This window comes from Beta vulgaris, chromosome 1, assembly GCF_026745355.1.
Source record: "Beta vulgaris subsp. vulgaris cultivar EL10 chromosome 1, EL10.2, whole genome shotgun sequence".
In the NCBI taxonomy this organism is placed as follows: domain Eukaryota; kingdom Viridiplantae; phylum Streptophyta; class Magnoliopsida; order Caryophyllales; family Amaranthaceae; genus Beta; species Beta vulgaris.
In genome coordinates this window covers 54,321,051-54,465,229 of record NC_079202.1, presented here as the reverse complement: position 1 = coordinate 54,465,229, position 144,179 = coordinate 54,321,051, and the positions used below count along the sequence as shown (strand labels likewise).

Sequence of the window (144,179 nt, the reverse complement as noted above, 5' to 3'; positions counted from 1 at the left end):
GCATAAGGATATTTTCACTCACTTAGGATGGTGATACATCATCATTAACCTCCCTAAGTTAATATAAGAAGATTAACTTCTTTTCAAATGGGAGCTTTTTATTTTCACAAAACAAACTTGTTTCTCTTGAGAGCAAATCTTGTACTATTTCTCTCAAGTGTTTTTCACAAACATCAAACACATAGTTCTTGTGGATTCACATAGAAGATCATCTTGTGATTTGTTCTCTCTATTGTATCTCATTGGTTATTTCGTGCTAACCCATTGATCTTATATGGGCAAAATTAAACTAATAGGAAAGCGTAGTTTCCGCGACTTGGAGTGGTATATCTGGTTTCCTTGTTGATCATACATCTAACAATATATTAGTTTAATTTTCTTCATTTTGGATATGGTTCAATCACTCAAAGACATGACTATATATGTACTTCCAAAAGTTGGACAAGTTCGAAAGGGTGGGTTATCGGAGATGGCAAAAGACAATGCATTTCTTGTGTTACAACTTTGAATGTCGTGTACGTTCTTACAACACCCATGCCACCATTCCCACAAGATAGAGAGGAAGTGACCTTGGAAATTACAAGGAAGAGAACAATGTGGAAGAATGATGACTACATTTGTTGGGGTCACATCCTCAACTCTCTTACCGGCACTTTGTTCGATTTTTACCAAAACGTGGAAAGTGCAAAGAAACTTTGGGATTCTCTTGAGGCCAAGTATACTTTGGAAGATGCTTGAAGGTGAGGGTGAAGGGTGAGGGTGAAGTTGAAAGTGAGGTGAATTGGAAGTGAGAGAGAACCAGTGAGGGTGAGGGTGAAGTGAGAGAGAATCGTGAGAGAGAATCGTGAGAGATATGAGGGAAGTGATGACTCTTATGAGAAAACGGCGCCCTTACTCAAGTATAAAAAAAAACCCCTAATGATCCTATTGTAGTAGTTTCTATTTTAATGTATTGCTGCAATTTTGGGTGGGAACCGCAGCAATAGATCTAGTCAAACCAGTCAACATATTTTGAAAAAAATTCTGTTGACATCTATTGCTGCGGTTTTCACCCAGACAGCAGCAATAGGAGATTTTTTATTTTTCCTTTTCTTTTTACGCGGTTTATTGCTGCATATTGGTTAAACCACGTCAATTCAACTGCCGCAATTAACATTTATTACTAGTGTATGCTTATGTGTATTAGTATCTTCAATGGTTTGTGGTCGTTGTATGATTCAATGCTTTGTCTATCATTATGATCGAAATAATTATTGTAAAGTATACTTTTACTAAATAGAAATTCAATCGTAAGATATTTCCATGATGCATGAGCATGTTTTGTTTATGATTAATATATAGCAAGTTATAAGCTTTTTGACATTTATACTATAAATAGGAGAAAATTGTTGGAACAATTATAATTAAATGGCCTTTAGGTTGTTTGGAATGGTATTCTGGAGGTTGGACAAAATAAAGAAAACACGAGCAAGCAAAAAAGGGCTTGAGAAGCCCAGGTCGTGGGGTGCGACCCTGGTGGTCTTGAGGTGCGATCTTTATCGCGCCTTGCGATTTTCTTATGTCTTTTTCGTTGCGAGTTTTGATTTTGACGGTTTCAATCCGTTGCTTTGTGATGGTTCGTTTTTGTCTGGTTTTAGGTGATTGAATAAGATCTTTTCACTCACTTAGGATGTGACACATCATCCTTAACCTCCCTAAGTTAATTTAAGAAGATTAACTTCTTTCCAAATGAGGTGGATTCAAGAAATCGGTTTTTTATTTTTACAAAACAAACTTGCTTCTCTTGAGAGAAAATTTTGTACTCATCTCTCAAGTGTTCTTCACAAACATCAAACACATAGTTCATCTGGGTGAATAACCCTGTATGAAGGCAACCCAGAGGAAATTCATCTTACCACGGGTTCGTAAAAGGGGGTCCAAAAAAATCTTTGTATGGTATTAGCCTGAATGCAATTTCTCTCTATATTCATTATTATAACTTACTCCCTCGATTTTTTTAATTGCTCCATTGTCGTATGCACAACAATTAAGCAATGTCACTTTCAAGCTCTTTAGAGGGTACTTTTTGACCCTTTCGATGTAAAACAATGGGGAAAAGTGAAAAACTAGTACTTTTTGGTGGAAAAAAGAGAAAAATAAATATAATAGTATTATTTTATAGTGAGCCAAGTACCCAAATAAGGCAAGTTTAAACAATAATGTAGCAATTAAAAAGAAACAACCATTTAAGAAAAATATAGCAATTAAATAAAACGGAGGAAATATTTAAGTGTGTGTTTAACGGAAACTTAACACCGTTAGTCAGTAAGGGTACTTGGTGCATTCTATGCAAATCGCAAGGGCGTCTGATGCACTTATGAAACAACGAGGACACCTGGTGCATTTCGTGAAACTTCAGGGGTACCTGGTGAAAAAACCATTTTTTTTATCACTGGATTTTCACTTGCCTAAACTATTTTGAACTAACCTTTAACTTATTAAGCCCCTAGTCCCTCATCTTATTTAAATTTTGAACTAGTTATTGGCTCTGAATTTAGCTTATTCATTTTTTTAATGAGCTTATACTCTTGTTGGTCTTTTATAGAGTATTAATTATCTATTCTTGGGGCCTCAACCATCAGCTTAAGCTTTTGGTTGAGTTGGTCCTTTGACATGGTATCAAGAGCCAGTGTGACATAAAGGTCACAGGTTCGAATCTCATCACCCCCTCATTGCTAAGTGGAATATTTAGCGCCAGGTATGAGGGAGACCTGTGTTGCATCCACACTTCAAGCCCAAAGGACTCTTGCATGAGGGGGCGTGATAGAGTATAAATCTATTCCTGGGGCCTCAACCATCAGCTTAAGCTTTTGGTTGAGTTGGTCCTGTAAGTTCTATTGACTATCAATCTAAGAATAATAGCAAACAATAATAGAATATCAAATAATAAAGCAGGAAATAACACACCAGAAATTTTACGTGGAAACCCAAGAACCGGGAGAAAAACCACGAATCTGCACTAGGAATCGATGAATGTTTGATAGAGATTACAAAAGCACTCAAGAGCTCTCTCTAAAGCTTTCTCTCTCCCAAACTATGTGTTTAAAGATGAAGAATAATCATAACTAGGGTTTATATTTATACCCACATTAAGTAGTAAAGAAAACCGAGTAAAAACAAAACACACGGTTTTGTCACTCGAAATCCCGCGGCCGCGCTCGACATCCCGCGGGCTGGCAGTACGCTTCGACTATTCAGCAGCTCTCGTCGCTGCGGGCGCGGGGTGGGCGCAGGCCTTCAAGCGCGGGCGAACAGCAGCCTAGCTGCTCATCTCTATCCCGCAAACATGCGGTCGCAGGCCTTGAAGCGCGGGCACCCCTTGACCATCTTCGAGCCATCTTCGAGCCACTTCGAGCCACCCCTCGAGCCACCTACCTTCAACTCCTTCACCGTTTTTTTTCTTCGACGCAACCTTTCTCCACACCCATACACCCCATTGAGCCTCATATACTACCATATACCCAACAGGTCCTTTGACAGTCTTAACTACACTTAACTTATCTAAACTCATACTTCCTAAGTTCCGTCGTATTAGTTGTACTACGAGGAAGAAAATCAAATTTTCCAACAAGTCAAGACCTAAGTATGGTTTGGTCTTGAAGTTCTTATAAATGTCATAATTCAAAAAAAAAAATTATTTCTCTTAATAGAGAAAATCGAATTTTCTGGCAAATGAAGACTATTTTTTGATAAAAACATCGATGTAGATTAGTGCAAAAATTGGATGAAAGAGAAGTAGTAACTTTTGTCTAAGATTGTTTAATTAATATAGAGTTATTGTTAGACAACTTAGCATTTGCTATATAATTGGGTCATTTGTTAAGTTAATAATGTCGCTTCATTAAGTTAAAAAGGTTATTGTTAGAAATGAAGTCACAAAATAAAAGTTTTCTCGATCTTGCGATAATAAAATTGTAAGAAAGTCCTATAAGAATTTGTAACCTGGAGAATTGACTCCATTAAGAGAGTTGATGTTAATATTGACAAAAACGAAAAGGATTTACCAATTGTTTGGTGGGTTGCAACGATGAAATCAAGGTGTTATTTGATTGACATTGTTTAACATAGGAAGGTGGAATTTCTATAAATTGGAATTTTTTGGTGTTGTTTGGTTGACAAATTCATGTGAAGTAGAATTTCCTAAAAAGTTATATTTCCACAAAATGGATGAAATTACTTACCTAGGAGGACCTAGGTAAGTGGAGGATTTCATGAAACTTTCCCTTCCCATGAATCACCAAACAACACTTAGCAATTATTAAAAAATATAATTATATAAAAAAATAAATTTTCAAGAAAATTACACTTCCTGCATTCAACCAAACGAGCACCTAATATATTCGAATAAAAAAATGTATAGTTCGACCTCCAAAAAAATCAAAACGAGTACTTGTTTTTTTTTTTTTTTTTTTGTTTTCGAAATACAAAGATGAATTACCAGTTACAATAAGGAAAAAGTCATGTGCCCGTCAAAAAAAAAAAAGGAAAAAGTCATGTGAAAGGTGGGGTATGACTTATGAGTCATCATGTTTGAGTCAGACTTGGTTTTGACCTACAACAACAAAAAAAAAGGTCCCTGGTTTGATTTTTTGAGAGTTTTTTTTTTCAGAATTATTGTTATTAAATAGCTTTTATATTTATAATAAAAGGAAATGTTATGTATACAATTGTATATTTATATATTATCTAAGATTGTGGATGGATAATCTTCAGGTTAGTTGTTTCGTAATGTTAATGCTTGAAACTTGAAATTAAATTTCGTATAAATCATGTTTATTTTTTCGTAATTCATCTTTAGTCTATTTACAATAAAAAGACAAACATTTTGTTGAAATTCTTTTTATATATTATAGCAACAAACTATAAATTTTGTATTGCATTACCATTTTTTATGATCTCTCCAACCTTAACACACTAAACGCATTATATTTCTTTTGTTGAATTTCTTCCATTATTGTAGCTACGAAAACAAAGGCACTGAAAAAGAGAGTGTAAAATATGAATACTTGTAAAAAATGGATACTTTTCTATATTTGTAAATTAGTAAGGTGATATGGTTATGAAAGGGTATGAAAATGAGGTGACAGCCAGAAAACCAATTGTGTCAATCGTTGAGATATTGAACTGTATAAAATAAAAATATAGGAAGCACTTTATGAAAACAAAATATATATATATGAATAGTTTCAGGGGATGAATGGAGTATATACTTGCTTGGTTTATTGATAATTATAAATTAATTAGTATCTGGAACAATCTTTACACCATCTTGAATAGAAAGACTACTATGTTGACGTGGATAAAACTTTGTGACGTTTTTCAGGATAATAAGAGCACTTAAACATCTCATATTGAACATACATAAATTTGGCTTTACTCAACTAACTCAAGCATCCCCTCAAAAAAAAAAAAAAAACTAACTCAAGCTTTTCTCATCTCTTGCGGTTTATATGTCAATCTCTCAAGGCTATATCTCTGATCAACTTGTAAGTATTGATCATTTGTTCTCCGAAAGAACGCCTTGTAATTTAGCTAGTTGTTGTCCTCACTAAGTGAGGAGTACAATATGAATGCTAATATGTACAACATGAGTATAATATGGACGATAGGTCACAAGTTCGAATCCTCCCTCTCCTTCTTTGTACTGCCTTCGTGGCTCATATGGATAAAAAAAATGTATCTTCATGCCTTCTATACTGTCCAACGATACCCAGTTCATGCCTCTCCACTCTCAAGATCCACAACCAAGCTAGTTCCAAGTTTCGACCACTAAGAGAGAGCGAAACCGAGCGCAACAACAAGGGACTTGGCCAAAACAACGCACGAGGTTCCAAGTATACAGGTGCATCTGGAACGACTTCAACAATTCTAACATTAGAATCATCATTTGGCTCATGATTCAAACCCTGCCACACACTAACATTATCTGGTTTGTGGTTCAACCCTTTGCAACAACATTGGGCTTACTTATCCTGTTTTGTCCTTTGACGAAGGGCATGTTCTCCCCCATCTTATTTTCAGTTCAGTTGTAATTAGTTCAGTTCAGTTTAGCTCAGCTCAGTTCAGTTCAGTTCAGTTCTGTTGGAACCCAAGGGAACACTCAAGAAAGGGGGGTTGAATTGAGTGACGAAATCTAATCGATTTTCGCAAAAATCCTTTCACAGCTCAGTGCCAGGCTCTGAGCTGAACACTCGAAAATTGCTATTTTGTGATTTTGCGAATAATAAACTTAAAAGATATTAGATTTGACACAAGATATAACGTGGTTCAATCTCACCTCTGAGATCTACGTCCACAAGAAACAAAACTCTTTTATTTCTTTGAATCCTATAATATCAAACTCTTGATACAATAAGTTCCCCTCACTACTAACCCTAGTAATGACTCCCCAACACTTAACTCTAAGTGTTGGCACTCTTAATAATGTAAAAGTTACAAGAAAGAACGATCCTCAATAATGTGCTTCTTAGTCAAGCAAATAGAGGACAATTACAATTATGAAATAGTAACTTAAACTTAACAGCTCAGTGCTACGCTCAGTGCCAAGGAAATAGTTTTCAGCTTTTTACTTAGACTCGATTTTGCTCTCTGAAAACTTGAGATCTAAAAGTGAATTATGAATCCCTTTTATAGAGTATGGACTGGACGAATATCCTTCCAAGGATATCTTCCAATTTCCTTAACTCAAGGGATTTAATTCTCTTTTAGAAAATCAATCTTTATCTTTTTCCTCTTTATCTTTATTCTTAAAAGATATGTTTTCCATAACAGATTTTCTATTCAACTCAAAAGATATTTTCCAAAACCAAATCTGATTTTATGAAACTCTTTACAAACACGTTTTGGAAATCTGGTTTTTAAAAAAAATCTTTTTAACACCGTTTTAAGGAAACGTGATTTTTTGTAAAATCTTTTTCCTTAAAACTCGTTTTTATAAAATTCTGTTTTTATAAAAAATCTTTTCTTGAAAACACGTTTTTATAAAAACTGATTTTTATCAAAATCTTTTTCAAAACTTGTTTTATTAAAATCCGTTTTTATCAAAAACTTATTTTTATTAAAATCTTTTTCTTAACTCGGTTTATCAAAAACTTATTTTCCTAATCCCTTTTGATTTCTGATTTAGAAAACTTATTTCCTTTTTATATAGAAATATAATTTTAATATAATTATTTACTTTCTTAACTCAAAGAAGATAATAATTATATTAACTTTATATTTCTATATTGAGCACATTGCATATTACTAAGCATATTACATTTGAATCTAAAATTACTATTCTAAGAAATTATAAACTCGAACTTCATTCTTGATTCTTCTTTTCTTCAAAGTCTTCGTTTATCAATTTCTTTCTTCTTCATGCATCTGTTGTCACTGTTACATACTTTCATGCTATAACATATTATATTAATTTTCATCATCAAAACATAACATGTGCATAAAACATAACATGTACATGCACAACAATTCCCCCTTTTTGATGATGACAAACTATGAATATAATATTGTTGAATAAACATTTGTTCCCCCTTAAAATATGCATATTGACTTTTGTTCCCCCTCAAACAATGCATGGATTATTCACCCTTTATAGAATCTATCCGTACATCAGATTAATAGCATTCAATTATTCACTTTTGTCCCACATGCTCATTTATATTCAATTCACATTAGCTCAACCTAGGATATCATCAAGACACAAAGTCAATATTATATACCTTCTTTTCCCCCTTTTGTCATTCTCAAAAAGTACATAAAGACAAAAAAATCATTCACACAATCAGAAGAGTTTAAAATAATCCAATAGCTCAACTAATTAAGCTAGTGATGCTGGTGCTACAACCAACACCAATTCACAATCTCCAAAATAATCCAAAAGAACATCCAAAAAGCATCAAAACAGTTTAACAAAAACGACATGTTTTTCCAAAAACTACAAGGCATAGACAAAAGTACATAGTAGGACTAGGATAAAAGGAAAAGTGTTTATGGTTTAGACATAGGTTGGCGATGTCGTTGTGCATCTGTTTCTTCATGTCACACACTTCTTCCACCATCTTTAAGCATCCCACATACACCTCCCTTGGCGTGAACCCCAAACAGTCCTTTTTTAGTAACTCATCACCCATAACACATAAATCCATACGACTCAATATATTATCACTCATTACATAATCATTAACAACATGAAATATCTTGGTGAGCCACAGTCCATACAGATAATAAAGAGGGGTGATGGACAAGTTTTTCATATGGTGAAATATAAGATGTGGAAGGCTAATCGGTATCTCGTTAGTTAACAACCATATAAGTACCTGATCCATTATTAGGCACTCTCCTCTATTTTCAATCCTGGGAAGAATAGATTTAGTAATCAAGTTTCGAAGGATTTTGTGTTTGGCTGAGATTCTAAAAGAAACTTCACGACAGAATTACCTAACCACTGTGTGGGAAAGATCCGACCATATAGAACCCTTGGAGAACTTTCATATTCCGAAACGCCTAGTTGTTTAGAGGAGATAAGCTGACCGGAACTCACCCCTTTCCGTTTGCGAGAGTGAGAGGCGTCAGGAGGTGTAGCAGCGGAAGTGGTCGGAGATCGCGTAGGTCGGCAAGGAGAAGTCGCGGACGGTTTTTCTTGAGCCGATCTTGTGCCGGGTTTTGGAACGGGTTTTTTTTTTTTTTTTAATTTCGGGGCCGGATTCTTTTCAGGTGGAGTTTTCTCGGTTTTTTTTCTGGGCCGGATTTTTCTTGACCGGAGGTTTTTGTAGTTCGATAGTTTTCTGAGCCGGAGGTTTATTTTTTTTTTTTTTTGAGAGGTGGGGTTTTGGTCGGTGATTTTGGGAGAGGGCGTGCGGTGATAACGGTGGATTTGGAGAAGAAGTGGCAGCGGCGGTGGGTTTCTTGGGGAACCGCCTGGTAGTCTTCCTTCCCATGGTTAGGGTTTGGAGGTGAGGAAGGAGAGAGAATGTGGAGATTTTTAGGGTTTGATGAGAGGGAGGGGGACCAGTTATTTTGAAATGATGGGAAGGTGTTTTTAGGTTGGAGTCCACTAAGCCCTTCTAGTTCTAATGCCTTGCATAATTTTCGAAAAAAAATTTTGAAAAACAAATTTTGAAAATATTTTAGTTTTATCAAAGCAACATCAATGAATATTTTAGAAAACATGATACTTTTGGAGTTTTTCATAGAATTTTTCTAGAGCAACTTAAGTGTCAGTTATCAGGACAGCATCAATAGCCTTTTCAGGAGTCTTGGATTAAATCAAAAATCTGACTTAGTGTAGATAGAATCTTTCGAACTCTTAAGCATGTAAAGGGGTCAAATAAGCACATAAATCAACTAAGTACCAGAAATCAATCCCAAAGCTAATCTAAGTTTTTCAAATCTTTCACGAGCAAGTGGTTTAGTGAAAATATCAGCTATTTGGTCTTCAGTACAAATAAATTCAAGGGCTTCCTTTTCCTACATGATTACTTGTTTGTTTTAGGAACCCATATTTTCATGAGTCCCTTTTTCTTACGTTGAGCATCTAGTATGTCTTTCCTAACCCATATTTGAGTGACATGTTTAATGTTCTTTGCAATTCGATTTTTCTTTTTGTTACAGTCCTCAATTAGGTGTCCATTATTTCCACAAAAGTTGCAAATAAGATATTCAGGAAGGCCAACATATTTTCTTTTTCGAAAGTCTCTTTCGAAGGGTCTGGCACTGAGCCTGGCACTGAGTCGCTGGTCAGAATATCCTAATCCTGTTTTATTCATGTTGTTTGTGGTGCAAGTTAGGTAATTTAGAGCATTCTTCCCATTGGTCCATTTTTCGTGCATCTTTCGAGCAATAGAAAGTTGTGATTCTAAATATTCAACTGAGTGTTTCAAATCACTACTTCTTTTTCGGGAAATCTCTAAGTCCTTTTTAACCTTGTCCAGTTCTTCTTTATTTTCTCATCACTAGGTAGCGTGAGTGAGGACAATTTCAGATTGTTGTCTTGAATTTTTAAGTTCATTCAACTCGTGATTTAAATTTTCAATTTGTTCCTCAAGACTAGACTTTTCAGCTTGGAACTCAGTGACTGGCACTGAGTTGTTTACGAGATTATCAACTAAGTCTTTTCTTGTTTTAGTGTGTTTATCTCTAAGTCTTTCTCGTCAATCCTTTTTATTAGAGTTTTGTTTTCTTTCAGCAATTCCTTATATTCTGTTTCTAATCCAATTTTTAGCCTGGTCAAATTTTTTATTTCCTTTTTCATGTTATCAAAATTATCATTCATTTTTTGACAATCATCAATTACGTTTTCAAGCAATATGACAAGCTTACTTTTGGAAAGAAGATGAATTGAAGGTTTTAAAGAAGTTAGACTTACCTCACTGTCTTCTTCCTCTTCAAGAGGGTTCGAACTTTTAGCCATCAAGCATAGATGTGAGTCGTCATGGCTCAGTGCCGTCTTCAGAGTGGTCTGTACAGCATTCAGACATAGTTTTGCTTCGTGGCTCTGAGCGTGGCACTGATCTTCGTCAGAATCCGAGTCTCCCCAGACTGCTGCGATCATGGCTTTCTTGTACTCCTTCTTAGACTGCTCTCGTTTTTCTCTAGGCTTTTCTTCATCCCACAGAGGGCATTCTTTAATCCTGTGATCATACTCACCACACTTGAAACAACCAGAGTTAGTAGCACTTTTCTTAGGGTTAGAAGTAGTGCCTTTACCTTTGAAGTTTCCCCTTCTTCTGAAGTTGTTGCTCCTGTTCTCTTTTAAGAAATTTTGAAACTTTCTAGTTAGAGACGCTACTTCTTCATCACTTTCACTATTGTCCGTTTCTACTTCAGTTTTTAAGGCCAACCCTTTATTCTTTGGTTCACTTGATTTAGAGTCTAAAACAAGTTCGTGAGTCATTAAGGAACCAATGAGTTGTTCTAGTGAGAGTTTTGATAAATCCTTAGCCTCTTGAATAGCAGTTATTTTAGGAAGCCATTTATTAGTCAAACTTCTTAACACTTTTCTAACTAAATCTTCAGAAGAATAGATTTTTCCTAAAGATCTTAGTTCATTAGTTATTAGTGTAAATCTGGTAAACATATCTTTAATAGATTCATCCTTAGTCATTGTGAACAGTTCATATTGTTGGACTAGTAAATCTATCCTAGACTGTTTTACCTCGTTTGTACCTTCATGTGCCAATTCCAATGTGTCCCAAATTTCCTTAGCAGTGGTGCACGCAGAGATTCTTGAATATTCATCAGGTCCAATTCCAGATTGGAGAATACTCATAGCTTTGAAATTCTTTTCTGCCTTTCCGTAGTCAACAGAATTGTACTCCTCTTCCTTTTTGTCGAACAGGTTACCTTTATCGTCTTTGTTTTGGATAGGAAGAGGTCCAGTCTTGATGATTCTCCAGCATTGAAAGTCAGAACCTTGAATGTATATCCTCATCCTGGTCTTCCACCATCCATAATCTTTCCCGTTGAAAATTGGACACTTGGAATACTTGTCGCGAAAGTCGTCTTGTGTGTTCATGATTTCTATTCTCTAGATGTGAGTCTTACGAGAATAGCCTGCTCTGATACCACTTGTTGGAACCCAAGGGAACACTCAAGAAAGGGGGGTTGAATTGAGTGACGAAATCTAATCGATTTTCGCAAAAATCCTTTCACAGCTCAGTGCCAGGCTCTGAGCTGAACACTCGAAAATTGCTATTTTGTGATTTTGCGAATAATAAACTTAAAAGATATTAGATTTGACACAAGATATAACGTGGTTCAATCTCACCTCTGAGATCTACGTCCACAAGAAACAAAACTCTTTTATTTCTTTGAATCCTATAATATCAAACTCTTGATACATAAGATTCCCCTCACTACTAACCCTAGTAATGACTCCCCCAACACTTAACTCTAAGTGTTGGCACTCTTAATAATGTAAAAGTTACAAGAAAGAACGATCCTCAATAATGTGCTTCTTAGTCAAGCAAATAGAGGACAATTACAATTATGAAATAGTAACTTAAACTTAACAGCTCAGTGCTACGCTCAGTGCCAAGGAAATAGTTTTCAGCTTTTTACTTAGACTCGATTTTGCTCTCTGAAAACTTGAGATCTAAAAGTGAATTATGAATCCCTTTTATAGAGTATGGACTGGACGAATATCCTTCCAAGGATATCTTCCAATTTCCTTAACTCAAGGGATTTAATTCTCTTTTAGAAAATCAATCTTTATCTTTTTCCTCTTTATCTTTATTCTTAAAAAGATATGTTTTCCATAACAGATTTTCTATTCAACTCAAAAGATATTTTCCAAAACCAAATCTGATTTTATGAAACTCTTTACAAACACGTTTTGGAAAATCTGGTTTTTAAAAAAAATCTTTTTAACACCGTTTTAAGGAAACGTGATTTTTTGTAAAATCTTTTTCCTTAAAACTCGTTTTTATAAAATTCTGTTTTTATAAAAAATCTTTTCTTTGAAAACACGTTTTTATAAAAAACTGATTTTTATCAAAATCTTTTTCAAAAACTTGTTTTATTAAAATCCGGTTTTTATCAAAAACTTATTTTTATTAAAATCTTTTTCTTAACTCGGTTTTATCAAAAACTTATTTTCCTAATCCCTTTTGATTTCTGATTTAGAAAACTTATTTCCTTTTTATATAGAAATATAATTTTAATATAATTATTTACTTTCTTAACTCAAAGAAGATAATAATTATATTAACTTTATATTTCTATATTGAGCACATTGCATATTACTAAGCATATTACATTTGAATCTAAAATTACTATTCTAAGAAATTATAAACTCGAACTTCATTCTTGATTCTTCTTTTCTTCAAAGTCTTCGTTTATCAATTTCTTTCTTCTTCATGCATCTGTTGTCACTGTTACATACTTTCATGCTATAACATATTATATTAATTTTCATCATCAAAACATAACATGTGCATAAAACATAACATGTACATGCACAACAAGTTCAGTTCAGTCATTTAATTCTCTAATAATAAAACCAGCTTGTGTTTCAATGACGGGTAGGGCGGTCAAGCTACCTGCGCCTGTCTGGTCCGATCGTTTAGCGGCTCTTTCTAAGAGACGGGAATGTAAATAGAAAACGTCGCCTGGGAAAGCCTCACGGCCTGGTGGTCGGCGTAACAATAATGACATTTGCTATTACAATTATTATTATGATTATAATAATAATAATTATTATTATTATTATTATTATTACTACTACTATTACTATTATAAATATTAATATCATGATTATAAATTATTATTATATTATTATTATTGTTATTATTACTCCTATTACTATTGCATTTAATAATAATATTATTATTCTAATATTTCTAATTATTATTTTGCTAATACTTTTTTTTCTATGATTCGGCTAATTATATTGAAATGATAATTTGAGCCTAAGAAGTACACATTGCAATAATATTTGTCATTGTTCAAAGTACAAACTTTTTAATAGATGACAACAATAATACTGTTAATAATAACAACAATAATACTTGTCATTGTTGAAATGAAAAAAATACACGTTTTGATAGTTGAATTACTAGGCATAATAATAGTACTATGGAACACTAACTAGTTTTCATAGTCGGTTTATTATTATTTTATTTAATAACTTATTATTAATGATAAATCACTATTATGAATTTATTATTAATTAATTAATATTATATTATATTATTATCACTACTATTAGTTACAATTTAATTCCGTTCAGTTCAGTTCAATTATCAGTTCAGTTCAGATTGAGATTGAGATTTTCAGGCTGGCAAAAGTTGATCCTATTTTATAATCGACATGAACCTAGCCCCAACTCTGTGGGTTTGGAATGAGATTTTCGACCTGAAATTAAAAATGGATCGATCCAACCCAACCGAAATCTTAATGGGTTAGGTTCAGGTTGATTTTTCAAACCCGAAAATAACTCGAACAACCTGATTTAGAATTTGGGTCAATTTCGGGTTGGATCAATCTGAAACTAACCTAACTTTTATAACTTACGTCACCTATTCCTAATTATAAATTTGTATAGGGCCAAGACTTCTAAATTTGAAGCCGGTAACTAATTTATGGCTTTAAAATTTAAATCTTTGATTTAATTGGCATTTGAAATTAGGAGTTGCAATGCTTTATTTTTAAAATGTATACTTATTACAATTATAAAATATAAATCAAGTCATATTGGGTTGGTTTCGGGTCAACAAAAACTTCACATGTCGGATTTAGGTTATGATTTTTACTTGAAATTAAAATCAGGTCTGGTTCGAATTAGTAATAATTGACACGAACTAAAAGTCAGTTCAACTCAATCCAACTCGACCCGATTGCCACCTCTTCTCTCCCAACTCCTAACTACACTTTATTTAGGATTAGAAACCAACAACCATCCATTGCTACTAGGCTCCAATATGCTGAAAATCATGGCATGCTGCAAAATGTCGCAAAAGCATGAACAATTATCTCACTAACAAATCCAATAACAAATAACAATCTGTCAACATACGTTAATTTTACTAAAAACAACTAACTTAGAAAAAAAAACTCTCCTAAAAATAAGATACACCAATCCACTAACATTAAAGCAATGTCAAAGTAATTCTCTTCAAACACGATGCACGTCTTCTCACTGTCAATTTTCATTCATTGATGCACATCTCACCGGCTAATATGTACACTTTCAACTTTGGAGCAATTCTCTCCTATTTGTGACGCACTTCTCGACATCCTGCAATTGTTGATGATGCACATCATAATCAACAACAAATGATTTGATCATTAATTTAGAGCATTTCTAGTGCTGATCATTTTGGCTCAACCCGCCGTCCTAGCCTGTCCCGGCCCGCTTTTGGGTAGGATTTTTTGGCCCGCGATCGGGCCCGGCCTGATCTGAACTTTTTTAAGCTTTGGAAAAGCCAAAAACGACTTTTTAGTCTATTTTTTGGCCTGGTCTGTTTTTGGCCCGCAAATGCCCGCTAATTTAGGCCCGAAATAGCGAGCTTTCGGCACAAAAATTCGTCCCGAATTTAGGTCCGACTCGACCCATGGACAATTTTTTCCCCAGCCCGGCTCGAACCCGACCCATGATCATCTCTAAGCATTTCCTTCTACATTTGGTAGATGTTGTCTTTAAAACTGACCATGTTGACTTACTCCACAACCCTTACTACAACCTCAAAAACTGCTTTAAGCTGACTACAACTTGCACCATTTTTCAAATTGCTAATTATCTTACTTGCCTTGTGAAGATTAGAATGCTCCTTCACCTTAAATGACTTGTATTCCTCTTTTATTAAGATTTAAAAATCCTTTTTTTATTTGCTAAAAGGGAACCCATCCACGAATTTTAAAAAAAAATTATTTGTCATGTTTAAACACAATAACACTGACATTATTTTTATATATTCTCTCCTAATTATTTCTTTTTTAAAAAAGTAATGGGATCTCTCTTTCTCTCCATCTTTTTATTCTTCTTCATTGTTCTACTTTGAAGATCTAACCTGAAACTCTGATACTAATTTGTTGAAAATAAGATATAAAAAACAAGATAAGTATAACAAACAAATCTCACTTCTAATCCATTGAATAACGAACTATTAAAGCAAGCAATGTATAGTAAAAGTTATAAACATATAAGTTAAGAATAAGGAGCATAATTAACCAAAATCTTAGAAAGTGGAATTACACTAACTCCTATTTTGAAGGAGCTAGATTTTCATCTCGTACACTGCTCGAAATATTAGTCATGTGAATAAGTGAGAAAGATATAACATGTGAAAAACAGGCTAATAAACAATCAAAAATATGATAAATGAATTTATCTAGCCACTTTACGAAAATAATACTGGGAAAACATGTAATTTAAAAATAATCATATAGGTGGAGGGTTAGTTATAAGGAAGTCAATGTCAAGATTGTTTATTTAATTTACTCTTCTTTCTCCTATATATTTTGCAGTTGGTCTTGTACGAAATCGCCTACTTTTAGTTTAAAACTAGTTATTAGGCCCGGGCTATGCCCCGGGTAAGAAAAATTTCATTTATTAATATTGTACTTTGATATGATAGCACTAAATATAACTTGGTCCAGTGGTTACAACTTTATTACATGAACTTGAGGTCACGGGATCGAAATCTATACTATGCAATTTCTAATTTTTTTTATTGTACATGGATTACATGAACTAAAACTCACTAGGGAGAGCGCCACGTGGCACTGTTTCTGGTTTACGCACGCCTTTTAATATCTATATATACATATAAAACAAGGTTCAATTGGCTTATGTGTCAAGCTAATGCTCATTTTGCCACATGTCATCACTATAATTATTCTTATTCTTTTAGTGCCACGTGTACAATGGATCAATTACAATCTTATAAATTTGGTAAGTTTAAATCAACAAATGGAATTGCTTTACAATCATATTATTTACGACACAGTTGCTAACTAATAGTAAACAATATAAATATTGATAAAACTTACCATTTTACATTACCATTTGTGTAACTTATCAAAAAAATAAATGTTATTATATAAGATGTTCATGTAATCACACCCTAATATAAACTGATTTTCTTCCACTTCTTTCTTTACACGAATAATAAAAAAAATTCAAATGAATCTCAAATAAAAAAAAATAAAACTACCATGTTAGCACAAAAACAAAATGGCGTTACCGTAAACAAAAACAAAAAAGATGAAGTTTACTACAAAAAATTTAAATTCATAAAACCCTAAATATTTAACAATGGAACAAACTTATATTGTCTATTTATTTTTTACTAACTTTAAAATTATTGTGTCACTCACCGGTAGAAATCATCCTTATCTCAATAATCTTAATTCTAAATTTTTTTATTTGATGGGTAATTTTTAAATTCCTAAAAACCCTAAATATTTAACAATGGAACAAACTTATATTGTCTATTTATTTTTTACTAACTTTAAAATTATTGTGTCACTCACCGGTAGAAATCATCCTTATTTCAATAATCTTAATTCTAAATTTTATTATTTGATGGGTAATTTTTAAATTCCTAATTGACAGTTATACTACGAATATATTGAATTAATTTTCACTAACTGCTAAAACTTAGAATCTTAATTTTTTCAATAAATTTCTCACTCACTAACTGTAATAAATTACAAAATTTTCAATACATTGGCATATTGACTATTTCATTCCAACCTTAGCTTATATTATTGATTTTTCTCACTCACTATTATCAATTTTAAGAATTATATGACTCATTTTAGTATTATAATTATATGATATATATATATATATATATATATATATATATATATATATATATATATATATATATATATGCTAAAAACTACATGGAAACATAAAATCAGTTCAATTTCATCATAATTAGTCAAAATGAATTTTTTTTAAATGAACTTACCAAATAATTTCAACCTATATTGACCCATTTAGAAAATTTCTTCAAACTCCATATCAATCCAACTCCATATATTCCCCTCAAAAAAAAAAAATCCAACTCCATATATTTGCGGTTTTGCATGCGGTCTTTAAATCTTCTTCACTTTGTAGATCGAATGATTCTACACCTTGGTTGTATCAAGGAATTATAGTAACCATGCTTCAAATGCAAAGAACATGGAGATCAAAGGCTTAATTTCTTCATAAAACCCACATGCATGACTTTTATATTTGTTGTTGATGCAAAAATCGATGACTTGGAGTATAATTTTGATGGATAATTTGTAGTTTTAAAGTATAAAAAAATGTAGCTAAGAGAGATTTGCTAAAAAAACGTAGATAAGTTGTATGCAATAATCGGTAATAAGATAGGTTTGGTTGTAATAAGTTTTAGAATCATCTAGGCGTGGGTTGTAATAAGATAGAGATTGTATGTAGAGAGAGATTTAGAATCAATTTATGGAGAAGATGATGTATGTAGTTGTAATAAGAGAGATTGTATGATATTTTTTATTAACTTAGAACACATAGTGGACTTGGAGCATTATTTTATAACCAAGGGCCAAATTGTTTGAAGCATCATTATAGTAAAGTGGTATGCTCATTTATGGAGAATACAAAATTTGAGCCATTTTGATTGTGTCCAAATATAAGAAAATATAACTTTTACAATCAAAGTTAATCTTTAAATAAACACTATTTTACTAGCTTCCATTTCACTCTTTTTCACTAAAGGAAAGAACTTGCCACTTCAGATATTCAAATGTGTAAAAAAATTATATGGACTTGGCCCACACTAAAATCGTATGGATCTATGCTGATACATGTTATTTATTAAAAAAAAGTCATTATATAAAAAAATAGATATAATATCTGAGTAAATATATATTGTAAAGTTTGATGACGTGGAAAAAAAAACTGCAAACTTTGCGCTAGCAGACATTGAAGCTAAGCTACAAAGTAATGGCAGCACATTACGTAAATTCAGCGAAATGCCATATCCTAATGATCTGATCATAGAAGACGGGCAAAACAAAATGATAATGGACGAGCTTTCCTATGACCGAGGGAAGTTAAAAGAGGAGTTCCAGCGACTGTTTCAAGGATTAACAACTGAGCAACGTGGAATTTACAATAAAATTATGTCAGTTGTATCACGAGGAAAAGGAGGGGTGTTCTTTGTATATGGATACAGAGGAACAGGTAAGACGTATCTTTGGAGATTGTTGTGTGCCTCATTAAGGCGTAAAGAGATACCGTTTTGCCAGTCGCATCAAGCGGAATAGCTTCTTTATTGCTTCTGCGCGCGAGGAAGAACTACTCATTCTAGGTTTGGACTCCCGTTAATAAATGTTGCTGAGAACTCAACATGTGTTGGCATTAAGCCAAACTCGGACTTAACCGGACTCCTTATGAAGACAAAGTTAATCATATGGGATGAAGCTCCCATGATGCATAAATACTGCTTTGAAGCTCTAGATAGGAGTTTAAAGAATGTTATGCAGTTTGTGAATCCTGCAAATCTAGATATCACATTTGGTGGCAAGGTTGTAGTTTTTACTGGTGATTTAAGAAAAATATTACCCGTGGTGCCTAAAGGAAGCAGACAAGACATTGTCTTCTCAGCAATAAATAGTTCTTACTTATGGGACTTTTGCCGAGTACTTAGGCTGACAAAGAACATGCGCCTCACAACAGGTTCAAGTAATTAAAATGTTGATGAATTTAAGAATTTTCATAATGGATACTCAATGTTGGAGATGGCTAAGTTGGAGGGCCAAATGATGGTGAGGCCGATATTGAAATACCCCATGAAATGTTGGTAGATGGGGGACATGACCCTATTGCGACAATAGTAGAAAGCACATATCCTGACATAGCGGATCACATTTGGGAACCAAGTTATTTTCAAGAAAGAGCTATTCTTGCTCCAACCAATGAAATTGCTGAGACGGTTAACGATCACGTGTTATCTCAATTGCCAGGTGAAGAAAGAACTTACTTGAGTTCAGATGCAATTTCAGTGGAGGAAGGAAATTTTGGAATTCATGAGATGTATTCAACAGAGTTCCTAAATACAATTAAATGTGGAGGATTACCAAACCATAGTATATGACTGAAGGTTGGAGCACCAGTGATGCTCCTAAGGAATATTGATCAAAGTTCCGGGCTATGTAATGGCACAAGATTGGTCGTTAAGCACTTAGGCGATCGCATTATAGAGGCTATTGTGGTATCTGGTAGTAATTTGGGCAATAACGTCTTCATTCCACGAATGACGCTGACTTCGTCAGACTCAACAAAATTTCCCATCAAGTTCCAACGGAGACAATTCCCTTTGGTTGTGTGCTTAATGACAATCAATAAAAGTCAAGGACAATCACTTTCGCATGTTGGCCTATATCTTCCTCGTCTGTTTTCAGCTACAGACAATTTTATGTGGCCGTATCAAGAGTTACTAGCAAGAAGGGTTTGAAAATTTTAATAGTTGATAAAGAACGTGGAACATCAAATGTTACCACGAACGTAGTGTACAAAGAAGTATTTCAGAATGTTGGTTAAATACTCTTATTATTAATGTTACTCAATAATTAATTTTTATTTTCATCCACTTTGTTGACATGTATTTTTTTTACCTCAGATTTTCATGATTTATATTGCATGGAACTTTAAGTGCTTCAAAATATATTGCAACAATATTTACAGATATTACATTTGATGTACACAATTATCTCAAAAAATAAACTTCCCGTGCATTTTTGCACGGGTTAAAAGCTAGTATTAGTATAGATTAGACAATGGCTCAAGCCTAATATTAATAAGAGAACGGACCACCTTTCTAAATTTAATTAGTTTAATCTATTTAGTGATCAACTTAATTAATCTATTTAGTTACCAGTAATTCATTTAGTTTTCACATTCTTTAATCAATTTAATTACTTGTTTAACCCATTTAACGACTAGTTTAATCCATTCAGTAAGACTATTGTTGGGTTATTTTTAAATTAAAATATGTGTGTTGTAATTCGAGATTTAAAGGGAATCAAAGGAAGGACAGATAACGAACGACTAGGTTGGTGCGAAATATCAAGGAATAATGTTTGGATAGAGTGAGAAAAATATTGGAAGAAAAGTATACTTCAAAGTGAACTTGGGCTTGGTTTTGTCTAATTATATGTTAAAATTAGACCACCTATTATAATAATTTGTGTGTAATTTTCCGTGCACTTATCGCTATCTACATAATATATTATCATTTCAACCAATTGGTTTTGCGGGTAAAAAATATGAAAATGTAGAAGTCTAGAGCTAATGATTTAATTTCTCTATATATTTTCGAGAGACAAAAATTTGTCAATATCATCATAATATGAAGTAATTTTTTTTATCTATATGAGCCACGAAGGCAGTAAAGTATAAAGAAAGGGAGGGAGGATTCCAACCTGTGACCTATCATTCACATCACCTCAATATTAACCACTACACCAAGACATCCTTAGTTATAATATGAAGTAAAATAAGCAATATGTTATTGTCAAGATGGAAAAGATTATGGGAGGATTTTGTATATGGATATAATGGTTTTTATATGTAGATATCATCTAATTTAGTTGGTATAGTTTTGTGGGGGTGGTAGACGAGACATGGGATCAAATTCCATCTACATCACTGTGCTTAGTCACTCATTACACACAAAAAAATGTCTTTTTATATTAGTAGTAGGTTATTTGTTTTTTTATTGGGGCTTTCAGGAAAAAAAAAAGGTTACCATAATGATTTAATGTGAGCTGCATATTACTCCATATCAGTAGTTGTATATATACGTACAATGGATGACATTAAATGTGGTATATTTGTTAATTTTTGTATTTTTATTTTACAGAATTTATCTTATACAAAAAACTTATGAATACCTTCCAAAATTGTATATGTTAAATTAAAATTATTTAATGTATTTGGTATTTACGATTTAAAAACTTTTAAGTACAATACATGATATTATTTGGTGAATTTTAATTTATGTTTCTTGAAATACAGTGAAAAAAAACAAAATCTCATAACAGGGGGGAGGAAGAAGAAGAAGAAGAAGGGTGAGGGGAAAGGAGGGAGGTTGTGCGTCTAGAAGGGAGGGGAAAAGGGGGACTGTGCGACGCGTCGCGAAGGGGGTGAAGGGGGGTATGGGCGTAGTGGCGTGAAGGGAAGGGAGAGGGGAGTTGGAGCGGGAAGGAAGAGGAGAAGGGGGAGGCGCGAGGGATGGGAGGTGGGAGAGGAGAGGGTTGTCGTTGTGAGGAGGAGTGGGGGTGGGTGGGGATTGTCATGGGCCGGGGGTGGGTAGGTTGAAACCAGGGTTTGAGTGTGGGTGGGGGTGGGGGTGGGTGGAGGATGGTAGGGGGTTTGGGGTGGCCGACAGTGTGGCGGTAATATACAAATACAGAAAATAAATTAAGAATTTAATATATATAATTTTGGAAGTTATCCAAAATCGAGTATAAACTGTCAAAAATGCATAATAAAAAAAATGAAGAAGATTTATCCATAAGTATATTGAGATATATAAACCACTGGGATGTGGAGTAATTTGTGGCTGTTATTTAATTCTTACGGTGGTCTTTTTTTTTTTTTTTTTGAAGAAAGCTAGTGTAAAATTTTCAACGATATTAGGGTACGCTTGATTCAACTTATCTTATCTTATCTTATTTGAACTTATCTTGTTTTATCTTATCTTATTTTATCGTATTTTTTCTAAAATAAGTAAATATTAATTGAAAAATTATCTTATTTTATTTTATCTAAATAAATTAAAATAAGTTGAACAAATTATAATCTAAGTCGAATACCATAAAATAAGTATATCCCCACTCAAAACCCGCGGCCTAGAGAGGAGCAATGAAACATGTAAAGGGAAATTTTATTATAACTTGACTTAAATGATACTCCCTCCGTTTCATTTTAATTGTTACACTTTGATATTTTAAGCTATTCACAAATTTCACTTTGACCATCATTTGTGATTTATACGCTAATGAAAATATAGTCATGTGGGATCTTGTTAGATTCATCATAACATGTATTTTACTAATATGTACTTTTTATAATTTTTACAAATACAAAACTAAAGATATATGTCCTTAAAATTCTACATTGACATGTATGTAAAGTGTAAATGTGTAGATTAAAATGAAACGGATTTGAGTAAATAAATTATAATGGAATCAAAACGCGAGGGCTTTTGTTGTAGGTGGGGCCGTTGGGGTACATGCCGCGTTTGAGGAGTAACCACTTCCGTCTTCCACGTTTGGAACTTTTTTTCTTAAATCTTTAAGTTAACGTTAATTTGGTTCTATTGCCACAAATGTTTCAATTTTATTGGTATTATATCTAGGAATGGCAACGGGTCGGACTTGGACCGGATTATGCATAATCCGACTCAGACCCTACAGAAAGTTGGATTTTAAATCTGAGTCCGACTCCGACATCCGACTTTGAAAATCCGAATCCGACCCGACTTAAAATCCGAACATCCGGCGAGATCCGACCCGACTTAAAATCCGGACATCCGACTTAAAATCCGGACATCCGACTTAAAATCCGAACATCCGACTCCGAACCTGATCCGACTTATTTTTCTTCCAATTTTTTTATAATAGAGTAGTCTTCTATAATATAATAAATTAATCATTACAATATATTCTAATCATCATATGGAAATCCTATATAGTACAAATAATCTAATTATTACTATTATTTTAACAATCATTTTTTCTATGGAAAAATCTTATATAATACAATTGGCTGAAAATCGAAGTCAGATTATACATATATAAATAATACATTACATAAATAAATAAGAAAAAAGGATTGATTGACTCAAAGTCGGAGTCGGATTCGGATTATTTTATGAGATCCGACTCCGACCCTCCTCCAACTCGGAGTCGGATTTTTTAAACGGAGTCGGAGTCGGATTACTTTTTTGTCGGAGTCAACTCGGATTTTTTCCTTCGAATCGGAGCGGATTAGGGTCGGATTCGGATTAGATTGCTATCCCTAATTATATCATCTACATTTTTTCATTTATAACACACCCTTATTTTCTCCTTCCATGCATTCCTAGCAAATGATTTAGGAAATTGATCATCTGTTCTTTAGAAAGTTAGCAGAATGCCAATTCCTTTTAATGTTGTAATTTTATTATTATAGTACCTTCTAAAGAATCAAATACTCCCTCCGTCTCATAATAGTGCCTACTTTATTTTTGGTGGGTCAAACTTTAAAATTTTTGACCGAATATTCTCATTTGTATACATAAAAAACATATTTATGTGGGATGTTAGATTCGTCTCAATGTGTAGTTTCGTAATATCAACTTATTATATTTTTTATTAATATGAAATTGAAAATATTAAAGGTTAAAGTTACGTCTTGAAAACGTGTAAAAAAGAATCAACATTATCTCTATTATATAAGCCAAGGGAGGAGGTGTGGTGTCCTCTTTTGAAGTGACTAAAATACCCTTAATGATCTAATTAATGGGATGAAAAAAAATTACAAAAGTAAATCATTTAAAAAATCTCATTCCAACTTGCCATTTAAAACAAGTTTAAAATGGTGTATGCATCAAATACTTCAATCAAAAATTAAATGGACAAAATATTTATACCTTATAAAAAAGATGGCATACATAACGTCCACATGAAAAGTCTGAACATTCACTACCTTTGATATTCTTTAATTCAGTTAAACCAACTCATTATTTTTGTTCTTTCTGTTCAATATTCATTCACAAAAAATTAATGTTAACAATCACTCACAACCTTTTTATTTTTTTACATTAGCGAATTAATATATCTAAATTCATCTAACTGTTGAATTTTTCACATTTAAGTTTAATCATAAATAAAGTACGAATGGAGTATCTAATAGAATAACAAATTTTGAAATTAACGCACGTATCGCGTGCATATGAAGGCTAATATTATAGAATGGGACGGAAGGAGCAGAAGATATGTTATGTTTTCTTTAAAATTATTTTTGTTTCCAATATAAACTCATGCCTCAAATACGTGACATGTGCACTGTGCACAGTGCACGCGTGCGGTCCTGAGTCCTAACTCCTATGCTTTCTTTTGTGAGGGGGACTATTCACATAGCCACATAGGTACTCAATATTTTGTTGAATGATCTAAAATCACACATGCAACCCTACTTTGGATTATATCCCTATTAGTGATCGGATAACAATAAATCCTTTTTAGTCTGAGTTGATCTAGGTAGAGGTGGGCACGGGCCGTGCCGGGACGGCCCACGTGCCAAGCCCCCATATCTCGTGCCACAACGTGTCGTGCCAAAACGGGATAAGAAATGCTCGTGCCGTGCCGGGCTCGTGCCAAGTTGTAAAATCTAAGGTCCATGTACGACTCAGCCCACGTGTCGTGTCAGGCCGGCTCGTGCCGTGCCATCGTGCCTTATACAAATTTTAAACATTATGAAATTTTAACCAAAATAAGCGTGCCAACTTGCGGGTCGCACGTCGTGCTCGTGCCGGGTTCGTGCCAAACTTTTAGAATGTTGTTTATGCGTGGCCCACGGCCCACCACTCCTGCCAGCGTGCCGTGTCGTGCTCATAGCGGGCTCGTGCTAGACCGGGCTCAAATCGTGCCGTGCCGAGCTGGCCCTCGTGCCGGCCCGGCCCATGCCCAGCTCTAGATCTAGGTGTTCGGAATATTTGCTTAATAATGTTTTGATTATTTGCTTATAGATATTGTGTTCATGCGGTGCGTGAAAAAAAATCATATTCTAGAAACATGGGATATAATTATGTCCTAATTTGAATTAACAAATTCATGAATTGATAATATATATATATATATGTCAATGTATATCTTTAACTATTAATATTTTCAATTGCTTGTCATTAAATTTTAAATATATACATTGAGATTACTTTTCAATATTTAAAATTAGTACATTTATCTTTATAATTAATTAGTAAATAAAAATAGTCGAAATTGATATATATCCAGATTGTGTGAAAAGTCAATATGATACACAACAAAGGAAGTATATTGTAACTGTTTTGACCAATAATGGTATATCACATTGGGAGGCATTTGGTTCATATCGTGGTATGAGTAGGGGTGTACCAGACCATACCGGACCGGAGCCGGCTGGACTATTGGACAGAAATCTAGAACCTTTTTGGACCAAGACTATACCAGAATTTTTTGGTTCAGTCCTCTCTGGTTTTGGACCCGTTGAATCGAAATCTGCATTTTTTTTATTTAGATTTATACATATTTATAATTAGATACATTAAAATTTAATAATTATAATAACAATACTCTTAAAGTTAATAAAAAGTAGGTTTTTAGACTTCTAACTTCATAACTTTGAAATTATTTGACCTTTGAACTATTATTTTTTTTACTGAAAATAAAGAAATTTCGGTCCACATGTACGGACCGAATTTTTCTGGGTTTGGATCGGAAACCCGCAATCTTGAATTTCAGTAGACCGGGGACAGGAGTGCAATTTTTAGTTTGGACCGGACCAGAATACAGTCCAAATTCCGGTCCGGTCCGGTCCAACCCTATCCTTTGCACACGCGTAGGTTAGGTATGGGTTTGGAGTTAGGAATCAAACCAAGGTGGTAAAAGTTTGGAACTTGATACTTAGTACTGTGTGTTTGGGTTTATTTGGAAATGATTTTTTTTCTTTTATTTAATACCCAGAGATATTAGTATGAGCCATACCCACCTCCCCCTTGGGTTTATAAAGCCCATACCATATGGGCTTGTGGTACTGATTTTAAATCTATCAAATTATTGAACATATAGTACTAGATATGAGTTTTACTCATTCTAAACTCATAACTCATACCAGAATTATATATATATATATATATATATATATATATATATATATATATATATATATATATATATATATATATATATATATATATATATATATATATATATATATATATATATATATATATATATATATATATATATATATATATATATATTTTAAAGGGAAGAAAAGCTAGGGAGGATCCCAGGATTTGGGCCACCCTAAAGCATCCTTTCGGATGATTACAGTAAAAGGTAAAACAGATACATCAAACCAATAAGTAGTGGAAAGCGTAGTATGACCCCTATGCGCCATCCAGTCTGCAGCCGCATTAGCTTCCCTAAAAACATGATCAATCTGCACTTCCGCAAAGTGACCTAGCTCTTGAATCGTGTCCAAAATAGCAGAATGAATCTTCCAAGGGATCTTCCACACTCTTTTAACAGCATTAATAACAGCCAAATTATCACCAATCAATCAATCAACTTATCAATACCCAGAGACTTAGCCCCTCTAACACCTTCCCGAAGGCCCCTAGCCTCAGCTTCTAAAATGGAAACCGAACTGTCCAAAGACCCAGCCCCACAAATCACAACACCTTCAGCATCACGAATAACAAAACCAAAGGCCGCTTGGCCACTGGCCAACTTAGATACATCAAAATTGACTTTAAAATAATCTACCGGAGGAGGGGACCAAGAAGCATTATTTCGGGCCACCTCCTTGAGGTTTCGAGAAGCAGCAGGAGAAATCACAGAGTCCACACCCTCAATCACCGCCCTCACAACCTTAAGATTACGCACAAAAGTTTTAACCATCGAACTAACCTTACTAGGAGAGCTCGATTCTTGCCTAAAATGACTCCATTGCGCGCAAACCACACAAACCACCATCCTATAACCATACATTTCACCTGAAACCTTGAGAACAAAGAATTAAGATGAAGTAAGAAATTGTTAAAAGAAACACCATCCTCAATTTCAGGCGGGATAGGCCAATTTAAATGTTGATGAAGATCCAAAAAAACATCCTGGATGAAAGGGCACTTAGAAAACAGATGATCTATGTCTTCCGAATGAAAATTACAAAATACACACTCCAGGGGAAGAAAAACATGACTTAACTCTAATCTTTTCTTAGTAGGAATCCCATTATGACAAACTTTCCATAAAAAGAAATTATTTTTGGGGGAATAGACAGCTTCCAAATCCATCCAAAAGGTGAGGGGGCACAAATCTGATGATTAAGCCCTTGGAGAAGCTCCACCCCTGACTTTACTGAATAGATACCGTCAGGAGTAAGCCCCCAAATCCTTTTATCATGACACAAATTACTTGGTAAAAAATAATTCGCTATCAATGTAGCAATTTCAGCCGGGACATACTGCCTAAGTAAATCCACATTCCAATGACCATCCTGATTAATGAAGAAACTAACTTTTAAGGCTTCAGACCCCCTGGGAACTAAGCATTTTTCAGCCAAAGTTGTACTAAAAATCCAATTATCAAACCAAAAGGAAACCTGATCGCCATTACCCACTATCCACCGGAGACCCTTCTTAAACGTACTTCGAAGACTCATTAGTCTTCTCCATTGCCAAGAAACATTAGCCTTGACTTTATAATTAAAAAGATCAACATCCTTAAGATATTTACGAGTAACTAATTGAACCCATAGATTATCCGGAGACTCCAAAATCTTCCATAGCAGCTTAAATTGGAGAGCATTATTATTGGCCTTAGCCTTTCGAAGACCTAGCCCACCAAATTTCTTTGGACTACAAACCTTATCCCATCCAATCAGGTTAGGGGACTTCGCATCACTGGCTTTATTCCAAAAAAAAATCCTGTAGCATTTATCAAGAGAGGAAAGAATAGCTGGAGGAAGAGAGAAGCTTTGCATTTGATAGTTAGCTTTAGTAGCTAGGTTGGACTGAACTAGAATGGTCCTCCCTGCTTGAGATAAAGAATTAGCTTTCCATTTAGTCAATTGGGAGCACACATTCTCTTGAATATCAGCAAAAGTCGCATTTGTCACTTTAGAATCAATAATGGGGCACCCCAAATACTTTCCCAACGAGAAAGTTTCATCCATTTGAAGAATCTCAGCAAAATTAGCAGAAACGTTATCAGACACATTTTGCGTACATTGAAAAGCAGATTTATGAAAATTAATTAATTGTCCTGACATATTACAGTACTTATCAAGAATAGCTCTTATAGTTATACAACTTTCCTCCGAAGCTTTAGCAAAAATCATTGTGTCATCAGCAAAAGTCAGAAAAGGAATTCTAACACCTGAATGTCCTAAAGTGACCCCTAAGGATCTAGATCCCATCAAACTGGCATGTTGCAGCTGCCTAGCTAAAATTTCCGCACATAAAATGAATATATAGGGAGATAACGGATCTCCTTGGCGAATTCCTCTCTGGGGAACAAAAGTTTCACCTGGAATCCCATTGACAAGGATTGAGAAAGAGACTGTAGTAATACACTGACGTAACCAATCTACCTAACGGGCACAGAACCCTAACTTGTCTAAAGTGATAAAAATATATTTCCATTCTAACCTATCATAGGCCTTCTCCATATCCAATTTAATAGCCAACCATCCTGAAGCTCCTTTCTTATTTTTGAAAGAGTGAAAAACTTCGTGAGCTAAAAGGACGTTGTCTTGAATTAGACGTTCAGGGACAAAAGCTCCCTGAAGAGGATGAATAATTTTTCCCAGCACTACTTTTAGTCTATTAGCTAAAATTTTTGCAATAATCTTATAGATGGTCGAACACAAGCTAATAGGTCTAAAGTGGTTAGGATTAGAAGGATTATCAATCTTTGGGATTAGAGTGATAAAAGTATGATTGATTTCTTTTGGGATTTTGCCTGAATGAAAAAAGCCTTTATCGCTCTGAACACTGAATTTCCAACTAGGGACCATATTTTTGAAAAAAAAAGGAGGATACCCATCAGGACCCGGGGCTTTATCAGGGGCTAAATCAAAGGTACCTTCTTTAACTTCCTCATAAGTAACATCTCGACATAAATATGCATTATCATTATCCGAAATAATTTCTGTTAGAAGATCAAAATCTACATTCGCATCAAAACCACAACTTTCGTTAGACGTAAATCGCTGTTTGAAAGCTTCAGTAAAACATTCTTCAATTTTCAATGGGTGGGAAATAGCTACCCCCTGCGGGTCACTGATAGAACTAAGGATATTTCTATTTCTTCTAATAGTAGCACATGAGTGATAATACTTGGTATTCGCATCACTTAATTTAATATGGTTAGATTTAGCAATTACCTTCCAGTGAGTATCTTGAAAGTGAAGTAATTTCGCTTGTTTCATTAAAAACTTATCCTGAAGAGAAATAAGAAGAGGGCAAGATTCATTAAGCAATAAATCCTTCTGGATATTTTGTAATCTAGCTTCTACACTCTTTAGTTGTCGAGAAACGTTACCAAATCTTGTAATAGACCAATTTTTCGCCTTTTCCTTAAGAAGCCGACATTTTTTAGTAAGGCAATACATAAAAGAACCCTGAAAGTGCGTACACCATGTCTTTTTTACAAGACAATCAAAATCCTTTCGAGTAGTCCACAGTTTATTAAACTTAAATGGAGGAGCTTTTCTGCATTTATTAACTTTAAAATTAAGCGAAACTTGACAATGGTCCGAGGAGGAGAAAATATGATTAAAAAGTTTTGCATCAGGAAAAGCAGAGAGCCAATCAAGACTAACTACTCCTTTATCTAATCGCTCCAAAATATTATTAGGACCATTAATCTTTTTCCTCCACGTAAATCTACCACATGCGAAAGGTAACTCAATACATTCTAGGGAATTAACCAGCATATTCATATAAGTTAATCGCGAGAAATGGAATGAAGCTCCCCCTTTTTTATCATTCTGAGAACTTAGTTCATTAAAATCACCCAAAATAACATAAGGGTCAGTTAGAGTCTTAATATATTCAACTAATTCATTCCAAAAGTCTTGTTTAAGCGCATAATTAGGAGGGGCATAAATAAAAATAGCCACAAAGGAACATTCCATGGATAATAGCTTAATATTACAGGCTATAAATCGATCATTTTTAGTAATAATAGCTAGAGTAAATGGATTACTAGCATTATCTTTCCAAAAGAGCCATATACCACCCGCCAAACCCATGGAAGGAATAAAATCGGAGTGTTGAAAACCACATCTTCTAACACACCCCTCCCCCGGGGGAATTTGAACCTTAGTTTCACACAACATCATTACTTGAACTTTATTAGTAAAGCTAAATTCCTTCACCTCTTCCATTGCAAGGTGCCTTCTACACCCCCTTATGTTCCAAAAGCTTATATTCATATATAATTTAATACCCTTCCCAAGACATTGTCTAAATTCACTTTCTGGATACCAAATCTTAGCACTCTACTACTCATCAAAATCTTACTCCGCCAAATGGAAATCAGAATGACGCAAATAAAATACAATTCATTACTACTGCTAAAATATTGCAAAAACGTTAACTTGCTAGTAGAACCCAGAGAATTACTAGAAGAAGAAAAATCACAGGACACTAGCCAATAAGCAGAATCAAAGTGATACATTAAATTCTGATAATTTAAGCACCTAGCAATTACAATAGCAGACTGCATTACATTAGTAAGGTTTAAAACCTTAACAACAACAAAATTCCAAGAGACAAAGTTCATTACACCTACTGAAATCATCAATCTGCACCAACTACTAATCAAAATACATAACATAAACTGGATGTCTTCAAAACAACCAGGATTGGGGAAAGAGATAATATATGAGAAGCTAGACCTCCATCTCCACATAATCTTAAAAAGATTAGGAGAAACAGCTTCCCATAGCATTACAAAAGCAATCATATTTACATTCATCAAAATAAAGAGCAATTCTAATGCCCCCGGATCCAAAGTCTCCCAACTAACATCCCCATGCCTGAAAAAAACCATTTCTGCATAAAGACACCCCAAAAAACAAAGTACCACTATCATCAAACATTCAAGGTTTAGCCCTCTTCAGACCTGAGGAGGCAGAATCATCCACACTGTTACCCTTCCTTCTCTTAGCAGCGCTAGAGAGAGAGGTGGGTTCCATAGGAGGGTCCTGCTCAACACCCAAGGCACTAATGTGTCTAACAATTGAGCTTGCTGAATCAATGGAATGAAATGAAGACTCATGTTGAACAGGGAAAGCTTCACAAAGCTTATCCTCATCATGCAGTATCATAGTGTCATTTTCCACATCAGAATCAAAGACAGAATAGCCACCATATTGTTGCTCAGCCAAATGAATCAAAGGCCCAAATTGGTTACCTTGAAAAAGCTCACCTGGGTAAACCACTTGTAAAGGAATAGGGGAAAGCTCAATGTCAGTGCCATTGGATGGAGCAAAACCACAGCCTACACCCTCACCAGCATCCTTAGAGGAGACATCTAGCAAAGCTTCTTGAAAATCATTAGAAGAGGGCAACATTGGAGGGACAACCACATTGTCAGAATCATCATCAGAGTCATGCTCAATACCATACTGGGGAGCAGAAGCATACACAAGTGCCTTACCTTTACCTTTCCCATGAGCAGCATAACTTACCAGAGGAGCATGCATAGATACAGTTTCTTTAAACACAATTCCAACTTCCTTTTTCTTAACAAACTTATGAGCAGAGGGATTAAAACCACCAGATTTAGGATGAGCAGAAGCTCTAGCATGTCTATACACTGACTTAGGCTTAGCTTGCACCACATTGGCTTCCACAGCCCTGGTAGCAAGATTAACTTGCCTATTAGCCAATGAGAGAACCTCATCCAGAGTCTTTTGTTTAGGACTTTTCAAAGAGACACAGTTATTTCTTTCTTTGGGGCATGTAACAGAGAACAAACATCAATGGAATGATCCTCAAGACCACAAAAAGAGCATCCAGCACTAAAGTCTTCATACCAAATCACATAACCACACTTATGACCACCAGCACGAGTTAACTCGGCAAATTCAAGGAGAGGTTCAGTGATATCAACACGAATACAAGCTCTAGCAAATCTTATCTTATTTCTTAATAACGAATTTGAATCCAACTTAACCAACACACCAACATGATTAGAAGCAAACAGGTTGGCTAATGACTCAAAATTCAACAACTCAGTAGGGAATCTAGGAATACGGACCCACAGATCAACCCATTTAATCTCTTTAAGAAAAGGATCAAAGTTTGGTCTCCAAGCTTGGAGAACAAACAAATCCCCTTGAACATGCCATGGTCTTTCAGACCATACAATAGCCAAATCATTAGGGTTAGCAAATTTTAATAAAATCCAATGATTACCCATTTCTAAAAAATCAATATCACCTTTAACGAACTTCCACTCAGACTTAGTACGTGATATAATAGTACGGACATCTAGGGGCTCACTAAGCATCTTACCAAATAAACAGGACTTAGTGAGTTCCTTAATATCCTCCTGCACTTGAACAAGCTCATCAACGACAACAGCTTCAGGAAAAGCAGCATCATTAGGAGGATCAGGTACATCAGACACATCCAAAGAAGGGTTAGAAGCATCTTGGACAATAGGGAGAACTTCAGGGCCTTTAAAAGACTCCTGAGACTGAGTCTCATTCATCTTGGAGTCCCCTGGTTCTAAAACAGCTGCCTTAAAATTCAAAGTCATATTACAAAACGACACTTGAAGAGAAAATTTTGTGAAGAATCTAGAGATAATTTTAAGCAACCAGAAAGAACTAGATAAACAGGAGAAAGATGTGAGAAAAATACTAACCTTGGTAATGTTTATATAGTATGGAATACTAGAAGTGTCACAAGCAAACAATCTCATAGTAAACTGACTAAGGTTACTTACCATCGCCATAAATGCTAAGTTGCCACCCTGGATAACATTTATGAGAACTTGAAGAACAGCACGCCAAAAATCGGAGGAAATTAAGAGAAATCCAACAAAAGCAATGAATGACAACACCATAAAAGCCACCCTAATTTCACACACCACTTCACTACTCTGCCAATTAATTAATGCACTGAAAGCCCCCACCCAATAGAAAGCCCCAATTCTCAATAGAAACCCTAAATTACTCCAACTCAGACGAGCAAATGAAACGCCAGCCTGGATAACATCATTACAAGCTATAAACCATAGCTTAAACTGGTTTATAACCCTACAACAATAGGGTAGAGATGAATTACTCCACTTAATTACCCTAACTTTAGTAGCCATAAACAACCTCAGAAGGTAAATTACACAGCACGCCTCTCTCTTAGTACAATTGATTCGACAAGAGAAGGATTTACTCTGAAAATTATCTCTCGCAACACTGATAAGTCCAATAAAGGACATACTTTGCAGAGATTTCGGCTGAGAAACTAAGGTTTCTAGGGTTTCTAGAGAACTTCGAAGGGGTTTTCTCTTTTTTCTTCTTTTTCGCTTTCGCTTTCTCTTTCTCCCTCTAACTTTCTCTCTCTTCATCTTTTTCATACCAGAATTATATGATCCATACTTGTTCATATTTTAGAGGGCTGAATTTGATCACAAGTGGGACCAATGGAAGAAAGGAGGTATTGTTAATAGATATATGGATATTTTGTTTAGAGGCATTGAGTGTTGTTGATTGCAAAACTTGCTATTGTGGTTGTTTTACAGAAGTGGCAGTGGTATCTAGTGCTTATAATAAGCTAGGCCTATTTGCAAACAGTTTGGGCTTTACTAGATCCAAACTCGGTTAGAATAGCTCGTGAACAAGCTTGATTATTTATTTTATATAAAAAATATTATATAACTAAAAGCACTTAAAAAAGGATATTATAGGCTACAATTCTTAAGAAAAGGTATTATACGTATCTTTTAATATAATTTTTTACATTGAAAAAATCATGTCCTTTTAGATCTAATTTGTTGATTCTTTATGCATATTTGTAGGTAATTTATTTTGTTAGCATGTAAAAATAAAATATTAAAATATGTTTATTCATGTTACTTTTTGAATTTAGCCTATTATTCTACAAGATCTATCAACAATTTTTAAATGTCGAATATGACTTTTTTCGGTTTAATGTTGTGTTGGTATATTTTTAATTTGCTTAAATCGAGCTCAACCTCGAGTCTTGAGGGAAGCTACGAGCTCTAGTCGAGCTTCACTTATCGAGTTCATCGAGCTCACGAGCCGAGTCCAGTACAGTTCGGGCTCGGCTCGTACGATAAGCATGCTTACTGGTATATGAGATTTATGTTCGAGGATTAGGACGATTAATTGACTCCATTAGAAAAACGTTTAATTGACTCTATTTTTCACAGATCTTTATTAATGACAGTTGGAAAAAAAAAGGAAAAGAAAGGAGCACTACTTCAAAAGAAAGTAATGATGAATTGACTCCATTAGAAAAATATTTAATTGACTCCATTAGAAAAATGTTTAATTGACTCTATTTTTCACAACTCTTTATTAATGGCAATTGGAAAAATAAATAAATAAAGGAGTAACTTTGAATGAGTTTGTTTTCAATTTTTTTTATTCTTTTTGAAAACAAGCATCCTCTCCCTTTTTTATGTTCTTAAGATCAATTGAACTAAGGGACAGTATGGAGTAACTCTCTAAAAATCCAAGAATAAGATTGGTAACAATTTAATTCTAGCCATTGGCATTTTATCCATAATTATCCTCCCCTTTTTTCCGTTCCTCTGCTTCTCTTTTCTACTTCTTATATCTCTATTACTTGCATTTTCTTAACTTCTTTTTTTTCTTAACTTCTTATATAGTTATGCCAGGCAAATTGCGTTCCAAAGTCGTGTGTTACAAATGTGTGGGAACTAATTCTGCACCTGCTTTCAAATTGTTGATTCTTCTTTCAAGGAACATTGTACTCAACTTCTCGTGGAAGAGATTTTATCATTGTCGCCTTGTCACTAACTAACCGTCCAAATTTTTGCTAGTCCAAATCAGTCGCTTAATCCTTTGCAGCCACTTGATGGTCGCAAATAAAAGTTCACTATTACTCCCTCTATTCCAAAAATGTTGCTATATTTGCTTTTTACAGTTTACGAGATGCAACTTCAAACATCAATATCTTGAAGTACATATATGGAAAAAATATTAAATAAGATCCAACATGACCATGTTTTTTCTTATGTACATCAACTAAAAGATAGTCAAAGTTACCAAGTGAATAGTATCAACGATCAAAATGTAGCAATATTTTTGGAACATAGAGTAATATTTATAAACTTTTATTAATTTATATAGCAGAAGTTTATATTATATTTTTTAAATATATGTATATTGAGACAAATTTAAGAAAATTTTACAAAATAACATTTGCCTTTTTAGAAGAATTATTTATCATTATTAGTGTACAAATTCTTAATTGTAATACTCCATTCATTTTTATTATTATAGGCTAGCTATATGGGAGGTAGGGATAATATTAAGGAGAAGGAGGATAAAACGGAAAAGGAGGATCATATAAACTCATGTACTACATACAACTGAAAATAGAGATAAATTGAATTTTTGAAGTACATGATCCCACTAATTTGGTGGAGAAAAATAAATTAAAGGATTTTTTTTAATATATAGGATATATAACAATTAATAAAGAAACGAAAAAATATATAAAAAGGAAATGTGGCAGTAATAAAAAAAGGGAAAAAAAATATCTTCAAATCAAGGCAACTTATATCAATTTTATGCATACATTTTTTATATGTTTAAAAATAGATCTAGTTTTGCTTAAAATTTGAGTATTTTTTTCTCAAATAATTAACATAAACTAGAGTAGTGGTCATTAGAAGGGCCTGACTAGACCCATCCTTGAATCGACCCGCAAGAAGACCGATCTGGACCAGGGCGCTAAATGACCGAGCCTAAACATGCCCGAATTCGGACAATCAAACGTGTTCGTGGGCCAAATTGATGGGTAAGCAAAGCGGACCACCCTAGCCCTAAATCGGACCATGAATCGTACTAACCGATCGTACTCAACCCTGAATCAGCCCATTGAACCAGTCGAGATAATGCATAAAATTTTTTTTAACCTTGACCCAATTATCAGAAACACTAATGTATATAGACAATATAGAATATATATGTATTGTAAATTGTAGTGCATATGTAATTAAAATTACAAATCAAAACGCATTCTCATTTACGAAAAAAAGAAACTAAATCGATGGACCAAATCTAAACTAGCTAGCACAGTCCAAGTCATGAATTAGCCTGAACCAGGACAAAATCGGTTCAGACTTGAGAAAACCCAACCTCAAACCAGGCCGAACCAAACCGATTAGCCAACTAGTCAAATATAGGTTCATGTCGTGGTGAATCGACCCAGCCCGGCCCGTGTCCATATATAGTTATTACCATTCCTTTGTTATCTTTCCTTTACGTACACTTGTGATTTGTCAATTCTTCTGACAGAAAGGGTTAAAAAACACTTTGTTGCAATTCATGCACTCTTCATTATTTTTCATTACTTTATATTTATTGACCTAATAAAGATGTACTAATATGCTGTTTTTGATGTAGCAATGATTTAAAGTTGGCCGCTTGCACAATAGAGTTTGGAACTACCGCGTCGTAGCATATCCGAGGAAGAAAGAAATATGTGCAGGTTTTTACAACTCTGGACATTGTTAGAAGCTTACGATGGCATATGCACATCGACTTTTTTGGATAGGTAACTTGTGATTAAAAAATTAAGTCAAATAAAACGTGTCAAATTTCTTGGGATAATTGTCGTGATTGAGATCATGTATATATATTCGAAAATCATTAGATTCAATGAACCCAAATGGAAGAGAGAAAAAATAAAGTAAAACAAGATTGTTCTTACTCCGCCTCGCACACATCAATCTCTTTTTAGGGATCTTTCGCAAAATTTTGTTGTTTGTTTTTACTTGATTGGTTGGGCCTTTTCTTTTCTTTTTTTCCGATTGCTTATGTTGAGCATTTGGCTATTAATCGTATATGAGTGTATTCTCTGTTTTAAAATGTAAGATATGGAGAACATTTAAAGTCGAATTTTAGCCGTTAATTACTCTCAATTCACATTGATAAAAATAATAAGTTAAGTCGAATGGACATTTTTTCTAATCTAAAATTGTTGAAGTTCTTTTGTAGATGATATTATCTTTTTGAGTTGAAGGTGATCAATTTTTAACTGTTCAATTAATACCATCGCTGAAAATTTTGGTCGAGGATTTAATAGTTTCTATAGTTCTTTAATGATAGTAAATACGAAGTATTATATTGTTAAGATATATCATTAACTTTTTCCTATTCAAGATTCTAATTAATTTGTGTGTCAATCTATCTCGTCAAATCATTAATGTTGTTCGCATATTCCATTTTTTGACTTATTGCATATGGCAAGTTGCATTGATTCAATTTTTTAATTTTTTTTATAAAAAGGAAACATTTGTTTTTAATTATTAAAGGATATTTTGGTCATTTCAAAGGGGAATGTCATAACTCATCCCTTGGCTTATACTCCCTCCGTTTCCTAAAGATCTTTCCTCTTTCCGTTTAAGTGCGTTTCCAAAAGATCTTCCCTCTTTTACTTTATTCTTTATTTGGAATTTTTTCTTCCTCTTTTTACCCTATCATGTCCCTATTATATGGTCCACCATTACATTATTAATTCAATTTTACTCCCTTTCTCTCTCTTACTTTAACCCCTTTATATTTGTTTATTTATCTTAACCCCTTTCTCTCTCCTACTTTACCCACCTCACACACCACACAAATGGATCCTCCTTGGTATCTGTAGGAACATTAACAAGGAAGATCTTTAGGAAACGGAAGGAGTATAATAAAAGAGATTTAAGATTTACTTATTTGCTTCACTAGCTAATAGTATAATCTAATTTTATGTCTATACGTCTGAAGGTTTGGCAATTTAACTAATTAACCAAATAATATGTATCTTTAGTATTATTTTGCATTTTAAAAAAAGTTGTCTTAATTATTCACTTATCCTCATTGTGCCTTGAAATGTCAGTGTTGTGACTCTAAGTCAATGTTATTTTGATGATGATAAACCTTATGCCATAACATGTATGTATGTGACAGTAATCTAAGAAAGCTATTAATAAGATTGGATGGATGTTCATGAAAGCTCAAGAACTTGAAGATATGGAAGCTTAGGTCTAGTTAATTATATTCTTATTAGCCATGTTTATGCAATGTAATTAACTTATTGAAACCTCATGCTAAACTTTGTGCTAAGTTAGAAATGTGAAATTAGGATGGTTATCTATTTTCCTATAGTTAAGAAAATAGGTAAGTATATTAATTTCATTAGAAATGTGAAATTAGGATGGTTATCTATTTTCTTAGAGTTAAGAAAATAGGTAATTATATTAATTTCATGTTACTATATAAAAAGGGAGTTTCTAATTTCGAGAATTAGTTTTGAAAGGAAAATATTATTTTTATAAAGATTTTCGGATAAAGAGTTTTGTAAAAACTGATTTTAAAGAAAATGTTTCTTTAAAAATATTTTCGGAAAAAATAGTTAATCTGATTTTAAGAAAAAAGATTTTGATAAAGATTTTCGAAAAAAGAAAAAGAAGAGTTTTATTAAAAAAAACTAATTTTTAAAGAAAAAGATTTTGATAAAGAATTTTGGATTAAAATTGATTTAAAATTTTATTAATAGTTGGTAAAAGATATGGAGGAATCCTTATCTTATAAGGAAAGAAAAAAAAAATCAGTTTTTATAAAAGTTAAAATTTGATTTTGGAAAGGAAAATTTTTTATCCCTTAATTTTAGGATTAAGAATTATTCAAGAAGATAATCATATCTTGGAAAATAATTTTTATTCAGTTGATAAGCTATATAAGGGATAGAAATAAGAAGAACAACTCATGTTTTCATATTTAGTTTCGTAAAATTTTGAGAGCTGAAAACGGATTCCCATAGCACAATATGCAGCACAGAGTCCTAGTAAGTTAAGGTTTCTAAACATAGATTTTAATGATCCTCTATTTGGTTGAATATTAAGAAGCACGCTTTTCAGGAATCCTTCTTTCTGTAATTTCAATCATTATAGATCGAGTAGCAACACTTAGGGTTAAGTGTTGGGGAGCACTACTAGAGTTAGTAGTGGGGGAATCATATTGTATCAAGAGTTTGATATTATTTTAGGATTCAAATAATAAAAGAAGTTGTTTGTGTGGACGTAGATCTCAGAGGTGAGATTGAAACACGTTAGTTCTCACAAAAACACAAATCGGAGAGTTTTCGAGTGAACAACACAGTGTAAGGCACTGTGCCATAGGAGTATTTTGCGAATATCGATTGGATTTTGTCATTCAATTCAACAAGTCCTTTCTTGAGTGTCACCTTGTACTCCACCACTCAGGTTTTTATTATGTTTGATGCTATTGATTGCTCTTGTTGATGGTAAGTAATTACGGATAGAACACTCATAATTTTATGATATATTTTTTTTGATCCATATGAGCCACGAAGGCAGTACAAAGTACAAAGAAGGGGAGGGGGAATCGAACCTGTGACCTATCGTTCACAGCACCTCAATCTTAACCACGCACTAGGCCAAGACATCATTGGTTATAACTTTATGATATTATGATATAGTAGTATTTTTCATGTGATATTTAAATGTTTCCCGTGACATTTAGTTATTTAAGCATCTTGTTTTATATTTGTATGTTGCTTTAGCTCCTCGAATGCCTTATCCTTTATTATATAAAATTTGCTTGGTATCTAACATTAGCTAGACTACTAGAGTTGGGTGCATGGCGCAATCATTGTCCTAGCTAGCATGCATGGTCACTGACTCACTGCGTGTCGACGATGTTTGCTCGAAATTTTGTTGAATTTGGTCGTGGATTCAGCATATCCTATCGCACGTCTCACTGACTTTTACGGTTTTACCTTATTAGCAAATAGCAATGCCGAGGCAGTAGACACCATAACTCGGTCGTGAACCATCATTCGTTGCCATGGCCAAGCAAGTTGGGGCCTGTATTCGATCAACGCACGAATTTGATGCCATTTAGCTGACTCTCAAGAAGTCATAAGCAGAATTGACTTCTCTATTGCTTGTACATATGCATAGGCTCGCTTAATATAAAATAGGTAAGCTTGCATAGTCGTAGAGAAATCATCAACCTCTTGAAAGAGATTATCGTATTAAAGTATATATTCATCTTATTTTATAATATACAATATGATTCATTTTAGGGAACGAAATTGATATTACATTGATATATACATATTAGTGGGCTTACTACTTAACCTTTTTATTATTGATATCTACTGCATCGACATTCAATAATTTCATTAATTGTATATATTTATCTAATTCCTGTTCATATTTCTCTCATTCTTAAAAACGCGAGTTTTTGCTCTTGTGATGTGTTTAGTTGATGTGAATTAGAAGTACTTATTAGTTTTGGGTAAATACCTTTAACAGGAGTGTTGTGCGTGCCATTGATCAATATTTATAGTACAACCTAATAATAATCCTAATAATACTATAGGAAATCTATCTAGAGTAGTAATCTAATTACAAAATATATCCAAAGACTAATAATATTTCATATTGTATCACACCCCGCAATTATAGCAAGAAGAGGGCAAATTAATGATGAAACTGGACTGAAATTCCAAGAATAACTGTCATAATTAAAGACCTTTTATGAAGTCGTCTGCGAACTGATACATTGTAGGAACATGCAAAACTCTGATGTGACCTAACACAACATTTTCCTCAACAAAATGAATATTAATCTCAACATATTTGGTGCGCTGGTGTTTGTTTTTGATTACGAGATAGGTAAAAAGCACTAACATTATCCAATAAACAATAGTTGTCTGTCGAAAAGGTAATGTAACTCTTAAAGAAGATTAACGATAATCCTAATAATATTAGGAAACTTATATAGAGTAGTTTTCTAATTACAAAATATATCCAGAGAGTATATTCTATCAGTACTTATTTTTGATAGGCTTGGGACATCCTTATCCAATTTTGGCACTAAAACACATGAAAGAGCCCTGGACACTAAAACACATGAAAGAGCCCTGGACGCATGCATGCTTGGAGGTATAAGTAGGCAAAAGACAACCCAAAGGATGAATCAAAGGGGTGCACGGCTGCATACATATGGAGCAATAGGCTGCCAGCACCATGATCTGCATTTTAATTATTTAATGTGTGAATTTTCTATTCCAAGAATAACATCCATAAAGTCCCATAAATATCATGTTCCACAAGTGGCAAGAAACCCATACATATTAAAGGGTGAAAGTGGAAAGACAGTTGCAGATACTAAATGTTGAACACCAACTATGTATAATTTATATTTGTATGATTGTACAACCCAATTTCCACATAACAGAACATTTTTTCTTAAAAGTATAAACAGCACATATCATATCAATATGTTTACCACCATGGGGGTCTTTTATTATCAATCCTATCAATACACTGCCAGCAAAGAGTGTCAGCTAGCTTTACTAATATAACAGATTGCTTCTTTATTATTATCTGTAGAATTGGCTCAAAATTACCCGCAGTATCTGTCAAACGACCAACGCCCCAAGAATAAATTTATACTCTATCAATATCGATTGTGTGGGAAGAATAATATGATTAAGCCTTGAAATAAAATGTAATTTTGGTTTAATTGATCGAAATTTTCATTGTATAATTTTTTTTTTTTACGGCAAGTAAACGTACAAACTAGTACTCTAGTAGTTGGTAATAGGAGTTCTAGTTTTACGATTAAGAATTGTCGAGTCATTAGCTGGCCAGCCAGGGAAACTTCTTGTCTGCTTACCTTAATAACCTGCCAGGTCATTGTATACTCTTGAGCTTGATTAAAATTTGCTATATACTTCCAACTTTTAAAACTGCATGATATACTCTTGAGGTCTCCGAAATATTCACTCGATACACTTTAATGACTTATTAATCATGACAAATTTTGATTAAGTTAGATATTTCCAGAGGCTTGTTTGTTGTATTTCAGCATCCTAATTCCAATCATACGTCTAAGAGCATATTGTCTTTACATAAAATCGGGTTCCTTCTATATGTCATTAAAGATAATTTGTGAACATTTTGACACCTCAAAGCTACATGGTGCATTTCCAAATAATTAGGGGTATATAGTGAATTTTGTAAGACCTTGAGAATATATGGTGAAAATTTTCCTTACTTTATTATTTTAGTTGTGGGGTCAAAATAACTCAATCATTTGAAGTCTCATGAAGAAACTTCGATCTGATAAGTTTTTGCTCTTAAGAGGCGTTTTCTATCCAAATAACTGCTTTTGCCATTTTTCCTTTTATTAGTTCAATACACTATCATCTTCTAAAATTATACGAAATTTGCCAAAAAAAACCTTTTAAAAGTTCAGATTTGCGAAAAAAAATCTTATAAAGCATTATTTGCGAAAACAAACCAAAAAGTAAATTATTTTTGCAAGATGAAACTTAATCTCATTTTTCGATTGACCAATTCTATTTCCCTTCTTCCTCCATAATCACCACCTAGCCACCACTACCAACACCTGCCGCCACCCCCACCCCAGCCCCCACCACCTACAGCCCACCCCCACCAGCTTCCCCAACCCTTCCATCCACCCTCAGGCGGCAGCCCCCAACAACATACCCTCCACCCTGTTTGCTCCTAGCTCCTACCTTCTCTCCTCTCCCTTCTTCCCTCCATCACCCTTCCTCCTTCTCCTTTCCCTTTGTCCATCCCCCCTACCGCTGCGCCACCCAGAACCCCCTTCCGCAACCCCCTCCCCCCGTAGCTCCCTCCTCCCACCCAGCAAAAATTGAAAAATTACAGAGGCAATCGCGTACGGGGGTAGGGGCTACCACCTAAGGGGGTGAAGGGAGGGGTGACGGTTGTTGTGGGGGTGGGGTAGGTTGCAGGTGGTGGGCGTTGGGGTGGGGGTGAAGTGGGGACTGTAGGGGTGGGTGGGGGTTGGCCGCATGTGTTGGTAAACGGTTGCAGGGGTGATTATAGAGGAAGAAAGGAAATAGAAGTGATCGACGCCGGAATGTACATGGTCAACACCGAAAAATGAGATTAGGTTTTATCTTGCAAAAATAGTTTACTTTTTGTTTTTTTCGCAAATAATGCTCTGTAAGGTTTTTTTTTTTTTTTTGCAAAATTGAAATTTTAAAAGGTTTTTTTTTTGGCAAATTTTCCTTGTTTTAAAATTTTAAAATTAGATTTACCTTAAGAAATTATACCAGATTTAATCTACAAAATTCCGTCAAATTTTTCTAATCATTTTATTTTAGTAAAGGAAAATTTTATATATTTACCCTAGGGGTAAGAAAAATTGCACCAAAGATGATAAGTGTATAGATGCTTTTCTAAAACTCAATAAATGACACAACTTGATTTTCACGTTTGCAAACGCACAACTTTGGCTACTCTAATTATGTATGTGTTAAATTTATGTATGTGTTAAATTTATAAAATTTGATATTATAAAAAGAGTTTTTTTTTCCAGAAACAACCTTTTAAAAGTGTCATTTTGTGAGAAACAACCTTATGATTTTTTTTTTGTGACAAACAACCTTTAAATGCGATTTTCTTGTCAGATCAGACCCTTCAACCATTTTTCGGCATTGACTTAATTTTTCCGGCGAAGACTTGATTTTCCGGCGAAACTTTTTTTTTTACCATTTTCCGACATCTCTCTCGCCTTCTCCTTTTCTCTCTCCCCCACCCTTGCTGAACACTGCCACTGAACACGACCACTAAACACCGCCACTGCTGCTCATCCTTTTTCCTTCTCTCCCAAATTTGTCGCCTCTGTTTTTTGTCTCCATTCTTACTATCAATGGCAACAAGCTTGGGGTGGGGGGGGGGAGTTTTCTTAGGTGAACAACATTGGAGGGCCATGGTTTCTTACTAGTTAATGGCAACAAGATGAATTTTTTGTGCAACCATGGTGAGATGAGAGAAAAGAGATAAAATGACAGTTCACATGAGATTCAAATGGAGGCTCACATTTGAAAGAGAGGAGAGAGAAAGAATGGTTTATTTAGGTTTGAAATAGGGGGCTCTACCCTAGGCTTCCGGCCAATGCCGATGTGGTGGCTTCTTGTGCGAAGGAGAAGGAGAGAAGGTGAGGATGGAGGATGGAGGTGAGGCTGGAGGTTGGAGGTGAGGCTGGAGGTTGGAGGTGAGGCTGGAGGTTGGGGTGGGGTTGGGAGGAAGAAATTGGAAGGAAAAAGAGAGGGAAGAGGGTAAAAAAAAGTCTTCGCCGGAAAAATTAAGGCAATGCCGGAAAATTGTCGAAGGGTCTGATCTGACACCAAAATAGCATTTAAAGGTTGTTTGTCACAAAATGACACTTTTAAAAGGTTTTTTCTGACAAAAAATTCTTATAAAAAGATTCATTTAAACAAATCCACCAATATAATTAATTAATTTATATATATACATATATATTGGTTGCTAAAATATAAATAAACTATTATTTTTAATTGTTACAGACTTATATATTACACTTTGACTAATGCACTATTTATCTAATATATGTTAACTTTATGTTTTGTATTAATTCTAATATATGTTAACTTTATGTTTTGTATTAATTGTTTAATGATGAGAAATGCGTTTTAGCAAACCTATAAAGAAGATGAGAATCAGTCCACTTAATTACAAGTCTGAAAAATGCTCCATGCAAATAGTAATCGATAATAATATGTGAAGCTTCTTTAGGTTATAAGGTGGTACCTTCCCAAATTAAGGAAAGAGAAAGTCATTCATTAATTGGACTGCGTTAAACTAAATTGAAATGAACTGAACTGAGACGAACTGAACTGAACATAAAAGAGTAAATGAACTGAACTAAAATGAAATTAAGTCCAAAATAATAAGGTTTTAATTAATATAGTTCCATAATTGCATGGCAGATGGGTCCGCTCATCTGCGACTGACAACCATTGATATTAGACTGGACTTTATTGGTTTCAAATTTGCTTTTTTTTAGATGACCCATTATGAATTTTGACACTTTCACATGTGTAATTTTGATTATTTTTTGTGATTTATACTTAAGAAAAGTATAGTCATGTGGGATCTTGTTAATTTCGTCTTAATGTATATTTTCATAATATTAATTTTTTGTAATTTTGACTAATTGATAATTAGAGATATAAAAGTTTAAAATAGTGTATTGACATGTGTGAGTGTGTGACCAAAGGAAACGACTCAACGAGTCAACTAAAAAACAGAAGTAGTATTGTCAAGAATGGCCGGACAAACTGTACTGAGATATATATTAAATTTAGCAGATTTGCAGGTCTCATAATATATAATCATATCTATATAATTTAGCATGAAAGGGTAAAAAGAGCCGCAAAATGGGTCACCTCAAAAACACTTCTAATATCGGAAGGTGCCAAGGGGCATATATAAGGCCACTTCAAGTATAAAGTCATGCAGAGCTACCATGTGCGAATATGGTTGGTTCAAGTATACTATAGACTCGGTGGCCTTTTAGATCTAGTAACACAAGTGCTTGTACTACTAATACTATTACTGCCTAACTCTTTTTGAAGTTGACACACGATGAGATGACTAAAGTAAGAAAATGAAAGGGATCCGATTTTGCAGGAACTGATTTTGACACTAGCTCACTTTATAGACGCTCCCTTTTTCCTAATATATTAATCTACCAAGTAAATAATTTTCAGCATACAGTACCTAGCTAGTTGTTAGCTAGGCGTATTAGTTAGTAGTAGTTGTTGACTCTCATGCTGCATATGTATATTTCTCGGCGCTTGATGTTATTCTCGCTGATAATTATTGATGTGAAGTAGAGATTTTATATTGATTAGATGGTCTCATATGCTTAGGAACGACAATATATAGTGTAGTGTATCACCCAGGTAGAGTGCATCCGTTTTGTGTAGAACAAAGATGAGAGTCCCATTGTAGTGTAGAAGTTGCTCCTTATGTTTTAGCGGTTTTTTGTTCACGAATTAATCTTAAGTATCAATTTTTTTCTCTCAAAAAAAAGAAGTCACTAATAAGGTTGTCTAAAGTTAGATATTGTATTTTATGTGTATATGCCAATTCTGAATATATTTTTTATTGTATCCATTAAAGTTGATTCACCAGTTTGATATGTATTTGTTAGATTTTGACTTCAATTGAGATATTCCTTCCTCCATTCCATCCACAGAGAAATGTGAGTAAATTTGGCATTTAGATATATCTTGCAAGCTTACAATATCCTGATACGGCGATTTCTCCAACACATCCTAAGATAGGGCAAATAAAATGGGATGGAGGGATTACTTGGTTAGCTCATTACATTACTTCCTTCAATTCCCCCAAATAGAATATTAAGTGGATTTGGCATTTAGATATTTCTCCCAAACTAACAATAATCCTTCTATGGTAATTGCGCTAGGAAGCACTCTCACTTGTGTTATTCATTATTATATTTTTTTTGATCCATATGAGTCACATAGACAATATAAAGTACAAAGAAGGGGATGGGGATTCGATCATGTGACCTATTGTTCACAACACCTCAATCTTAACCACTAGGCCAATACATCTTTGGTTATTATTCCCCTTGTCTACTTGTCCCATTATTTATGGACAAAAGCATGAAACCATCTTTTTCTAAAATGTTATGCAGTTAAGCTTGTATGGTCTCACTCTTAGTGTTTGTGAAGAATCAATTAACGAAACAATAAACAAGAGAAGAATTAATACAGATATTTAACATAGTTCACTAACAAGATGTTAGCTACGTCCACACAGGAGGGAGCACTGATTTACATATTGCAGAATAATAGACGGAGAAATTAATTATACGATTTATATAGTACCCCTTCAAATTAACCTAATTAGAATAGGCCTAAATTGAACCTAAAACAGATTTGATATACTAAACAACATAAACCCTCATGCTTGGTTAATCCTAGCACCAGATAATTTGAGGCATGATAGGTTGTCTTACACCTATCGAAAATAATTACTACAAACCGGCCTTCTAACAATGTAGTATGGTAAGTAGGGTCGAATCTACACAGAGATGGTCGTTTTAAGCTTATAAAGTATAGGAAAACTAAACAGGACCGGAAATATTATAATTAAAGTTCTAAACTATGAAAATCAAACTAAAAGGATCTAGGCCAATGGTTCACCATGTTTATAACTATAATCTATCAAAATATCATCAATAGTTCAATTAATCAGATATTTATTCATGTTTGCTTAAAAACGACATAAGAGTGAAAAATAATGATAGCATTTATCTTCTAAATGATGTCAGTTTGTGTAATTATTATAAGGTATGTACAAAAAATTGAAAAATTAATATGCAATTAGAGAAAAAAAAATAAGTTTGCCAGATTATGACATTAAAGTGATTACTTGATAATTGTGTTTCTTTATCACATTTTGATCCTCTTTATTCCCTCTTTTTTCTCCCATTTTCCCTTCCATCTCATTCACTTGATCATAATCACATTTTACTAGATTTTCGATCACTTTTTACCAAATTTCTAGTACATATACTTTTACTTTGTGTGTGTCGTGTTTTAATTACAGTGGGAACATTTTAAATGGTTGCAACTTGGAAGAAACGACAAAGGATCGGAAGCATGAAAAAAAGACCTTATAGAATTATGGTGCGTCCGCATCATTTACTTACCCCATAAGTGCCAAAAGAGACGAAAAGGATGGCTTGGGAGAACACTTGGTGTGTCTGCACCTACCGAGGTGTGCGCTCACCAACTTAGTACGCTCGCACTAGTCATCAAGGTGCGCCGGCCGCACCTTTCAGTATGCTGCTGCTTACTGAAGTCACAAGACTTGGTGTCGACGCCTGTTTATGGAGTGCGCCCACACATGTCGAGTTTCGAAAAATTTTGTATGCTCTCATGCCAATTAAAACGTTAGATTCTACTTTCAGTTTATGCTTTATTCTAATTTTTAGAGAGTTTAATTAGGGTTCTATCTAGAGAGAAAAATTATTGTTTTGCTTAGATCTTGAGATTATGAATTGAAGATTCTACAACGTCTTTGAGGTATTTTAATTCAATTCATTTTGTTTTCTTGATTTTGTTTATCTTTTTTTTTATTTCTTCTTCTCCCTTTATTCATAGTTGAATTTGATTATAGTTTTATAATAATTATTTTTTACTCCTTTTAATTATTCATTAATCATGTTTAGCCCTAAATTAGTTACGCTAGTAGAATAATCATATATTGATGTGGTTTAATTGCTTCAATTTATTTAGCTATACGAAGCACTATGAGCGTGAGAAAAGAAAAAAAAGTTAAAATAACCTATGGTTGCGGTTTTTAATATATCATATAGATTCTTTTATTTAATCTTTTGTTGCGGTTTTTTGTAGGAATCGCAGCAATAAGTCAAGTATATTAACTACCCTGCTAGGGTTTTTGTTGTTGCAGCAGGTTTTTTTCTCAACTCGCATATTCTCTCTTCCTCCCTCATCCTCTCTTACCCACAAAAATCAGAACCCTATCTGATTCGCTCTGATTTTCTCTGTTCTTCTCCTACCCTCAAAAATCGTCTGAAACCTCTATTATCCATTCACCATTTTCTTCTCATCTTCTGAACTCCATCTCTCCTCGCTTATTTGATCTATTAATCAATTAACTAAATACCATTCAATAAAATATTTAGTTGATTGATTAAGCGATCAATCCTGTGCACCATTCGAAAGAGGACTTGAGTATTTTAGAGGAGCGTTAAACCTTAACTTGCATTGAAATAAGGCAAAATGATATAAGTTTGCTAAAAATGAAATAATAGTGAGAAATATTGATATCGTTTCTCTTCCAAATGACATTTGATTGTGTAATTATGGTAAGGTATATACAGAGTTAACAAATAATAATGAAATAAGATAAAATGATACAAGTTTACTGAATAATGACATAGAAGTGAGCAGTATTAACATAAATTTAAAATAACTTGATATAATCCTAAAATAGGAACATACCAATATTGACATGACAAAGTTTTATAATGACGTAAAAAAAGATTTTAAAATGACATAAAATAGCTCAAAAATGATATGAAACACACCAATAATGGCCTGAAACTGTTTTATATATAACAGTTATATTAGTTCTCACGTATGAGATGTTGTTATACAACAAGTTATTGTTTAACGTGCTACACTCAATACATACTTTTTTTTCTTTTTTGGGTTATTTAATTTGGAAAGAACGAAACTAAGTGATATTATATCATAGTAGCTAATTTGACATTCTAAATGGTATTTCTAGTGCGATTTATCTTTCTAATTAATAAATGACATTCTCGTGTAGCTAGCTTAATGTGACTCTTTTTCTACATTTATTTACATGTTTTTCTAATTATAGACACATAATTTTGTCTCTCTATTTAAGGATCCAATGATGAAACATACCGCAGTATTAGTTAACGCGACCCAACGAAACAACAATCTAAAGAACCACTCCAAAATTGTGTTTTGAATTGATATTTTAAAGCCCAATTGATTGTTCATGATGATTAATTTTATTTTAAGCCCAAAAAATGTTTTAAGTCCATTTAAAAGCCCAATAAAATATTTTAATCCGTAAAGATTAATCTCCGGAATTTTAGGGATTAAAAATGTATCTTCGAAAGACGTGTAGTATCAAAAACGAATATTCCATAATATGCACCAGACGCGAGGGCTGCGCTCAGCGCACCATGTGCGTCCAGCACATTGGCCATATCCCGTCAGGCGTGCCAATGAGCGTCTGACACGTAGATTTGTGACTCATACAGTGTCATGCATCTGACACAATTCCTGTGTGAGACGCAACTTTCCTTTCGATCTTTTCAAAAACGCGTTTACATGTGTGCAATTCTGATTGGGTTGGTTGTGTCAGGCAAACCAATGTGCGCTTAACGCGTGGTAGTGCGCCTGCCACGTAGGATTGTGTCTGGTACAGGGCTTGCGTGAGGCGCACACCTCTCTTCACCTATAAATTCTCCTGATTTCCCAAATCAAACACGACTTTTTATTATTATTTTACAAATACAAAAATACTTACGAATACTTACGTATACACTTCGACTCTCAAAACACTCAGGCACTCAAATACTTTCAATACTTTCAATCAATTCTTAATCACACTTCTTTCCTGGTTCAACGATTGCTCCGCCTAAAGATCGTTGCGCTCTTCAATCTAAACCGCATAGGCATAATCCTGAGGATCCTTGATTTAAATCTCTATTTTTATATTGAAGTTACTAACTGTTTCTTTCATGATCTAGATCTTTAATATAAAATCAACCTACTGTATATTCTAATCCTCCCTTCTTTTTTTTATATTTATATATTATTATATGTCTGTTTGATCATTCTATATATGAATATGATATAATTGTCCTGCATTATTGCTTTATCACTCACGTGATATTTTTGCTAATTAATCAAGACGTAAAGAACTGTTCTAACATTAATCAGATTAATTTGGATAACCTGCTAGGTTCCCTGTAAATTGATTGCATAATAACTTATCACTAAAAATATAGTTTTTTTATGTGTTTCCTGAACCAATCTAGACTAAATTATTTTTAGGGTGTATAAAAATATTATATGATTATTCTTTGGCGTAAAATCTATAATGAATCGATATTTAATTAGTATAGGCCAGCAATGAGCAACATGGTTCCTGACTATGTTGTACCCTCACCCCCAAACTCAATTTTTGGTTCACTTTGACCATCTATGAAGTCTAGACGGAGAAATCTACATTGGATAAGTCCCTATTTTGTCCCTATAGTTTTCCCATGTCCAATTAGGTTTATGATTCTTGCTAAAAAGAATTAATGGAGTCTAGACGGAGAAATCTACATTGGATAAGGCCCTATTTTGTCCCTATAGTTTTCCCATGTCCAATTAGGTTTATGATTCTTGCTAAAAAGAATTAATGGAGTCTAGACGGAGAAATCTACATTGGATAAGGCCCTATTTTGTCCCTATAGTTTTCCCATGTCCAATTAGGTTTATGATTCTTGCTAAAAAGAATTGTTGGCAACTTCTTTCAAAACAATCTTCAATAAAACCTTTACAATAGGGTAGTCAAATATAATACGTGCTCACACCGCGTAAGCCAATGGAGTTCAGAAGATGAGAAGAAGATGGTGAATGGGTGAGGGAGGTTTCAAATCTTTGTGGGTGAGCGAAAAAGAGAGAAAATGAGAGCGAATCAAAGAGGATTATGATTTTTAAGGGTGAAAGAGGATGAGGGAAGAAGAGAGAATATGATAGTTGAGAGAAAAATGGCTAGAACAACAAAAACTATAGCAGGATAGTTAATATACTTGACTTATTGTTGCGGTTCTTACAAGAAACTGCAACCATATATTAAATAAATGAATTTATTTAATCTATAGCTGCGTATAGTTAAAACCGCAACAATTCAACCGCAATAATATATGATTATTCCACAAGTTCATGATGGATGAAGCTTGGCTTTGAGAAATGGCATGCATCTTGCTTTGGGCGAGTGAACTCTCAAGTCTCTCTCAACCCCAACCCTCGCTCCCCTTTATCCATCAAAAGTCATTCTCATAGTTGTCTTAATTAAGTGGATACGTGTGGTGCTATTTCTACCTTACCCTACTCAAGCCACAAGTAATCCATAATTAAGCTTTTTCCTTATTAGAGTGTGTTGGAGATCAAACCGGCCGCATGCATCATACAATTCACACTAGTAGCGGGAAATGACCTTAATTAATTATTGAAACGTCCTCTTTTGTTAATCTCCTAATTGTTACCAAACTCTTCATATATAAGTATAAGCTAAGGAAAATTAACTGCGAAAATGGTGTATTGGAGAATCCAAAGTGGGATAAGCATCATATGTCGAGTAAATAGCATCATATGCATCACATAGCATATTCTCAGTAGGCTCATTATTGCATGCGTATCTTTTTTTTTTTCTCATCAATTGACGCTCTTAAGCAAGCGTTACTCGTCGTTTTGTTGCAACTTTCCTTCGACTCTATCATTCTCTTCTCTTGTCCTTGATTGTTAATGCTCAGTCCACTATAATATTATGCAACCATATGTCTCTACGGTTCCCGATTATGGACCTCAAAAGAATAAAGGTTCTCCAATTATGAAGTGCCTATTTCCCCTTCTTTTTGCAATCATTGGTTGCTTCCACTTTCATAATATCATTATATTTATCTTTTGTTTCAACTATAGGTGACAAATGTACTTTGAAGTAAACTTAAATCAACTTAGACTATGTTTAGTACTTCATTTGAAATTTTCTGATCTGAACTTATTTGATCTGAACTTATATTTTTTGATCTGATCTTATCTGGTTTGATCTAATCTGAACTGATCTGATCTGATCTGATTTACAAGATCTTATCTTTTAGAATTTTCTCAATATATAAGAAAAAATATAGTCATGTGGGGTCTTGTTTGATTCGTCTCAATGAGTACTTTATTAATATTCAATTATTATAATTTTTACTAATATGTAATGAAAGATATTTAATAGTAATAATGATTTTTAAAAATAAGCATAATCTGAACTGATCTGAACTTATTTTTTCTAATCTGATCTGATTTGATTAGATCTGAAATAAGCAAAAATAAGATGAACTGAACATAGCCTTAATTAAGTTTAGTTCCTCTCAAAAAAAAAAAACTAGTTTAGAGATGATCAGTTATGCTAAGATATCGTGTAAGATCAATTTGCATTATATTAGAATTTTGTCAAACTTATGCTATAAAATTAGATAGTTGAGTTATTATGTCATTTATCATTGACAAGTAATTTTTTTACATTGGTATTTTTAGATGACAAGCAATATTACATGGACATCTTTATTGATAAATAATGTGGATTCCAAACAGTTAGGGAATTTAATACTATTTTACTTGATAAGGAAGCTTTACTTTTAGGTACATAAGGTCAAGCTAAAAATATAATTAGGTGACCTATTTCGTATATTCGCTTTTTGGTTACTCGAGATTCATCAAATAGTTTCATTTTAAATGCTTCTATTCAAACGGAGTTGACATGTTTCCTAAATAGATGCCTTAGGATTTTGAGCAAGTTAAATGGCATTTTAATATATTTTATATTTTTCAGCCGATATACTGACTATAATCCCTACTCAAAGACTACATATTTGTTGGTAAAAACAATTCAATTATAAGTTTTGAATCAATTATTATGTGAAAAAAATATTACACGTCTGTTCCAGTATGAAATAAATGGTAGGTAGTGAACTGGTATCCCTTATTGGTGTAAGCCGATTTGGTGTCCTGCAAAATAGATCACGTAAACTAACATTGGGGATTGATCCGAGGAACACCCCTCCGACTAAGTCAATAATGGGTAAACCGAAATCTCTCAAGTATAGTATAATAATAATTGTGAACGTTATGACTCATATCAAGGGGTATGTATAGGAGCCAGCAGTGTCCTAGCTAAGATAGGACTCTGCTCGATCCTATTGGTTGGATACAATTCTATCCTCTTTCAATACTTATCTTCCCATAGCCGCATTAGATAATAATTGGAACAGGCCCAGGCCTATATAAGAATAGCCCAGGTTAGGAGTACCATCAAGGTATCCTGATAAAACCGGTATGACATAGTCAACGGTCCTTTAACAAATACACTGATTATGATGACCCTTATCGATCTATGAGAACCGGTATAGAACTTAGTTAGCCCCCATACAACGCCAATACGTCATAAAAGAAAAATGTTTAACTTGGTCAAAAAACTGTTTTATTACTTAATGTGGAAGTTTGGTTCTATATATAAAGAGTAAATTGAAGCACATAACAAGTCAAAATTGAGGCAGTGTTTTTTTTTTATGCAAAAGAGGCAAATTAAACCACATATTTTGTGAATTATTGTGCTATTCCCCAGCCTTGCATTATTTTTTCCTTATTTCACAAAATGAAGCCGAAAAGACGAAGCCATGTCCACACTCCACCATAATATTGTTGAATGTTGAGCACAAAAGGACACACATATATTTGAATGTGGTCTCTGAAAATGGCGCGGCCCATGCAACGCAAGCATGAAGTATGGAAATCATTTTCAGATGATTCTACGTTCTCCGTATAATTAAGTCAAGTCACAGTCAAGATGCACTCGGTTTATTTTGAACTTTGACGATACCCTACTTCTACAGTTCTACTGTTCTACATTTTCTTTCCATAATTGAATATCACTCTCAACATCTTTAATTTTTCTGATTGCAGAAACCTACTTGATATACCGGCCAGTTATTTTAAGTATTTTATATTAAATACTTATGGAAAAATTCAATGTTCTACTTATGCTGAGTAATGAGTATGCACATTGCACACTAGCGCATGAATTAATCTTTGAATAATTGTAGTCCAATTTCACCCACTTTTACTATTGATATTATGAGTCATGTCATGAGCTCATGACCCAATTGATTGATAAATAAAAATACTCACTCTCATTAGGTATTCTTTTCGTAACTATGACCAAAAACGATAAGGTTAAATTTTAAAACAATTTATCTAATATTTGTTGAAAAACATGTGTTAAGCCAGAATTATTATTTGTTTTCGGCTAAAAAGCCGTCGATTTCAAAAAAAATCCCTATATATACAAAAATGTAAATACATAAGAATGGTAAAACCTTAAGGGAAAAGTTCTAAAATTTGGATACTTTTATTTGTTAGATTTAATGTAACACTTTTTTTAAGGGTTTATGATGGATTTGTTGAGAAGTATAGAAATTCTAAGTTACTTTATGAGGTGCGCCTAGACTTTTAGAGAATGCATAAGCTACCATCGCATTTTGAAGATAGTACAGTATGCTCTTAATGTTTGTAATATATATACACTATCAGATACAAGAAAAATAAGGGAGTCCAACCTAGTTGGTTTGCTTCCCCTAGATAAGGCTTAGGATGTAATGTTTGGTTATGGTGCAATATATCTTAATTACTTAGCAAAAAAAAAATACAAGAAAAATAAGTATTTAACCCCTCAAATGGTTGATTGGAAAACCAAAATCCCTTAATTCCTGATATTTTTTTCACTTTTGGTACTTAGTTACTAAAGGTATATGGTATATTTGTTACAAACCATACTAGAGGTATATGGTATATTTGTTACAAACCATACTAAAGGTATATCCGTATATGGTATATCTGTTACAAACCATATATAGGAGCACATTGCAATTTTCGCAACACAATGGTACTTCCTTCATTCTTTAAAATTAAGGTTGAAGATTCCCAAATTTTATCCTATGGCTTTATTAGCTTACAGTTATTTAAAGTATTACTTCATTCGTTTCGTTTTAAATGCAACAAATGAATATATTATATCTCATAAATAATACCCCTTTGTTGCATTGAAAACGAAATGGAGGGAGTAATTGATTAAACAAGTTGGACTAGTGGTTCAGATTCTCTCAAAAATGACTAGTTGTGAGTTCGAACCTTCACATGACGTCATGGCGAGAGTGCTAATCTTCATAGTTTAGCTACGTGTCACATAACATATTGTCCACGTGCCGTAACATCTTTGGTATATTAGTATGGATATTAATTAAATTCATATAATATTAAGACAAAAGCTAACAAGCGTTCTTAAAGCGTTAGATAAGATTACTAAAAATGAAAGTATTAGTTGAGTACAGATAATGGGATCATTTCATTCCATTTTTTCCAAATTTGGGAATGGTCAGTCTGACCACCCACGTAATCCTTGCAATTGTTGTGTAACTTGTGTTCGTTGCTGTATACTACTATTCAACTTCTGACTTCGTTATAGGGAAGACTTGGATGTACCAGTTTCGTACTTCAAATTCTATCTGATTGTTGAATTTGCAAGTAAAGAAGTTTTGTACTTCAAATTCTGGCTGATTGCTGTAATTTGCATGTTAAGAAACAGATTTCTTGATATTCGCTTCCTAGTGGTGTGGAAAGAGGACGCCGCCTAATTTATGAGGATGATTGTACCCTTCCCAACTTCAATAACTTGCTAGTTGCTAACCCTCCTTCGGACCGTCGCAAAAAGATATTTCTATTTTTGCAATTTTTTTTTTGACGGAAAGAAATATATCATTAATAAATCAAATGGTACATACAATGATAATTAAAAATTAGAAAGATATAGAATTAGCAAATTGCAATAATTTTTACAAAGGACCCAATTAATTTTAAGCATACTCGAGCATAGCTCCAACTCCACCACTTCAAGTTTGACGCGAGCAATGTACTTCGATGACCCTCACATCTTTTTAAGTAGAGACCTTTACAATCTAATTCTGTGATATAATTGTTCTCAGTGACGAATTGCTGAAAACACCTAAACCCTCATGGATCCAGACCATATTCCAAATTATTGACACCATGAAAATAAAAAAACTTATACAAAGATGGGAACTAACCACCAAGAAGAGGAACAAAAACTCTCACGGATTGAGAGAAATGAACAAAAAAAAACAATAAAGAAGATAATAACCTAAAATCTGATAACAATGGTCGAAAATAGTCTAACTTTCCTAAGAAATTAGTATTTCCCGAGGCCAAGAAATTAAAAAACCCAATAAAGAGAATTGGGAAGGAGAGAATAGACGAACTGGCTAGGGGTTTTTTTCTAAATTTACGTAAGTAACACTATATTGTAGTAATCTTGACACTATTCAAAATTTGAGAGGATTTTTTTTAAGTATTTCAACATATAAATAATACATAGTTATATTAGATCTAGTTTTATTCGTCATCAATTAATACATTACGAATATCAGAAGTCTATAATTTTAATTAAGAATATATCATTAAAGATATTAATGATAAAAAAAACATGCATTGGCAAAAGTTGAAAGAAGAAATAGGAACATCTTTTTGGATAAACATGATATATATAAATTACCAAAATAAAAGATTATTCATATATTTTACATTTTCTAATAAAATAGACAAAAATTAAGGGAACATTATTGGCACTTTTTGTTGGGTTATAGTTGCCAAATAAAATAAAAAAGATTACAAGTAAAAAGAGACATTCATTTATAAACAATATATATAGCGGGTAAAAAAAGATTGAGGGAGTATAAGTTGTACGTAACACTAGATGATTTGACGCTCTAAAGGTATCGCTTAGCTAGCCTGGCCAACAATATGCTCTAATACCATATACTTCATATACTATCATTTTTTGCATGCTATGGATGCAAGTCATATTAACATTTTCTTTCTTAGTTAATTATTCATTAGTGATTTAGTGTTACAAAAAGTTTGAGCTGAACATACATTTATAATGGTTTTTAATTTTTTCAATATGTTCTTCTTTTAAATCAATATTTCGTTGATTTTATAGTGAAGTGAGAACTTTTATATGTGCCAATTTTTTGTTAGCAATAAATATTAATTAACTTTTGATATTCTACTAGTGTTTTATAAAATCAAAACAAGACTATTAGATATATTAGTGGTGAAAGTTATGTATAGGCAAATATATAAATCGTAAATTTTTTTGTTAAATTAATTATCATAAGAGATAATTAATAATCATTATTTTTTAAAGGACGAATTATAATAATGATTACTCCATAAAAAATTTTATTAAGGGGTAGTATTTACGTTAGTGGTAATATTTATGCTATTCAGAGTTAATGTTTTTGTCTAATAAGGTCAAATAAGTTTCAATCAGGTCCAATAAGGTCTAATACGTTTCAATCAGGTCCAATGAGGTCTAATAAGTTTCAATCTGGGCCAATAAGGTCTAATAAGTTTCAATAAGGTCAATAAGTTCCAATAAGTTCCAATCAGGTTCAATCAGGTCCAATAAGTTGAATCAGGTCCAATCAGGTTTAATAAGTTCCAATAAGTTCAGTTCAGGTTCAATAAGTTCAGTTCAGATAAGGTCCAATAAGTTCAGGGCCAATAAGTTGAATAGAATGCACCCTTATGAGTGATTGTTATAATTTTATTTCCAGTATTTTTGTTTGAAGTCCCCCTTGGTTTATAAGTGAATTTGTAATTTAGAAAAGAGAGGAGGGTAAAATAGTCTCTTTATTCGGGGACACCATAGCTTTCCCCTTACCTTATATAATAGAGATTATAAGTCAAGGGGTAGCTATGGTGTCTCCTCTTGAAAAGACTTATATAGCCTTAATCTCACAAAAAAATAATAAAGAAAAGATTTTACTTAATTCTTTCCTCATTTACACATATGGATAATAAGAAAAGTTCTACATTACAAAAAAAGACATACATAAAAAAGTATAAAAAGAGGAAATTAAACTCACAGTTGAAAATATGAACTGATGACAATCAAATTTCAAACAATTGTAAAAACAAAGATTTACAGAAATTTTTACTATTTGAACTAATAACAATTTCAAATAACAAATCATAAAAGAATTAAGAAACTTAGAGAATATACATTTTTTCATTTTTTGGAGCTCACAATCAGTTGAGATAATAAATAATTAAAGAGATGAACATATATTATTTGATAATATCGATTTAGAGTTTTTTTTTATTGAAGCACTATTCACCATAGTATGCTTAAAACCTCAATTACCCAATTCAATGAAATTAAATTGAACTAATCATTAAATACGCCTATAAAAAATATGTGTCTTTAAATAAATAAAAAAACATAACTTAGATCATCTTTTAAACGGAGAGTTGTTACCTACCATATACAAGATAGTATAATGCCCGTCTATATAGTTCTATTATATATATAATCGAACTTAGTTCAACCACAAATTTTTATGTACTAAATGTACTTATGCATAACATTTTATTTTTTTCTATACCTTTTTTTCATAAACTAACTTTGAACTATCAAGAGTTCAAATCTTAACAGAAATATTTGAAAGATTATTTGTATTCATCGAGTTCCAAAAGTATATATGATGATTATAGAGTATATAAATAGTACAAAAGTTAAAATATTGTAAATTTTATACAACACATTAGGTATAAAAAGAAATATCTTCGATCACAAATACAATATTCCCCACTCCCATCGAGATTTGTCTATATCTTGTCATAAAGGAGGTAAAGAAGATGAGTAGAAATGAAGAATCTAACAAACGTAAGATAATGCTTTCCCCTAAATACTTTTTATGTTTTCAGATTTCACTACTCGTTAGTTGTTACCCACTTACGGCTTACCCCTTAGTAAAAGTTGTGTATGCCCTCCAACAATTGGCAACAATTGGCAACAACATTAATTTTTCCCTTGAAAAATAAAGCATTGTACTATCATATATCAAAAAAAATCACTCAAGAGAGAAATTGCTTTATGCTCGACAACAAGCATTGCTGGAAATTGTAACATGGCATTGTTAAATTTGTACCATACATTAGCCAAAAAAGTCATAGCCTTCTTTTCTAAGGGGATAGTATTTTGTCCAAAATGGTTGACAAGATTGATATATCTCATTATTGTATCCGTGGTGCACTTATGATTCGCTACATCTCTAAATACTTTTTTTATTTTGCTATTTATTTAAGGTTGAAATTCATTAATTTTTACGGATATATTTTAATATTTTAGGTTTCTCAAAATTAAATGTCCAACATATTAGAATTGGATACCCCAAAACCACCGATATAGGATCATTATATTGTCATACTAGTAGTCTTACCAACTATACAAATTAAGAAAGCTCTAACTGATTTGAAATATAAATATAGCATCCTATTGTACTTTATGACCTTAATAATAAATTGAGAATAACAATGATAAGAATAAAGGAGAAAAGGACATATAGAGGAGGAAGAGAACAATGATGGAAGAATTATTATCATGACTTCCACTATTCCACACACTTACAAGGACTCTAAAAAATATCAGTACTCTCAAAAGATTACTCTTTATACTCATAAACTTAATTATCTCTTAGATCTTATGTGAGATATTCACATTCAACCGATCTACCTTCCAATGAGCCTATACATTTGTATCTAGAGGGTTGCAAACTTTTGGACCCTAGAACAACTACTAGAATTGGAAAGCTGATCAATTTTGCTAGATTATTCCGCAAGAGATACAATCAACTAGTAAGATAGAGTAGATTTAGGGAACATAAGGAAAATTAAAGTAATATCTTCAATATCACTAGCAAACAATCTTGCATATATTTGAATTCGTAAGTTGAAATCACTTTGGATACAAGGACCGACAAGGCGACAAGGGACCCCTTACAGGACAAAATAAACCAACTCGAGATGTACATAATCCTAACACGACTTACTTTTTCGACCATTAATAATTCTAACTAGTATGTATATTTACTCCATTTTTTAATTAATTGCAATATTTTGATTTTTACTTTATTTAAATATTAACCTTGATCAAACCTTAATTTATATAAACTAATTTTAGTATATATTGTGTTGTTGAATTTACGGTTTACCTCAATGTATTTCAAAGTATCAGATTTTTATTATGATTCCTAATTGATAAACAAAATTGTGTGTTAGCGCAAGCGTAAAAGTCAAGCAAGACATTGTAATAGAAAAAAAAAATCATGATGAAGTGTGTGTATGTGAGGAAAAAAGTGAGAAAAAAGTACTTCCACCATTTTTATTTCCATGGCATCATGTAGGTTAGGCATAATTCTTAAGAGAAGTACTAAAAATAATAGTAGGGGAGAAAGAGACTACAACTATTACTTTTTTCTACATGGACTACAATTTACTTATTACAAAAGACAAGATTGAATTTTTTAAAAAATAGTATGTTAACTTTTATAAATAGGTAATTATGCAATAAAAAAACGGAGGAAGTACATAATAAAAAAGTGTAACTTCGCATGGATGCATCATGCATGATTATGTGAAAAATGGCATGATAAAGTTAAGGAGCAAAACTAGCGCATTTGCTTGCAATATAATCAAAGCTTTGTTTATCATTGTGCTATGACACCGGAAATATGAGAGAAAATTATGATTATAATCATTCTTGTGTATTGATGTATTCAGTGCAAAGCTATTTATACCTCCCTAATAAATGCAAGATACAAAGGCTAAGGGCCAACTAACTATGTGATACAAAGGCCCAACATAAGAGCATAAAACATAAAACTATACATAGCCCAACTCCCAACCCCCAACCCCCACCACCACCCCCTCAAGTTGGAGCATGGGGATCACACGTGCCCAACTTGCCACGTAAAACCTAGAATTGTCGAGTTTCGAGAGCCTTTGTAAAAATGTTCGCAAGCTGATTATGAGTGGAGACATGAGTAGTTATAATAAGGCCAGCTTGAATCGTAACTCGAATGTAATGACAATCAACCTCTATATACTTAGTACCCTCATGAAAGACAAAACTTTGAGTAATATACAAAGCATACTTACTATCACAGAAAAAGGGAAATATTAGCACGGGTGGAGGACACCCCAAGGCTATCAAGAAGAGCTTGGAGCCATTTAAGTTCAACAGTGACATTAGCCATCGATCTATACTCAACCTCGGCGTAAGAACGAAAAAACATATGTCCCGTGTAGCACATAAAGTAGGAGTGAATTGGATAGTACATCGATTATCACAAAGCATATGAGAGACGGAAATTCAGTGGCACTGAAAAGCAGGAACAAACAGAACATCACGCAAAACAAGATGAATAGTGAGATAAATATCCCATTGTTGGGTGGCAAAAGCTAAACCTCCATTAGGAAGTCCAACGGGACATTATGCGATGCTGTGAACTTTCACTAAGCAAGATAAAGTGCATGTTATATGGTGGGTTACCCCCGTATGAATAATCCATTCCATATCTGTCATCCGATCACTACTAGTTTGCTTATTATTAATCATATTGAGAAGCACTTGCATTTGCTCCGTAGAGAGACTCGCAAGGGGTGTACCCCAACCTTCGGACGTCCCAAAACACCTGCACCAACAGCATTGGCGCAAGCCCCCCTGCACCGCTTGATGATGTACTTGTCACAACAGGTGTTCCAGTGGCAGCAGTGGTGAGAGAACCATCGCTGTTGTTGACCTTCCCTTAATTCTTCATACTACGCAGGATTCCCATTAACCTGAAAGCAAGTGCTAATGTCATCTCCTCGCTTGGAGCAATGAGAACACACAAGCTAAGTTTACTTTTGTCAACACGATCAAACCGACCTTTGCCTCAATCAGTATGCACAAGGAATGCTTGCACATTATCATGCGGTTTGTTGCGAGAAGTCATACGCGACTGCTTCTCTTGAAGCAAGGTTTGATATGCCCTGTTAAGGTCTCCCAAGGGCTATTGGGAAAGGAGATTTGTGCGCACATCATATACTTGGTATCATCAAGTCCAATGAGGAATTTATAAAAGATTTCTTCATCACGTTCTTTCGAGAGTTTAAGGGCGAGTCCACACTTACACTTCTTGCAGTCGCATGAGAGCAAGGGCTTCAACCGGGATAATTCATCATAGAATCCCATAAGTCTAGAGTAATACTCATCAATCTTCATGCTTTCGGTTTGTTTGCAACCCGAAATCGCTACCTTAAGTTGTTAAACGCGCGACTTGTTTGCCACGCAGAATCGGAGCTCAAGATGTGTCCAAAATTCTTAAGCATTTTCATACAAAGCAATAGTCCCTGCAATCTTAGTATCCATGCTTCATAAGATCCATGATATAATCCTCGAATGAACGGTTTGGCTTGGGAATTTTACCTTCAATGAACCCAAATTTGCGGCGGGCACGAAGGAAAATCGTCATAGCGCGTGCCCTCGCTATATAATTATCACCGGTAAAAGTGATATGAGAGATCATGTTTTTGGTTTAGTCGTCGGATCCAAAGTAAAAAGGGAAGACGAAGTCACTGTCCATGTTTCGTTCCCAGCCACAGCTTCCTTATTCTGTTCGCCCATGTTTTCTAAAATGCTTCGCTACTCACGTGGGTGGTGCCAAGGTTTTTGCACAAGTCGCCGGAAAAGTACACGACGACCAGCAACGGTGGTTCGATATCATGCTATGACACTGGAAATATGAGAGGCAATGATATGATAATCGTTCTTGTGTATTGATATATTCAGTGCAAAGCTATTTATACATCCCTAATAAATACAAGATACAAGGGCTAAAGGTCAGCTAACTATGTGATACAAAGGCCCAATATAAGAGCATACAACATAAACCTATACATAGGGCCTATTCTCCCTAGCTTATTTTCAGTAGAGTTCCGTTCAATTCAGTTCAGTTCAGTTTAGCTCTAGACAATACTTTTACTCTCACATATCACTATTCATTTCAGCTTAATTCAATTGAGTTCAGTTAAATTCAATTCAGTTCAATTTAGTTCAATTCAGTTCAGTTCAATTCAATTCAATTCAGTTGTTTTATGTCGAAGAGAACATGCCTCATAGTCCAACACATTGTGTTCTTGCTTCTCTGTAATTATCGTTGTCATGGGAAAAAAAAACTTACCATTCAAGAAGAGAAATGTGTTTTCCGCTAAAGAAAGAAATTAGAGAATTGTTTTTCTTTTTCGTTTATGTCTTAGAGGGTGTTTGGTATGGAAATTTTTGATGTAGGAAACGGATTCAAATAAGTGTTTCCATTTCTAATTGTTTGGTATGAGTGTTAAGTAACAAGTACCGTTTCCAAGGGGAAACATAATCCCCCCATTTGTTACCCTTATCAAACTAGTAGAAACAAATCACGTTTTCTTCCTCAATCATAATCCTCTCAATTGTTTTCATTCCACTAAGATACCAAACAACAATTAAAGGTAACAGTTATTATTTCCATTTCCCCTCCTTATCCAAATCCTTTCCATTCCGTTTACGTTTTTCATAACAAACACTCTCTTAATTGCATTAACGAGAGATTTATGCGATGTGCCTTAAGAAGATTCAATATCATGGTTGCTAAACGCAGCCTCACTTTACTAACGCAGCCTTAAAAAAACCCCAAAAAACCCTTATTATCATATTCTTTTTAAAAAAACCCTTTCTGTCTCTAAAAATATTCTCTCCTCCTCTCTAACTGTTAGATATAAAAAACTTCATCGAAGATCTGCAAATTTTAATTTGATATTCAATGGACCATAATTTTGACCCAATCGAATTTCAATCTGATGTAAGTTGTGAATTTTTTTTCGTAATTATGATGCAGGTTGTGAATTTTTTTTCACAGATTCAAGTTGTAAATTTTTTTTTCGTAATGTTTGTTTCGTGTAGACTACACGAAACAGATGATTCCGTTTCGTGTAGATTACACGAAACAATTGATTCTATTTCGTGTGGACTACACGAAACAGATGATTCTGTTTCATGCAATCTGCACGAAACAATTGGATCCGTTTCGTGCACCTTGCACGAAATACCAGTATTCCCTTCGAAATTCTGAAATAAAGTTGGACGAAATTCAAAAAACTTATTCGCTTGATATTGAACCCGAAATGTGTATAAGATCTAGTAATTTATCAATTTTCCAACATTTTCGAAAAGATTGAAGAGCTTGGAAACGAATTTGGGGTATAATGGTGGACGAATTTGTGAAATTTCGTGAACCAGAAATCTTCGAAGAGGAAGAGGGTGATGAGAGAGGAGAGGAAGAGGGAGAAATGAGTTGTGAGTGAATAAGGGTAATTTTGGAATTCAGATGGGTTGTACATGGTAAATGAAAGTTGCATTTAGCAACCCCCTTGAATATATATGGAAGTAATTTTTTGGACGGCAACGTGCGCGGACTAAAACCCTGTCATTGGATGTTATGATTGTTATCAAATTTAGTGTGAATCACACTAATACATTCCCATATGTAGCTAAAGCTCTCACTCCAAATTCCAATGATTGGGCAACTTTTTTCAATCTTTCAATGAAGACTTTGGTCTAAATGGAAAGTAATTGAGGCTTTTGCGGTTGGTTGGGCGTGAAGAATTTTAATGACAAATTATTTGGTAAGAGAAAACATTTTCTCAAGAAAATACAAATGTAGATCAGATTTTTTTTATTATTGTTTGCTTCCTTAAAAAAATTAGAGATTAAAGAAAAAATGAGAGAATAATGGATGAGATGAGATGAGATAAATAATGAAAGATGAAGGTACAAGAAAGGGAGATAAATAAGGCATTTCTTTCTTTGAAAAGAAAAATGGTATTCATTCTTAAGAGATACCCCTCGGTTTCCTAAAGATCTTTCCTCTTTCCATTTAAGTGTGTTTCCAAAAGATCTTCACTCTTTTACTTTATTCCTTATTTGGATTTTTTTTTTTTTCCTTTTTACCCTCTCATGTCCCTATCATATGATCCACCATTACATTATTAATTCAATTTTACTTCTTTTCTCTCTCCTACTTTAACCTCTTTTTATTTGTTTATTTATCTTAACCCATTTCTCTCTCCCACTTTACCCACCCCACACCGCCCCCCACACAATTTGATTCTCATTGGTATCTGTATTAACAGTAACAGGGAAGATCTTTAAGAAACGAATATAGTACTTCCTTTGTTTTTTTAAAGATTTCCTCATTTACTATTCAAGTGGTGAGAATTTCAAATTTTGGATTGTATGTGGTAATCAATACTTCCTTGTTTATTAATAGACGTATCATATGACTGGACAAATTTGTCAATGCACATTTTTGACAATCAATATCTTCAACCATACATTATTACAATTATTAAAAAATTATTTTAAATATACATTGAGATTAACATATCAACAAATTGAATTATGGCATTTACATTTATAAATTAGTAATTAAAGATTATCAAAATTGATATCCAAATAGTATAAAACGTTAATATGATGCATTTATCAAGAAAAGCATGAAGTATATATATACATAACATGTATTGTCATGGGAGATTTTGTTGGATTCATGCATGTATACTTTTATAATTTCAAATTTCATAATCTATACTATTATACAATAAAGAATATTAATGGTCAAAATAATGCATGCATTGAAACCGTGTAAAACAAAAGCAGAAAGATCTTTTAAAATATAGGAATTGGTATCTTCCACTATTGGTAAAACGGTTCCTCGCCCTTTATAAACCAGGAAAAAAAAATTTATTTAAAAAAAACACTCTCCTCTTAATGAAACACTTTCTTAGGGAGTTCGATTCAGTTCAACTCAGTTGAAATTAGTTCAGTTCAGCTCTAATTATCATTTCTATTAATTACTCCCTCCGTCCCAAAATATAGTTCCCATTTCCATTTTGAGTGTCCCAAAATATAGTTCCCATTTCCATATTTAGTTCCACATTTTTTCGTAATTTGTCTAGAAAAACCGTGTCCCATCATTTATTTGCTTCTTGAATTTTGTTTTTTCCTTTGTTTATTCAACCAAAATGTTACAATTAATGCCCTTTCACCAATTATTCTCCACTCTCTCTCCTAAAATCATCTTTTCCCATACAATATTTATTTAAACAAACAAAAAATCTTTACTATCTCTCTTATATTCTACTTGCATAAATTACCGTGAGAAAAGGAAAATGGGAACTATATTTTGGGACGGAGGGAGTATAATGTAATTCATTTCAGTTCAGTTACAATGAGTTCAATTCAGTTGCAATCAGTTCAATTCATTTCAATTATTTTATGTTGAAGAGAATAGGACTTGACGTCAATAATTTAGTTTCGTCTTAGCCACAACTCAATTTATTGCTTTTTCATTGCAGACAAGTAGACAACCCCTTTACCAACCTCATAAATAAACCAGTACACTAATTTTCTTTTTTTCATTTATAATTATATTTAGGAAAATGATATTCATAGCCCTTAAAGCTATGTATAAGAAGCTTAAAATAGAAATAAAAATTTGATTCAAGCATTTATTACCTCAAATGATGTGAAATTTTGTCATGAATTCATAAATTTTTTCCATTTAAAGACATGTATTTAATGCTTATATGTAGCCCTTAGGGCTACATATAACATTACCCTTATATTTATATAACTTGGACTTGTAATGCAATGAAGAATAACATTTGGCTTATTTCTCTTCCCATGAGAGTTGAAGTCCATCTTAAATAATTATCTTTTCCTGATTGTTGGACTTTGTGGATAACACCTCTATTCATAAAATGAAATGATCCATAAAAATAAACTAAGTTAGAAAGCAACCAAAATAGAGAAATAACTTAGGAATTTCAATAATCTACACTGACTAATTAGACAAAAGTGCAAAATAGGGGTCTTTAGCAAAAGATTACAGCATTAACTTAGATATCAATAATTAACAAATTCGCAACAATAGTGATAAGGTGTATCCTTTGTCTTGCATTACAGCGCTTTGAACCTTTTGTCGCCTCCCACTCTTGGGTCCAAATTTGAGCCTACATATATATGGTTAAATTTGAATTTAGTTATACAGATATTAGTATATGAGTACATAGTATTATTCACTAAAATATGTCTTCGCTAAAAATATGTCTTACTTGATCGTTTTTGTGTCACTTGAAAAGGAGGATAAGATGGGTGATAAGATGTCATTGGATTTCCATATGCACTTGAGGGGGGTCTAACCTAAAAGGAAGAACATTTGCAATGAAGTCAAATTTTTGCTAAATCTATAAATTTGTATTGACAAATAATCAAGTCAAGTTTAACTTACTGCTGTCACTTGAAATGGATAAGTGTAACCCATATGATGTCCAGGTGAATGATATCCATGAATCTATATAGGATACATTTGAAACCATGTTAAATACTCTTATTTAAGCTAGCTTTACTCAATATGAATATGGTTTACCTGTGCATTAGATGGTCTGACAGAGTAACTTAAAGAAGTTGGATTATGCATTGCCCCTCTTACTTGAATGTGCTCCTGGATAAAAAAAAACAAGAACCATGAAATTCTTTTTTTTTTGTCGCAAATATATTTATATGAAAAATACCAAAAAGAATATTTAAAATGCAATTTAATATTATTACCTGCCCTCGAACATAACTAGTTTCACCTGTCTCATACTGTGGATTATTCTTTCTTGGTTGCTGCTCATATCTGTAACCTTTCCTATGTGTTGGTTCTTTCCCTCTTTGTCTACGGTCTTTTGGGTCTTTCACCTTTTCTTGGTGTAACTCATTGTTATTTGCATCATTTCTTTGAACGTCAGTTTCGGATTGAGGTGGGTGTCTTCCATACACCTTTCCAATCGTGGTAACAGTATTTGGTCCTTCACATTGTTTTGCTGATGCCTTTACTTGTTCTTTTGCAGCTCGTAAACTTTCCAGAAACATTATATACAGCTTATCGTCCATAGTTGCTATAGAAGAAATCTCCTCAAATTCTTTATGCAAATCAAGGTACCTCTTCGCTTTTGGGTTATTGTCTACTGTATAATATGGCACCGTGATTTTGGTGTAGTCCCTAATTATATCCTTCCTCCATCGAGACAAGATGTATTTCTCGGGAACACAAGTAACATCTTCCTCATGATAAACCCTGACCACGTGACTACACATTATGCCTCGGAATTCCATATTTTTACACTCACACTTGACATCATAGGAGTTTCGATCCAAGGCCACTTTATATTGTCGTTGATGCGGCCATTTTGCCCTTTTAGTCACCACATTGTACACTACTAATCTGCCATCATCTTCAATCTTTTTAGCACTAGTATAAGTTACCATTCGCACTTGTTCTTGAAATTCCTCAAACTTCTTTGAAGTATATAGTCTTTGAAATACACTCTCACTCACATACTCAGTGAGGCATAAAGTAGGCTTGTTATTTGACCGAAATGTTTCATTATCATCATCATTTGCTCGTTTACCCAAAGCAAGAGTATATTGTTGGACAAATTCTTTTAAAGTGGTGTTGAGGTGCACAAAAGCTTTAAAAAAATTGTTCATACTCTCACTACGTTGTGTGCTAGACATTCCAGCCCAAAAGTGATCCTTGAAATATATCGGAACCCATCTATTCCTTAAGTTAAACATCTCATTAAACCAATTGTTATCCTTCAACCCGTACTTTTCACCAATGTCTTCCCATTTTCTCTCAAATTCTGCAACGCTTAGTGAATCATGTAGAGCATGTCGCATTTTCTTTCTAATTCTATCACTCTCAGGATTGAAATTTAAGTGCTTCTTCGCATTTTTCATAATATGCCAAATGCACCACCGATGTTTTGTGTCGGGAAAGACCTCCTTGATTGCATTTCCTATATAAAAAAAAAACTCAAATAGACTTATCTTTGCATGGTAATAAACTAAATTCTAAAGATATAAATACTAATCTATATTGCTAGCAGAGAAAAGATAAAACTCACAAAATTTTATAGTTAGCAGCAAGGGATATAATATAATGTGTATAAAGGAGAAGATGTTTTACCTATGGCCATGCATTGATCCGTAAGAATACATTTTGGAGTCTTTCCTAACATACATGCTAGCCACGTCTTGAACAACCACACATAATTACTTGTATCCTCCCCTGAAATTAGAGCACATCCTAGCAAAATTGATTGGCCATGGTGATTCACTCCAATGAAAGGGCAAAAAGGCATTCGATACCTATTTTTCAAGTATGTGGTATCAAATGAAATTACATCCCCAAAATCCCGAAATGCTTCTCTACATCTTCCGTCAGCCCAAAAAACATTTTTAAGTGAACCATCATCACTTGTGTCATACATATAAATGAAGTTTGGGTCTTTTATAGACATCTCCATGAAATGTTTCTCCATAGCTGCAAAATCCCCTTCTTGAAGACACAAACGCCTATGTTTTGTCACTAAATTTCTGCAATCTTTTTCGGAGAATGGAACCTCACCATATCCTCCATATCTTACTGCAAATGTTGCAAAGTTTCGACCAATTGGTATCCCTGCCTTTTCATTATTCATTATCAACTCCTTGTTATGTTCACTAATGAATCTATAATTAGACATGAGTTTTGAACTTGAGGGGTCTAAGGTGTGGTTATGCTCCAAAACCACAGTGGTAAGTTTCCATTCCCCACTTTTCTTGTCAAGTGTGGCAGTTACTTTAGCTTTACATCCAGTGACTTGAGAGCGTGAAGACTTTGTTGGATCCTTACCTTTCGAAACAAACTTTCCTTCTTTAGTACATGCTAGCCTTAGCCTTGTTGCACTGTTATCAACACTTTCTCGACTTCTAATTTTCATTTGAAATCCACTTTGCCGTCCAAAATTATGATAAAAATCAATTACCTCACTATAAGATGTAAATGTCATCCCCATTCTCGGAGAAACAACTGGTTGTGTCATTGGTTGCTGCACATCATCATTTTCTCTTTCAGTTGCATCATTATTGCCTTCTACATTGTTATCAACTTCTTCAATCTGTTGTGTACTAGAATCTGAATCTGAATTGCTATTATTGTTTGTATCCGAACTTCCAGTAATGTCGCCATCAGCATGGTACTCAATATTTAAATCAATCATCGTTTGTTCTGCTTTAGGATTGTGTTAATCCTTTGCTCATTATACCACATCAAATTTTAATAATAGATATTTAGTAGTAAAACTTTCTAGAGATATAAGATATTTGAAATAAGATATTGCTAGTAGTAAAACCATAGATACAGAGCATTATAAATTTATAATATTAGAGGAATACTGCTCAATGTAATAAAATTTAACTTTATCATTATCTTTTTACTTGTAGATGGTAACCTTATAGTGCAATGTCTATATACACTAATATAATAATCATTATGCTTGTTCAAGTGACTAATATGTTGAATGAAAAAAACAAAAGACTAAATACTATATCTGAATTTAGTCATAGGCTGATGTTATAATCAAGCACCTCATAGACTTGAATTTAGTCATACCTTGAATGGAAATAACATGAGACTAATATGTTGTTCAATTGAGTAAAGGATAGAATTTGACTTCTATCACTATTATATATGTGATATAATTTAACTTTAATCATTATTTTATAAAGGATAGAATTTAACTTTTATCATTAACTTTTAGTTGTAGATTATAATCTTATAATGCAATATGAGTATACATTAACATAACAATCGTAAAGCTTGAGAAAATAAACAACAAAGAATTAGAATTCATGTGTTACCTTACTCATGGTGTTGATGATTTTTTACCCACAGGTTGAATTCCAACTCCAACTACAATTTCCTTTTTCTCTGCAATGAATTGATTATATTCCACAAAGAGGAGCAACACGTGCTAAAGAGATTATGAGAAACCGATGCTTTGAGTACAAATGTATTTTCTTGCCTAATTACTTGTGTGTTTAAGTTCTCTTGAAAATATAATGTACAGAAAGTTTTTTTAGCTAAAGTGCAAACTTTCAACTTGAGTTTAGGTTGTACATTGTTACTCCAAAGTAGCAAGCTTAAGGTCAGTGAATGGAAAAAAAATGTCAGTGAATGCAAAGAGTTTCACATAAATAACGTTGTTGTAAATTATATTTTCAATGTTCTTCAATATGCTGTTTTTTTGTCTTTTAAACAGCTATTTTTAAAGCTTCCATGCAACTACATTAAATGCTACACCATTATCATAGATTGGTAGTTACATTACTGATTAATGATTATGCTAATAAATACAAAGTTAATTAAGCCACCTCAGCAGCCATGCAATTGACACCTCCCTTGCCACATCACCTGGGTAAGTGACCCAGTGGGTGGATGTAGCCAAGCCCGTGTTATAGGTTATGGATGTTTTGAAACAATTAATTGTTATAGAAAAACCTTCCTTGTATGAGACATCAGATGGAGAGTCAGGTGAATAAATTCTTTGGATGTCATACTTGGTTACTTTGGAGGGGCTAGAAGGACTAAAAAGTAAAAACTTGGTTTGCATAATAAGTTTTTTCAAAAAGAAGAAAGATAAATTTTATTAATTAAAAGCTACATAGTATCTATAATTAGGGAAAAACTATATGCAACACTAAACACTGTATATAAGAAGCTAAAAATTGAAATAAGTTGCATCTTGATCATTTATTACATCGATTGATGCAAAAAAAATTCATAAATTCACAACTTATTTCCATTTTAAGTAGTGTATTTATGTCTTATATGCAACCTTAAGGGGTGCATATAGCATAACTCCTATAATTAATATTAAATATTTATGAAATAGTACAACCTAACTTTTCAAGGGGAAAGATAAAATTTTCGTTATTTACATAGTAAGTTGATTACAGTTATGTATACAGGTTGCATCGCTTAAGCTCATGAAGTCAAAGCTAAACTGTTTTTCTTTTTGCCAAACAAACTCTGCATTTTTGCGTCAACAACATTTTACACCTCTAGTAGAACAATAAAGTAACATATTACCCCATAACTTATTATATAACAAAACCTCACACGTACATAATGACATAGGCCAACAAAAATGAGATGACTATACAAATAATGAAATGCATCCGATGTTATGTATTCTTTATTTTGTCATCCGAGTTTTTTTTTAACAAAAGAATTGGTGTTTTTTTCTGGTTGTTATATGGTGTAAGTCGTGTAACAGTTATACCAACTTACGAATTTGAAGATCACTGGCTAGTTCTAAACCCTTCAATAGGGCCATAACTTCCACTTTGAAGGAATTACAATGCCCAAAGTTCATAGATAATGCTGAAATTAAACCCCCGCAGTGATCTCGAATAATGGCACCACCTCCAGCGGGCCCAGGAGCTCCCTTCGCTGCCCCATCAGAGTTGAGGACATACCAGTCCATTGGAGGGTGTTTCCAGGTAACACCCACTTCCTCTCTTCCTCGAGACGGTCTAGGCTTCATGCATAGTGATAATTTCCTGTCAATGGCCCGACGAGCTTCATTGTAGTGCACATGTATGAAGCCCCCAATATCTTGTGGCACCTCCTGACTTCGCCCAAAAACAATACTATTTCTCCACTTCCAAATCCACCACACTGCCACACAAAAAAGGGTCACCCATATCATGTAGCCATCATTATCATCGTGCTGGAGATTGGAGGTGATCCATAGTTTTAATGGCTTCTCATAGAACCCAGACGTGCCACACAAACGGATATGATGTTGAGTAACAAAAAGAAACATGTAATGGCAAAGAAGCCCAGTACGTCCTCCTTCAAAGTTACAACAAAATCGAAGATACAGCTTATACTCTCTCTACACCTTCAACCAATTGATTAAACCTTGCTGATATTTTTTTATTAAAGCTCAAACAGAAAACATTTGCACCAGTACTAAAGCTAAAAGTGGCTGCAGAAAATTGTCAAAATCTCTATATATTTCCCTTGAACGCTACGAGCATACATTACCGATTTCTCATTACCATCAAAAGAATGTAACTATATTGGCGAGGGAGTGTATGATAGCGTTCATTTAATGATTTTTAGTGTTTTGACGATCCTAACTTTATAATTACTATAACCTTCTTAGCTACTACTCCGACGTTAGTGTTCATAACCCGATATCCAGGTCTATACTTACGGAACCATATTATTTTTAGGGCGTCAAATCATTCGGAAAAACTACGATAATGATGTGATCTAAGAACTTGTATGATTGGGGAAAGATTCCATAGCTTCAGCCTAGTATACACAAGTACACAAGCATTGCAATAACACCCAAGGGAACCATTCAGATGTTCTGTTGTATAATGCAAAAGCATGTTCATGAACCCTTCATAACAAATCCAATTTATACACAAGTATGATTCCAATACAGTAATCTCTACACTTTGCAAGCTCCATCCGCCTCAGCCCCCACAAAAACTAGAGAAGCTGGAGGGGTGAATAAGTAGCAAGGGGAGCAACAAAGTTTTTTTTTTAAGAAGAAAAAGAATATATAAATGACAAAAGGATATAATTTCGATCCTTGTTTTTTATCGACAAGATTTAACTTTATGCACAGAGGCAAAGTACTATGACATACTACAGCATTTTCCAACCACCATAGGAAAGTGGAGAAAAGGTACCTGAATTCGACCTAAGCCAAGAGTATCTTTATTCCTTGGGACGCGGCTTGGCTTGCACTCTAGAATAATATCTACCATGTTTTCTCATGCCAGAATGTCCGTGCTGCCCAGCACTAGACCTAGTTTGGGGACCACGAGATGCAGGTTCCACCACGACAGTGTGACCTCTTTGATGTTGCCTTCTCCTTCCACGGGTGCGATTTGAAGAGCTACTGGACTCCGGTTCTTCTCTGCCTATATGATTGGTTTGCTGTTGCTCACTAGTTCCATCATTCATTGCATCGGCATCCTCCCTGACCAAGTCTTGGAGAGAAAGGCGCGAAAATAATACATTGCCTTTCGGAGGTTCGATCAAGCCACCATGCTGTTGTTGAAGCTCCAAGATCGCCTCAAACTTCCGTCTTCTACTAGTCTCCAGGTCACATTGGAGGACTTTTTCCACAAGTTCCTTATCATAAACATCCTGATATACACACAAGGACAAAATATTTCAATAAAAAATAGATGATTGTGTATCGATATGCTCAAAGACAAAATCAGAAATGTAGAAGTGCCAGTGTTTAGTACTAGTAGCAGCTTCGATCCAGAGTCGAGCTGTTGGGAGAAGTATTCTCCATTGAACATGTGAGAAAGGACCATTTTGGTAAATGTACTAGGTACACACACACGCGCGCGCACGCACACGCACGCACAGAGACCGATTCCTCCTCTCTGTTCAGTGAAGAACAAGTTCTCCACTTAGCCTATTTCTTTATGTAATGCTTTATTAACTATTAAGTAATAAACTTGTATATCTGGACATGGAGTATTTCCACTTCTGCCACTAGTTTACCAGTCGCATGTCTTTCTAGATAAATGTTTAAATCTTTGGATTTAGCATAGTCACTAACTAGGGCGATAGTGTTTTTCCCCAAAGTTTGCTTATCATGGAAACAAAATCTTGGTAAAAGCAATCTTCAATTACATACCGAATCCGGTTCATGAGAACCAGCCAAGTTGAGCACATGTTCAATGTCTTTGGCCAGAAAGACTTTGCGACAGACAGGACAGTTTCCTGTATTATCTCCCATCATTTGGCGTAAATCTGGTGAACAATACAATTAGTTAGAAGGATAAGTGGACAAAGCCAAAAGCACTGAAGCACCACTGAGAACAATAGAGCAATTAAGACTGTCTACAGGTCAGTTCAGACTTCAGGTGTGGACGTGTGGTTGACTTCCAGGTCAGGTATACTTTTTAGTTGTTTTTACTTTTTAGTTGGTTTACTCAGGTTATAGGTTAAAATCTAGTTTGTTTCTATATAATTTTCAGATGGGTCCAGCTCGAGTTTGAGAAATGAGTCAATTTTAACAAGTGTTACTAAAACGCAGTCACCTCTTATCCAAGTAGAGCTGGAATTCCAGCCTCCATTAGCAAGCCCAAAGATACAACAGTCTAAGGAATTTTCATAATAATCCAGCATAGCTAGCTTCAAACAAGACTAAGAGGGACAATGGCTTTTCCACATCGAATACATTGGCACAAAAGTTCATAAAATCACAAAAGGAATAACTCACTTCTATGTTGATATAGAAGGCATTTTCTCCACCCTTCCAACAGTATCGAACAGATAATGATGCCATCATTAAGTGATGATACAGATGCATGGACTGCCTTGCCTCGAGTGAAAGTAGATTACACTATTACAGGAATCTCCACAACTCAAGTTCTTTGCATCTCGCAGTAAATGATCTTAAAATTAGAGGTCTTCAAACATTTTATGGCCTTTGGTTTATGCTATCTTCTTAGCTTTGCAGCCTTTGCTGGGTGGGGAGAGGGGCTTCAGTAAGATCAAAGCACTGCTGATTTTTCAGTTTGACTTAACATAGTTGTAGCTTAGATGAAACAAGACATATCATCCTCTATATAATGCATATTACACTTTACTCACTCTGAATAAGAGACTCTGTTGGTTTCACAATTAAGCCATTTATCATGGCACATATAGACAAAAAGGGGTTTGCCAACCTAGCATACCTAGTTACATACAACATGCATATGCTTTTCCACAGCTACAAGCAACTGTTAGTCAGAAATTAACCATACTGATAACATATCTTGCCTGAAATTAGTTCCTTTTCTTCATTGATGATAGATGACAGACTACTTGAGATTCTGCAACAGGCTTCATTCTCTTTCAAGATCCATTTCAACCATCTCACAATGCACTCACTACAACAATCAAAGGCAAAATTAAGACAACAATTTGAGAGAAAGATGCAATCTTCATTAACACATATTAGAGGGATAAGGATTCAGACTTTACCAGTGAAAGCAATGAAAACAAGACATCAACTTCATAAATGGCTCGGATTCACTGTGCCTATCTTCTGGTACCAAAGGATACAAACACAGTGGACAATCACCTTCAGGGTGGTTCATGCTAGTAAGTCTTTCCACTGCTTCCTGTTGCAAAAACAGAGGATATAGATATAGATACAGCACAAATTCAACTGCACAGACCAAAGCTTCCATCAAAAAAGTAGTTATCAATAGAAAATCTTGAAGGAAAAAAAAAACACAGTTAAGGTGACAGGTTAAAGAATCTCAATAAAAGCCAAGTGAAAAATAAAAGACTCACATAACATGTATGAATAAAAGGGCACCTAGTAGAGCTACAAATATGGCATATAGGCCACAAGTAAGAGCAAGATAACTAGCTCACAAACATAAAACATTAAGAGAGTATTTGGGTGGGACGAGATCATTTTCCTGGAAAATCGGTTTCCCATTTTCCTTTGCTCATGGAAAATAGTCCTCCTTAGAGTAAAGCACATTTTGCTTTCTCAATAAAGGAATGTCATATTTGCCTCCCTTTTTCTCATCTTCATTTTCTCCTCTCCAATTGATCCTCCCTGCTTTATTTTTCCTTTTCATTTCTCTCTTCTCTTGTAAAAAAACGCAAACAGAGGATAACTAATCTAAAAAAGTGTTTTCCTTGGAATATGTTATTTCAAGAAAAATCAGTTTCCATAGAAAGCATTTCCTAACCAACCAAACCTAGGCTGATACAGCAACACAAACCAATACTCTCTCCAGCTCCTAATAAACTTTCACAATCCCATCAAGGACAAAAAGGCTTCACATTCCTTTGTATATTAGTCATCAAGTACTTAAAGTCAAATTAACCCTCATACTAATTCAGTAATTCTATTTTGAGATTCAAGAAAACAACTCTATTACTGGGATTTCAAAACGCCATGAGAAGTTGTTCCGGTCATTTTAAGAAGGGGGTAAGTTTTAATTTCGTGCAGCACACTTTCCAGTGAAATTTGAAAGAGCTTACCTCACAAAGCGCCACAAGCATCAAACAAGATGCCAGTTCATGAGCCATATCATGTAAACCATTACTCAGATGTTTTAGCCTTTTCTCATCAAGCCCTTTAGAACCTATAATACCAACATAAGGTGGATCACTGGGATACTGCCACAAGTTGAAAGTGAATATTAGAAAAAAGCAAGTAAAATATAAAAGATGTTTTCAAATCTATAGCAGGAACATCTGCATGATTCAGGTCGTAGAACCGGCAACATCATCGAGGTGACATGTCAGATTGTGCCATCAGCTTAACACACCAAAACAAGAGAGGTGACTATTTATACGCAGAGTTAGATAACATTACCTGTGGACCAGCCCGTAACTCAATGGTTGCTTCCACAAACTACAGAAAAGGTGAGAAAACAAAACTTTGTTATATTTGTGCTTCCTTAGTCAAGACAAGCAAAGTTACTGGAAAGGAGCAGCAATGGATATCTTAGGTCACAACTCGATCACTGTAAGAAATTAAGATTATCTAACCTTCTCTTTCTTTTACCCTTGCCACATGAAGTTGCTACAAGGAAAGACAACAAAGACAAAGATCTTGCACTTCAATATGTACATGTATAGAACCACCTATATGAACGTTGTTGTCCACAAAAGGTTGAATAGGTATGGCAGTTTCCATTAGAAAGCACAAATATCTTTCAGGGAAAGGTGAAATCAATACATGGGCTCCACAAAACATCAACATGGATGCGATGATAAACCAGATTGACGTAGGAAGGTTGGCGGTAAGTTTGATAAGGAAGCGCGACAAAAAGCCTGAAATGATTTCCACTAATCGGGCCGACGGAGTCCGATTGCCTATTGTGATACCCTTTCGGAAGCAGAACGGGGCAACGAGTCAAACTCACCGCTACACCGTGACGTATAGGCTTTTAAAGCCATCCGAGTTCGTTTAAGGCCCTAAATCAACCTTTTAATTATTTCTGAATTTTATTATTTCCTTAATTACGTATTAGGGTTTTGTTTTACGTATTTAAACATTATTAGGTCATTGTTTGGAGGCAGTTTTTTACTTTTAATAATATCACAGAGTTCATACTCTTTTCTGGTGGATTCCGGAGTTTTACAGATTTATCGCTTGTAAATCTGTCTGTTCGTGATCGAGATTAGCGTTTGTTTTTCTCCATACTTTCCGACTGCGTCAAGTGGTATCAGAGCAGGCCTTCTCCTGTCTCTTTTCGTAGCTTGAAGACCATGGGAGAACCAGTGACCAGGGCAGAACTTGAAGGGGTTACCGCGGCATTTACCACGGCCCTTACTGCACTGACCGAACAGATGACTGCGTTGACTATGCAGATGACTAACATGCGGAACAATACCAATCGAGGAGGAGACAGGAGGGGAGAACAAAATCGAACTCCACGGGGGAGAGGCAAACGACCTGTCGTGGCAGATAGTTCGAGTTCTGAGGAAGAAGAAGTTTTTGAAGAGGAACGTAGCGAGGAAGGTAACAATTCTTTTAAACATGATTATAGAGTAAAAGCAGATATTCCTATATCGAATGTGTTCAAGGAAAAAGGAGTGTGACAGAATATACGGCGGAGTTCCTGCGCGCAATGATTTAGGGGAATCTGAAAGTCATAAGGTGGCTCGCTATGTTAGTGGGTTAAAGACTTCCCTGCAAGAGAAGATGGGGTTACAAACTGTGTGGACTGTGGCTGAAGCATCTAGTTTGGCGTTAAAGGCGAAGCAAATAGAGAAACCCCTAGAAATTTCTCTTCATTCAAAAGATACTCACCCCAGAGTAACTTTGAATTTAACAGTGAGAGGGAGAAAAGTGCACTAACTAAGGAGTTTGGGTCTGCACCAAAAGTCGGTCCTATTAGTGCAACACAAGGAAGGGCCCCTGTCCAGAAGCAAAATAATATGTATGTGAAACCTAGTAGAGATACTTGCTATCGTTGTAATGGAAAGGGTCATAGGTCCAATGTCTGTCCAACTCAGAGAGTCACTCTGTCTTAGAAGGAGAAGCAGATGGAGGGGAGTTTGAAGGAGAAAATGATGAGTATGCAGATGCGGAGTTTGCTGAGGAGGAGTCTGAGGATCGAGTTAACTTTGTGCTGCAAAGGGTCCTGTTAGCTTATAAAGAGGAGGGTCAGCGCAAGAACCTGTTTAAAACTCATTGTTCTAGAAGAACAAGGTCTATAACTTGATTGTGGATAATGGTAGTACGGAGAATTTGGTGTCCCAGAAGCTAGTGGAGTATTTGAAGCTGCCCACAACACCACATGAGAAACCCTACGCCCTGGGTTGGGTCAGCAAGGGGTCTCAAGTTCAAGTGACGATGACTTGCAGAGTTCCCATCTCCATAGGGAAACACTACAAAGACGAGGTAATGTGTGATGTGCTTGATATGGATGTGTGCCATATTTTACTTGGTAGGCCTTGGCAATTTGATAATGATATTACTTATCGGGGGAGGGATAATATGATGATGTTTACTTGGGAATCCCATAAAATTGCCATGGCCCCTGTTTTGAATTTTGATGATAAGGCAGGGGGAAGAAAACCAGTTTCTTAGTAATGACTTATAATGATAAGGAACTTGATGAGGCTGTGAAAGAGACTGAATAGCAGTTAAAGGGTTGTTAAGTGCTGTAAAAGAAGAGAACCCCATTCTTGCTGAAGTTTTGGAGATCTTAGAGGGTTTTAAGGAGTTGATTGCTGATGAGTTACCGAAAGAACTACCACCCATGCGTGACATACAACATCACATTGATCTAATTCCTGGTTGCAGCCTACCAAACCTTCCCCACTATCGTATGAGTCCCAAGGAAAATGAGATTTTGAGAGAGCAGATTAAGGATTTGTTGCAAAAAGGGTTCATTCGGGAGAGTATGAGTCCATGTGCAGTTCCTGTTTTTTTAATCCCCAAGAAAGGAAATCAGTGGCGGATGTGTATTGACAGCAGGGCCATCAATAAGATCACTATCAAGTATCGCTTCCCTATCCCTCGATTGGAAGATATGCTTGATGAATTGTCAGGATCAAAGGTATTTTCGAAGATAGATCTGCGAAATGGGTATCACCAGATTCGTATTCGACCTGGAGATGAGTGGAAGACAGCTTTCAAGAGCAAGAAGGGGTTGTATGAGTGGCTGGTCATGCCTTTTGGTTTATCGAACGCACCTAGTACTTTCATGCGCTTGATGAACCAAGTTCTTCGTCCTTTTACTGGTTCTTTTGTTGTTGTTTATTTTGATGATATTCTGATTTACAGCGAGGAAAAGAAAGATCACCTGGAGCATGTGGCTTAGGTGCTGCAGGTTTTATAGGAGAATAAGCTGTACGCACGTTTTGTACCAGCAAATTACTTTTCTTAGGTTTTGTTGTTGGTGCCGAGGGGATTCAGGTGGATGAGGAGAAGGTGAGCGCAATCCGGGATTGGCCTACACCTACATCAGTGACTGAAGTTCGTAGCTTTCATGGCCTAGCAACTTTCTATAGGAGATTTATCCGGGATTTCAGTACCATAACCGCACCGATCACAGAATGTTTATAGAAAGGGAAGTTCCAGTGGGGAGATGAGAGGAGTTTTTCCTTGATTAAAGCCAAACTTTGTAGTGCCCCGGTTCTAGCACTCCCTGATTTTGACAAGGTGTTTCAAGTTGAATGTGATGCCAATAGGGTCGGTATTGAAGCAGTTTTGTCTCAAGAGAAGCGACATGTGGCCTATTTCAGTGAAAAATTGAGTGAAGCTAGGCAGAAGTGGAGTACATATGATCAGGAGTTCTATATAGTGTTTAGGGCATTGCGACAGTGGGAGCACTATCTAGTGCAAAGAGAGTTCATTCTATTCACTGATCACCAAGCACTCAGGTAACTATCCACTCAACACAAACCTTGGAAATTATTTATGCTAGCTCATCAACTATCCCCAACATAGAAACATCATGAAGGTCTACCCTGAAAAGTTCCAGTTATCTATATACTCGGACTCTTTATTAAACCTCTAAGTACCTATGTCAGATACTCAAAACTTCGGTGTGGTGTGGACATTTCAACACTTAATTCTGAGCCAAATCCATGGAAAGTGTTCATAAAATTAGCCAAATCAGACACTTGGACACTTACCCGTGTTTGACACAAGTAACTAAGTCCGAGTAACATAGCCAATTCTAGAGAATATGTAAATTCGTAAAATAGAGTTTCACTATCCTTTACCTTATTCAGCTTCAATTTTATTTTTACTCCCTTCACCAATATGTCATATTCGTTTTCATGGATTTGAAAGCAAAAGCTCCAATCAAAGTTTTTTTGTAATGAAAAAAAAAAACACATAATATGTTTATTTTTATACTTTATTAGGAGTAATACTAAACTTTTACTTCTCTAGTCAATGTTCTAATTATTGGACAATCACGATCATAGCAAGCTCACAACTTAAAAGTAGAGTTAAGAAATAATATTTTCAGGAATTAGCAAAAACAATTCGACATTAAAAAAAATTGAATGGAATTATACTAAGAGAAAAGAAGAGAGAGAAAGAGAGGTACCTGTTGAAAATGGACGTCGGCTGTTCGAGGTTTGATGTGGAGATGAAGATGAGGAGGAAATCTGTTGAGGACGATACAATCATCGCCATAAACGGCTTCAACAGCTTCTACTTCCATTCTTACTTCTTCTTCTTCCGCCATTGACGATTCTCAAAGAAACAATGGCGGAAGAAGAAAGCAGGTTTTTTAGGGGCAAAAAAAGGAAGGGTTTTTGAGTTCTGGGTATAAAAGTTAGAATATTTCGAAAGAGCCTTAATGTCCGATTTCCTCTTTTCAATATTTGTGCTACTTAGTTCACCTGAAATTTTCTGATCTGAATTTATCTGATCTGATCTGAACTTATTTTTTCTGATTACAAGATCTTATCTTTTAGATATTTCTCAATGTATAAGAAAAAATATAGTCATGTGGGGTCTTGTTTGATTTGTCTCACTGAGTACTTTATTAATATTCAATTATTATATTTTTACTAATATGTAATAAAAGATATAATGATTTTTAAATATAAGCATAATCTGAACTGATCTGATCTGAACTTATTTTTTCTGATCTGATCTGATCTGATTAAATCTGAAATAAGCAAAAATAAGGTGAACTGAACATAGCCTAAGGCTAGAGCGGGTAAAATATTACTCAATCCACCAACTCAGTCCGAACCTAGCCTATTAATAATGATTGGGTACCAAAGATGTCTTGGCTAGGGGCGAAAGTTATTCGGATAAAATCCGATCCAATCCAATCCGAATTACTAATTCGGATCGGATTCGAGCTGTGTTCGGATTGGATTTGGATTGAGATTTTTTGAAAAATTAGATTTTCGGATCGGATTGGATTGAAGGTAATTGGATCCAAAAATCCAATATAACCAAATAGTATTATGCCTTGTATTATGTATCTGGATTGAGATTAAGTGCTTAGCTGATTTTCTTTATTATAAAAAAACTACTCCATAGCCCAATACACATAGCACTTCAACCCTTCCCCTAAAACACCATCTGCACTTCATCCTTCATTTTCTAATTTTACTAGGTTGTTGTTGTGCTTAATTCATTTCATCGAAAAACTAGAGTTTTAAAAAATCGGATTTTCGGATCGGATCCAATCTAGAGTATGAAAATTTGGATTGGATTGAATCGGATTCAAACCCTAATTGGTTTGGATTCGGATTGAAAAATTGAAATCCAAATTGTATTCAGATCGGATTGGATTCGGCACTAATCCAAACCGCACTAGTCTTGGCCTAGTGGTTAAGATTGAGGTGTTGTGAACGATAGGTCACAGCTTCGAATTCCCCCTCCTCTTCTTTGTATTTTGTACCGCCTTCATGGCTCGTATGGATAAAAAAAAGTTAATAATTGGGTCGAAATTTTCAACCCGTTTAATTAAATGGGTCGAAATTTTCAACCCGTTTAATTAAATGGGTCGAAATTTTCAACGTGTTTAATTAAATGGGTCGATTTAAAACTAAATGGATAAGTCAGGTTGGAAATTTCGACCTACAGCTAAAAAAAATTGGGCTAGTCCATATAAAAAGTTAAAAACTAAAAAATCCTAACTCATTACAGTTAATGTTGAACAATTAATTATGCAGTTGTAATGGTATTGATTCTGAACAATAATTGGATTGGGTTAGTTTTGAACAATATCTAGTTTGTGGTTATATAATGGCTTGATGCTAAGTTGTTGCGTATTGTTGCTTTGTTGTGTTTTTTTTCTGGAAAAAACACCAAAAAAAACATTAAACGGGTCGACCTAAAGGTTAACCCGTTTATCATAAGGTTGGGTTGTAATTTCCATCCCGTTTAAGTTAACAGGTCAGGTTGGGTTAAAGGGTTCTCAACCCGTTAACCCACCAAGGCGCCAACCTAACCTGATCTTGACCCAACCCTAACCAAGGTCCTGTTCTGTTCAACTTATTTTAACTTATTTAAAATCTTATAAGATAAGATAAATAAGATGTTATGTTCAACTTATCTTCACTCATTTCAGAAAAAAAAATAAGATAAGACAAAATAAGTTGAATTAAACAGACCCTAAGTACTACCTCTTTTTTGACCCGATCCAAACTGAAACTATTATAGTGCAAAGCAAGTCCATATATCACATGACTGTGTGACAACGTCAATCCAAAATATTAACTTAGGTAAAAGAGCTTAAATTCTTTTTTTTTTAAAGAAACTGAAACTATTATAGTTACTTGGCTTAATTTATACTGGTTAGTGTTAAAGGTGATCATGGGACATGCCGTGATTTGGCCAAAGAAAGTGGCCCGTTTCAGGCCAAAGTTTCAGGTCGGGCCTGTGCCGAAATTCCCATACCAAAACTCGCTGATTAAGGCCGATCAAGAGGACTTTCATTTGATTTTCGAGCTAGGGAAAATTTCGTCTGTTTTTCCATATTTGCATTTCCCATGGCCAGTTTTTTTTTCTCAAAAATGGAGCTAGGTCGGCCGAAATTTCGAGCCCGAGACTCGCCCATTTTCAGGTCGGCCCATGTTGATCATCTGTAGTTAATATGCGTTTTATTTATTTGCTACGGAAAGAAAACCGACACGTACCCGAGTTCACCCACTCGTTTTAACTTAACCCGTTGTGACTCGAGACACCAAACTCGTACCTGTACGAACCCGAAATTTCATTGGCCAAGACAGACCCAAGCTCAAATTGACCCAAACGTAAAGGTGACCTGAATATGTCTCAATCAGTACCTTACCCGCATGATCCATTTGCCACCTCTATATTTCACCTTTCAAACACAACTTTTTAGGAACTTATAAATTTAGGTAGAGGTCGATTAGTTCAATATAAGTAAAAGTTTGAGTTGTTTATGGACTGGAGTGCTCATTGATAAGGTACATATTTTTCCGGCCTACTAGAAAATTGAGGTTGAATAATATATTTTTAGTGCTATATAAAACAAAAACTACTAAAATTTGGACAATTGGGTAACCTGTCTAGATATATTGATGGGATGGGACGGAACAAGGTGAATGTTCCTTTTTTTTGTGAACAATCAAGATATCCATTGCCGATAGCCGTGACTAATCTCCTTGTCCTGGGTGCTCCACTTAAGAGTAAAGGGTTGGCCACGAATCTCTTTCCATTTTCAAAAGTTGAGGATCAAATCTCCGACCGATTGGTTAAGAGACAAAGTAAGTAACTACTATGCCAAGATGATTTGGTTAGGTGAATGTTCCCCTTTGCATCCCCATCCCAACCTAATACTTTTATCTCCATCATCATCCCCAATTCCCCACTATGTCTGAAGATATTAGTGCTTAGGATCAATAGAATCAATCAGAGAAGATATGAAGGAAGAAGAGGCGCAGCTCTCTTTGATATATTTCTCCTCCCCTCCTTTTTAGGATGGCAACCCTATATATACATCCACTGCTTTGTGGTAATCCCTAGATAACAGAATCCCATAAAAGACAAAACTAACAATAAAGGACTACAGACAAACTGAGCTACAGACTACAGACAATCAGAGGAAAAGAAATGCAGCCACTACTCTTGTACTGTCTAATAGTAATAGTAATTAATAAGGGATAGGGAATATCCTCCTACACTCCCCCTCAAGTGGGGTGTGGGGCTTTAGCATGAACACCCAACTTGTCTAGGAGGTGCTGATGTTGAGTGGCTGAGAGAGGCTTAGTGAAAATGTCTGCTATCTGATGTGCAGTGGGAACATATGAGGGTAGAATGCTGCCTTCTTGTATCTTGTCTCGGATGTAGTGACAATCGACTTCCACATGCTTAGTTCTTTCATGTAGGACAGGGTTAACAGCTATTGAGAGAGCAGCTTTATTGTCACACTTGAGCAAGGCAGGAGTAAGGCCTTTGATGCCCAGTTCCTTTAGCAATTGAGTGAGCCATGTGATCTCACAGGTGGTTAGAGCCATGGCTCTGTACTCTGCTTCTGCTGTAGATCTAGCAACCACTTGTTGCTTCTTAGCCTTCCAGGAGATAGGTGATGACCCAAGTAGAACACAATAGCCAGTTGTGGATTTTCGAGACATTGGGCAACCTGCCCAGTCACTGTCACAGTAAGCTGTAAGGACAGCTGCTGACTGAGAGGCAAACAAGATGCCTTGGGATGGAGAGTTAAGAAGATATCTAACAACTCTCTTGGCAGCTTGGAGGTGAGCTGTTGTAGGCTTTTGAAGAAATTGGCTTAAGATGTGAACAGAATAGGCTATATCAGGTCTAGTTAGGGTGAGATATAGTAATTTGCCAATAAGTCTTTGGTAAATGAGAGGATCAGACAGGGGATCTCCTGTGTCTGGGGTGAGTTTTGTGTGAGGATCAAGAGGTATCTGGAGTTTTCTGGCTTGAGTGAGGCCTTGATCTTGAATGAGATCCAGTGTATATTTGTGTTGAGAGATGAAAATGCCTTGGGATGATCTGGAGACCTCAATGCCTAGGAAATAGTTTAAATCACCCAGGTCTTTCATGTGAAAGGTAGCTGCTAGAAAGGTTTTTACATGGTGTAGTTGAGAGGTTGAATTTGAAGCAAGGATGAGATCATCCACATAGACAAGGATGACGAGTATAGAATTATCTGTTGTTTTGGTGAAAAGAGAATAGTCAGATTTGGATTGGGTGAAGCCATACTTGATGAGAGCACTAGACAACTTGGCAAACCATTGTCTAGGTGCTTGCTTCAATCCATAGAGGGATTTGAGAAGCTTGCACACTTGAGGAGACTTTGTGAGTGTCTTGGCAGCTGGTAGATCATCATGTCCTACCTGAATTCTAGAACCATACCCAGTGTAACCAAGGGGGAATCTCATGTACACATCTTCATTGAGATCTCCATGTAAGAATGCATTTCTTACATCCATTTGACATAGGGACCACCCAGCCATGGCAGCAACTGCCAACAGTGACCTTACAGTGGTTAGTTTTGCCACAGGAGCAAAAGTGTCAGCATAGTCTATGCCATACTTTTGGCTACATCCAAGCACAACTAATCTGGATTTATAGCGTTCAATAGAGCCATCAGGTAACAGTTTGGTTTTATACAACCATTTACAACCTATAGCTTGTTTTCCAGGAGGTAAAGTTGTAATGGTCCAGGTGTTATTGTTCTCTAATGCACTGAGTTCATCATTCATGGATTGAACCCAGGTGTCATGTTTAACAGCATCTTTGAAGTTCACGGGGTCCTTTTGGGTTTGTAGGTTGGTCATGAAGGCATGAAAAGAGGGACTGATTGCAGTTGTGGCTAGGTTGGCTGCAGTAGCAGGTTCATTTGGAGTGTCATTGTGCTGGACTTGATGAACATAGTCACTTAGCCAGCTTGGTGGTTTAGTAAGTCTAGTGGTTCTTCTGATGCCCTGAGGTTCAATGAGAGTGGGCTCAGGTATTGGTAAAGGTGAGTCAGGGATATCAGGTTCATTTGTGGTGATAGGTTCTGGTGGTCCAGTAGGTTCAGTGTTTGTAATGAGAGAATCATCAACTGCAACATCATCATCATCAGTGTGGGTGTTAAGAACAGGTAGAGTGACAGGTTGTGGTTGAAAGAAGGATTGAGTTGTGGCATGGCTGTTGCTAGGGAAGATGTTTTCATGGAATTTAACATCTCTGGACACAAACACTTGTTGTGTGAGAAGATTCAGGAGCTTGTAGCCTTTCTGACTACTTGGGTATCCTAGGAACAGGCATGGAACTCCCCTGGCACTGAACTTGTCTGTGTTTGTAGTTGGGTTGTATGCTAATGCAAGGCATCCAAATGCTCTAAGGTGAGAGTAGTCAGGTTTTTTGTTGAATAAGGCTTCATAGGGAGTTTTATTTTGTAGTGTAGGTGTTGGTAGTCTGTTGATAAGATGGGTAGCTGTTAGAACACAATCACCCCAGTAGCTAGGTGGAAGGCCAGCTTGAAATCTAAGAGCCCTTGCCATTTCAAGGATGTTTCTATGTTTTCTTTCCACCCTGCCATTTTGTTGTGGTCTGTTAGTGCAAGAGGTTTGATGAGACACACCCAGATTTGCAAAAAACTCCCTGCACTTGCCATCATCAAATTCCATGGCATTATCAGACCTAATGTGTTTCACTTTCTTCTCAAATTGAGTAGCAACCATATTTACAAACATGTGAATGATTGAGAAGGATTCTGATTTGCACTTCATGAGATATACCCATGTTGCTCTAGAGTGGTCATCCACAATAGTCATGAAGTACCTGTGATTATGTCTTGTGCTCACTCTGTAAGGTCCCCACACATCAAGGTGTATCAATTCAAACAAAGAAGTAGCATGAGAATCACTAACAGTAAAAGGCAACTTGCAAAATTTAGCCATAGGACATGTTAAACACACTCCTGCATCATTCACAGGTCCAGTTATACAACCAATTTGTTTAAGTTTTTCTAAAGGTGCATGCCCTAGCCTATTGTGCCATTTAACAACATCATCTGGTTTGCTAGCATTCAAACTCATATGATTAGATTGTGTAATGTCACTTGCACACTTCTTATTGGTTGCATCTTCTACTTTACTCCTAGTGCTGTTCTTCCAATTCTCCAAACTCTTGTTCTCCAGGTAGTACAGACCATGTCTTGCTCTCCCAACAGCTCTAGTTCTTTGGGTAGCACAATCCTGTATAATGCAATATTCAGGATAAAAAATCACATTGCATTTAGCATCTTGAGATAATCTGTTTACTGACAGCAGATTGTGTTTGAAGTCTGGTACACAAAGAACATTTTTAAGCTGAATATTGTTGTGCAACTTCACATTTCCTGTGTGGGTAATGTTCACAGTTTTCCCATTTGGAAGGTTTATTTTAGGGTTTCCATGAGTCACAGTAGGTTTACACATATTGTGAGTGCTTGTGGTCATGTGTTCACTAGCACCAGAGTCTATTATCCATTCATTCACCACACTAGATGCATTGTGACATGAAACCATACCTGCAAAATTTGTGTCAATCTCCTCCTCTGTCTCAGACCCTTCCTTTCCTCCACTTGGGATCAGCTTCAGGAGTTGTTCCAGTTGCTGTGCTGTGAGGTTCACCTGCTCAGCTGTACTTTGAGCATTTCCAGCCCACTTAGGTCCCCTTTGATTCTTTCCCTTGTTCCATCTATTCCCTGGGTTCATGTTCGAGCCATAGTGTGAGGAGGATCCACCTTCCTGGTCCTGGTTCTTCATCATCCTTCTAGCCTTTGGATGTCCTGGTGGATATCCAACAATCAGCCAGCATGTTTCTCTGCTGTGTCCCCTTCTTCCACACTTTGTGCATGTGACTTCATCTCCTTTCCTGCTGAACAAAGCTGAAGCTTCTACTTCAGTTTTCATAGTTCCTAGAACCTCCCTTTGAGCTTCCTCCTGTTGGATAGCAGCACAGGCAACATCCAAGGAAGGCAGAGGTGTCCTCAGGAGCAGTTGACTCCTTTGAGCATTGTACTCTTCATCTAGACCATTTAGAAACTGGAATAACCTTTGCTCCTCCATTTGTTTATTCAGAGTGCTTATAAACTCGTTGATTTCAGTAGTCATTGCAGTTATAGGAGGTAGATGATTCAAGGAGTCCAACTCCTCCCACATAGCTCTCATAGATGTGTAGTACTCACTCACAGATCTTCTCATCTGTTTGTGTTCAAACACATCCTTGTTCAGTTTATATTTTCTGGTGCCATTAACTATAGAGAATCTGCTCTCTAGTTGCACCCAGATTTCTCTTGATGTACTCAGATACAACACTGAGTCCTTAATGTTGCTAGACACAGAACATGTCAGCCAAACAATGACCATGCTATTGCAAGTATCCCACTGGTCTTGTTTTTCTTTGTTACTCTCATCTCTCTTCACAACTCCAGTAACAAACCCCAGCTTCCTTTTAGAGGCAAGAACAATCTCCATAGAACGCCTCCATGTTCTGTAGTTTGTCACTCCAGTGAGCTTTTCTATATTCACTGTATTAGGCCCATCAGATGGGTGTAAGTATAGAGGGCTTTGAATGTCTGGGTGAGTAGATTTTCCACTCTTTTCTGCCATTGATGATTCAGAGGAAATTTTGAGGAAAGGTTGAGTTTTTGAGAAGGGATGAGGTATTAGTGAAATTGTTCACTAAAGATTGATATTCTCAGATTGATTATCTGAGCTCTGATACCATGAAGATATTAGTGCTTAGGATCAATAGAATCAATCAGAGAAGATATGAAGGAAGAAGAGGCGCAGCTCTCTTTGATATATTTCTCCTCCCCTCCTTTTTAGGATGGCAACCCTATATATACATCCACTGCTTTGTGGTAATCCCTAGATAACAGAATCCCATAAAAGACAAAACTAACAATAAAGGACTACAGACAAACTGAGCTACAGACTACAGACAATCAGAGGAAAAGAAATGCAGCCACTACTCTTGTACTGTCTAATAGTAATAGTAATTAATAAGGGATAGGGAATATCCTCCTACAATGTCCCTATGGGTCTGAATTCGTCCCTATCCCCTTCCGCACTACCCACCTTGATATTCATACCCATCTAATTCTCACCTTCCCAACCCTATCACCCACCTGAAACCACCTTAGATCCACTTCAAAAAAAAAAGTATAGAAATATCATGTATATTTTAGACAAAAACTTAAATTCTTAATAGGTTCTCATTAAAAACTCAACAAGTAATTATGCAACTCGAAATGAATAAACCTTTATTTTCAAAATGAACAAAAAAATTTCGACATGGGTATGAACATGCGGGGCATGGTTTTGTTAGGTTGGGGTGGATACAACCTAAGATCCACCCTCGCCCCATCATTCATGACGGGTTTTATTTTCATCCACATTTCGCCCCACCATCCGCCAAACTTACTGGTGCAGGATGGGTGGGTATCCTCTTTGACCCGCCCCCACTAACATCTTAAAGGTTATGCCTAGCCTCATGGAAATGGACAACACATACTTGTTATGTTCTTTTTCTATTGCACCAATTGAGTTTTCACACTTGCTAATGTAGATTTTTAATTATTAATATCTTTACATATTATTTAGTAAAAATTTGACGAATCTAACAAGACCCTACATCACTATATTTTTTCCATACGTAAAAATCACAATAGATAGTGAAAGGGTAGTAGGTAAATAGTCTAAAAACCCAATTGCTACAATAGAAAAAGAATGGATGAAGTAATAATTAAGAGTTGACATATCGAAACTTTTTATATTCTAGTTGTTGCACCGTGCGCTTCGCGTACGGCACCTCCAAAAGATCGTAATGGCAAGAGTTAAATAAATTAAATTTTGTGTATTTATTAGAGAGCAAAGTCTCTAATATTAAAATATAATGTAGTAAAATTAGAGGTGTAGTTAATGGAATTATGCTATTTACATCAAGTTTTAGCCAAAAAAATTTGGTCATGATAATGCAAGTTATTACATTTATCTCAAGGGGAAAAATACAATTTCAACAACCTAAACATAAAAGAGATATAACAAAGATATGTAGAGCATATGGGTTAAATTATAAACTTCTTTCCTCTATCTTTGTGAAAATTTTGTTGTGCTCCCACCAGCACGGTATACACCATACACCCAGTATATATCTGTTCCATTTTCAATGAGTAAATATTCTATTTCAACAAATGTTCATTTTAAGCATATTTTTCAGCAAAAAAAATATGTTTAATTTTTTGTAAAAATTGTTCTATTTTTAATAAACAAATGTTTGTTTCAAGCTTATTTTTCAGTAAAAAATTATGTTCTATTTTTCGTGAAAATTATTTTATTTTTCGTGAAAATTGTTCTATTTTCGATAAGTAAATGTTCTATTTTCGATAAGTAAATGTCCTATTTTAAAAAATGTTCTTTTTAAATTTATTTTCCACCAAAAAAAGTTCTATTTTCCCTAAAATATGTTCTGTATTTGATAAGCATATGTTTTATTTAAGTAATTCAATTCTAGTAATGTTCCACATCAATAATAAAATGTTCATTTTTGTAATTGGATTCGGTAATGTTCCACTTCAACAGTAAACTATTCTTTTTCGTAAATGAATTCTTGTAATGTTCCATTTCAACAGTAAAATGTTCATTTTCATAAGTGAAATTTGTTAATGTTCCAATTAAACAATAAAATGTTCGTTTTCATATTCGTAAATGTTCTATTTTATATTGTGTGAGCACAGTTCTCATTAGGCTCCTGGGAGCACAATACATGCATCACTATCTTTGTATATATAACTAGTGAGTGTCCTGGCCGATGCCCTGAATTATTTCTTTTTGTAAATTTTTGTCTTGTAAGGAAAAAAAATTGATGTCATAATTTGAAGAATACAAGAAATTGGAGTAAGAATTTATGTCTACAATAGTCTACTATCATTATCATTAATGTGTTAGGTATCCAACTACTTATGTAGTCTTTTAATGAGATACAATTACAAGACCTTATTATATTTTATTTTGAAATATTAAACAATGATGTTATGTTGGATCAAATGGTTAAGCTTTCACTTTCCGTTTCAAAGATCACGTGTTTGATACCTTCTAGCCATACAATATAATTTTTTTAGTTGAGGGTTTGACATGAAAATAGAGCATTTGCATTAGAACCTCAGAGGAGAGTGCCACGTGGCACATTGACATTCTTATGAACGCCTTTTAATATATTAATATTAATATTAATATAGATATAGATTGGAGAAAGAAAATTGAGATATCAATTCAACATATTAGTTAAACACAATTACACAAGCACCTGTAGACGCATCACATGCAAAAGTAAATCATTGTGTTCTCATGATATAAGTTCAATCATCTTTAAAGAATATTCCTAGAGCTCAATCTTTACATTTCACGAAACATAATATTAAATTTCACACACAAGTATACATACAGTGTGTGAAATATACATAAATCTAAAAATTTCGAGTCTTAGGGTTTGTTCTCTCCAGCTTATTTTTAGTTCAGTTCAGTTTAGCTCTGGACAAATACTTTTACTCTCACATATCACTATTCAGTTCAATTCAGTTCAGTTCAGCTGTTTTATGCCGAAGAGAACAAGCCCTTAAAACATACTTCAAAAAACAAAAAAATCGTTTTAGTGATAAGTTTATAAATCAGACACATCTCGCTTCAATTACTTAAGAACTCCATAAACCTCATTATTTGCCAGCCTCTGATTATTTGATAGCTTCCATCACCTGCATATGTTACACCAGCCAACTCTAGTAAGAACACATTTGAGGTGGCGTTAGAAGTATTTCTACTTTTAGAGGGGTTTGAAATACCTTATACCACTTCTGTTGTGAACTCCAAAATCAGCGGCAAAGGCATGTAGCTCATCGAGCTTCTTTTACCGTTCTTTGAGCTAGCTTTTATGTGAGGAGGGTATAGAGATTATAAATCTTTTGTCTACAGTATTGCTGCAAGGCATGGCTGCCCATACACATCCAATAAAATTCTAGTATCCACCAGATAAATGAAAACATTGTATTTACCAGATAATTATACTTCCTCCGTTCTGTTTTAAATGAAACGTTTGCTTTTTCACGCAACCCAACGCGCTTCTTTAGTCACTAATATCTTTAGTTGTGTACACGTAAAAAATATAAAAAAGTTATAATTTGATAGTATGCATCGAGACGAATCTAACAAGATCCCACTTGACTATGTTTTTCTTTATATAATAGCGATAAATTGGAGTTAAAATTGATCAATGAATAGTGTCATTTCATCCATTGTTTCATTTAAAACAGAACGGAGGAAGTAATTAAATAAACGGTTTTTTTCACCAGGTACCCCTGTGTTTTCCAAAATTCATGGGGTACCCCTAATTTTTTTTAATGCACCAGGTACCCTTACTGTTTCAAACAAATGTATGAAATGCCCTTAATGACTAACGGTGTAAAGTTTCCGTTAGTCATTAACCCTAACTCACCCCTCTAACCCTAATTAAATCCTAATTAAACCCCAATTAACCCTAATTAACTAAATAAACCCTAACTTATAACCCACCACCCCTCCCCTAACCAACCAACCCACCCACCCACCACCCCTCGAGGCAGTACCCCTCCCCTCCCCCACCCCCGGCGGTACCCCTCCCCCACCCCGGCGGCAGCAGGCCTCCTCCCCCTTGATTTCCCCACCCCCACCCCCACCCCCACCTCCTCCCCTGCGCTGTAGAAACCACTGATTTCAAGAATTGATTTCACAAATCAATTTCAAAAATCAATTTTCGAAAATCAATTTCGAAAACATTTTCGAAATCATTTTCGAAAATCAATTTTGAAATCATTTTCGAAAATAAATTTCGAAACATTTTCGAAAATTAATTTCGAAACATTTTCGAAAATCAATTTCGAAAAACCATTTGGAAAAGCTTTGCGAAAACCAATTTAAAACCTTAATTATTTTCTTTGTTCTTCATCAATGCGTCTTCTCCTCTTTCCGTCACAACTTTCCGCTTCTCTCTCTTCTTTGCTGCCGGTTGATAAAATCGCCATTGTTGTGCAGGGGTGAAGGAAGGAGGTACAGGTTCAATTTTGTGGGTTCGAAGGCGAAATGGTTCGTGGTGGCCGGGTAAAATAATGGGTCCAGGTGGCTACGAGGGTGGTTGGGCTACGGGGTGCAGGGAAGGGTTGCGGCAGGTGCGGAATGGGGTGGCGAGGGGGGTGGCAACGGGGGTGGGGGTGGGCTACAGGGGGTGGAGGAAGGAGTGGGGTGGTTGGGTGATTAAAGTTAGGGTTTAAGTTGGGGGTTAGGGGTTGGGATTAGGATTAAAGTTAGAGGGGTTAATTAGAGTTAAAGGGGTTAATTAGGATTTAATTAGGATTTAATTAGGGTTAGAGGGGTGAGTTAGGGTTTAATTAGGGTTAGAGGGGTGAGTTAGGGTTAATGACTAACGGAAACTTAACACCGTTAGTCATTAAGGGCGTTTCATGCATTTTGTGAAAATAATAAGGGTACCTGGTGCATTTTTTTAAAATTAGGGGTACCCCATGAATTTTGTTAAAGTACAGGGGTACCTGGTGAAAAAACCGTTAAATAAAAGTACTTTTGAAGACAATAAGCCAACAATAAGAGTTTTATTGAACAGATAATTATAATTTCTAAGATCTTCTAGGAAAAACAATATGGGTTGGAGGGAGTATAATTACGAAATTTACAACGAATATTAGGTTGAATTAGGACATGTTCGCCAACAACTTTTGAACTAGTAGCAACTTTTCGTGTTTTGACTAAGTTAAACACTAACTAAATATTTGGCATGGTAGAGGCTGGAGTAGTGGTTAGAATTTCAAGTAGCATTTAGTACCTTTGATAAAAAAAATTACAATTTATAGTGTTCAAAAGCACAAAGTAGCATCATTCATTTTTCATTTCTTTTTTTTTTGAAAAAAAAAATACAATAAATCCTTAAAAATTCACCTTCTTCCAGCTCGGGTTCAATAAATATAGAGGAAAATCTAGATTTTTGTTGCAAAAGTTGATTTAAAGTGAAAATCATCACCTCTTAGTTTTGTTTGAGATTACAAAAAATACAAAAAAAAGAACAAACCCATTAATGTGCTTCTGTTATCAGGTCTGCTTGTGGTGGTTACGGCAGCAACAGTCGTGTAAGCCATTGATGAAGGGGAAGGGGAGAGAAAGGCAGGCAATGGGCTCAAGGATGGTAGTTTTCATTTTCTTCAACACTTGAAACCAATCAAATCCAAAAAATTTGAAAGTAGAAATTGCAAGAAAAAGTATTAGAAGCTTCAACTGTGATAAAAAAAAAAAAAAAGCGATCGAGTAAGTGATTCATAGAGCTATGACAAAGATGAAAGAAATTGGTAATTTTGAGGGTTTTGTTCACTTCCTTGACAAGGTCCCTCCACACATTGCAAACCTATAAATGACATAATTACATGCATTACTATCTTCTTTCAAGGTAAGATGGCAATTCTTCAAAAAAAAAAAAACGAAAAAACCGAACGTCTTATCCAAGACATGTATTTTCGAACGATTAGAGTATCACTTTAGGCTTGCAACTCAAGCTCGAGATACTCGATCTTGAACTAAACTGCAATCCCACTCAAGGCCAAATTTCCAACTTCCACAAGCCACACTGCCTTCATCTAAGCTTAATTAGGCTAAGCTCAAGTTTTACAAAGCTCATTGTAACGTTCATCTTCCAGCAACCATACTTACCAATTTCTCAGCTTCAAGTGGAGTTAGCTGTTGAAAACTTCTATAAGAATATAGAAGTAAAACATTGGTGTTAAACAACGCTGAAGAAAAGATCGACAGATTGTGAAATTGATTCCGCACCAAATTCATATCGCCGCCAAAAATTTCCAGTCAGTTGTCATAGATCAATCAAGGATATGCTATAGTACACTTTGAATCTTCACTAAAAATATAAGTTGTAGCTATTACACCCATGATCTACCCATGAAAATTTCAACCCTCAAAACACCAAAGAAGACCACCTACTCCCATGAAAATGAATACACACAGGTTCATGGGACTTGTAACTTTTGCCAAGTTTGTAAAGGTCAGAGATCAGTGATGATGGTCCAAAAACTAAGTCCAGTCATCTTCAAAGGCAGATATCTGTGCAGGTTGCCACTGTCCAAACCCAGCAGTGCATAACCGCTCTATCACCTGCTGCTTAATTTAGTGGATGCCGCCTCCTGGAGTTTGACAAACAGATGTCAGATAAAAGATATGCATATCAAACGGTGGGCCATAATGGCTACGGACAATTTACCTCTTAGGTCGGATTCTATCTTCCTCAAAGTCCATCACTCCGCCAGGTTCAGAGAAGATCTCCTCATGCCCTCGGAAGTCAATGTCGGCCTGCTTACAGTGTGTAACTTCTGCCACAATGTAAGTAAGACAATAGACCAAATATCGCATCATACAAACAAGAGACAATATGCTCTCTCTAAACCTATATCCAGTTACATGCTAATGGAATCGAAAGTTCTAGATGCTTCCAGATCCCTCAATCCCAATTAAGACGAAAAATATTGACATAAATTTTAGGTAGAAGAATTTAAATAATGTCAAGGAACAGCCATAGACCAAACAACAGTACATTGCAAGGCAGTCAGCTGAAAAGTGTGCTAGTACAAGGCATTGACAAGAAGAAAAAGCAAGTAGGTTGGAACCATCCCACTGGCTCCACCCTTTCCCCCAGATAACCGCTAATTATGTTATGCAACCAGGTGCATATGCAGGCTGTAGCACATCACACATGCTGGCGCTTGTGATGCTAGTGCTGGAGGAGCACACTGTTCAGCTCATCTGATTGCACAAGCACACACATTGCTGGATAAATTTCAGGAAATAACTACCAGTGAAGCAGAAAAAATGAAATTCACACCTTGAGAGATAGAGTCTTCTTTACGTCTTCCACTCTGTCATCAACTTCTTTTTTATGTTTCTTGTCCAACTCACTCATGGTATCTGCCCATTTTATCTTCTCTTGAATAGTCAGGAGCAAGTTGTCCGAAGTCGACAACCTATAATTTATTCAAAAACATATATGCAAATCTCAATACGGGATTGAGAATGGCCGAAGATATAGATGAAAGTGATATGCTTCTAATGATCAACTGACACACATATACCATGTTTGCATGCTCAGAACACATAACATAGCATTGAACCATCAAAAAGAAAGTAAGGATGCACTGCTACTAGGTTTCCAACTTCTAAGATGTCCAGGGAGGAAGTTTAGAATACAACACTACTTCAGCTACCATCCCAATACAAAGAATTTGAGATATAATACATTAGATGCCCCAGAAATCAAGAACTAGACATCACCATGAAACAAAATACTAGCATAGGAAGTAGGAACCAAAGTTGTATTCTTATAAAAGACACTAGGCTATTTGGGCCTCCCAAGTCCCAACCATATCAGAGGTGAGATCTGACTCTGGGTATGCGCGTGTGTGTCAGCAAGTTGCACTTGGACACCGCTAATGTCAGAGTGCTCTCAGAATTCCTGACAAAACTTGAACTGTTAAAACGACCATAACACCACCTAAGCACCATCATCAAATAAAGCAAGAGGTACTCCATATATAATGGCTTGCAGACTAGATCCTGATTGACTTTGATTAGAAAGGTCCTTCCATTGTCTCATAGTCATCTTCCTCATTGGCTATTTAATGGCAAGGTTAACTTTGAAGGATTCTCATTTCGTTATGATATTTGAAATTTTGAAACAAATATGGTTTATGAATTGAGAAGTTCAAACAATATTTGCTAGCTGACGATCAGGCATACTTATAGAATAATGGTCTTAGTTTACTCTTGAAACAAATATCAATTGTGAAATTGAGAATTTTATTTCCATTGAATAAAATTTGTTAGTTGAGGATCAGGCAAAAAAAAATTATAGAACAACGGTCTTAGGTTTACCAATTTCACCTAGATAAAATCACAAAGTGAATCAGTTATGAACTTAAAGAGTCACATCGTACATAATTAGGTGTGCTGAGGTCAAACAAGCCAATACTAGGTCTAGACGTGAAATGTAGAGAAAATCTGATACAGCCAACCCTTCCTGTCTCCTTACGTCATATACTCTCCTCTTTTTGACTTCAGATAAAGTGAGGATTAAAAGAGATAAACAACCAAGAACTTGCTTACAACACAAATGAGAAAAAGAAGACTAAGCAACCCTATAACAGCATAACAATATAAAAATAAAAATAAATAGAGTTGTGAAGATCCATTAGAATGACATCCAAGTCAGTCGACATTAATCACCGAATTGACACTAGATTTTCCTTAGCTGGCATGTTATACAATTTATTTAAGATAAAAGGAATACAGAAAATCTGTGAATACCAGTTAGTCAATGTCTGTATCATACTACCCAATTGCGCTGGTCTAAGATCTCTTCCAGCAGCAAATTGTACCTGCATCCACATGATAACTATGTCAGCCACCTAGAAGCTTCGAATCCAGAGAAAGGGAAGAAAGGATGGTAAAGAAGGTGCACTTATAGCACCTCAAAGCATCTTCGCAGCTGATCCAGCTTGCCTCTTACAATTCCCTGTCAGCCAAGTGTAGATGTTAGCTTAAGCACTAAAATAGCACATCTTGGAAATACTTAGATTTTGGACTCCCCATATACAATCAAGATATTGAGGCTCGAGCACATCTTGAAAGGACACGTGTCCAAGCCTACGATATAGAACCAAAAATGCCCTAGCATAAGGTAAGACGTCCATGGGCACAGCTGCATACTTGAGTCTTGAGTACATACTAAAATATTTGTTGTTCATTGCTGGTTATTAAACTAAAAATTCCTAAGTATAGCAGCACAACCACACTATGTCATAAAATAAAATAGAAACAACTCCCAAATTAGATATAGTAATGGCCTCAACCACTAAGTTCTAACCTGATACGGAATCCAAAAACAAATCCGATTTCAAACTGAAAACTTAACAATCTTTAAGTTATGAAATCTGTTGCAACTAAAGGAGCTTCTGGTGTTGGGAGTGCGCAGAAGAGAAGATAAGTGGATGTTCCAGAAATATCCTAAATAGTCATTTTTCCTGTTTGGAATGGTAAAAACACAGCATCATCTCTACGTTAGGGCATGGGGTTAAAGGCCTCAAACCTAGAAGTCGCCCCTTCGGAAGGAGCACCAACCATGCCATCTTTGCGGCTTCGCTACAGATTTTTTGAAGTATCAGATTAACAGTACTCTGCATGGCATTATACTAAGGAACTGCAGCAACAGATAGAAAACAAAGCTACCTCCCGTTTCCAACAGTTCAAACCGTAAGAACACTTGACATCCCATTACCTTGTACACATTCATCACAAAACTATAATAAAATCATAGATAGACGAGGATGAGATGAAGTTGATTTTGGGTATAAAGCTACTGTTGAACTGTGGACAAATAAAGAAACCTCGAGGGAAGTAAAGGAAAGGGAAGGAAACCTGACATTGATACTAAGAGATCTTTACAGAGGATGGAAAAAAAGAATAACTAGTAGAAACCAAGATACACCAAACTAGTTAACTTCATTGGTTTATAAATAAAATATTGAGTAACCAGAACACATACCGAATACATGCACTCATTGATAAGAAAATCTTCCAGTTCACGCACATTTGTTACATCTAGCTCCTGCATCAAATGATCATATGGTAGTACCTGAAAGCAAAAACAAACAATGAAACGACAAACACATTAAAAAAAGAGCATTAACAGACTTGAGACGACAATTCCTTAAGATAGGAGATATAATGCATATTAAGAACCTTTAAGGTGATTATAGGTGATGATAGAGGGGACGAAGTGGTGGTAAAGAGAGTAAGCTAGTTTTGCAGAAGAAAAGGCAGGAAAGGGGGGAATTATTACCCTCTTTATGGGGTACCTCATTTGGGGGATAACAGCCTCTTCCTCCCTCCCTCATCATCTGAACACCTCTACATCATCCACCTGCAACCACCTAACTCACCTTCAGTTTTCTTTTATTAAGGTGTTCTATAACTCCTCTAATTCATAACGCCCCATCCAACATGCCCTAAAAGAGAAATATCGATTGCGTCACCAGCATAGCAGAAACAAAAGGAGGTTTTCCATCACTTTTTAAGCAACCCTCTGAGTGTTGCTCAAACTCCTAAAGATAACATCCCCGCACTTAGCGAGTTCAAACCAAAAAGAAACAAGTCACATGACGACATGGATCACTAAATGCATGATCCAGTTTAGTAACCCAGTAAGTTCAAGCACATTGAGGTATACATAAGGTGAGGAACCTCCGCTAAATGTATGTTACTCGAATTGTGGATAAAGCCTATGTAGCATGTATGATATTCCTCAAGAACATAAATAAGTTAATAACACAGACTATGATGATCCTCACAGAGTAACACACAATAGGAGGGTTGCAGCATGCCAATTGTTATTCATGCTACCCATGTGAAAAGGCAGACTGGAGCAGATATTGTGCTGGTGTTTACTAAACCGCAAATGTGTCGGAAATTCTGAGTTCTCATGGAGAATATACTTCGGAAAGATAAAGATTTAAGATTTCCTACCTTATGTTACTCAGATTTGCATAACGTGTTTACTTTGATTGGGGTGTCTCGGTGTCGGACTCATCCTTTTCGTAAATGTCTCGTGTCGCACTCGTCCATTTTGTAAAACAAAAAAAAGTTTTTTGGTTTAAAATGAATGATCCAAGTGTCATGTCGTGTCAACAACGCATGTAAACGAAGGCGTCGAAGTAACACAAATCCTACCTACTTAAAAAAAAAAAGGAGGAATACTCATTTATAACCATCACTCCAGAACCCATAATTCGTTTCTAAAGATACTCCCCTCCACAAAGCATCTATGCTACCAATAAATAATTTCACTAGTACTAAATACTAATATAGATGTAATATATGATTCTGCCACCTGCTCTAGTTTCCCGAATAGCATGGAAACTCCTCGTATGGGGTTACTATATTGTTTTTATTTTTCATCTCGAAATCTCAGAAATATTGAAAAAAGAACTTCCTGCTAAATCATTGTAAAGTACTATAAACATATAAGCTGTCTGCCTGGAATAGTATAAGCGCACCTTAAACCTTCAACATAACACAGGGCATAGACAAAGGAGACCAATAATGACTTTAAGGGGAAAAAGAAAAAGACTAGAACAGAAGTACCTTGCTTGTCTCAGCCAGTGTAAGGACAGTAAGTTGCTTTAACTTGAGTACTTGTTCAGCAACCAGATTCGGTAGAGACCCAGCATTAACTGCGCATCATAAAATTTCATGCAATTCGCCACATATCATAAGGGCTGGTTTATCAAATTATAAGGTATCAAATCATAGCACTAGAAATTCACCCAATTCATAATACACCACAGGGTTAAATAACATATTACAAGCAATACTACATAACTTTTCAGATACATTCAAAAAGCCACTCCTATTGAGCTAAAAAGAGACGGAAAGCTTACTTTTGTAATCACTCCATGTTCCATGAGCAAATAAACGGAGAAGATTAAGGTACATTGAATGTTCAGTTCCTTGAAGCTGCATCAAGGATAACCGTTACACCGAGCAAAGCACAGACAACTACTTCCTCCGTTTCTTTTTACTCGCTACACTTTTCATTATGGGAAGTTTCATATTACTTGCTACACTTCTTTTTTGGGCAATAAATTCTCTCTATCTCTCTCCTCCCACATGGGTCCCTTTTCTTTTTACTCTCTACCTCTCTCTTCTCCAAAAATTGCCTAGGAGTCCGTGAAATGAGAAGTGTAGCGAGTAAAAAGAAACGGAGGAAGTATTAAAAGCTTTAATTTCATCAGGAAACCTCACATATCAAAGTTAAGTGCTACTACTAATCTTAAAAAAAACCTCCACCCTTATTCCTAAATCTCAGTCATTGCGTGTGAGCTTAAGTGTTTAACAACCAATTTTTAAGTAAACAAAATTTTCTCACTCATATACAACATTAATGTTTTCCATCTACTATACTAAATGCATCACTCCACACTGCTCCTTCTACCACCAAAATCAATTAATGTTCGAACTTCAAAACGCGTACCGTCTAGGCGCCTAAATACATCTTACATCCATATAATTTCATATACAATTATTTCTGTGATGATTATATCGATGATTGGATTATCAATATAAATACACAATGTTCCGAAATCCATAACCCTAACGAAACAAAATTGATAACATTAACGCACTCATATAGTAATTGATAAATAAAACAAAATTGTCCAATCATACATCAAACACCACAACAAACCCCAGTTATAGAAAAACATACCCAAAAAAAAAAAAAAAAACCAGGATGAAGAGAGAGAAAAACGAAAAACCTCGGCGACATTAGATACGGCAAGAATTTCGGAGAATGCGAAGAGAGAAGGATTTGAAGTTGCTTCAATGATGATCGAAGCGAGGAAGGAACCCTTGTTTGCCGACACTTGTTTCACAAAGTGTTCGATTAAATCCGCTTGCTTCTGTTCGATATCCATTGTATGTAAAATTAGAGTTGAAATTCTTGAAAAAGGAGGGGAACTTTGATTAATTTGATGATTAGTGATTCATATGCATTGAAGAGGGGAAAAAACTAGGGTTTTGAAAAATTGATGATGATGAAGAAGGGAGAGTGGTGTGTTTGATTTGGAATTTGTGTTTAGATTTTAGAAGGTTTCTCTTGAGGTTCTAGACGCGTGAGTACGTGACGTGATGCCGCTGGCCTTATTGTAGTGCGTGCGTTTTGAAGTGGAACATTACAAAATTCATTTACGAAAACGAACACTTTATTGTTAAAATGAAAACATTACAAGAATTCATTTATGAAAAAGAACATTTAAATGTTGAAGTGGATCATTACCAGAATCCAAATACAAAAATGAACATTTTTTTTGAAGTGGAACATTATTATAATTCAATTACTTAAATAGAACATATGCTTATCAAATATAGAACATATTTTCAGTAAAAATAGAATATATTTTTTGGTGAAAAATAAGTTTTAAAAGAACACTTGAAATTGAACATTTGCTTATCGAAAATAAAATAGATTCACAAAATATTGAACATAATTTTTTGCTGAAAAATAAGCTTAAAACAAACATTTGTTGAAATAGAACATTTGTTTATTGAAATTAGAACAATTTTTACGAAAACTAGAACATATTTTTTTTGCTGAAAAATATGCTTAAAATGAACATTTGTTGAAATAGAACATTTACTTATCGGAAATGGAACAAATTTACCGGGTGCATGATGTGCATCGTGCTCCCGGGAGCACAATAGAATTTTCAGCCTTATTGCGCATGTTATGGGCAAATTTTTGGTTACCTCGATTTTACATCACATCGTTAAACCTCCTCCTAAAATGTTGCATTAGACCGACACTAGTTTTTATATGCAGGCGATGCATGCAAAAATACGTAGAAAATTAATTTTTTTTAAGGAACGTAGAAAATTAAATTAATTGTTAATTATATCGAGTAAATTAGGGATATTTGAATTGTTAATAGTTTTTTTGTAATGTCTTTTTTTATTTTTTAAATTAATTAGGTAGTTTTCTTTTTTCTTTTTAAATTTTTAATTTTTTAATTAGAGTAAGTAGTTAGAATAGAGATGTAATGAGGGTAAAATGGAGTTTCTATTTTGGTCTCCTACCCCTCTTTCCATATAGAATAGAGATATAATGATGTGAAAGTTAATTATAATCAACGATAGTGATTTTAACGGATTAGAAGTAAGTATCTTTCAATTTGATTTGTATTTTTTTAGTTTTTTTACTTCTATTATAGATATCGTATGACTTTATTTTTATTTTTATTTTGATTAGGAAATTAAGTTAGCCTAAATAAGGCATGCATAGCATACAAAGGAATACCCTAGCATAATGTTGGGGGTAAGGATCGAACCCCTGTCCTTAGGGGCCATGGGAGAGCGCTCTACCCACTTGAGCTAACTCATATCCTTTATCGTATGACTTTATTTTGTATTAATGAATGAATTTTCATTTAGAAAAAATAACTAGGAATGATTTTTGGGTGAAATAATCGGTAATGTTTAGATCAAATTAGATGTAAATGTAAGGTAAAATTATGTTTCGGGCCTGAATAAATCTAACCAGGTGTAAACATAAAGGAAAATTATGACTAATTAAGTCCGATCAGCACCAATAAGTTCAATTCAATTAAGTTCAGGTAAAGAGAAGCACTGATCAGAATAAACAGGTCTAATTATGTCAAATAAAATCTAATGCAAAGATCAATCTTGTAGTTTTAGGACCGTTTGACTAAACTAACTTTTCGATATGTTTATTATTTTAGGACTTCAAAAACCATATAAAGAACTTATCAAATCAATCAAGCTTATACTCCTTGTTTGTGTCTTTTTCTTATAAATGACAACAAAATTGAAAATGAATTTTACTAAATATATTTTGTCTTTCATAAAAAAAAGTTTAAGCAAAAACAATAACGAACAAATCCTTAAAGAAAGATATGATTCATTATTTATTGCTACGTAACTCGTTGATCTTGTTAGTTGGGCTTATTATGAAATTTAATCATTGAACATTGGTCAAGCAAATTATACCGTGCATCCGAAAGTACAAACCAACTTGAACACCACATGCATGATGCATTAATGAGTGTGGTTCTCTTGGGAGTTATATGCATTAAACATGCCAACGTGTAACATAAGGACCCTAGTTACGTAGTTCCGTCTATCAGGATCGTCTTAAACATTATAAATGTCATGTTCAAATCTTAAAATTGGGCCATAGTATTACGTAATATTCTTAATTCAATCATCAGAAACTCAAACTACTTAAATAAATAAATTCCTAGTACGACTTTAAGTGCAAATGACCAATACTCGTGCTCTTTTACTCCACAAGTCCACTTTCTAGCTTAAAAGAAGGAATAATTAGCTATTAATCAACAATCTTAGTTTTTTTAGGCTTAAAAAAAATAGAAAATATTATATAATAATACATCCACCACCACCAACCCACCCATTATATAATATAATAATAAGATGCCAATCAATACTCTACCAATCCCGAAAAAACACTTCAGTCCATCCCCAAAACCACCCCACCCACCCAAAACCCACCACCAACTTCGAAAACCATCTACCACCACCGAAAAACCTCCCCACTCTACCAAGAAACCAACCATTGTCACCAAACAAAGCCCGCCTCATACACTTACAAATACCACCACTAGATCTACAAGAAAGGAGAGAGAGAAAATTCCTTGGGCAAAAGTAGCACCGGCAAAAGAAGATGAGAAGGGGGCGGCGGCCAAAAGGAGGGAGAGGGTGACAGCTGAAGGGGAAATGGGATATTGAAAAAAAAAAGGGTGGCGGTGTTGGTAGTAAAGGACAAAAGTTGTGGTGGTGAAATTTTAGAATTTTTCTTACATATTTTGAAACAAACAATATACTAAATCTAAGGGTTATGTTCCATTCTCCTTATTTCCATTTCTTAAACCATTTCCTTTTATCTTTGTAAGCCAAATATCCTCTAGACAGTCAATGACTTGTAATACCTTTACTTTTTGTACGCATTTCACATTCTTCTAATATATCAACGAGGAGAGAAAAATATTAGAAAAGGAACATGAGCTACCAAACACTTATTCTTATAATTAAAAATAATTGTAGCTAACTCTTTTTTTTAAAGACAAGGAAAATCCCCTTGCAATAAGGGTAAGAAATGGGGAATCCTTCTTGTAAAGAATGAGAATCGTATTGTGGCTAACTACGAGTAAATCTTATATCTATACTTATTACTCTCAATATTCAATAGGATGAGGTTGGTTACACTAACTACAATTTATCGCCCTTGAGCTACCACCTCTTCCTCCTCTACCAACTTTTATTTGTGCTTTACCATTCTTTTTTTTAGGGGGTGTGCTCTACCATTTTGTTTGAAGTAAGAGCCTGTTCTATTCGACATAAAACAATTGAACTGAATTGATTGCAACTGAAGTGAATTAAATTATAACTAATCGAAATAATAATTAGAGCTGAACTAAACTGAATTGAACTGATTGCAACCAAAAATAAGTTGGGTAGAACAAACACTAGGATTATTGATATACACCCTCTACTCAAAATATAATTTCCCTATTCCATTTTTTTTGGTTTGAGGGGAATTTCCCTATTCCATTTTAAATAGGAATCAATTTTAAATTTAGAATTTTGAAGGAATAGTCATAAATTGGTGAAAGTTAAATGAAGTTTGTAACTTTGAAGACAGAAAAGCCCTTTCATCGTTTTGCATCACAAATCCATCAACCCCAAATTTCAATCGGAGTTTACAGAAGGGACGAAAATGGCGAAAAATGCAGCAGATGCACGCAGTAACACTGCAGCTGTTCAAGCTACAAATGACGACGCTTCTGCTAGCAAATTGTGAGCAACCAACCCTCCCCCAAATATAAAAATTCTGCGATCCTCTTTCTAATATACGCCATTAATGACAATATTATTGTTAACACCGTCCTCTTATTTTAATTTTTTGGAGTTTTTGACGATTATCGCATATATTTTGTGCATATTTAATTAATGTTTCAACTGGTGATTTCTGCGATGTTTTTGTTATTTACTGTTTAATTGCGGTTTCTTGTTTCTCGTCTATGATGTGGTTGATGGAAACGAAATACCTATTTCTTCTTGTTTTTTTTTTTTTTTATGTTTGCATTTACGGTTTAGTTAGTGGAATGTTTTTTGAATTTTTGCAAATGTGTAATTGCAATAATGGCATGTTTGGGAGTATTGGGACGTAAAAATCGATATAGTGAGCTACAATCTAAGGCATAAGTTGTTGTAACTTGTAACAAATATTTCACTGGCATTGGTGCATCGCTTGTTTCTACATTGTCATTGATATCATAATGTGGTATTGCTTCTTTGGATGGGGGAGGGAAGAAGAATGGAAAGCTTCACCTTTTTTTTAAGTCGTTCTAGTCTTTTAGATGAAGTGTTACTTACTATCTTCGTTTCTTTTGATTGTTACACTTCACTTTAGGGGAGAACCAAGGAAATCGTGCAAAAAACAAGGAAGAAGTACAAAAAAAGAATATTTGGTTTTGTGAAATGTAAAAGAAACATTAAAATAATATAGGAGAGAGAAAAATAGGGTAGGTGAGAAGGTTTTGGGTGGTCATTAAAATGGGTGGTGGGGGTATATGAGGTGGAAAAGTGTGAAAAGTTGATGCGATAGGTCACCATGTAAGGAAAAAGTGAAAGTGAAACAAAAAAAAAGAGCCAAAAAAAGGAAAGCATAACAATTAAAAAAACGGAGGGATTATTAGGGAGGTGCTATCTATCTTTTGTTCTTGGAAAAGAGCCCTGCCGATGTCCTCTCCACCGAGGAAGTGTGACACAGGCAAGACACAAGGTTGCTCTAAGGTATTTATGATTTCAGGTGTAATCCAATGCGCCAATGCAGTTCAGCAGTATTGTAAATCAGGCAACAATAGCTAGATGGCCTGCAACTTACAATAGAATTTGAGATAGTGATGGATTGATTAATGAAGGAATAGAACAGTGTTTCCATACATGTTTCTTGGTTCTTGTTAATTAGCTGGTCTAGATGTCAAGCTATTGAAATGTCAGAGACTCAGAGTAGTTTCAACACGAAACTGTGTATAGTCCAATTATATGCCTTCCCACGGTTCCCCCTAGTGCAGAGCAGAACATTCATTTCTGCTATCTGAATATACTTAGAGTTTCCAATGTGTCATATGCCCAGAGTTGATGGCATCAGTGATGAGAACTTTTAACTAGCAAAGGGCTTTTAAGAGATACCGATATTAAATTGGGAGCTTCAAGGCTGCTATTTACGAATCAAGAGGTTGCGGTGTGATTGGTTTATAGTGGAAGAAGAGCTGATCACTTTTGTTTCTCTAATAGATAACTGGTTGCCTGTTAATGTAAGAGTGGGGAAGAAAGAAAAGGAGACAGAACCGTGAATACTTCAATTGTGAAGAAGCGAGGTGACGTGGTAAAGGAACAGTTGTAATAGACTATGGATAATATATTGAGGCTTTTGAAAGCTTGGAGTAGCAACCAAATCATGATACCTCTGTTGTAATATCATCATCTATGAGGACTGTGAGTCTATGACAGCTCTCTTCTGGCCAGGTTTATAGGAATTTGGATAAAAATTGGATACAACACCTGAAAGAGTTCCTTCTGCTTTAATAGGCATATTAACTGAATAAGTATATGCTGTTCAGTCTTCAGATGAAGCTATTACAATACTTAATTCTTAGTAATCCAGGAACTGTACTTCAGATATTCTATACTGGCTTCAGTGACTCAGCCTTCAGAACTTCATTAATATTACCCTAAGGCCTCGAAAGAGGGCTTTAGACTTTATGAAGAGTTAAGTCATGGAGGTTTTTGCCAAAATATCAGGAGTTACATAGTGAACCATACTTGTCAATCTTTTTGAGTGAAAACCTTTACTATACGTTGTATGAATGCCTATTCTATTACACAGAACAAAATCTGGACTTGCCAGTTACTTGCAACCATGCATTATTGGCATGACCTGATCCTTCCTTATTGACAATTGCCATAGGTCCTGTGTGAAAAAGGGGTACATGAGAGATGACTTCATCCATTTGTTCGTGAGAAGGCCTGTTAGGAGATCTCCTATTATTAATCGTGGTAGGTTCACTTTTAGTAAGTTTTTTTATATACTCAACTGTTTGCACTATGGTTCTCTTACTTATTTTTTTTATGTATCTCCTTCCTTGAAGGTTATTTTGCTCGTTTCGCTGCTTTCCGGAAGCTTCTTTTCCAGTTTCTCAATACTGATGATCATACTAGAAAGCAAGTTTTATCACTTGGAGCAGGCTTTGATACAACATATTTTCAGTTGCAGGTATATTTTGTCGTATGATATGGAAACCTGGGTAGTCCTACATGGATGCTAGAACTTAATCAGCAAAATATCCCCTTTCTGGTTTATTTTATCCAAGGACCACACTGGCACACCATTTGGGTTCCATATATTTAATGGTTCTTATATGAGCAATTTTACACGGTCTGTGATGAATAGGGTTCCTCGTGTCCCTCTTATTTTTCCCAAGTTATTGAACTTGCTGTCTGTCCTTTAGTCTGCTCAAATCCGTAGTCAATCTTATTTCCAATAGAAGCAGTTGACAATTGAATCCATATTTCACATTTTCGTATCCGTAATAGTGCAAAAAGAAGTCCTGGCACCAACTTCTTCAGGACAAGAATAGTAGAATAGTGCCATTGATTTTCTCGTATTGATTATGTAATTTTTGATTTTTTTTCTTGGACCTTTGGTCATTGCTGGAAAAGTTTAACATAATCTCACAAAACATATGGATAAGTATGTGGGTCTGTTTATGTATTTTTTTTGTTGCTCAGCTTTAATTGGTTGCTTCTTAATCCTTCAGCTACCTTTTATTATCTGAAATATTGTTAGCTTTGTCTAGAACTTTGGTCTTTTTTTTTTTTTTTTTTTGGAAATTTCGTTTTGGCTTGTAATGCTTGATGTCCATGATTGATTTTAACTTACTTGATAAAGTTGTGATGCTTCTCCTGGGCAGGAAGAGGGAAAAGCGCCATATCTATACGTGGAGCTGGATTTTCAAGAGGTGGAAGTTTGAGAATTTAGATTCTGCAAAAAAATTTTGGCACTTCATATCACTTCCAATCATCTTGTTTTGGGTAGGGGATGGAGGGTTAAATACCTATTCCTTGATGATCAAGCAAGATTGTTAAGGTCACAGGATTATATGGTGCATATAAATTGGTGACACCTACTTGGAAGAGAATACTATTGTGACCTTACTGGCCTTTTTACAGATTTTACATTATTTTGACTTTTGTATAGTAAATTATTGGGTGATCCCACTATTCTAAGATTTTATCTAATTTCTGATTTGAAATGAATTCATGTCATATTTTTGCTTTAGGTAACAAGCAAGAAGGCAGCATTAATTGAGTTTCACGATGAGTTAAGGGAAAAAGTTGGTGCAACAGCTTCGTTTTCACGAGGTAAGACTTTCGTAACTCCTGTTAGAAACTTAGAACTCAGTAAAACAACCTGCCTTAACAGTCAGTATCCTTGTCATCGAACACTTGTGCAGTAGTCATACTGAGCTCTTAAGTTTGTCTTAGATTTGTGCTTGATAGCTTGCAATTATCATTTATCAACCTTTCCTTTTTAATTCTGAATTGCATAACAAAACTTTTGAGTAGTTTGAGTAAAGGTGCATGATTATGCTTTTTTGTGTACTGCCTATTGCCTCGAAAGGTTCTTCTGTGCTGGCATCTGTCTGTCATGAATTTTCTTCACAATTGTTTCTTGTTTTTAAGGCTTTTTGTTAGTTTGTATCCTTACTGTAATTATATTAAAAATTTCTGATTGTTTGTGTGAGGCTTCCATCTGCAGTTCTGCACAATTGTAATATGGCTTGGAACTTATTTGCAACGGCTTGGTGGGATTATGAGTTTTTCAAGTTTTATAGTCCAATTAAAAGTTTTAAATCTAAGACCAGATGTTGAAAATGGCTCATAAATTTTTTTTTATCAAGTTTTATAGTCCAATTACTTTTTTTTCAAGTTTTTGTTGCTAGCTTCAAAAAATAAGCAGACTGCAAGCGAATTATCTGGAGTGTAAACACACACTTGCTTTCTCAACTAGTTAGAAAAGAAAAACTTGAAACTTAAACTGATAATATGCAAATCAAAACAAATAGCGTTTGGTTTATGCTATCTAGGTCTTCTGCGGTTAACTGTTTACTCGTGATCAGCTCTATTGTCAGTAAGAAAAAGTTCAGGAATCTTAAGATCCGAATTTCAAATTAACTTCACAGTTTGGCTTTAGAATCTTAAGATCCGAATTTCAAATTAACTTCAGAGTTTGGCTTTAGATCTATAATGTATTAGGTTATGACCCTTTTCCATTTTTATATATACTACATCTGGACTCTGGTATGCTTATTATTTCAAGTTGCCAATGTTTCTCTACCAAAACCTTTTTGTAGGCTATAAGTATCCCGAACTCTAGGAGATTTATGCTAACAAAGTTAAAGGTCTATTAAGTATCCTTTCTATTGTTCATCTGCTTACATGATTAGGTAATAGATCTGATTTTAATTGGTGACAATAGTTTAATAGTGAAATATCAATTGCCTTATGGATTGATAATTGATATTCGATTTAGTCTTCGTGTATAAGTCGATAATTATTTTCCCCAGCTAGTTTAATGTCGCTTTTAGTGCCTTGTTTTACCCTGCTTGACGGCTACCTCTCTTCATGAACATAAAAACTGACTTGCCGCTGACATTAAATTTTTTTTGTGCAGAAAATGTTTTACCCTGCTTGACTGCTACCTCTCTTCATGAACATAAAAACTGACTTGCCGCTGAGTGCTGACGTGATATTTTTTTTTGTGCAGAAAATGGGGAAGTGCTTGGAGATCACTACAAGCTGCTGCCTGTTGATCTAAGGGACATTCAAAGGTTAACTGATGTCATAGCTTTAGCAAACCTTGATCCCAGGTGTGTATGAATGAAAATTCTGCTTTGCTTAGGTGTTAATCATCAGCTGTGTTTAAGTAGCTGGTTAAAAGATGGTGAAGCATGGGAATCCCCTCCTGTATTAAAAAGCTTCTTTTCTTTTGGATGGGGAAAAGGTTAAAATACCTTTAGATATCCTTTTAACAAATTCTGTGGGCTTGCTTTCTTTATATTTTGAAATCAGCTGGGGACAAGTTCTCTGAGAAGTTAGAGTGCATACTGACTTCCTGATATAAGCAAATAAAAATTTCCAAGAAAACTGAAAATGAGGAATTTGTGCTCATTTTTTCTGTTCTCAAACTGGTTAATATTTGAAAGTAGTGTATCCCTTGGTGCTTACAAAAACAACGTATTCCATGTTTCCCTGTCTTGTCTCCCAACTCTCTTCCAATCAGAAAATCAAGTGAACTGCACATTAGTTTTGATTTTATATTTTACACAGTAAATAAAGTTCGCATGGGATATGCACATGGAGATGGAAAATGCAGAATCGTTATCTTTTCTGTCATGAACACACTCTAAGCTACTTAAATTTGTTTGACAAAATCACAATTTCCTTGTTTTTTTCAGTGATTCGTTGTTTCTTATTGGATTGTTCAGTAGCATTATTTCCTTTCTGCATGTGTTGTCGTAAATACTCGAGTGGTCATCTACTAAATAGGATCATTTTCACTCCTTCACTTTTGTTTGTATTATCAAATACAGGGAGTAGCGAATATGAAGCATTTAATGGAATGGACATGTTTCCAATTTCAGTTAGAATATGACTCAATGTACTCTTACAAGTTGTATTCTCTTTATTTTGAACTTGGAAATTTGAGAATGTGAAAACAAGCAGAAAATATGTTTTACCACAAAATGCATGAGATGGAGGGAGTTACTATTTTCTGTAATAACTGTCCTTCTCTGCATTTTTTTTATGTCTATTTTATTTTTGTGAGAAGGATGTGCAAGATTATCATTGCTTTATGCTGATGACATTATCAGCCTGCCAACATTTATTATTGCAGAATGCGTTTTAATATACTTGGACCCGGAGTCGAGCCGTTCTATAGTTGGTTGGGCTGCAAAAACATTTTCGACCACTGTATTTTTTTTATATGAGCAGGTAGTAAATTCTTGGGGGTTCAGAATTGTTTTTTACATGAAGTCACTCTTTTGTACTGTGTGTTTATATTTGTACACTCTCATTACAGATTCATCCAGATGATGCTTTTGGGGAGCAGATGATTCGTAATTTGGAGGTATTATGTTTTGCTTTTCTCGGATTGTAGCGATAACTATGGCTGTCTTTTGCTAGCTTTTCAATTAGCTTCTAAATCTAGAGTTTTGATTCAGTCAAAATATTGCTGGAGATAGATAGTAGTGTTTGAAGAAGTAGGTGTATTAGGGTAGCTTTTAGTCGCTGTTTTAATGTTTTCAAAGAGTTAAAAATAGTAGTTTTTAAAGGAAGAGCCGTAGAGAGAGCTTTTGGAGTACATAATAGTTATTGTTCTTTTTCATTTTTGGCGAATCCAACAATTGCTTTACCAAATACTAACTTTTTGACACTTGACAGCTGACTGAGTACCAGGATCAGCTACTAGCTAGTACAACAGCTTACAATTACGACACCTAGCACCTACTGTAACAACTACTTTTACTGAACATGGCCTATATCACCCCTAATCTTCCTCACCTAATTGTCGTCCATGGTTCCTGCTATTAGATACTTTTCTATGTATCATCACCTAGCAAGGATTTTGCTGCTTCTACTCAGGCACTGCGCTCATTATTACCAATATCTCTCTCAAATTTTCAACATCATCATGTTATGATTTATGCCTCCATGCTAGACCAGGCCACCATCGATGCTTCTAGGAAGAGCTATAAATTGCTTAATCTAGCAAATTCCATTGTTTCATTCTTTCATGACTGGTGAGAATATGTTAAATGATAGCTTGAACTGTCAGTCTTTTTGCAAATTTCTTAAAGTCTTTAAGTTTTTCCAATGTTGCCATAATTCACTGTTATACATGGTTGGACTTTTAATGTTTCTGTAATGACTAATGACCCGATGTCTGGAATCTGTATAACTTAGTTTGTTCTTAGATTTCCAAAAGCGGCTATACATAAGGCATTCATCTGTGTATTTCCTTATGTGATCTTTATTGGAGTTTGCCCATAGTAATAAGTTATCGAAAATGGCGACTCTCTTTTGTCTGTTTAGTTGTTCTAGGTCAATATGGTGGCAATCTTCTTGCATTTGATTTCCAGTTTGATCTTGCATATCCTGACACGTTCTTTTTATACCGTAAGTTCATATCTGTTTGATTTATTCGCTTCACTACTAAATATTCCTCGCCCTCCTTCTATCTCTAGTATCGTGGATGTGGGCTCTTAGGCATACATGCGACACCAACTTTGGAGGCAAAAGAAAGACTTTTCCTTGATCAGGGATGGCAGGTATAATCATAGCTCTAACTTTTGTAATTACTTTTTCCCTTTAACTCCATCATTTTTTTATTGTTTTTGCTTGTCACAATATATCCCTTTTGAGTTTATACCACTTGATATTTTCCCTAAAGCAACTCTTTTTCGCTTGTAACAAGTCACCAAGATGAGTAAAGCCTTGTACTAATGTAATACTCCCTCCGTCCCAATTTAGTTGCTACATTTGCTTTTTCAGAGTTTACGAGATGCAACTTCAAACACCAATATCTTGAATTACATATATAAAAAAATTATAAAAATTATATATTTGGAAAATACAAATTGGGACGAATCAAACAGAATCCAACATGACTATGTTTTTTCTTATGTATATGGGGTAAAAGATAGTTAAAGTTATGACGTGAATAGTGCCTACGGTCAAAATGTAGCAACTAAATTGGGACGGAGGGAGTATCTTGTATGTGATCCAACTTTTAAGTTAACTGATGAGGTTTTTGCATACATTTTATGTCATGGGTAGCAAAAAAACAATTTCTCCAATATGGTTGAAGTTGCCAAATTTTTCTAATTGTAGATGGTCTGTGATTAATTGGCTTACATGATATATGATGACTAGGCTTACGCCTTTCTTTTGAGTGTTACTAATGTATATCTCTGTTTCATCTCTTTGCACCCTAAAGTATACTTACTATCATTAAAAAAAGTTTCAATCATCTAGACCTCATGCAATTATACACAAGTTGTTGATTTAATCTTGAACTCAAGGTCTCGTGAAAGATGCAAGAAACTTATTCATCTATACAATCTTATAGCATTCTTTATCTTAAACTCTCATATGTCGACAACAAAAGAATAAAAAAATTCAAATAGGTCCAATCGTCAAGATAACAACTTCAAAGTGTCAATTTACCCCCTTTGCCAGTACTAGGCATCAGATCGAAAATTGTCTAACACTACCCAAATTCAAGACACATGGCAGTCCGGAGCATCGCATGAGCCACTAACTAGTTTTTTTTTGAAATTTGTGTGAGGTTTCAGAGGGCTATTGCTTGGAACATGCTGAGAGTCTACAGTGAATTCATCGATTCCCAAGAAAGACACAGGTAAATGCTCTTTACATCTTCTGTAACAAAGTTGTTTTTTATTTTACCGGCGGGTGGTAATGTTATTGTCAAGCTTGGTAGTTCATTAGTTGTGGTTTAGAAGAAGTTATACCATATTTAATCATTGCCTTTTATACGCAAGTTACTGTTGGAAACTCTCTCTTTTGTATATACCCCTCTGTGTGCACTGTGCATGTGCGCATATGTGGGGAACAATTCACGTTCACATATCAGAAGGTGCAGTATCTTCTTGTTGTTCATGAAGCAATTAAGCAGATGAGTATCTAAGCTTTAGGGTGTATGTTCTGTGTATATTGAAGGTGTACATATCTGTACATATGTAGCTTATGCCTTCATGGGGTATTAGAATGATGCTGGAATGGACACGATGGAGATGATAAAAGTTTTCTTTCCATGCATCACGTGCTGCATACCCATGAGTTTTCATTTTTCTATTTTATTGGAAGGTTGTTACTTGTTAGGACTTAGGAGTCAAAGCATGTGTTATAGGGCTGAGGCTGTGTAGGAATGTAGGTTTTAATGGTATTGGCTAATGTGAGAATAGTTGTGTTTTTGAACAATCTACCCTGTTAGTTTACTCTAATGACACTATTCCACAGATGACGCTATTCTGTTCTTGACAGCTGATTCTGTAAATTTTAAGAAGATCCTCTTTTTGCTTCAGATCCTTGAGGTGGTTTCTTTGAACTGCTTAAATATTAATACATGTAGAAGTGTTAGCCAAGAAAAGGAATAGAACATATCTTCTGTTGCAGCTAAGTCCATCGCTCCTGATCATCTGCTTAAACTGCCCCAATCAAGTTACTGTTTTATGTTTCTTTTCTTGGCTAACACTTCTACATGTGTGTTTGATATGCATGACGTAATTGGAGTTAACATTAAATTTAGTAAAAATTATAAATTTATAGGTGCCTGGGGATATTTATTTCCTTTGGTTCCTCAACTGAGGGTTCTAGTGTGTTGATTCAAAAGCTAAGTAAACTTTTTATTACTTGTTATCTGATTTATGCGATTAGTTACCTCTGGAACGAGGTTTCTAACAGAACAGCCTCTTTGCAACTGTTGGGGGGGTAAGGCTTAATATGAACCTTTGCAGTTGTGTGGGTAAGGCTGTGGCCTTTTAACAACCTCTACCCCACAGGTGAGAGAGCCTTATTCGATTAGAGGCATGGAGTTGGCAGTTACAAATTCACAAATGTACTTGGTAAATTTAGGGTATGCTCTTTCTTACTGTGTAGCTTCCTAGGCCCTAGCTGTAAGTTTGCACATGCGCTTGTCTTTTTTCTGGGTGTTTTGTCTTTGACTAGGGTGGAGTTTTTTCTTGTGTGTTATTAATGATGTTTCAATATGAAAAGGAAAACAATGGAAAAGGTCTTCTTATTTAATTCAAAAGCCCTGTAATGACCATCCAGGCTACAAATTGTTATCTTTATGGATGCCCTTTCCTGATATATCCTCCTAAGAATGCCTTCTAATTATATTGTGATCAGGATTCAGCGGCTGGAGTTGTTCGACGAGTTTGAAGAATGGCACATGATGCAGGCAAGTTATTGTTTGAGTGTTTAATTATGTTAGTTTTGGATCAAAGACTAGGTAGAACCATCTCTCCGTCAAGCCTCGAATAAGATGCCAGCGTTCTGCCCTCGATAGGTGAAAATGTCTTGCACCTTATTTATTGGGCATGATTTCATGGGTTCGGAGCGGGTGGCCCGTCGACTAGTTTGTATATTACCCTTTGTACTTGCATGGGTTTTCATGATCTTCAAAAGCATGTGACAATTAGGCTCCGTATGGTTGGTTGAAAACATTAACAATGGAAAATATTTTGCATGAAAAAATCTTCCGAAGGGAAAATGCAATTGTCAATTAATTTTCTTTGTTTGGTTTCTTACAAGAGAAAAAAAAGGAAAATTTAATTTTCTTTGTTTGATTTCTTACAAGAAAACCTAGATAGAAAAGGAAAAATGAAAATGGTGGGGAGATGATGAATGGGAGAAGAGAAAGAGAGAAGTAAAGATTGTGGAGGAAAATGTGACATTCCTTCCTTTAGAAAACAAAACTAGTTATTAGGCCCGGGCTATGCCCCGGGTAAGAAAAAAATTCATTTATGATATAATACTTTATGATAATAACACTAAATATAACTTAGCCTAGTGGTTAAGACTTTAGTATATGTACTTGAGGTCTCGGGATTAAACCTTATACTACGCAATTTCTACATTTTTTTATTGTACATGGATTACATGAACTATAACTCCCTAGGGAGAGCGCCACGTGGCACAGTTTCTTGTTTTATGCACGTCTTTTAATATATTTGTATAGATGTTTTCCATCTTTGGCATAACTATTTTCTACCCTATTACAAACCAAACAGATGAAAATGGCAAAATTTCTTTTTTGGTAAAACGTTTTCCTTCCAATCAAACACTCTCTTAAGGTTCAGTTTATTAGTTACAAATGGAAACTGAAAGGATGTTGGTTAGTGTATAATACTTTCACTTTGTACTAAAACAAAGTTACTAAGCTAAATCCTACACATCTCCAAGATCAACTTGGATATGAACTAATGGCTAATTATTAAAGTCTGATGATCACTTAGCAGAATGCATTGAGCAGAGAAAAGGATGCTCAGGATATCAACATCCTGATCCTTGAGTTCAGTACTCATGTTAGATTCAACTGGAAAATTTGTTACTTGGATGTTCATTCTGGTCTTTGGTCTTCTAGTTTATAACCCTGGGAGTCTTTTTTTGTGCTTGATGAGCCCTCAGGTTTAGAATATTGGAATTGAAACTAACAGATTTTTTTCGCTGAATTGCATCTACAGGAACATTATTGTGTTGCTTATGCTATCAACGATGCTCTGGTATGTTTTTGCATCACCAATCACATGATTGCTCTTTAATCTAATGCATCTGACATAAAAATGAAAATAATCACCCAGGATCCCACAAAATAAATTAGGATATCTGTTACATATAGCAATGGATAATACCCCATATAACATTGTGTGGAATAAAAATCCAAAAGAACTTTTGGCCTACAACCATCACTTTCTGATAGCTGTACTTGGAGATCCTGGCAAAATTGGTGTATGGGGATAAATTCACCTATTTTCATCAGATATATTTTTCCAGCATATTCCTATGCACCTGCATATTTTCTAATATTATCTTGCAAATAGTATAGTGTTGTGAATCTGAGATGAATACTGGACATTACTAACTCACTACATTTTGTGCTCTATGAATATCTGACTATTACACCTTCTAAAAATTACAAATACAGGCCATGTTTCAGAATTTCGGCTTTCATGAGAAAGACGGGAGCAATGCCAGCTCGACATGATCATGATAATCTGATCAAAGATATGGTGCCACCAAGCTCACAACACTTTTCTGTAAGTTTGATAAAACGAAGATATCTTGAAATGTGCATGTTGTTTAGCTCCCCCCAACTTGCAGTAGATGAGTAGACTGTGAAAGGAAAACAACAAAGAAGAAAGGGGGGCAAAAATGAAATCCTTTTGTGCTACACTTTCTACAAACGGATGATAGCATAAAAAAATGTGGTCCGAGTATGATGCTTGACTTATAGGGAAGATCTAAACTTTCTATTCTTTTGCTATGCTCTTTGGCAAAAGAACGTGGTAGGGACCTTTTTTAAAGCACAAAACTGGTGTCACCAATGGACTTGTGGGGACTTTGGTTCTTTGGTTGGGTCTTTTTAGTTTTTCTAATCTTTTTCTCTCTCCTAATTTTTTTTATTTATCCTTTTGGCTCTCTTGAGTCACCAGGATGTCACTTGTTTGGTTGATATTGGAAATTCTATTCTCTATTATTACCCAAATTGTCCATTTCTTGGTCACTCATGTGGTTAATTATTGCACAGTTGATGGTGCCTTTTTTTTGCTTTGTGATTTTCATTATTTGATTGGATATGATTCTTATTTCTGATTCTCTTAGGCAGGAACTCTTCTCATTTTGCGTCCAATTTTTTTTTTTTTAAAATTTCCCTGATAAATATGAGAAAGCCTTCGAGCATTAGCATTTGATTATAGACGGTTGGGTGGCTTATTGATCTTTTAGAACAATTATATGCTTTATCAAACTGTTGTTCTATTTTTTGGGCAATTCGCAAAGAGAATTGTTATTACTTGTAAAGGAAAATTCGCACCATTCAACCCATATGATGTGGATCCTCCACTCTCTTTGATGCTCTCTTTCCAAACTTCATGTGATGTGGCCAGTAGCCACTCCAGTAGTCTAACAGACACTCTCTCCCAAATCCACATCAATCTTTCATCACAACTTCTATGTTATCTATTACAATGCGTACACTTCCCTTGCAAGGATTATTAAAATGCTAGCTGAAAGTTAACTTGAAATTCATTCGAGGAGAAGCTGAGCTACCTTATTAGACCTTTCCTTTTGAGGCATGGCTCTCAAGCCTTGTAGAGAGTGTGTTTTCAAGAGATATAAAATGAAAGTTGATTAACTATGTGTGTTGAGGATACTCTTTTGCTGTGATTAGTACATAACGACGACGACTTAGTGAAAGACTTAGTTGATAATGGCAAATGATGCACAAAAGGTGATATATAGTTCATTTTGCATATGGGATATGGATCTTGACTTCTTCTTCTTTGTTTATTTTTCAACTTTACTCGAGCAACCCAGCTACAGGAAAAATGGAAACATTTTCATGGAAAATGGAGAATACATATACAATTGGGCCCACTTGGATAGCATTTTTATTGAAGATTTGAATTATAGTTGTTGTATACGGTTTTTCTCGTGTATCATAATGGAAATTGGACTCCACAGAACTGAATCAGTGGACCATAGATTTTGGGTTTACCTTTTGAGGAAAAAGATATATCTAAAATTTACTTTGGATGTTGCATTGGATTCGAAGTTGGATTTTTTATACTTTTACATATATATTTATCATGTTTACAGTCTTTTATGTGTTTTTACTACAACTTTCTCCTAGGGTTCTTGCCAATCCCTAAAATTAGGGGAATGAAAATTCAATGCCTTGAGCTTTGGGTTCTTGGAATGTCCTACCTATTTAGACTGGGGCAAAAGATTCTTGGTTACTTTGCCTTCTTTGGATGCATATGATTGGTTAATAACCTAGATTGAAGTACTCTATATAGTTGTAGGTATACTATTTGAAGCGAGTGTGTTATTGTGTCTTTTCTTTTTGGTCTATAGAGAATCACAAACTCGAGAGTCGAGACATGTTTTAGACTAGCTAGTGTGCATCTGTTTCTTAGGTTTTGTTTTTTCGGACTGAACTAAGTTAAGTTGAATTGAAGTATTACTTTGAGAGGATAGTAATTGAACTAAATTGAAACTGTACCAAAAAAAGAGGGCTTTATTGCTGTGTTATTTTGAGACTTTAGGTTAAAAGCTAAGGGTAAGTTTATTTCCAGACTCTAATAAGACTTTGCTTTAGACTCTGCCACATCAGTTTTTCAAAAAAAAAGACCCAATAGAATTTGGACACATGTCCAACATGAGTCTTGATTTTCAAAATTCACCTTGAGACTCTACAACATTATTCCATAAGACCTTAGAGAGTCTCAAGTTGACTAATATCAAAACCAAGGATAAACTAACCCTAATAGGAATAGACGAATAATCACTTTAATTAAATGTCATTTTGGCGGTCTTAAAATATTGGCTCCATTTGAAGCTGAGAGTTTAGGCAAAATCAATGGTAAATTCATATGTTCAGAAGTCAGATTTTCTGTGAACTTCTCTTTTTACTTTCTAATTTCTTATATTTTAACAAGAGTACTACGCTGGTAAATCTAGTAATCAAGCATGTAAAGTAAGAGAAGAACTTTAGTACATTAGATAACGATAAATAGGGGGGAACATCAAGTACATGTTTAATCGACAACTCAACAGGAAGAAATGTGTTCTTTCTCGCAAAAAAATTGAACCATTAGTAAATAGAAAAAACAAAAAGAAGGGGAATCAGATACTCTAGTCTGAGATTTACTGGTTTGTTTTTAACAGATTTCTGGCAAATCTTCTTTATTTTCTTTTGGTGGTTCACACAAAGCAGTAAAGGAGGAAAAAAGTGACAAAGGGTCTTTACTCTTTCACACCGTTAATGCTGTTTCCTCTATAAGAGTGAAACGACTTTGAGAATATTGGGGGCACTGGCCACTGGGTGAGGAAAATTGGTTGGTTCTCAATGTTAGGGCTCTAGGCTCGTTTGATTGCAGTTGGGAAGTATAATTTCCCATGAATTTGTATTGTCCATAACATTTTATTTCTTAGGAAGTACATTTTTTTTTTTTTGAGGGGAAGGAAGTACATTTTTTTTGTTTGGTTGAATATGAGAAATTCTATTTTCTATGGGAATTTCCACTGACCTAAGGGTCTAAGTAAAAAGTTATTTTCTCTATTCTGTAGGAAATAGAACTTCCTAAGAAGTTCTACTTCCCATGTTTTTGCCAACCAAACAACACATCCCATGCATTTGAAAGTTAACCAACAAGCTCTTAGTTAGAATTTAATGTTTAAGTCGAGCTTAGTTGATGTGTAAGCTGACAAATGCCAAATTTTAGCTATGTAGGTTAAATTTGAAGATTTTTATGTAAAATCCTGGTAAGTGTAACTAGTTTAAAAACTTGATACTATATTTTATCAAAAATTGTTTAATATTATGTAGATTTCTAGTTAGAATACAATAAATGTGTAGAAGAAAGTTAACTGGAGCGTTTGTGGAGTTTTTATCATACACTCAGGTGTACCATGCTCATGTTATACACAAGGTTGTTTTTTTGCTCATTTGAAAGGTAGAGTACCTAATGAAGAAAAAATAACTTTGGGTGTACTATGCACATGGTACATCCGAGTGTATATTGAAAGAACTCGAAAACTTGTTTTTCCCTATATAGAGACGAGGAAAATTGTGTTAGGTCTACTCAAGTACCGTCATAGTTCGCATAATGAGAATATGAGATAGTGTTTCTCTGAATAGCCTTACTCGGTTACTCCTATTAGTTTTGTTAGTCTCTTCTCTTGTGAAGTTGTGATAACTAATAACCTAGCAACTTGTTGTCGTGACTTGTGATTTGCCTTTAGACAGAAAATACTCACTTGATACGTCTTGCTACAACTTCTTACTGCTTCTCTTTTCTGATCTCCCGTGATTCTTTCGCTCTTTCGATGTTTCCTCTAAATTATCCCCCCTTTTTTCCTCGAAAGAAACCATTTATTCGATGCTATATGAGGAAAGTTATCAACAGGTTTGATAAAGTACTTCATTTGTTTTTGGTTACAAAGTAAAATACCTTATTCTGTATTGAACTATGGCCAACCATTTGCAGCTACACTGCAAGAGAACGTGACATTTAGTTTTTTTCATTAGGAAAGAAAAAACTAGGTTATTCCCTATTATAGAAGTAACCTAACACATCCTTACGGATGATAGAAGGGAACATCGGGTCGTCAATCTCACCAACGATGAAGAGTAGGGTACGAGTGACCTTTGTGCGCCATAATATCCGCTGCTTGATTAGCTTCCCTAAAACAGTAATTGAAAGAAACATCCTCTTTTTAGTATTTAAACTGAGGGCCTTCTTGACATTTAGTAATTAAACTGAGGGCTTTCTTGACATTGCTCGATTGTAGGATTGAAACTTGTATTGGTAGAATATATTCGTTACTTGCTTCTAATTGCTGGTTTAATTAGCTAATTTGTCTTATGTTACAACTTTTTTTCAAAAATTATATAGTTTCATTCTTCTTTTCAACAATCTAGAAAATTATCCAATTTCATTCTTCTTTTCAAAACTATCCAAATTCTACTGGCTAAAGTTATTGTATGCTAAACATTCTTGTTAATAGCTCCCATGTTTGCCGTTTGGCTTCTACAACCCCTTTTTGGGACTGAATTCTCATCTGTCCCTATTGTGTAGGTACACTAAACAACTAAACAAACAAGCATAATTAAAGTCCTTAAAGAAAAGGGGATAATATGTTCTTTTTCATGCTGCCATACGAAACTAGAAGCTCGAATTAATTGCTGTGCCAAAACAAACAATTTTTAAGTCCCTTCTAAAAAGGAAGAAGTTTATGATATTATTTGTGAGATATAAAATATCCAATTGTTGCATTCTTTATGTTACGGAGGAAGTACTTCATTTTTTTGTTAAGAAATCTATTTTCTAATTTCTTGTAACTTTTGAGCAGTATTGTTTTGGCCTAATGGTGTAAACATCACCTCAGATCACATGGATCGTGGAATCAAGTTCCACCTCTAGCAATGTTGAGTTTTTCTTTATTCTCCTTTATAAACCGTCAAATTAGTGCATTTCCTCACATAACATAGGCAGACAACATTTCCATTATTTTACGAAGAATTAAGCAAGACCCTAAAACCTTAAGATGTGGTAATACTAGTAGAAATGTTTTTTTAAATAGAAAAATTTCATTAATTGAAGGCCAAACGGTATCTACAATAGATAATTAAAGAAAAATAAGATACAATTAAATAAGTTTAAATCAAATTCGTCTTCGAAGAAACTACAATGAACCAGATCGAGCAATACAACACAATTCCCTTGTATTTGGTGAATCAAGTAGCTATTAATGAGGAAGTCTGTCATTTTGACATAGTTTTGGAAGAGCACTCTTGATCGAGTCATGTTAACTGCATCCGAGATTCCAATATATCCATGTTATGTCTCGAACTTCAACCAATGAGAACAATTTCTCATATCTAAAAATTAAAAAACCCCTACTCACAAGTCACAAGTCACAACTCCCATAGGGGAGAAGGAGATCTCTACAACAAAGACTAAAAAATCCCATAACGAGGTTTGAAGAAATCTCATAAAAAGATACTAATTTATTCAACAAAACAAGAATATGGACTAAAAACTGAAAATAAAAGGAGAAAAATGGGTTTACCATAAATGAAATCATCCATGGCAGTCCTTAAACTATTGGAGAAGGGTAGAGGAGGCTAGAATTTTAGAGAGAAAAGAAATAGCATGGGCGGCTAGGTTTTAAAAAAATGCATTATCATTCACTAACTCGTAGGACTGTTAAAATTGTCTTATTATGATTAATTCTACTCCCTCCGTTTCCTAAAGATCTTTCCTCTTTCCGTTTAAGTGTGTTTCCAAAAGATCTTCCCTCTTTTACTTTATTCCGTATTTGAAAATTTCTTTTCCTTGTTTACCCTATCATGTCCCTATCATATGGTCCACCATTGCATTAATAATTCAATTTTACTCCTTTTTTCTCTTCTAATTTAACCTATTTTTATTTGTTTATTTGTGTTAACCTCTTTCTCTCTCCTACTTTACCCACCCCATAACTCACACAAATGGATCATCCTTGATATCTGCAGGAAAAGTAACAAGGAAGGTTTTTAGAAAATGGAGGTAGTATTTTGTATATCAATACCTCTATTTAACTAAATTTTAATTAGCTAAATAAAAGTTACTCATCTTATATAAATATATATATATATATACACACCTCTACTACTACTAGGCTACTACCATTTGACAATGTAAAGATGGTTATTAACTTGCTACAAATTAAATTATTGAAAGATTGGTCAAAGGTTCCGAGTAATGCCATAATTTAACATAAACCTCCCACAGGCCACAAATACAATACAATATTGAAGCCTATTTTAAGGACTTTAGTCTCTGAGCCTAAAATTGTGGTACCACAAACAAAGGGCAGCCTTCTTAGCTTTTTCTACAGACCACCAGGCAACAACAGCCTTCTCAAAACCCTTTTAATTATATTACTATCATCAATTCTGCTCATTTGTAAGTAATTTATAGTATTAAATTATTGTAATTAAAAAGTTAAAATCTATCATATTACACCCCTACATAATTATTAATATTGTCAAACTCTGTCTCTGATAACGGTAGAAAACAAAATTATTACTATTTTATTAATTCAAATAGTGCATCTTAATTATAAATTAGCAATCTCTTAAAAAATGTAATAAGCTCAGATTAGAATTAAATATTACTGATAGCTTTAGTAATCAAACCGCATACTTCCACAACCTCCTTTTTTCATGCTATATCTCCTCCACCTTCTTTGTATATTTTTTTTTAATCCATACGAGTTACGAATGCAGTACAAAGTACAAAAGAGGGGAGATGATTCGGATCTAATGATCTATGACCTATCGTTCACAGTACCTCAATCTTAACTACTATGCCAAAATATTTTTAGATCCTTCATTGCATATTGCATAGGAGACTAAGAGTATCCTAAAACCAATAAAGATGAAAGTTTTTTTTTTTAAGGGGGTCAATAAAGATGAAAGTTGGAAGAAGCCACTTTATACTTTATAAAGGTATCAAATTACCAAAGATATATAAAGGTTCATTTTATAGAAAATGTAAAAAAGTTTCTCTAAGTGATTTTACCTGGAAAAATAAGAGTTAATACGTGCATCTTATTGTATTTTTGAAAAAGCAGCTAGAGCCTTTTTTTCCCTTGTATAACTAGACAATTTTGGTTTACTAAACATAAGATCTTTTGTGGTTGATAGTTTAACTTAGAACTGGTATTTTCAAATACGACATAACAACACAATCGAAAACTAATACGACATGAATACGAAGTTACTTAGAGAAAATACGAAGTTGACACGACACGACAAGAAACCGACACGAGCACAACTTATTTAGATCAATTTTGATAGTTTAACTTAGAGCTGACATTTTCTAATACAACATACAATACAATCGAAACCAATACGACACAAATATGAAGTTATTGAGAGAAGACATGAAGTCGACACAACACGAAAAGAAACCAACTCGAACACAACTTATCTAGATCAATATGTTATATTATGTGATTATCCTACACTTTACATAGTTATTGATAAATTTTATAAACAACACAAAATGAACGACGAAATTAAATACGAACACAACTTGATACAACACGTTTAACATCTCTAAATTTTCACTTCGACACCACTCAACAATACATAATACATCATCTACAAATATACCCTCTAGAATTGTGAGACAACAAGTACTTCCTTCTTCTTTCTATTGCAACAATTGAGGTTACACTACTCATTCACCACTCTTTCACTATCTATAGTCACTTTTGCATAAAAAGAATATATAGTAATGTAGGGTCTTGTTAAAATGGTCTCAATATATATACTTCAAATATAAAAAATTTATAACTTTTACTAAAAAGTAAATAAAAATATTAATAATTAAAGTTATGCATTGACAATTCACAATCATGACAACTCAATTGTTGCAATAGAAAAAGAATGGAGGAAGTAAAACCTAGCTAAGTAGCCACAAAATTTTTACCATACACTCGGGTGTACCATGAGCATGGTATACCCAAGACTATTTTTCTGCTCATTGCTCATTTGAAATTATTCAAATGAGCAAATTATACTAGAGTTCCAAATAAGCGAAAGCGAAAGCGAAAGCAAAAGAGAAAGAAAAAAGAAATTATCTTTTTACTCAAAAACTCTAATTGCCAAACACCCCCATATATAGAAATACTCTCTAATGGAAGTTGTTGGACAATAATCTTTTGCGCTTATTTTCAATTCAGTTTAGTTATTCTTTGTATTTCAATTTTTCTCAATTTAAAAGAATAAACTCTAACTAAAATTTAGTCAAATGACCAAACTCGATAAACAGAAAGAAAAAACCAAGCTTGCTTGGTGGAGGTGGTGGCGAATCCCACTACCTACTTGTGTTTGGGAGTAGGGATTATCTTATATCCCCCTCTACTCTCAAGCATTAATCTGTGTAGTCGGGCTAGCTAACCTGCGATAAATGCTGATCTAGTAGGGTCATTCTCTTTACCAACGGGTCTTAGGGCCTGTTCTCCCCAGCTTATTTTCAGTTCAGTTCAGCTCCAATCAGTTCAGTTCAGTTCAGCTCCATTCTTTTATAACCATTTTGTTAAATATTATTATTATGTTGGTATAATTTATTTTACTAATTACTCTTATTATTGTTATTATTATTATTATTACTATTATTATTATTATTATTATTATTATTATTATTATTATTATTATTATTATTATCATCATTATTATCATCATCATCATCATCATCATCATCATCATCATTATTATTATTTAAATATATATCATTACTATTAAGTATTATTATTATTATTATTATATTATTATTATTATTATTATTATTATTATTATTATTGTTGTTGTTGTTGTTGTTGTTGTTTCTATATATTATTTTGTTTATTATAGCTTTATTCATTATTATTACTATTATTATTAGGAGGAACATGGTTTAGGTCAAAGCACAAATAAACCCACTTTTTTTAGCCTATAAATCAATCAAATCGCATATGGTGTAATTTTCGCGGTCCAACCCAATCATTATTTTTATTACTAAATATTTTTATATTATTAAATCTAATTATCAAAATAGTAATATTAATTTACTTCTTAGATATTATTGTTATTCTATATCATCATCAATATTAATATATTAATACAAATAATATAAAATAATTATTATTAATTATCATTATTATTATTAATTATTATTATTATTATTAATTTATGATTATTAATATATTATTTATAACTATTATTTAAAAATATCCAAAATATTATTATTATTATTCATTATTATTACTTATCATTATAATTATTATTTAATATTCATATTATTATTGTTTAAAATATTATTTATATATTTATTACATTCAATTTAATTCAGTTCAGTTCAGTTCAACTCTAATAAGTTCAATTCAATTCAGCTATTTTACGCCGAAAAGAACAGATCCGGAGAAAAAAAAAAAATTAAAGAGAAGGAAAACATAAAAACAAGAAGTGGACACAAAAGCAACAGTTATCTCAATTCTAAATTAACACATAAACAGCACCAGTGGGACCACAGTCCACAGCTTGGCTTGTAAAAAGTCCTCTACTTTTCTTACACTCTTCACTGTTTTAGTGTCTACTCTCTCTCTTCCAAAACATTCCACCGTCCTCTCTCTCTCCTAAAAATGAATTCACACCACAATCCCACCACCACTACCACCACCAACACCACCAAGAACAACCACTAACTTCCCCTCTTTCTCTCTCCTAAAATAAAAATGGGGTGTACAGCCTCAAAACTCGACAACGAAGACACAGTCCGCCGCTGCAAAGAACGTCGCCGTCTAATCAAAGACGCCGTCTTCGCTCGCCACCACCTCGCCGCCGCACACGCCGACTACTGCCGCTCTCTCCGCATCACCGGCGTCGCACTCTCTGACTTCGCCGCCGGCCAACCACTTCTAGTCGTCTCCCCTTCTACTCCATCTGTTCTCATCCACTCTCAACCTCATAAATCCCCTTTTTCTCCAACCACCGCAGGTTCGAATCTCCCTCCAATCAAAACAACTCATCATTATAATTATAATCATCAACAACAACAACAACCTCCTCCACCGCCGGAATATTCTCCGACGATCGCGGGTTCGAATCTTCCTCACATCTTATCAGCTTCAAGTGTTAAGAAATCCACTCATAATAATCATAGTAGTGGTGAAATTCATGAGAAAATTAGGGTGAAAAAGGGTATGAAATTACCACACATTTTATCGGATTCAAGTGTTTGTTCTTCTACACCGAAATCTTTTTCTGGGAAATTTGATTTTTTTCAGGCGGAGAAAGAAAAAGAAAAAGAAACGATGACGACAACGTATGTGGGTGTTCCTCATTCAAATTACTCTTCTACCCCTTCTCAAACTTCTTCTGTATGGAATTGGGATAATTTTTACCCTCCTCCTTCTCCTCCTGCTTCTGAATTCTTCCATCCTTCCCCTAAAAACGTATACCAAGGGCAGAATCGTCATTTGGGTGGTAACCAAATAGAGGAGAGAGAAAGAGAAAGAGAGAGTGAGAGGGAGGAAGTTCATTGTAGTGAATGGGGTGATCATTACAGTAGTACAACTTCAAATTCTGATGAAGAAGAAGAAGAAGAAGAGGATGAAGATAATGATGGAGATGGGGATGATGAGAGAGAAACAAGATCAGAGATTTCTGAGCTTCGAACTCGGTCTCATTTCGGGTCTTCCTCCGTTAGGAGTGAGCCTGTGGGACCGCCCCCGCCATTGAAGAAGGTGGAGGAGATGTCTGAGGATGCTGCTTCGTCGTCGTCTAGGAGCTGGAAGAATAATGGTAGGGAGGTTTGTGGGAGTGAAGAAATGAGGATTGTTGTAAGGCATAAAGATCTTCAGGAGATTGTTAACTCACTTAGGGACTATTTTGATAAAGCTGCTGCTGCTGGGGATCAGGTTTCTGAGATGTTAGAGACCGGTAGAGCTCAGCTCGATCGTAGTTTTCGACAGTTGAAGAGTATGATCTCTATGTTCATTACTACTTTTGAACTTTTCATTGATTGTTGGTGGCTATATATTTTGGCATTTCATGTTTTTGTTATTTGTGATTTTCTTTGATCTGAAATATAAGCTGCTTTTAGCCTTTTTACATATATGTGAAGACTGCATTGGTATTGGAATGACAAATTCATGTTGTTACTTGTGAACTTTAGTAGCTTGATTGAAACATGGGGGTATAGATTGATATATGAAGATGAAGTGGAATTGGAGGTTGTACAATGATTTTGATAGGTTATTTTGGTGGAAGTTTATGATTCTGGTTTGGGTTGATTAATGAATCTAGATTTGATTATATTTAGGACTTCAGTAGTTTGTTGGAGTTGTAATTGTGGGTATTTTTGGTTGAGATTGTTTGTGCTGTGGAGAGTTTTTATGCATTGTGTATTTAGTTTTGTTGTTTTTGTGGGAGTGTTGCAGAAACTGTATATCATTCAAGTGGGGTGTTGAGTAGCTTGAGCTCGAGCTGGACTTCAAAGCCTCCACTAGCGGTGAAGTATCGGCTTGATACCAGTACATTGGAAACAACAGGAGGTTCTCAAAGTCTTTGCTCAACATTGGAACGACTTCTAGCATGGGAGAAGAAGCTTTATGAAGAAGTCAAGGTGATTATTTCCAGAATTTGGTTCTTTATTGATCAACAATAGTACATTGATCTTTATCTTTGTCTTTCTTATTGGCTTTTCGATAAAGCTCCGTTAAGGTGAAAATGTGGCTGTATTGCTTGCTTTTTTTCTTTCTTTCTTGTATGGATCCATGATTGAGAAAGTTAATGGCTCAACATGCCCACTTAAATCTTGATATCGACATTTTTGAGACCCCACTTTTCTTAAAGCATGCATTTTGTGGTTCTACCGGATTGTCTTGTAGTTGGTTTCACTTTCAGGCTAAAACAAAGTGACTAAGCTGAGAATGGTTATCCTACTATAGCATTTAGACTCTTTTCTATTATCCTCTAATCCAATTTTTTTATTTAGACAAAGGTCTCTTCCGATTTGGAGACTTTTGCTGAAAGAATTTGATAAGCCCTCTAGTTTCAATTTGATTACCCCAATATCATATTTCTTTTTATGCAGGAGAAGAGAGAGGGGGGGGGGGGTTTCCAGTTCTTTTTAGCATCATTTTGTGGTTTACATCGTTCCACTTTAACCATTTACTGCAACCGGCTTTGTTATATCTTTTCTTGATATTCAAGTTTTGTCAACTAGGGCACTCAGACTGATGCAGGGGTAATATTTTTTTTTTTTGTGCTTAACACATCAAGAATATTAGCTTATGAAGTAGGCGATTGTTGTTGCTAGATTATTACCTTGACACATTTTATTTGTAAAAGTTCGCAAGGATGTAAGAGGGGGGAAAAGGAAAATAAAAGTGATAAATGGTGGAAAAGTGGGTTTTGCTTGTTTGCGATGTTTGATTGTAATGATAAATATATTATTGTGATGGTGTAAACTTTGGGAATACTTGTTCGGTTGTTCCTGGAATACATATTTTTGTAATTATTGGTTGTAATTTCCAGTTTTATCTTCATGAACTTATTCAAGTATGAAACCTAATGCTGGAAGAATCAAGAATGTCTGTTTTACTTATTAAAATGCTGATTTTAGCTTGTATGTTAATTTTATTTTTGGATATGGATGCAATGCTGATCATTATAGTGAATGAGCTGCAGGCTAGAGAAGGTGTCAAGATTGAGCATGAGAAGAAATTAGCAACTCTTCAAAGTCAGGAATATAAAGGTGATGAAATTAAGTTGGACAAAACAAAAACTTCGATAAAGAAGCTACAGTCTCTCATCATTGTGACATCCCAAGCTGTCAATACAACATCATCAGCCATCGTTGGTCTCAGGGACAGTGATCTTATCCCACAACTTGTTGAACTCTGTCACGGGTAAGCATTATTTGATCGACAATCGGACCTCTATTAGTTTGCAATCTGTTCTTGGCATCTTCATGCAGAACAAGTGCTGCATTGTGTTCGGATCTACTAACTTGTATGCATATAAGCTAGAATACCATTAACAGTGCCACCTTACTGGTTCAGCATCTTCATCGGGAACGGAATTCACTGTGTAGTCATTTTTATGCACTCCTTAAGTTTAACTTGCCGTATCTGTGACTTTACTAGCCATTGATCAAGATATTCCATTTTGAGTCTTTTAATACTTTTGGAACTTGAGACCTGGTTGCACTGATGAATCAGTGGCGGATCTAGAAAATTTATTTAGTGGGGTCAATTAAATTTATAAGAAAATACACCAAAGTTTAAAAATTATAAGAGAAAATTCCATATTTTTAGGTTTGAGTGGGGTCAATTGACCCCACAACTTGCTATGTGGCTCTGCCACTGCTGATGATCTTGCGCTCCCTGTTTAGGAGGAGTAATATAATAGAGAAGGTAGATGCCTTTAAAAACAGTTGAACCAATCTTAAGCTTTCTCTTGTAAGTTGTGGATTTAACATCTCACTCATCATTCTCCTGCATCAACTTATATTGAGCCTTGAGTCCTGATGATGATTCGTAACTGACATGTATTAATTAGTGGGAACACTTTACTCTTGTTTACTATGGAAGGAAAGATGTACCGATATTTTTTTCCCTTTTTTTGGAGGGTGAGGGTGATTGTCAAGGCAAGTGACATGACAAAACTCCAAAGAGAGCATGTGCTTTTGCAACTTGCGACCCTCTTGTCCTTTTTGGGCTGCCTTCTAGTAATTTTTACATTCATGAATGGTCCTTCTGGGCCTTTACTTAGTGGTCTATCATATTATGATTGTTGTGCCGTTTGGTAGATCACTTTTATTGTGACTGGACCCACCCTCTTTTTTCTCTAGCCAATACTTAAAAAACAAAATTGATGTTTTCAAAGTTATTGGGGTGCTTGCTGTTGGTGCTCCTGCTTTTATTTGATATGGGGCCTAGCTAACAGTTACATTGAGATCTGAATTTTAAGCCCAATCTTGTGTTGTGTCATCAATTTTGGTCATTCAGTATTCTTTGAACTGAAATAGTATAAATTTACTGACCATGTTTTGTCAGAACTGAAATGCATTGCAAGGCCCAGGTTGTTAGAGAGTAAAGAACACAGATTTTTAACCACTTAAGCATATTAGTGTGATGGTCAGTTGGATCTGTCGATATGGTGATCATTTATGTATATAAAATCATAATTTTGTTCAAATCACACATTATCCCCCTTGCATATGATTTTGACTTCATTGGCTGTAGTAGCTCTTCGGTTGAATTCATGAAGTACCTGGACAAGTTAGAGAAGATGGATTGGGAAGAACATGTAGGCTCTGTAAAAAAAATTAGGATCAATTTCTGCTATTGGCTTAAGAGTTTTCCCATAAGATCAGTTGAGTTCCTGCATGGTTTTGTTTGCATCGCAGTATTTACACCATTGGTTGCTTTAAAAAAAAAAAAGAAGCAATTGACCAGCTGGACTTCTATTAGACACTCTGACCAAAGGTCATACTAATCAATTTCTTATGTATGTTGTTCAACTTATAGGTATTCTGTTTATTATTTGACTTTTTTTAATATAACTTCTTCATATACGAACTTCTTATTTATTTTACTATTTTTTGCATTGAGATATTGTTTCTGTGCTGGAAATTCCTATTGTACCAACTAATACATTGTGATGTGTGTACGGGTTGTGTTTGCTTGGACTTCATATTCGATCTTACCAAATGTGCTTAGAAATGACGCAATCTTGTATGGAGATGCTTAGGCTTTTGAACTTCTCTAGCTTACTTTACAGGTCTAGAAGTGGATGGAAGTTCATATTTTTACTAGTTCTTTGATCAAGACATGAAAAAATCCTATATTTTTAACTCAAAATCAAGACCCATAGTGCTGTAGTTGTTTATATTACAATTTGGTTTCAGTAAATGGTTTCTGCATTCAGTGCTGTCTAAGATATGCTCTTTGATGTTACTTTGGCTGGCTTCCCCTTGGAACTTGAAAGAATTAACTTCCTTGAATCAGTCTTTCTTATTTTTAGCTGCAGCACTTAAAGTTTATTATTATTGTGTGATATTAGAATGTTGTGCTGAGATCGCATCACTCTGGTGAATGCAGGATGATGTACATGTGGAGATTGATGAATCAGTTCCATGAAGTTCAGAACCATATAGTGCAGCAAGTACGTGGTCTCATTAACCGGCTAGTGAAAGGAGATTCAACCTCTGAACTTCATCGGCAAGCAACTCGGGACCTAGAATCCGCGGTCTCTGCCTGGCATTCGAGTTTCTGCCGCTTAATCAGATACCAACGAGACTTCATCCGCTCTCTTCATGGTTGGTTCAAGCTAACCCTCCTTCCTGTTGAAAAAGAATCCACAAACATGATGCCGGAGTCCTCGGATGCATATCCCTTTTTCGACGAGTGGAAGAATGCCCTCGACCGCCTTCCTGATACCGTCACGTCAGAAGCCATCAAAAGTTTTGTTAATGTTGTTCATGTGATATCATTGAAGCAAACTGAGGAATTTAAGATCCAAAAGAGAACAGAAACGATATCGAAAGAGCTTGAGAAGAAAGCTTCTGGTGTCAGAGTTCTCGAGAAGAAGTATTACAACTCTTATTCTATGGTTGGGCTTGGTTATCCAGATGCAGGACCCGAGAACGGACAGGTACTTGACGCACGTGATCCATTGGCCGAGAAAAAAGCCGAGCTACAAGCATGCCAAAGGCGAGTAGAAGACGAGATGATGAAACATAGTAAAGCAGTGGAGGTAACTAGAGCAATGACTTTAAACAACATACAGACAGGGTTGCCGGGAGTCTTTCAAGCATTGACGAGTTTCTCATTGTTATTCATGGAGGGACTCGAGGCAGTTTGTACACGCTCCTACGCGATAAAATAGAAAGAAGAAACACTTAATATCGCTTTTGGCTTTTTTGGGGGATATTTTTTGGCATTAAGGTAAGGTAAGGTAAGCTAGGAGAGGGCTGGGAATTTTTTTTGGCTGTGGCCCTTCTTTTGTTTCCCTTTCTGAAAGGGTGTTGTATTGTCTGTAGCTGTTTGTTGTAGATATGTGGAATTTTGAAAGTTCATCTTGATGATATATTGGTTGAGGGACAGGAAATGCCCTCTTGTACAGGGAATTGCTTATACTTTATTATGTTTGTTGTCTGGTCTTTACATATTCAATATTTAATCAATAAATGACCTTCGACTTCTTTTGCAATCATTTATCTTATGACATTTTTGGCTTGATGACTTTCTCTGTAATACTCTCGATGCTATGGATTTTATCAACGCAAAACATATAATGATATTAGATGGAATATAATGGAGGATTAAATTTTAATATAATGTTTTAACATGCAGGAAAATGTAGGTGGTGTAGCATATATATCGTGACACGTGCTATTACCACTAGACCAAGTACTATTTGGTGCACCGGGTTGGTAATTGATATTAACTTCATATAGTGAGTATAGAGGTATAGTGTACTTATATACAATATAGTGGATTTTATCAACGGAAAACATATAATGATATTAGATGGAATATAATGGAGGATTAAATTTTAATATAATGTTTTAACATGCAGGAAAATGTAGGTGGTGTAGCATATATATCGTGACACGTGCTTTAACATATAGAAAGATGTAATTTATGTATGATATAGTAAGTGTCTAAATGATATAGTGAGTTTGTGCATGATATAGTGAGTGTTTGAATGACATAGTGTATTATTTAAAAATGATGTAAATTTTGCATGATATTGTATGTTTCTTAGTGATTTAGTGAGTTTCTTCATGATACAATGGGTTTCCATATGATATAATGGGTTTCCGCATAATATAACGAGTTTTTGAATGATATTCATAAATGATACGTGCTTTTAGCTTGGTGCACACTAATGTTAACGTGAATCGGATCCACACAAGTCAGATTGTATAAACAAACTAGGAAAAAAAACCGACTTTCAAACATCATTCGCACATACACATAATCATTTGAGGGAGGAGGGGGGGTGTTTGATTTTGAGTGCAAATGAAATCATATGCTTATTGCACCTAAATGAAGGTCCACTAGCAAATAATCTTGAAAGACAAATATATATATATATATATATAAAAACGAGATGCAATTCTAAATTTTAGGTATGATAAAAATTCACCTTAGCTAGTTAACTTAACTTATCCCGTATGAATATGACGCAAAGTTCGTTGAAGAACCCTGTGATAAATTTGTTTACAGTAAAACCCAAAACAAAGAAGAAAACAAAAGGCAAAAAATACGAAGTGTCAGAGAAAAGGCCAATTCATTACCATATTACTATATCTAGGAATTAATTATTGTTTGAAAGGTTGAGGACGAAGAGAAGAAAGAGCACATGTAAGTATAATGTAAATAGAACTATAGAACTATAGAAGTATGGTAATTTGGTTTGTTGTCTCATATTTGGACAAATTATCACCCAGAAACAGACAGCCAGTAACAGTAAGTAGCAGGAAACAGCTACCTATCAAAGCTGCTATCTTGTAAGAATTGATAGGTACGTACACCTTTCAACTTTCCATTATTAATGCCTATGTAACTATGTTACATGTTTTTAACCTTCACTTTTTACTGTGGTCCATCCTAAGTTGAGTTGTTTCAGAATTTATCTTGTTAGGCAATAGGCATGCCTGTTTTTACTTTAAGACAAGATAAACAAACTATACAAGTTGTTCACAGTTAAAAGGTAAAAAACATGTTGGAATTATTGCAGGTTCCATGACTATAGTCACTATCTTAGTGTATACCTTATCTATCTCACGTGAGTTTTAAGATTATAACTTTCCGTTTTTGCCGCGTTCAGTCTTCCGCTATTTTCTCTCTCATGATAACTTCTCCTCTGATAACTTCACTCTCCTGATAGTGTATTTTTTAAATAATATAGTGTATTTTGAAATAATATAGTGTATTTTAAAATGATATAGTGTATTTTAAAATCATAGTGTTTTGCTGAGTTTTTTTTGGGCATGATATAGTGTTGCATGTTATAGTGTATATTGACATGATAGTGTATTTTGAAATGATATATTGTATTTTGACATGATAGTGTTTTGTTGTATTTTTTGAGATAATAGTGTTGCATGATATAGTGTGTTTTGACATAATATAGTGTATTTTGAAATGTTATAGTGTAGTTTATTTGTATATTGCACAGAATTATCATAATCGATCGTTATAGTGTTTAACATGATAGTGTATTTTTACATGATATACTGTATTTTAAAATGATATAGTGTATGTTTGTTTTGAACAATTTGTTAAAATTTTAGGGCGAGAGAATCTTATTAAAGAGAGAGAAAATCACGCGAATTTCGGAAAGCGGAAGTGACTAGTTTGTAGTGTGGCACATATCTTGATATCTAGGCCTGATCCACACTATTTTTAATATGAACTGGGTCCACACAAGACGGATTGATATATATATATATATATATATATATATAATATAATATATTAATATATATATATATATATATATATATATATATATTGTTTTGTTTAATGATGAAATGTCAACCATTAGATGAGAGTGATCTAAGGGTAGAGATCTATTCTCACATAATTAAGTATTCTCACATAACTATGCTATTCTCACATGAGCCTAAATCTCTCTCTCTCTCTATATATATATATATATATATATATATATATATATATATATAATAAGTTTGATGAAATTTGATCCCTAAACCTTAGATTAGAAGGTGAGATACTTCACCACCTTAACCTTTACATAAAACTATATATATACAACTATAACATAAACATATTATATATGTAGGAGTTATACATACCTAGATGAATGTAAGAGAGATAATTTTGACCATCATATGATATTTGTATAGGGTAGAATAAGACGGTAGTAAGATATTGAAAAACTAGATAGAGTGGTGACATTAAGATAATAAGGAGGAAAACATACGGTAAAGAATACCTTAACCTCTACGTAAGAAGCTAAGAGAATCAATTCAAGGAAGAATCCAAGTATTATATGAAGAGGTCTCTCTCTAGAGTAGATTCTACAATAAGTCTTCGTCCATAGTCCATATCCTCTCACTCACAGTTCACAGTCACCAGCTATATATATATATTCTTCAAAGTAAGCTTTGTCATTAATTTTAGCATACGCATAAATTACGCAATAATGGCTAAAGTTATTAGAGAGATTGTGTCTCGTGTGATGCTTTCGTTAACACGTCGTGGTTCTCATTTAAAGAAATCGGGAAAAAGGAAGAATACGATCATCAGTAGTAAACAAGATTCTCAAGTTCATCCTGTTTCTTGTGGTACGAATGTAGTAAACAACAACAACAACAACAACAACAACAACAACAACAACAACAACAACAACAACAACAACAACAACAACAACAACAACAACAACAACAACAACATGAACAACAACAACAACAACAAAGTTATTACTCATGCATCCAGCACTCCAAGAACAACGCAAGTCCGCAGCGGCGACAGTAGCGGCAATAATGATAAGCAAGGTTTCGAGTACTCCCGTTATTGTTCTAGTCTTGTTCCGCTTCAACAAAAATATAAGTCTCGGATACTGCAAAACGATTATTAAGTAGTAAATTTTAGCTTAGTCTTAGCTTGTTTTAATTAATAGTTTTATGTATGTTAAGTTTGGTACTAAAGTTTTTGGAGTTTATTAGGTTGTAACATACAGTAGGTTGGGTTTACTTCGAGCTTGCTGGTGTGGGTTTCCTTTTGGTTACCCGCAAAAAGTGTCTCATTAAGTTGAGGCCACCATCTTGAGGGAGCACGGCGTTTTCCCCTCGTATCTTAGAGGGTTTTTTTGCCTTCTTAAACCCTTCCCATATTTTTAACTTATCAATCAATCTTTGTAATAGTAATAATAATAATAAACAAGTTCTAAGTTTCTTGTTCATCATGCATGCAGTTTCATTATTTTCTTCAAGTTCTAATGTTCTTGTTCATTATTAAGTTTTGGGTTATTACTTCTTTTTGTTTTTGTTTTTGTTTTTGTTTTGTTTTGTGCGTCAAATTATATATCTTAGCTTGGTGTACTGTTTGATGGATCTTTGAGTTGTATACGTACTTGATTGTGTTATGGTCTTGAGATGCTGGTTCAGTGATTCATCAATCATTATCTTAGCTAGCTGCTAGCATGCCTATAAAAAGTTGGGCGAGCGATATTAAATCATCAATCATCAATTTGGAATGGTGTTTTGAAACATAAAATCATATGGTATAATAATAATAAGATAAAAAATCTAAATTTCTTGTTCAATTTTTCAAGTATATATATATATTGTTATTTGATAACTGATATGATGTTTAGACTTCAGTTTACAGTTTATGTATGTGGTTTAAAGATTTGCTTATATGGTTTAGGTAAGGAAGAGTTTGGAAAAAATTTATGGTTCTACATAAGGCTCGTGAATCCCACAGGTGGGTTTAATTTGTTCAGTTGGTCTTGTAAAAGGCCGTCTACTTTTAATTTAAAAGTAGGCGTTGTTCAAGCCCAATATTAAGAAGATAACGGACCACCTTTTAAAACATAGTGACTATTTTAACCTATTTAGTGACCATTTTAATCTATTTAGGAACCAATTTTAATATATTCAGTAATCACATTCTTTAATTTATTTAGTAACTGATTTAATCCATTTAGTGACTATAGTTTAATCAATTCCGTAAGACTATCAGGCTATTTCTAACTATAATTAGTTGTAAGTCGCGATTCATAAGGTAAATAAAGGAAGGAGCGAGAAGAGAAGAAACGACTACGATGGTACAAGATACCTAGAAGTAGTGTTGGGTTAGAGAGAAATGGAATGAATCTGTTACAGTTTATGTTTGTGGTACAAGGATTTGCCTATATGGTTTAGGTAAGGAAGAGTTTGGAAAAAACAAAAGCGGAGATAGTTGCTTATGTTAATCCCAACTGTGTTGAGAACACAAAAGGAAATGTGTGTTTTTTCAAAAAAACCAGCCGTCGGTAAATTTTGGATTACCTACGGAAAACCGTCGGCAGATGTTACCAACGACTTATTTCCAATTGCCGTTAGATAATTGTCCATCACCAATTCCCGACCGTTTTCACCAACCGTCACAAATTACCGGCGGAAGCAAAGCCATCGTAAATTACCATCGGTCGAACCCACGCTAAATACCGTCGGCTTTGAGTGGTTACCGACGGTTTGTCCGTCCGCAAATGGATTTTTTTTTCATAACAATTCGCTTTTACCGACGGACCGAGGGTAATTTACGACGGCCGAAACCGACGATAGTTTCTATTGAATTTTTTTTCCTTATTAAACATTTTATTTTGGAACCTGTACAATATTTAATATAATATACATAATGCATACATATGATCCAAGCTCCATGCTCCATACTCAGTTGTAGTTTATAGAATAACCTTCTTGTAGTTTATAGAAATATCAAATACAATTGTAGTTAATATTGATTAATATCCGACATAATAAAAAAATATGCAACTTCCACGTTCTAGTACATTGACAATAGGTACAAAATACAAGTCTTAGACAAATCTAAACAGCAAATGTGGATCTGTTTCCGCCGCCGCTGCCTGGGTCGTTGCCAGGGTCCTGAGTGAAAGGAAAGAAGTCGCGGCACTGACATTCGATCGTAGCGGTCCAGTGCCCTCTTCATCTTCGCGAATTGTGCTTCTATTTCCTCTTCCTTTTGCAATCTCGCTCTCTCTGCCTCGATTTGCTCTCTTTCCATCTCTTCTCTTTTCCGCTCAGATTCTTCGAGGCGTAGATAATTGAGAAATAATGGATGGAGTGCAAGTCGATGAAGAGGAGTTTCCACACCTCGATGACCTCTGAAAGTAAATTAATTAAAGATCATTTGCACTCGTACCAAGACCCAAAACTCTTCCCGTTTCCTTCCACCAATAGTCTCGAAGAATATTTGGTTCGGTTCTTTCTGAGTTCCGCTTGCTTGACATTCTGAAACATTTTTGTCATATGCGGCCTGCAAAAATTCAGTTAGTATATACAACCAAAAGACTTGAAACAAGAGTAAAAAAGGGGATGATTTAGGCTTGTTTTAGTTCTTTCGTTCCCAATCTTTTATCATTCAACCTAATTCTTGTTTCTAAGCTATAAACATGTCACTTATGGTGCATTTATGCTTTTTAAGACTTGCATGAATCATTCCAAGAGCAATCAAGCAAAATACATGGATCACAAGTCACTTGGAGGCTAAAAATGGCTTATTTTGGTTCTTTCGTTCCCTCTCTCTTACCATTCAACCTTCACTTGGAGGCTAAAAATGGCTAAAAATCGGGAAAAGTTCTATCGAAGTGCTTCCAAGCTTCACTGTCACTCGGATGTGCTAAGGTACCCTGCACTCGAGGATTGTCGGCGTGCCATATCATTTCCTTTGAAATGTTCTTAGTTGCAAACAACCTTTGCAACCTCGGTGTGATTGGAAAGTATATTAGGACTTTTGTGGGAATAAGTTTGTCCTTAGAAGTCTTCTTATACCGATCACTTTCGCATATGCTAAACTTTTCTAAGTGTGCATTGTCCTTCCAAAACAACATACAACCCCTCGGGGATGTGTGTATCTTCTCATGTGGAAGTTCTAATCCCTTTAGAACCTTCGTTGTGTCGTAGAAAGTTCTACCCATATGGTTGTTGTCCGGGATCACTTCATTCAATAAGGAAGCAAATCCATCAACACACCTGCTGTGTGGTAGGTTGTTGTATTCACACTTCAAACTTATTATTCTACCAGCCATCTCCAACACAGACATCTTGCTCCCTTCATACAAGGGATTCTCTGCTGCCTTGAGAAGGTCAAAGAACTTCTTAGCTTCAGCATTGGGTTCTTCTTCAACTTCTTCGACTGAGTTTGCCACTTCAAACATGGCACAATCTGCAATATTCCCTAAGGCATCCACAACCATATCCCGATATGGATTTGACTGAGTATAGGAGGTGGAGCCCGTGGCACTTTCACCATGACATAACCAGTCAAAGTAATTCGGGGTAAAACCCTTGTGCAAATGTACTTTGACCGTGCCACATCCAAATACCGCATATGTCTACACCGGACGCATGGACTTTTGATTTTCTCATTGTCATTGAATTAGTGATGTTGTAGACAAAACTCAATGAATTCATCTACCCCATTGACAAACTCAGTCCTCGGACAACGCCCATCAAGTCTCTTGTACGTCCAGCTACGCTCCTTTCTTTTCATAATTGAAACTTCTACACACAACTAACAAGCATCAATTCCATAACATTCACTACTTATACCACAATGATGAATACTTCATAAGGGTCATATTGGCCCTATGATACCCTTGATGATTGATCATATACTTTAAAAGAGTAAAAAGTCATTATCTTTTTTAAATTGATGTGTTATGCATGTGATTTCTAAAATTGAATATTTCAAATTTCTATACTTGATAGTCGTAATCATATAATTACATAGTTTATCATATAACCATATACTTCAATCGTAATTATAATCATATATTCATAATATCATAGTTTAATCAATATCATAGTTTAATTATAATCATATTTTTTTCATGATCATGTAAGATAATCATAAACAATAAGCATATACTTAAAATAAGCAAAAAGTCATTATCTTTTTTAAAATGATGTGTTGTATATGTTATTTCTAAAATTGAATACTTGAAATTCCTATACTTAAAAGTCATAATCATATAATCACATAATTTAATCATGTAGAAAAAGACTTCAATCTTAATCATAATCATATATTCATAATACCAGACACTTTAATCATAATCATATACATTAATCATAATCAATTTATAACATAATTTTCAATCATATGCTATAATCATATATATTATTTAATCATAATCTTTTAATGATACAATAATCATAATCATATACTTTAATATAATTCATACACTTTGAACAAAAAACATACACACTTTTAAAAACAATTATCATATACTTTAATTTATAAAACCAAATAGTAATTATCTTTTAAATATTGATGTGTTGTGTAACGTTGGACGCTTTGTACATAAGAATTCATATAATATAATTAAACAACAAGTCTCTACCTACATATTTAACTTGAAAACCTACTACTACAACAACAACAACTACTACTACAACCACAACTACAATTACAACTATAACTATAACTACAACTACAACAAACTTTAGCAAGAACAATTCAACAATAAATATAATAAATATAACAAATGTAACATAAAAATTAGCAAATAAATAGTATAATTCATTCAACAAAAAATTATTATATCATGTAATATAATTAAACAACAAGTCATATCATATAATTTAACATACAATTATTTCATATAATTCAACAACAAATTATATTATATAATTAGCATATCATATCATATAACTCAATAACAAGTAATTCATTTACAATAACAAATAACATACAATTATACTATGTAAATAATTCATTCAACAACAAAATCAATTAATTAATTACATAAAAAATAAAATGAAAAAGTTAAAAAAAGGGGGAAATCAACCTGAAAATAGTCGGCGGCAGACAGCGAAGAGATAGGCGACGACGGCGACGACGACAGCGACAGCGACGGCGTCGCAGTTAGAGAGAGAGCAAAGGTTTAAGAGTGGTTTGCGTCGTGAGTGGTTTAAGAGTGATGGACTGAAGTCGTCGAATTTGGGGACTTTATTTAGATCCACTTTACCGACGGCCTAGCCATCGGTACTACCCACAGGCCGTCGGTAATTCTTACTTTTTATTTTTGAGAAATTCGCGTCTTTTTACCGACGGTTACTCCAACGCTATTAACTAAATAGCCGACGGTAATTATCGACCCGCCCATAAACCCATCGGTAAATTCAATAATCCAACGGTAACGTAGCTGTCGGTAAATTTTAAACTTACCAACGGAGCTAGTGGCCAACGGTAAATCCGTCGGTAAAGACACAGATTCTTGTTGTGTATGGAAAGGGAAACCTAACTAGATTTGGAATCAGAAGCCTAACTAAACATGGAGAGTAATTTCTAACTAAAATCTATCTTTAAC

At 34.7% G+C, this 144,179-nt stretch overlaps 5 protein-coding genes and 1 long non-coding RNA gene across 12 annotated transcripts; 4 read left to right on the top strand and 2 right to left on the bottom strand.

The window, feature by feature from the left end:
* Window positions 1–18,486: 18,486 nt before the first annotated feature.
* Window positions 18,487–19,610, top strand: LOC125492013 (uncharacterized). Its single transcript, XM_048634104.2, has 3 exons — window positions 18,487–18,697; window positions 18,968–19,198; window positions 19,264–19,610. Exons 1-3 carry the CDS (start codon window positions 18,487–18,489, stop codon window positions 19,608–19,610), a joined length of 789 nt encoding a protein of 262 aa, XP_048490061.2.
* Window positions 19,611–67,325: 47,715 nt separating this feature from the next.
* Window positions 67,326–71,740, top strand: LOC125495455 (uncharacterized). The gene is made up of 2 exons (XR_007272153.2): window positions 67,326–68,652; window positions 71,435–71,740. It is a non-coding gene; the product is annotated as an uncharacterized LOC125495455 (long non-coding RNA).
* A 2,214-nt stretch (window positions 71,741–73,954) lies between these two features.
* LOC104905267 (uncharacterized) lies at window positions 73,955–82,369 on the bottom strand. Its single transcript, XM_010693743.4, has 7 exons — window positions 82,117–82,369; window positions 77,916–77,954; window positions 77,579–77,716; window positions 76,559–76,698; window positions 76,355–76,464; window positions 75,222–75,337; window positions 73,955–74,716 (listed from the first exon to the last, which is right to left on the bottom strand). The coding sequence occupies exons 1-7, from the start codon at window positions 82,255–82,257 to the stop codon at window positions 74,282–74,284; spliced, it is 1,119 nt and encodes a 372-aa protein (XP_010692045.1). The 5' UTR covers window positions 82,258–82,369; the 3' UTR covers window positions 73,955–74,281.
* Window positions 82,370–96,374: 14,005 nt separating this feature from the next.
* On the bottom strand, window positions 96,375–103,278 carry LOC104905268 (COP9 signalosome complex subunit 7). 4 transcript variants are annotated; one of them, XM_019252171.2, is made up of 9 exons: window positions 102,910–103,278; window positions 102,034–102,109; window positions 101,738–101,826; window positions 100,140–100,229; window positions 99,066–99,110; window positions 98,903–98,973; window positions 97,425–97,563; window positions 96,807–96,912; window positions 96,375–96,729 (listed from the first exon to the last, which is right to left on the bottom strand). In XM_019252171.2, the coding sequence occupies exons 1-8, from the start codon at window positions 103,066–103,068 to the stop codon at window positions 96,841–96,843; spliced, it is 741 nt and encodes a 246-aa protein (XP_019107716.1). In that variant the 5' UTR covers window positions 103,069–103,278; the 3' UTR covers window positions 96,375–96,729; window positions 96,807–96,840. The 4 variants fall into 4 exon arrangements, with proteins under 4 accessions (XP_019107716.1, XP_010692048.1, XP_010692046.1 ...); XM_010693746.4 differs by having other exon boundaries at window positions 96,807–96,915; window positions 102,910–103,277; XM_010693744.4 differs by having other exon boundaries at window positions 96,807–96,895; window positions 102,910–103,277.
* A 3,443-nt stretch (window positions 103,279–106,721) lies between these two features.
* On the top strand, window positions 106,722–123,831 carry LOC104905270 (leucine carboxyl methyltransferase 1 homolog). Of its 4 annotated transcripts, none has more exons than XR_791720.4 (14): window positions 106,722–106,984; window positions 109,161–109,249; window positions 109,342–109,466; window positions 110,164–110,211; window positions 110,533–110,614; window positions 112,020–112,122; window positions 113,128–113,248; window positions 113,337–113,384; window positions 114,502–114,585; window positions 115,612–115,676; window positions 117,188–117,239; window positions 118,525–118,563; window positions 118,986–119,097; window positions 123,643–123,831. XR_791720.4 is itself a non-coding variant. In XM_010693747.4 (13 exons), the coding sequence occupies exons 1-13, from the start codon at window positions 106,905–106,907 to the stop codon at window positions 119,043–119,045; spliced, it is 996 nt and encodes a 331-aa protein (XP_010692049.1). In that variant the 5' UTR covers window positions 106,723–106,904; the 3' UTR covers window positions 119,046–119,606. The 4 variants fall into 4 exon arrangements, 1 of the variants encoding a protein (XP_010692049.1); XR_791719.4 differs by lacking the exon at window positions 123,643–123,831 and adding an exon at window positions 120,377–120,663; XR_791718.4 differs by lacking the exon at window positions 123,643–123,831 and adding an exon at window positions 120,369–120,663 and having other exon boundaries at window positions 106,723–106,984.
* Window positions 123,832–128,632: 4,801 nt separating this feature from the next.
* On the top strand, window positions 128,633–135,317 carry LOC104905271 (hypothetical protein). Its single transcript, XM_010693748.4, has 4 exons — window positions 128,633–130,076; window positions 130,538–130,722; window positions 131,790–132,010; window positions 134,207–135,317. The coding sequence occupies exons 1-4, from the start codon at window positions 128,831–128,833 to the stop codon at window positions 134,991–134,993; spliced, it is 2,439 nt and encodes an 812-aa protein (XP_010692050.2). The 5' UTR covers window positions 128,633–128,830; the 3' UTR covers window positions 134,994–135,317.
* Window positions 135,318–144,179: the final 8,862 nt, after the last annotated feature.

Bases quoted from the DNA above. Each gene is read 5' to 3' on its own strand.
- LOC125492013 (XM_048634104.2), top strand. From the start codon at position 18,487: ATGCCATATCCTAATGATCTGATCATAGAAGACGGGCAAAACAAAATG. The intron at 18,698-18,967 runs GTAAGACGTATC...ACTGCTTTGAAG, and splicing joins ATATGGATACAGAGGAACAG to CTCTAGATAGGAGTTTAAAG. The intron at 19,199-19,263 runs GTAATTAAAATG...GAGATGGCTAAG, and splicing joins GCGCCTCACAACAGGTTCAA to TTGGAGGGCCAAATGATGGT.
- LOC104905267 (XM_010693743.4), bottom strand. From the start codon at position 82,257: ATGGCGGAAGAAGAAGAAGTAAGAATGGAAGTAGAAGCTGTTGAAGCC. The intron at 76,465-76,558 runs GTAAAGTCTGAA...TGATTGTTGTAG, and splicing joins TGTTTTCATTGCTTTCACTG to TGAGTGCATTGTGAGATGGT. The intron at 75,338-76,354 runs GCAAGATATGTT...ATTGTTCACCAG, and splicing joins AGAAAAGGAACTAATTTCAG to ATTTACGCCAAATGATGGGA.
- LOC104905268 (XM_010693744.4), bottom strand. From the start codon at position 103,068: ATGGATATCGAACAGAAGCAAGCGGATTTAATCGAACACTTTGTGAAA. The intron at 100,230-101,737 runs GTACTTCTGTTC...TTTTGCTTTCAG, and splicing joins CACTGGCTGAGACAAGCAAG to GTACTACCATATGATCATTT. The intron at 96,730-96,806 runs GTAAATTGTCCG...GTCAAACTCCAG, and splicing joins GATAGAATCCGACCTAAGAG to GAGGCGGCATCCACTAAATT.
- LOC104905270 (XM_010693747.4), top strand. From the start codon at position 106,905: ATGGCGAAAAATGCAGCAGATGCACGCAGTAACACTGCAGCTGTTCAA. The intron at 112,123-113,127 runs GTGTGTATGAAT...TGACATTATCAG, and splicing joins TTAGCAAACCTTGATCCCAG to CCTGCCAACATTTATTATTG. The intron at 115,677-117,187 runs GTAAATGCTCTT...TATTGTGATCAG, and splicing joins GATTCCCAAGAAAGACACAG to GATTCAGCGGCTGGAGTTGT.
- LOC104905271 (XM_010693748.4), top strand. From the start codon at position 128,831: ATGGGGTGTACAGCCTCAAAACTCGACAACGAAGACACAGTCCGCCGC. The intron at 130,077-130,537 runs GTATGATCTCTA...GGAGTGTTGCAG, and splicing joins TAGTTTTCGACAGTTGAAGA to AAACTGTATATCATTCAAGT. The intron at 130,723-131,789 runs GTGATTATTTCC...AATGAGCTGCAG, and splicing joins AGCTTTATGAAGAAGTCAAG to GCTAGAGAAGGTGTCAAGAT.